Below are 144179 nucleotides of genomic sequence, written 5' to 3' on the forward strand. Positions count from 1 at the left end.
GATGAAGACAACAGCAAAACAGTGGGGGGAAAAACAGTCAAAAATAATAGAATGATGTTTGAAGTGCGGAGAAGGTTGGTTGATTGCGGGAGGAGGTTAACGGGATCCTTCCATGAATATTCACGGCTGACACCCCCGGGGATGAGAGACCCAATTAACAAATCCCATTAATTACGAGACTATCACAACTGATTAGGAGATGGCCGTCTGCTCCTGGCACAATGCGGCCCATATTTTCTGCTTCACAGAGGCACAACGAACTCAACTGCCAATCAGAGTTAGGGAGTGCAGAGGGAGCGAGGGATCTGGGTGTTGGCTGGATACAGCAACGACACCATTTGAACACACGAGGCCATTAACAATCTTTCACACTGATGCGCTGAATTTAGGTTCAGACAAGAATCTGAAAGGGTTCTAAAAAGTACATTAACAGCTCATTTGTGAAAAAGAGTGAACACATTAAAGAGTCAATTACTGCCTTCACACATCTCTGTGTTTTGTGTGAAAAAGGATAAAATGCGGTTGAGGAAAGCTCTCTCGCAACAGCACGCATTCATGTGCCAACCGTGTGACGATTACAAAACAATGAGCATCCCTCAAGCAGGTAGATCGATTACATATGTGCAAGATGGTAATCAATTATGATTTATACAGTGACATGTTCTTTGAATTTTATAATTATTAACTGTTAGCAACATTCAAAGCGTCCAGTGCTGTAATTGGTGTCACATTCTTAAGGGTAAGTTCACCCAAAAATGAAAATTCTGACAATAATTACTCACCCTCATAGGGCTGTCGCGATAACCGTAATAGTGTAGTACCGCGCTACGGACAGGCCAACCGCAGAGGAATGCAATTAACCGCAGCAACCGCGATATGCACATTTTCTTTTTTCATAAGACTATACCCTTCTTGTTTTGAACTTTGTGCATGTGTATTGAATGTTAAATAAGTTAATAATGATAACAAGACCATGTTTATCATGGTGATTTGTAAAGAGGCTTCGTGGATTTGCACTTAAGCCTAAACGGACAGTGAATGAGAGAGATCGACTGAGCGTGTGCGATTCAGAGTCCTGCAAGGGTCCGATTTTGTAAATCCGCACCTGCCCGTACCCGCAGTGCTTCAAACCGCATCCGACCCGTTTTCCGACAGCAGCACTAATTAAAATCCGCACCCGACCCGATCCGCTTAAAATAGAACCGACACCCGACCCCCACCCGAAATAAAATCAGTTTAGCCAATCACATTATAGACACAATTACAAAAATGTTTATTGCCAGGTCATACAGAAGTTATTACATGAAAATTAACACAAGGACAACTTCAGCCGAAGCTGTAAAAAGGCCGGTACATGAAGAACATGGCTAACGTTACCACAAAACTGAGTAGCCTTATCACATTTTAACAATCGAACAGACGCGGCTACAACACTATGTGCCACGCAATTTCGTCTAGCCTACATCTGACAATTTTGGGTTCAAACACGCCCTGCACACCACACATACTTAACAGTGTTAAATTTGACAAATACTGTTCGACAGAACTGCTTGGTTTGTTACCACAGTTATCTGCGTGCTTCCTCGGCGATGAAGTTCCACATTTGCGGCTATCCAACACGAAAATGCATGCAGCAAATAAGCCTTTCACAATATTTTCTTCAGATAACTCCAAATTTCTCCCACACACTGGACTTGATTATTGATGACGTATTGTCGACAACTTTACAATCTCCACTAGCTATTCTTTTCTTCAACTCCTCAGCATCCATCTCGACGACTGCAGATCGCGCGCGCGCGCAGTTATGATGAATTTTTAAAAAAAGTGAAAGTAGCCTAGGTAACATTATAGATTCCTGGGAGGGTGTGGCGCGTGGGCACAAATAAACTGATGTGGATCTTAAATTATTTTTATCAACTTGAAATACAGGCATATTTTTGTAGATGTGTTCCAAAAAATATGCATATATTTTTACGTTTGCATGTGATGGTTTTAAACCCGTGTTTAGACCCGTGTTTCCCCCGTGTCCGACCCGACCCGCACCCGTATCCGACACAGCTGGATATTTTTCACCCGTTTGAGCAAAATTTGCGGGTCACCCGTCGGGTACCCGAACCCGTGCAGGACTCTAGTGCGATTACCTGTGTCTGTCTTTGAGGTCAAGTCATATTTGTGAAAAGGTTGCCGTGTCCAAGAAAAGCGAAATATTTGTCATGTCATCCTTTTAACGTTTAAGGGTATTTACCATGAATGGCATCAGTGACAGCGCTGGTCAGCATTCCACAGCGCGAGGAAGCCGCAGGAAAATAAATCAGCGAGTCACGCATTGAATCAATGCCATTGGTCTCTATTGAGTGAAGTATAAGCTTCAGCGTTAACCATGCAATGCATTGCTGGTGGTCAGCTGAGCCTTGAAAAGTGGAGCTCAAAGTTAAAAAATAATTCATATCTTGTTTCATTACATCTGTGTAAACGTGTTCGTTGAATAAACGGTTTAATGACTCACTCAAAGACAGTCCGTTGCCGTAACAATGCTCTGAGTGACAGCCTTTCAATGCATTTTAGTTTCGGTTACATTGAAAATGTCCTCATTTTTGTGCATGCTGACCACATCGTAACACTTATTTAGCAACAAATAAATATAAATAAATCAAAATAAATAAATGGCGATAATACTGCATACTGCGCTACTGAGCCACTCAAAATTACCGCAAGGGAAAATCCTTCACCGCGACAGCCCTACACCCTCATGATGTTCCAATCCACACCCGTAAGACCTTTGTTCATCTTCGGATCACAAATGAAGATATTTTTGATGAAATCCGAGAGCTTTTAGTCCCTCGATTGGGAGCAACACAATTTATACATTCAAGGTCCAGAATGATAGGAAAGACATCATTAAAGTAATCCATGTGACTCCAGTGGTTTAACCTCAATTTTATATGCTTTGTTTGCGCAAAAAAACATAATTTACCTCTATATGTACAAAATAATATTATTCAAAACGCATTCACAGAACAACTTTTGGTCTTAAGTCAACACAACACGCATATGTCTTGGTGCTCCCCCAACTGGATTGCAGATCAATATTTTCATAAATAAAGTGGTATGTTTGTTTTTTTCGTGTGTGCAAACAGTGTTGCTTTATAAAATTGAGGTTAAACCACTGGAGTCACATGGAATACTTTAATGAAGTCTTTCCTATTGTTCTGGACCTTGAATGTGTAAATTGTGTTGCTTCTGTGAGAGACTGAAAGCTCTCGGATGTTATCAAAAATATCTTCATTTGTGTTCCGGAGATAAACGAAGGACTTATGGGTGTGGAATGATATGAGGGTGAGTAATTCAATTTTAACGCATGCATATGTAATATTTCATATCTTTAGTATTAAATGAATCCATGCAATGTCCACAAGATGCACTTATGGAATGACTGCAGTAGTTTTATAAAGGGTTACTATTCTAGTTCCATAGTAATTCAACACTCAACATAAATTTCGATGGCTCGGCTACAGTCAACATTAAAGGCACAGTTCATCCAAAAATTAAAAATCTGTTATTTACTCATGTTGTTCCAAAACTGTATGACTGACTTTCTTCTGTGTAAACCAGTTTTGAAAGTTTTTTAAATATACAGTTTTGTCCAAATTGATTTTGTCTATACAATGAAAGTCAACCTCTCAAGACAACCTAAAAAATAGAAAAATGTTAGTGAACTGCCCCTTTTTTGCCTCTCACCTAGGTAACAAAACACTTTTCTGAGTATGCGAGTCAAACTCTCCTAAAGGGATGTCAAAATTAGCCGTTCATAATTTTAAGTCATATCTCTTGCGGAGAGATCTTAGGCAGTCCTTTCCAATTCAAATTCCCCTCATTTTAATGCACTACGCACCTACCAGCACTTCCAGTTGCCCTGGGTGAGAGTGCCTGCCAAATGAATGGAGCATAATGTAATGTATTGTTTGATTTGCTGATTTGCACATTTGCATGTTCAACAGAAGTGGAGTACAATGTGAACAGTGGAAGCTGGCAGGCGGGCGGTCGAGGCCAACTCAGTCAGCCCTCTGTGCTAATCAAGCTAGTGAACAACTCCTTGTTTTCAGCATTTAAAGAGCTAATGCCAGGGATGGTAATACATTTTTAATTGCAAGTGTGATTACCCTTCTAAGCAACCTCAGCCAGTTGATTAAATGCATTTGGGTCAATATTAGAGGCCAGTCATTTCCAGTGTTAGGGCCTCAGGAGAAAGTCCTAGAGGTAATTGCTGAAGCACAATTAGAAATCTTTCATATTGTAATAATGGAGAATCATGTCCTTTAGGAAACTGGGCAAAACATGATTAATGATAGAGAACTGTTCTCATCATATTAGCAAATGGCTCTATTTAATTGAAAATGCTAATTGTGCATGAACCGTATGGCAATACATATGTCTTGCAAACAGCATTTTGTACAGTACCAATACAGAGTAATAATCATTACTTCACCTTATTGTAAAGAAGTAAATACTTTTTGTCGGCATGGTTTTGTCGGGACGGGACACTCTGCTCCTTTTGTGTGGAAAACATGGATACTGTTTGAGATTTATTCACAAATCAGTTTTCCCCCCTCGCTATTTGGCAAGGATTAAGGTACACTTGAACTTTAATTTCAAATTTGCATTAACCACCGCAGATGAAGCAACTTCTGGGAGGTTGTTGTTAGATTTCCAGATAATGAACAGGCAGATTTCCAATGCACAGACCACATTGAGTAATGATGCTAATTGTTGAGTGACCCACTGAATGTTTTTTTTTTTTTTATGTCTCATGCTTTTATGATCAACGCCTCCACTCTCTAACAAGGTCTTTATTATTAAATAGTATGTTGTAATTCAGGCATAAAGACACATTGTGGCCAGAAAATGATGGCAAAGATAGCAGCGTATTTTTAAACTATGAGCAGCAGACCGCATCAGGCTTAAAACAAATTCTTAATCCTGTTCAGTCATATCTAATTACCTTAACTTTTAGTCATATGACGGTTCTTTGCAGTTGAGCTAAAGTGTACCTGGTAATTACTGTCAGGGAGAGAGACAGGATTTTGTAAATGATTTTTCTGACTCTCTGCAGATCTTGGAAAATGACAGTCTCAATGCCAGTTCAGCCTTAATTGGGGAGCTTAGGTAAATGATCAGAGCATTTCTAGATCTTTCAAAACGCCCAAGAAAATAGGAGATTGAAACTGTAATTTTTTTTCACACTTCACCTGCTAGAAATTGATGCATCTTATAAAAATCTTATAGAAGCAAAACAATATTGATGTGATACATGGTAAGTTTGACCCTATTGTGTCAATAACCCTAGTAATAATTTACTTAGCCTATGTTCAAGAGTACATTGTAGGATTGTGCACTATTTAGAAGACAGACAGACAGACAGACAGACAGACATACAGACATATGTAGATGTCCCATTAAACTAGTCCCATTAGTAAATAAAAGCTAATAATGATTTCTGGCTTGATTAAATGATATTTAAGCATTACAACAGTTTTATTCAAACTAAAGACTCTAAATGTAACAGTCTCGGTTCTCACCTTCAAACTCTAACCTTAAATGACAGCACTGTAAACAAGCAGGCCCCTGACTGGGCTCCAAAATCTGACACCCGCTCTCTCCAGCCACGTGTAACGCTGAGCGCCATGTGTTGCCGAAGAGAATAATTGGCCAAAGTTTCATGCAAATATCACCGTGCCACAGAATTAAAGGTGGGATCTGTTCGTTCATGCAGATGACAACTTGAGCCCTCATTTTCTCCCTCTCAGAATAATCAGGCACCCAAGGAGCACATGGAGGCACAGGAACATAAAAGCCCCCTCTTTATGTCAGAGGAATTAAGTGGCCTCCTGTTCAACCCTATGCAGAAGATGGAGAAAAAATCCTGAGCAAGGAGGAAAACAACAACGCTAAGCCAGATTAAGGACCTCACTGCCAAACGCAGCAAGAGGAGCATTTCAGCATTCGGCATTTAACCTTATACAATTACGATTCTTCATATCAGTGTCTAAATGAATAAATTCCCGACAGGTCTTTAAAAAGGAAGATAAAGCAGATCTTGGGGATGGCAAATAAGGTTAGTGACTATCACAAAAGACCTGAACGACGCCAGCCAAATCAGCTTTTGACATCAGACTCCAATTTTATGCAAAGATTATTTCCGCTTTTCCAGCAGATGACATTGCGAATTGTCCTTTAACATCCGTCTCTGTTAATTTTCTCTCATTACATTGTGATGCCAATTAAAAGCACACAATTACAGAATGGCAAACACTGTTCATGTGAGCAATAGACAAACACTTACACTGAGCACACAAATACGCAATGATGTTTACCTGATCCATGTTCATTTTTGTGTGACTCCTGCATCTCACTCCCTCCATGTTAATGAACACATTAGGGTAGTCCACACCCTGTCCTCCTACCCACAAATAGAAAGGTAGAGAGATATACCTCATACAAGTCCCATGGGTGGCCCTCATTAGGGGGGGCAAGCCTTTGAGAGGGGCTCTTTCTCTTCGATCCAAAGCAAGGACAAAGTAATGTCAGGCTGGTGAGTTATAGCCGCCCATTCTTCAGTTCTACAGCTTTGATGGGGATACAGCAACTCTTCTAAAGTGAAAATTGCACTCTCTGGCTGTCATTTACACAGACATGGCATGTATGGTGCATGCGTCAACTCATTACAGAACTAGTGCTGAGAAAATAAAGAGCACAAATGCCGTTAACGAGGAGCAAAAAAAGCTTGATTTGTATTACTGTTATCCCTGATAAAAGCACTAAAAGGCTTTTGCATCCATGTCAACCAGTCATAATGTATCATTCCACGACCAGATGATGACTCGAGTGAAAATCAAAAGGGAGAATCAAAAAGGTCATTTTATTTTTGTCCCTCTGACTTTCCTTCATACAAGTTGGACTAATTAAAACACAAAGCAAAAGATTGCATGACCTGTCGATGGATTTCAGTTAGTGATGGCAGGACTGCTGTTACCAGCATGCCACAATGCTCAGTGCTCGCCGGCCAGCTCCGGCAGAACAGATAGAGCTGCGGGACACTGCCGTTAATAGGAGCGTGGCTCTAAATAATTCATCATGTTTCAGAACAACCCAGCCTCTGTGAGGAAGGTTGCTGCGCACTCATGTGGGTGCAGTGCTCTGAGAGCAGGTGAAAACAAAACTACCATTTCTACATGCACCAGTGCCGTTGGGTACAATCCGAGAGAGATGTTGCACAATGATAGAGCATGTGCTGAACTTTAGACGTACCCTCTGATGGTGCTCACCATGGTGCTGAACCTACAATCCACATGTAGTCTGCTACTCTAACTGTGCCACCTGCAAAGGCAACATGAAGAGCCATGCGGGTCTGTGTTTGTTGACCTCAGCACAGACTGAGTAATGGAAAAAATACAGCTTGTTTGATCAAACCCTTTGCTGAAATGATAAACAGAGCGTGCCGTGAAGATAAGGAATGCAATGCATTGCAGCTGAGTGTCGTAAAAAATATATTAAGAAGTAGCCTAACTAGTCACAGTTTCTGCATTCTTGGTAATGAATAGACATTATAGAAGAAGTAACCTTCTGTTTTACTTTGCTTAAAATCAGTTTGAATTGTCGTTTACAACCAATTTTACTTCTATAATTTAACATTTCCAAGTTAGGCAGAACATCCAACAATAAAAAAAACCAAAAAAAACAACGTAAGCCATTATTTTATCCATCTGAAATTGATTGGAGCTAACTGGCTATTGATTTTAACATTAGTCTTGCAGTAACCAAATAAATATAGCGCACTTAAATAACTACAGCTTTTTTTAATTTATTTAAATGTAACATATATGAGCAAAGGAAATCAAACAAGCTCACTGAAACGGTGTTCTCTCTCATTCTTTATGTAGCGTTGGCAACTTAGTCATTTCATTATAGTGAGACTGTTCGTATACTAAACAGTCCTCTCTGGCTGAATTCAAAATAGCATACTACCAAGCCACTCTTAATATGGTTAAGTCTGAAATCACAGTTCTAAAAGCTTTTTCAGATCCCAAAACGAATATACTAATAGATACTGTACATTTACTGTGTACTATACTACTACCGAAAAACCATGATCCTAGCCTTTGTCCCCTATAGCTCTCAGTTGGCCAAACTGGTGATTCATGAATTGTTAAAATATTGGTGTCTGGGACACCGTGAGCCTGGAGAATGTGTAGTACTCCATGAGTTTTTAGAATCTTGACTTAAAGTTGTACTGTAAATGAACACTGAGTACAAACCTGGACCCAGAAACAGTATTTGATAAGTCACGACTTAACAAGTGGATATCTGCCATATTCACCATATGCCATTCTGAATTCATTCTATGTTATAAGTAGCATTTGGATATAAATCAAAAACAAAAATACCTTACTTTACATAAACTAGTAAAAAAACAATGTATGAGACACTGTATCTCTCTTTTTTTCTGTTTATTTATTTACAATGTTGTTGCTGACATTAAAGAAAAAGTTCAAATTCATAGAAATAGCGGTTTTGTGTCTGTCTGGAGAGCCGAGTGGTGAAATAAAAATAAAATAAAATACAAATTATATACACATCAGATATTCATATTTTTTCTAGATTATTGAGATGTACTGGCAGCTTTGATTGGGTAGACTGGTGCCTTATGTGGCCTCACCCCTGGTTTCAATGGAAACTGAAGTTTTCTATCTTATTCCATTTTACCACCCTTTCCCTAAGAATTGTGTGTTGTTACCACATCTCTGTTTTAGAAACCATATGCAGGTGAAATGATGAGCTCAACCTTCTCTTAATTAAACCAGATGTCTGCAAACTGTGCTGTCACAATACATATTGACCCCTGACATTTGCCAACTCGACACCTCAGCACTTATTGCTCATCAGAGCAAAAAACCATACAACTCATCTGTCCACCTCCAGATCGCAGAATGCCCAGGTCAGCAACATAAAATAGAGTGAATATCATGAAGCAGACTGGTTCTGACTGTTGTCAGCCAGCTAAGGAGGAAAAGAACATGGCAAGGCATTAATCCACCTTAACCATGACTTACAGACTTGCAGACATTTGAAGAAACCAGACTTTACTTCTAATGCATCAATGTATCAATATTAAGACTGTCAATCGATTCATATTTTAAATGGAATCAATTATACGATGTGCTAGTTAATATATGCTAATTAATTAATCAAAGTGATTGCAATTACTCTCATGTCAATATATAGTGAAAAAAGTACAAATAAAGCCATTAGCCTACATTACTGAAATACACAAAAGCATTAAAGGGGTCCTTTTATGCTTTTCCACTTTTTCAACTTTAGTTAGTGTGTAATGTTGCTGTTTTAGCATAAAAAAAGATATGCAAGGTTACAAAAAGCTCAAAGTCCACTACAAAGGGAGATATTTTCAAAGTCAAAGAGACACTGTTTTTTCCACAACATTTCCAAAACTCATTTGTTTGTCCTTTTTAAGGCTGACGAACTATCATCAATAGTCCAACTGCTACAATGTGTTTTTATTAAAGCTGGCCATTGACAGATTTTGTATTCATAAGCTTGCGATTCGATTCCAGTATGGTACAGAGAAAGTGACATGTGAAGGCCAAGTATGTAACCCATATTTGGAATTTGTCCTCTGCATTTAACTCATTCAGGTTACTAGTGAATGGACATTAGGAGACATCAGGAGTAGTGAGTAGTGAATTTGTAGTAGTAGAATATTTTTTTTTTTACTTTTAAAATATTGTCAACTATACAGGGAACCCAGTCAGCTGGTACATTACTACAATATTAAAGGTCAAACTAAACAACTGAATTATACGATTGCATATAGCCTAATGCAGTTTTATAATAATAACAACAACATTATAATAACTTCTTAAAAATATGAATGCGTAATATAGGTCTTATTACAAATAAAAAAAATCCTCTCTAGAGTTTATTTTCCATTCTCACTAAGGAGTCACTGAATGGCTTTCCTTGTGTACTTTTTAGCTGCTTTATTGACGACTTTCCGTGGTTACAACACTGATTACATGAGACATGATTTATTTCAGAAAATTGTATTGTATAGTTCAACATACCTTCTTATGTCCATTCATGTTTTGTGTGCTGGTGTAACTTGTAGAAAATAGGAAGAGATGATCGGTTCACGTGCCGCTTGAACTGTGGCGCTACAGGATCTGTCATGACACACGCGCCAAAACCACATTCATTGTTGAATTTCGTAGTCAAATTGAAATAATTTAAAAGCCGAGACTTTGTTTCGTATCAAAAGTCACCTGCTGTCTTGTCTATCGGCGCGTTGTCAGTGTCCTCTTTGCTCTGCGAAGTATTTTTTCACAATGTAAGAAAATGGACGTGTGGCGTGCGAATAGTGGCAATTGTGCGAGTCTGAATGCGTGAGAGTTGTCAGGCATGTTCATATTTTAATTATTGTAGTTATGTTATACTTTCCCACTATGGTTCGACTTCGTTAGAAGAACTCAGCGCCGTGTTTTCTTCTATTGGATTTCATCCGGGAGGGCTGCGTTACAATACTGCGCTACAGCGCCCCACTGGTCAAACCGCGTCACTGCAGGCTCTTAACCCTCTGGTGCTCCTCATTTGGGAGTCACACTTGTTCTCTTCATGGTCAAAAGTGACCGGACACCTTAAAATTAATCTCATTTTTTCTTTCTTTTTTTTGCATTTTTTTTCTATTAATGCAGTATTTCAGATTAATATAGAGACTAGGCCTTTTAAATCCAATTTTTAAGGCAGATTAGCGCCATCTGTTGATTGAAAATAAAACAAAACATGTAATTTCATGGTGTTACCACTAGATGCCTGTATAGCTCTCAATGGAGAGGCTTGTGAATTCTCTAAAATTACTTACTTTTAAGGTGTGGATTTGAATGTATTTATTGGAAATTCTCAAATACTTTTTGTCAAGGTTTATACATTTCTTTTTTTAATTTTGACTTGAAGTGTACATGTTTTTGCATTATTATTAATACAGTCAAACCTGAATACAGAGAAAGCATTTTGTTACACGTAACATTAAAATTCAATAAAAATTTAACAAAAATAAACATGAATGCTTTATCACAGCTTAATCCATTTGGATCTGATCTCATTTCAACTTCTTATTTCAGTCTTCTGACTCATTTCTGCTGTATGGTAATATCCCTACCAGTTCATTTGTGTGTATAATTGTGTGGGTGGGTCCTTGCTGTCCACTTTTTTACTGCATTGTGGTTGAATTATTGATTTTATTTTACATATTTGTTCTATTACAGTCACATTCATTGGTGTGTGAGTGGGTGTGTCTGTTTTGCACTCTGATGATTTAGAGTTTCACCCCTTCATTGCTGAGCACTTTTTTCTGCATTGTGGGCGATTTGTAGATTATTTTTGTCGATTTCCCATTAATTTCTTATGGTCGGTCATTTTTGACCGAAGACCACAAGTGTGACTATTTTTTTTACGACCACTTTAGTCTGCTCGAATCATGCCCTCATTTTTTTTTTTTTTTTACATTCCAAATGCCATAAAAGTCACCAAGATTCGTACCATTCCGATGAGGCTGTGACTTAAAAAAAAAATTCAACAGAAAAGTTTTCTGTTACCGAAGAGCAGGTTAAATGAGACTATTCGACAACAAACATATTTGTCAACAATCTTTTTATTGTCGAAGTTGTCGATAGTATCGACTAATCGTTTCAGGCCTACTCTCAATTTTGAATGAATGCCCATTTTCTGGGTTAAATATAAACACACTCACTAAAGCAGTGGATTGATCCCTCCAGTGTTTTTTATGTCCTAAGTGATTTATAACTCAAACTGTGTACAAAAGGTAATCTGTATACAAAGTTAAGATTTCAAAGTTAAGATAAGAATATTTCAAGGTCCCAGAAAGACTCCCTTGATAATCCAAACTCCTCAGATAAGGATATTGTTGGAGCAGATATTGTGTGTTGGAGACATGCTCCTTTATATGTACAGTTTACAGTTGTTTGTTTGTATAAATGGTCACGTGACTGGAAGTCACCTGGTCATATGACAGAAAATTTAACAGGATGTATAATGAAATTGATTGAACCCAATCCAATGAAAAAATTACCATATGCACATATACATATATATATACACACGCATCACATAAAATATACAGTTTCTGAAAATTATAATAAAATGAATAATAACTGATCCCTCCTAATACCTGTAATGGCTATTTTAGTAGACACGGTACACACCTACAATTTACGATGTGACATCTTATCAAGTCAGTGAATAAATGTTCTGACAAAAGTTTCTCTGACAAGGCAGTAAAGAAGAAACACAAATGCAGCCTGGTTAGTGAGATAGAGAGACAGGGCTGGAGCAAAGCTGGTTAAGATTAACAGCTGTTGCCTCCCAAACTGCATATTAGAATAAAGACCAGAGACAAATAGCATGTGTGCAGCACAGCAAACAGCAGAGAGCAGCTTCATTACTCAGTCAGCCTGACTTAGCCTGGGATAGTAACTATAAATAAATGTTTTTAATTTGCTTTTCTCTCATTGTTCTGGGGCCTGTTCTGCTTAGCTGGCATTTAAGAGGAGCCATGTGCTTTGAATGCAGAGCGGCCGGTGATGAATGAGGCCAGTCTTAATGTAGCTGAATCTCCTTCTGCAGCTCTCACTCACCGCCTCGCAAATAAGCACGTGCACCCGGACACAAACCCCCAGCCGACACATACACACTGAGACTCGCAGCTAAATATGGCCTAAATGCTGAAAAAATGGTTATACATTAAACAACTTACAATACATTTGTGGCAGATGCCTTCAACACCTGGTGTTTTTAAATGCATTATGCATGGACACTGATAATGTTGCCAAATTCTTAGGACCAATCAAAATCTGAAATAAATAAATAAATAAACAAAAAACAATGAAGGAAGCACTAAATATTTAATACACTACACAAGATGCTTTGGACAAGGCAAAAAATATTGCAAGTGGAGCAAATGATTATCTATCTATCTATCTATCTATCTATCTATCTATCTATCTATCTATCTATCTATCTATCTATCTATCTATCTATCTATCTATCTATCTATCTATCTATCTATCTATCTATCTATCTATCTATCTATCTGTATTATGTTACTGTAAATATTCTTTAACCAAGATGCAACCTATCTATGCTGCATCAACCACGCCCCAAAAATCACAGAAAAGACGTAAACATCTATATTTATCAGCTATAACAGGAATGAATAGACTCAAAAATCAATTGCTATACTATTGAAAATCAGGTAATTCATTTCTGAAAGAGCAAAATTCAGTGTCGGGAAAGGCTATGACACTTTCATCTAACCCCAGCGAGTCTGAATCGAATGTTTCTTTAGCTGGGGTAGAGTAATAAATATGGTAATTCTAAATGGGAAATTTGGGCTCCACCACTTTCCCAGGGCCTTTTCTCTGATATTCAATCTGCTTACAAACTACCACAGTATCAGCGCTCATTCACCTTTCTGATTTAATGCCAAGATGGAGTTTTTCTTTGCTCATTCATTCACACACATTTACTTAACTAAATGAGGACGTACTGTAGACTTTAAATGTTTTATACAAAACAAAGCAAATTACAATGAATATGAACCTAATCCTAATACATGATTTTTTATTTTTCCCCCCACAGCAACAAATTGTTAACAAATTGATTAAACAGCTTATTTGAAACATTCTGGTTATAGTTGTTCAAAGCTGTGATAATTCTCCTCACTGAAGGTCTTTAATTATCTGATTCAATGACTACTGTTTTGCTTTTGATTCTAATGTGCATTCAACAGTACTTGTTAGAGGAATGCTAATTAAAGAACAAAAAAATCCACTAATAATACATTTCATCTACTTGTTGATTCTGTGTGTCACATGAGCTTGTGCAAAGGACTAAGATATCTAAGATATCTAAGATCTAAGTTAGCAAGCAGGTGTATAAAGAGTTGTGAAAACTGCTTAGTAATGTGGTAGTTTTAATTCTGTGTAAAGCCAGAGGGAGGGTAAGCATTCCAGCAGTTCTCCGTATAACTCTCTTCCTCTTCTTTTGTGACTCATTTTGGTGGCAGAGTCAGTGTGCTTTTCCCAGAGATCCATATGGAAGGAAAAACAGTGAAAATAGTGGCCAACAAAATCTGCCCTCCAGCTGGCACATGTTCCCCATCCTTCAATTTGAGTAACAAAGCTGCAGTTTTTGATCCAGCTGTCCCAAAATAGGAGTTTGAAATTTACCTCAATAGAAATGGCCTGTGTTGTCCTAGATTTTATTGCACACAATTAGCATACACATAAATGGTTAGAAGATGTATTGCCTTTGTGAGTTCAAGATGAATGTGAATTTCACTGAAGCTTCCAATGTTGCCTTTAGGCACTGATATTTTGATAGCGTGAGAAATTACTTATTAAAATGTGACACTAGGCCCAGTTTGGCTGTGCTTGCCATGGGAGAAGGTAGTGGGCTGCTGCTCTGTGATAAGTTCCCATCATGGCATTCACAGGGGGCTACTGTATGCTTGGACTACGCTGCAGTTTTTTACGAGAGTGCCAGTCTCCCCTTACCTCATTGTAATGTATTCACTGCATACAATTCAGATGTATCTGAATGGATACTGAGTCGTATCCATTGCATCAACTTGAGAAAAGATCTGACCTAAAACACAACCGTTTTATATTCTTTTGCTGTGCTCTACATTTACAACGATGGCACATCAGTATAAGGATTATCACAAAGATGGATTGAGGCATTTAATGGTGGTTTGCCAGACCACATACAGTGGTAAGGCGGGCAAGACTGTTGCATCAAAAGGGTTATGGAAGAGAGAACTAATAGAGTGTGGCAGTACCCTCTACATACTAGCCAGGGGACTGGGGGCACTTTTGATTAGTGGGGCAGACAGGAAGGAGGTTAAACTGACTGTCTAATGCAGTAAGTATCGTTCTCCACAGCAGAACTGAAAACAATGTAGCCGCACAAAATTGTTTTCCATGCCTCCTATAAAACAAAAATGTATTTCTTTTATCTGGTAAATTTCATATGTATGATTGTTTTATTAAAGGGGTCATATAATGCCATTTTTGTACAAGCTAATATGATTCTTTAGGGTCTAAATTAAAAGTTTGTAATATACTTTAATTAAAAATTCTCATTAGTATTGTAAGAAAACACTCATTTTACCTGGTCAAAAACAGCTCTGTTTTCAGCACGCCGTTTAAGTGCATGTGTCTTTAAATGATAATGAGCTTTGCTCACCCCGCCCCTCTGTTCTGTGGGCGTTTTGCCACAACAACACATGTGGAGTGTTGCCTTGACAACAGTTGAGGGTAACATTATATTTTGAAGAATGGCAGCGGGAGTCTCTGAGGACACAACCGTATCAATTTGAACCGGAGTTGGAAAACAGGACGTTTCTGAATGGTTTGTTAACGTAATGTCACTTTGATCTATCAAGGGTAGAGTAGTGAGATACGAACGCTATGTGTTTACTGATGTATACGTTAGTTCATTGACAGATTGATGTTACAGCTAATGGTCATGAAAAACTTTTTTTCGGTAAATGTAGGCTTGTCCGTGATGCGTAATGTTATCTATGCAGTGTTGCAGTCTGTGAGACTATGACAGTCATTAGGCACATAAACAACACATACTCAGACAGGAGCTAATACCTTTTTCAATGTTCTCGTTTATAAAGCAGTCTGGTGAAATGATTCGCGCAAACATGAAAGCATTGATGTTGATCGTGGGGAATATTCCCTTTGAAAACAAAACTCAGCCACTGCGTCTTCAGCACCCAAGCACAGAACACCACAATCGCTTAGACGCCATTCTGCATTCTGTCAATGACGCGCAGACTATGATTGACAGGGTCTGTGTTGAAACACTGCTGTCAATCAACAATCGTGGGAGGGGCGTAGATTTTGTGACGTCACAAAATCGAACGGCTTGATATGAGACAGGGGAAAACATATAAGAAGATTAAAAAAAAAAAAACACTGGATGGATTTTTATCATTTTATGATGGTTGTGTACAGGCACTGCCAACACACATTTCAGTACAATCAACTTGTAAAAGTGCATGTACCATTATATGACCCCTTTAAAGGTACAATATGTAAGAATTTTGCATTAAAATATCCCAAAATCTCAAGGCCAGTGTTATACATATTGTTAAGTTGATTACTTACAATATCCCAAAACTTTCCAACTATTTTTAAATCGTGAGAAAATTGCGATTTTAACCAAGGAAACGGGGCGTTAGAGCAGGGGTGAGCTGGGAGTCGCCAGTCAATTGCGTCATATCCGCGTTATCCTCGGTTTCCGCTCGTACTGCGTGGAGTCCTGGACAAATGCGGAAGTTGTAGTTGTAGCGTCTATCAAGCAACAAACGTTAGCTTGTTTCGTGCAGTCGTTATGGAACACAATTATTCTTTACCGATTGCAGCTGGTTCCGTCGACAAAGCATGCTTAATTTTATATTTTCCAAATGTAGCATTCGGTAATAGTTATGTTTATGTAAGGAAAGTATTATTTATTACTTTAGGATTGTGTTTAGTTTATTGACATTTTTTATCACGTCTGGTGTTTATGGCCATGTAAATAAACATAGCATGTGTTATACATAAAGATTAATCAGTATTTTGGCAAATGACGTGGGTATGTTCGAATGTACTTTTACAATTGTTTAGAACACGTAAAACTGCGCAGCATTATCACAATAATGAATTCGACAAATACAGTAACATCTATGATAACCAATGTAGTATTAAACCTTACTTTTCTTGCGGTTAATTCATTTTAATGAAATAAAAGTGTGATGAGGTTCAAGAGTCAGGAAGGAAGAAGACGGGTTGGCGTGACTGGGACTCGTACTTTATTAAAATAAAACAAAACAAACAAAAAGTCGCGCACAACGCGCATTCACCGTGGCAACCGCAACGGCACAAAACAGTTCAAAAATGAGAGCTCGGATCCACCGGTTTTCTTTCTCTGCGTCCAATTTTCTCTCCAGTCTCTCTCTCTCTCTCGTTCCAGCGCGGCTTATAAGCGGTCTCTCCACGCCGATCACTGCAATAAGACACAGGTGTTCGTCATTTGCACTTGACCTACTTGCGTCCCGCTCGTCTCGTTTCTCTCTCTCCCGTTACAGACTGCGCTGAACCACGCCCCCCTCGCCACAAAAAGCATGTCATTAAACGAAACATTTATAAAAATAGAACTTTACCTCATCCATGAACATGATTTTTCGATTCCCGTCTGACTGATTTACATCCACGGTGGAGTTTAAAACGACAGTTCCCATCATTCCACGCTCCTTCACATCGTCATCAAGCTACGCCGTTGTTGTTGTTTGGAATGTAGCGCCCTCTAGCGGCAAAAAAATATTGCATATTGTACCTTTAACAAGATTATTGATAAAAACAACCACAACAACAATATGTCACAGTTTTGGCTGTCCAGTGGCCTTCCTGTGAGATTTTGTAAGTCTAGTCTTGTCTTTCATTTTCTGTGTTTCTGGGTTAGTGTTTCCATAGGAACACTCATTGGTAGCTTCTCAAAACTCAAATTGATGCTTCCTTGTTTCCTCGCTCCTCCGTCCTCCAGCTAGTGACCCGGAAACCGATCGAACTCAGCCATCTTGAAGGACATCTAATTTCTTTAATTGCACCGCGAGGAAGCTTCAGGTGGAGTCATGAGCGAGGAGACACAGGTGGATCCTCCCTCGCATCTTAAGGGGGTGGAGCTAAGACGAAAGGAAAGGAAAAGAAGAAAGGAAACTTTTTATGCATTTTGGCCGTTCATTTACATGACAACAGAATTTTGGGAAACTGTTGTGAAAACGGGTTTCAAAGTGCAAGTTTTTTAAAACGATCTCTGTGATCATTTCTGTTTTACAGATTTGTCTCTATGGACATTTAGTAAACTGTTTAATTCAATTCCCTCTACATTTGTGTCAATTTTTCCTACAGTTGTGTGACACAATAATAATAATAATAACAATTGTTTAAAAAAGCAGTAACATGCTTTTAAAAAGAATTGAATGTTTACATTGCAAAACATTTCTATTAGAAAACAGGGAGTTTCTACTTGGTATTAGCATGCGTCACAATTTAAATGTATGCTAAAAATATTTAAGAATATTTATATATATTTTACAGTCAGACTATTATTTTTTTTAGATCTTAATTAGATGACAAGTCAACACCTAAAAAAATTATATAACATGCTCAGTTTTGACCAGATTTATTCCTAAGCTCTGAGAAAAACAAAATGTGGTGGATCTTGACTGTCTCTTACAAATGACATTTGGATTTTTTGTTACCAATAAAAGATATGCTTTGCTTTTGTGTTTTGTGTGAACGTATTTATATTTATTGAAGAAGTATACTGAAGTGAATTATTTGATCCTAAATGGAAATTAAGGTAAATAAGAGTTAAGTCACTAAAAACCTTTTATGTACTTCACAGGCTAATTTAGCAACTTACTGTTTTCTTTTTTTCTTTGAAAATTTAACAAACCTATTACTATAAACCTGTAAATGCAATGTATTAGGTTAGCAAGGCTGACTACTTTTGATCATTATGCTATGTTATACAGAATCTCGAACTAATTAGCACTACTGCAGTCTTTTTCATTAGATGTAGTAGGGCAAATTTAAAGCCCTTATTAGGAAAAGAAATAGGACCTCAGATCTTGGGTGTCACAACCAGAAACTCTAGGGTTGCTTTATCGGTCTAATGCTCCCAATTAGACCCCCAGGGGGATTAAGGACCGGCCGGTTGAGATGAATTCCATTCATGTTATAAAGGTTGACCTTTCAGCTGCAAACCATTTGACACTCATTAGCTTACCAACTAGCCTTTACTAAAGGCATGCAGCAGTCATTGATTGAGATCCTCTATTATTTTCCTCCACGCCTGATGCTTGTTATCTTTCATACAAATGCTTCAGAGCTCTTCTATTTTCCTTTTCCTTTATCTTTTTTTTTTTTTTTTTTTGAGTGGGCGGGGGTGAGTGTAGTGACATTTAAATGAGACTGAAACATTAATACTGACACTTTTCTGTAAGCTCAAACTGTATCATACAAAAAAGGTCTTCAATTATCTGGCATAATAAATATATAATATTTATATTTAAATAACTCCAAGCATACAGAAATTATTTTAAAATAATAAAATATTTTACTCGTGCAGACATATTAAATGCATTTTTTATGTTTGCTTGAACAATTAAAGTAATTCAGAGTGATGTTATGCTGTCTGAATCAATTTTGCTTCAACATCCAGATTGCATTGGACAAACTAAAAAAATAAACTAAAATATTGTTCATTGATCAAATATATTGAGAGAATATTTACATACATATATTATTAAATGAATAATATTTACATGGTTCTGACATTCGACAACTAGTGTCGAATCAACCAGACTGCTAACCGGGGCAAAAATCTGTGCAAAAGTTGGGTAGTGTATTGCAACCTTAAGTCATGGTAGCAGTGCCTTATAAAACTTAAGTGGATTGCAAAGTGCTTTGATTTACAGTAAAGGACATTTCATATCACAATGTTAAGCATATTGGTATAAAAAAGAGATATTGAAGTTTATTATTGTATAGTACCACTGGATTGTGACTGTTAGTCATCATAGACCTAATAGTGATTCTACTCTGGAAGAAGAAGCTTTCGTAAGCTGTGGCATTTACAAACTGGTCGCTAAACCTTTCATCCTGGACAGAGCTCACAAAAAGCATGATCATTATCAGTTTACTCTACAGATCTGATCTGATTCTTGTACTGATTTTTTCTCTGTTCTCTGTCATCAATTGAACCATCACACAGGGACAGCTTTTGCAGTCTCAGGTAAACAAATGCACTCCACTTAATTGCAAATAGACTGTAATTAAGTGCCACTGTGTCCACCGAGTAAAGGAAAACAACACAATTTGCTGAAAAAAAAAAAAAAAAAAAAAAATATATATATATATATATATATATATATATATATATATACAGAAAAGATACAAAAAACTACATTTAGTGAATAGATTAGCTTCAATAGGTGGAGTCGTCTTTGTTAATTATTGAGTGCTGATCACCACAATTAGGCTATTTTTCTCATCTCACATCAAACAAAACATTTGTTTGGCAAGTCTCTTTGAAACAAAAAAAATAAAATTTTCGGTTTCCCCTTAATTGGATAGTTTACACCAAAATTAAATGTCTGTCAGCATTTAAGCTACCTTTATGCCTTTCCAAACCTATAAACCTATGACTTTCTGTTTCTGTAGTACGCAAAAGAAGATATCTTGAAAAATGCCTTAGTGGTTTTTGTCCTTACAATGACGATTAAAAACCTCATTGACAAAAACAATTGAAACATTCTTGAAACTGTTCATAAAATTGAAAATGTTTGCAAAGCAAATCTCATATTTGTGCACCGCAATGTTTCTCTTTAGCTTATTGGAGCAAACACTATGGATAATAATATGGATATTTCTTTCTTCACCTTATCATGTATTTGCTTTTTCTTAGTTATTGCCTTAGGTCTTTCAGTTGTATCTGAATAATTCATCTTGCCCAAACTTTAGTTCCTCTACATCTACAAAGTGTGTGAATGAGAAATGTAAGATTTGATAGTCTTATCAAGTACTAAAAATCACCACAAAATTATATGTTAAAGGTAAGTTCACCCAAAAAAGTTTCTGTCATCTTTTACTCATCCTCATGCCATTCCAAACCTGTATACCTTTCCTTCTCCTGCAGAACACACAAGGTCAATGTCCAAAACAACACTGAAACTTTCAGCGACTTTCACACAATTTTCATTTTTGGGTGAACTATCCCTTTAACGAGTCAGAACCCCGTCCTCGCCATAATCAGTGTGTGTTCTGATATTTGGGTGAACAAGACCTTGTTTAAGAGGCCAGCTGAAAAGCAGAAGCAAAGTGATGAGACAAGTGTGCCAGGCTCAGGTCTTCTAAAGCCGATTGGGAGAAGTGTCTACATGATTGACTAAGTGAAAACATATGGTGCTGGAACACCCAGGGGACCAAAGGCTCTCTACTGAAGATGCTCTCCTCTCCCTCCCTTACTTCCTTCTCCTCCTTCTCCGCCTCTCTTTTCCGGCTGGTTGCTTGGTAATTAAGCGGGGTGCGGACCGCGTAGAGAGTAGAGCTGATGAGGTCATAAATAGGGTTCACAGCCAACACGACTGTTATTCTCAGTAACGTACGCACGAGCGTCTCAAACCTCTCTTTGTCTGTCAATTAAGGCAATTAAACCCCTGAGAACGAGAGGAGAACCTGGCTGCTCAGGCAATTATGCAAAATAATAATTACACAGTGACAGTCGGGCGACGTGTTCTGACAAAACGGCCATCTGTGATTATGTGTGCTTTTTCAATGTGACGCAAAACTACTGACCACTTCATGTCATGCCACAGGCTCAGATTTCTGTAAGATGATGGCATATCATCCATTCTTCCAGCCCTCTTGTTCATCTTTCATTTTGTAATCAGTGCATGTCCGTTAATCAAATCTTATCAACCCACTGTGGTGAGTACACTGATTAGAACAGCCATCATCTCCTGTAATAGAAGAGATGTCACCTCTTATGCTGCAATTCTGCCTCGCAAACAAGCAAAATTACTATTTCGATAAATCCCACAATAAGGCACTCTTCCTCTTATGCAAATTATTTCACCCATGCTACTGAAACAGCCATGTGCACATGATTCGTTGTGACACCCACGACTTCAAATGAGTCTTTGTCTTAATGCATTATATTTCGAAATTCTCTCTTTCTGTGCTCTTTGTACTTCAATAACACACAAGAGGTAGAGCATGAAAGCATAATTTCAGTCATATTACTCTTTGAAAGTGGTATTATGGTCAGGACAGGGAAAATGAAGGAAACAGACGGAAAAACAGCCCCTGGGATGTTAAGATGGTGATTATAGGAAGCGATAGGTATTCTTGGGAGATGTGCAATGTTTTCTTGGCCTGTAGTTGAAAAGCTTATGAGGACAGAAGCAAATAAGCAGCTGTTGCGATTGAGGTTTCTGTAAATAAAGGGGCCAGGGTGTGCCGTCCTGTCTCTCCAGGCTAAGAAAGAAGGAAAGATAAGAACTCCAACAGATGGCTGCTTGCAAGGAAGCTTGAGTAAACTCTTCTCCTTGGAGAACATCCTCCAAAAGTGTGAGGCAGCTCCAGTACCCACCTGCCACTCTTGAGTGCCCTGCTCAGGAGAAATCAGGAAGAGATGGCTATGCTTCTTCCATAGATTCAAAGGCGTAGGCTACTAGCATGTTTGTGTGAGAGAACACACATTCTCGCTTTGGATGGGATTCCTTTCTTTGCCCCATGTGGCTTGCTGTCATTTGGGAGTTGGTGATGCCACTGAGTCTGCAAATAAATAATGTATTAAACAAAATCTCCTCTCTGCGGAGACCTTCCCAAGTGGAATGTGTTCACTTCCATCTGGTGAGTGCTAATTAACAGAAATGGGTGTCCCAACAGAACTGGAGTCCATGCTCCTTACCTGGACACCCTCATTTGTCTCTTTTTTCACATCGTCCCTCAACAGCCCAATTGCATTTTTTTCCCTTCTCCACTGTTCATGCCAGGTCATGCCCCACATATAGCTAAAAAACAATTCACAAAATAAATAATTAATTAAAACTAATAATATTTTTAATCGACCAAACAGTAAAGATATACTAGGGTTGTGTTCTTATATACTACTGCCCAACTTATTAGAATTGAATTGAAGGCTTTTAAATTGTAATTCCCGAATGTAAATAGAATTAAGGTAGTAAACAGGATGTAGAATGTCATTTTGAATTTAAATGTAAAATTAATTCAAATTCAATGAAATTCATATAACTGTAATTTTTATGAGAAAGCAAAAACAACAACAATTTTGAATATTGGCTTGACAAAGTCTTGTTTTAAAAGATCTGAAAAAACGCTTAAACAATTGCTTAAACAAGCAAACAAAAAAAAAAAAAAGAAAGCCAGACAATCGGTTGTTTATAACTTTATTAAAAGGTTTTCTTTCTTCAGGAAACTTACGATCATCAAACAAAACCTTTGACCAGGCCGTCAAAGCAGATTCACCACAAACAAATACATAGAGCCATCATGGCCACCTCCGGCAGACTACAGTAGGTAAAAAAAAAAGTGGCTAGTGCTGAATCAGGGCTAGAATGTGATTTGTGAGATTCATTTACAAATCTCATGAGTTCAGCAATATCATAACCTGATCCCTCTGATAACAGAGCCCGAGCTTTGCAGAGGTTATGGGCTACTGAGAGAAACACTGACTGGTGTACAGAAACTTGTGCATACCTAATATTATGTTTCCTTTCCTTTGATCAGAAAGTTCATCATCGTAGTGGAACAGTCCCCTGTTGGTATATTATCTATCCGTTGTTTCTTTACCATCCGAACCATTCATCTGAAAAGCCTCTTTTTGACAGCCCAATGATGTGTTTTCAACTAAATGGCTCCTGAAGCTTGACACAGGCACTGCCATGGGTTTGGCTGGTGGAAGATGAGGTCTCAGTTTTCTTTCCAGCACAGCAGGGATACAGGGCACGAATGAGAGAGAAAACTTTCTGGATGCCTTCTCCATACTGCATCTGACACTATCGACCGCTACTCACTCCATCAGCCTGGCCGAGGTACACTCTCTATTCCAGCCCCATCTCTCTCTGCCTGTGCACTCATCCTGTCCTCCTGCTTATTGTGTGAGTCCATTGCTCATTATCATCACTTGCTTCCTTTCTCTCTTGGTCTCACTTCCTTTCACACACTGCTTGCAACTACACACATATTCTCATACAGAGGACAGAGAGGGGAGGGATGGAGGAGGGGGCATGGGGTGAAAAAGAGTGAATGTGTGAGAAAGAAGGAAGGAGAGAGTTGCATCAATATGTGTCCTTTCAGTTTTATTCTCCTGAGCCAAGACATTGCTGACATACTCTCTAACTTGCCAGTGGAAAAGAAAGAACTGCCAGATTGTTTTCCAAGACGTTATGCAGCTAGCTGCATTCAGAGTCATGAGAAAGCAGGTTTGACTTCCCATCATTCCCTAAGCTTTTGAATTATGTTGTGTTAAGCTGCTCTGTTTTCTCGAATCTAAACACCCTTAATAATTGTGACAATAGTCTTTTTTAAAACAAAGATTCTGAACTGGTTTGACAGTTCTGTGGAACTCTGTAGACAACAAAAAACTAAGTTCTTAGAGTAAAAAGTGAATATTTTTAATGCTGATCTTTTTCTTGGTAATATATCTGTATTTGATGGGATGCAATAATGACAGCACAGACTCACAAACTTTATATCAGTTTCTTTAGTTAGAAATTGTTCACGTTTACAAAACCCATAATTTACAAATAATAATAATAATAAATAAAAAGAAGGTTTCACTTTATTTTGATGGTCCCTTTAACACATTCTGTTGACTATAAGTAACGTTGCGCCTACATGCCTACTAACTCTCATTAGAGTGTTAGTAGAGTAGACTGGTAGGGTTAGAATAAGTTGACATGTAGTTGCAAAGTTACTTACAGTCCGTAGAATGTCTGTTGTAGGACCATAACAAAAAAGAGTTAGCAGATATTAAGCAGACAGTCTAATACTCTAATGAGAGTTAGTTTTTTACATTATTATTATAGTCAACAGAATGTTCAAAAGGCACCATCAAAATAAAGTGTTACCAAAAAGAATAAAGTACCTTAGAAACAGCAAATGCATGACAAACAATGTTTTAAAAAAAAATAAAATTAAGCATAAAAATAAGTCGCTAAAGATCACTAAGTCAAAAAGAAGATGCAGAGCTGTTTTTCATTTCATAAAATTTCTTGGGCTGAGCAGAATAAATTAGCTTGAATTACTTTGAATTTTGTCATTGCATGATTAAAAATAACACCATCCACGTACCAGTCATTAAAACGACCTAATATGATGCTTCTCAGAGGTGATCAAAATACATGTAATCAGTCAAGTGTGAATAACATCATCTCAGTAAGTGCGGAGGGGAGAAGTCAGCCTAGAATAATAACAGGATATCTCTGTTCTCAATGACTGGAAGAACTTTGGAGTGGAATGAATCATTTGTTAATTTTCATGAATAAATTATTTCTCCATGCATTAAAAACACTCTTAATGAGGGAATTCATCTTCTTTCAGGTCTTTTTAAAATTGTCCCAGAGTGTGTGCATGAGAAAATGAGAGATAGTGGCTATATTTGTGTGCGTGTGTGTGTTTGTGTGTGAAAAAGTCACACAAAAAAAAAGAAAAGAAAAGAGACTTTACCCGCAATCTTTTTGTGGTTAAAAAAATCTATATTTTCTGAGCTTTTTTTTTCTTTTCTTTTTTTTAACCAAAATATACTAATAAAAATGCCTTTAACAGACTTTTTAGCATAAAACCTTTTTGAACTGTTGTAGTGTTTTGGATGTGGTATGGCCATTTTTTTGTTATTCATAATGTTCCGATCATTATAAAATATTAATTTCATTCTTTTGATCCAGGTCATCAAGGCAGAGAAACAATTATTAATGCCTTTCAAAACTTAAGCGAGTTTCATTTGTAGAAAGAATGCCATTAATTCACGGTCAGTACTTCTGAAATGTTTAATTCCCTTTCCCCCTTCATTCCTTAAATTTTCATTTCATGTGTGATAATTTTAATAGGGCTGAGATAAAGAGAGACTACAAAAACCCGTATGAAAAGTCAATTATACATCCCATTTTGCTCACAGGCTACTAGGAGAGGGCAGGTCATCAATGTCCACAGCCACTTCTATCCCATGAGACTTTTGACACTTTACTTGATCTTGACATAGCCTGTACTGCACAGATTTAAAAAAAAATAATAATCTCCTGGTGCCTTCACCTTTCTGTTATAAGATTTTGCCAATTTTGATAATGCCTTTCTCCAAGTATTACAGACCTCCTTGGAATTTGTTACCCACAGAACACACAAACATGAGCATATGAACCAGCAAAATAATGCAGAACAGAGACAACGGACATAACATCTTCCAGAGCATGTTTGTTCGTCTATGTTAAACTTCCACCGCTACATGTGGTCTCTGGATCACAGCTGAAGTTGATAAGATGGTGTAAGTCTACACCAGTTAACTCACCTTAGATGACATTCTAACACTGTAGTCATACATAACAGAAAAAAAAGTAAAAGATGATGCCCTGCAGAAATTCCCTGTGCCTGCACTCATTGACACAAACATCTTCATATCTTAATATCCATGCAGGAGGAGAGAGCACTCTTATAAAGTTGAGTGAGATTATTCCTGGCCCCTCCTGCATACTGAGTGATGTTATCTGCAGTGAAGTGACACTGTTGCTTTGCTTTATTTACCAGAAGGTTGCGATGGTCAAAATATGAAGCGCACAAGGCAAGGCTTTTTACTCATATTAAACTAATGATAGTCTCTGAATGTCTTTGTCATAAATCACTGTGGCAGAGTAAACATTAGCACAGACTCCCTCATTTGCAATGTGAATGTATTCAAGTATTTATCCTGACATGTTTTATGATCGCACCGAAGCTCCCCCAACAGACACCCACCCACCCTATCTCCCTGAATAGCAATAAATAATGAAACACGAGTGAGGAATCCATAGAAGCAGAAGAATGAAGTGGAAAATCAAAGTGTGAGTGCCTGCATGCGAAAGCATAAAAGAAGCAAAGAGGACATTATATGAAGAGGCTTTTATTCGTTATTTATGTTTATCACATTTGCATCAATTCAAATAGAGTGTGTCTCCTCCCATGATGCCAAACACAACTAGTAGTAGAGTGTGTTGTATCCATCCCATATCCAGTTAATAAATACTTTCTTTTAAAGAAATGTCTTCACACAAAGATTTGTAATATAACACACGTTATATAAACTGCTTCTATGGTGTAATTTTTTTTCACGTCAGGTGCGTTCAAGTCACTTTGGATGGAGCAAGATGGCGGTGTACCTTCACTTAATGAACTATACAACATTTTTTTTTACCTCATACTTCTACAAAATGAAGAACAAAGAATGCGCATCAGGTGTGTTTTGTTTTTTGTGATTTAATAAATTCAGTTAGATAGAGTCATCGATTCCACCATGCTACTTCTCACTGACATGCCCCCTAGACTCAGAAACTCTGAGCTCAAAGAAAATCCCAAGTTTCTCACTCATAAACACGACTTTGAGTTTTTTTTTTGTAACTTTTGTGTTCATGTGCATTTAACTCATAAATACAGTCTTTCTGACATGACTTGAACACACCAAAAGACTCAATGAAATTGATACAATCTTTGCTTTCAAAAGGTGATTTACTCATTTTCGATCTCTAGACATCAGTGTTTAGATCCGAACAATGTGCTTTCATCATGGTTCAATTATTTTAATATTTTTAATACACAAACAAAAACAATGTGACACATAAAAGACTATTGCATAGGCTTATAGATGACAAATGCTTTCTCTGGGTCAGCGGCACCGCAAACTGAACGTTCATGTTAAAGGATTAATTGAAAGCTGAATTGTTGAAATTTAGAAATAAGATCACGTGTGTTTTTGTGATTTTTTTAACGATTTAATGCGACTCTATGCACCAAAATGCTAGACACAGAACAGCCAATGTCAAGACATTCCTCCCATCATGACATATTGTAGAGTTCCCTGCGTGTGTAGGTTTGCAGATGAAAGGATTGCTTGCATCTCTCAAACGATGCCTAGATCTTGTGTCCAATCAGAAAACTAGGCTTTGTTTTCTAACAGATAAATGGTTGAATAGATCAGGTCCACTGCTTGGACAAGTCTGAAGCTACACAGAGCAGTCTTTTTATACTTCATTCTTTTGATAATGCCTGCACCATAACTATATGTTTCTTATAAAATATTGTTTGGTTCGAAGCACATCTTTTTTTTCCCGTTTACTTTATATTATACACTTTTTGTGCAACAAAAGAAGTTTCTTTCTGTAAGAAGTTTGTTACAATAATATAATTTTTCACACAAAGCATTGAGTCTTCAAGTAGAAAGCCTATAAATGTAGGGCTAAGGTGACCTGTGATGCATTCTGACAAAAATAGAAAACATTTTCCTTGTGATTTTCCCAGCAATGTTGTCAATAATTGCATTGTTTCAGCCATTCATTGTTTCACTAGCCATTTTCTTCAGAGAAGCCTTCGAAGTGTGACAACAATTGTATTGTTTTTGTTGCTATTCTTCATATTCTTTGATTTCAGTCTTTGCATAAACCATTTATCTGTCGTGCCCAAAAGAAAACTATACATTTTTTCTGTGGATCATTTGTCCAGGCTGTAAATAGGGAAAGAATAGCTCCTGGGTTTCTGATGTGTGCATTCTATGCCATGCCCTTCATCAAGAGAGAAGAAACAATATCTCAAGCCATCATGGTTTTCTAAATTTATGGAATCCATTTTAAACAGTAGGGAGTTTATTGAGAGAGGGTTATTGAGCTGATTTGACAGATTTAATTATTTTAAAGACTGATGTTCACATTATAGGTTAAGTTTAAGGGTGGGTTAAAGTGTAAGGGAAGGGTTAATTACAGAAATGTATTACAGCTGTAATTACATGCAGGTATTTTGTAAATAGTAATTACAAAAAAATTGCATTGTATCAAATGATTCATTTAAATATAAATACATAGTAGTTAAATAAACTTCATTTAAAGTGTGAACAAAATTTCAGACAGTAATATCTAGTTTTAATTTCAGAAATACATACAATGTTTTGCATTATTCCAGTTTTGTTGGTTCATTTAGTCCATTGTAACTTTTGGCAGTCCACTCAAATAATGAAGTATAATGCATATGATCCAAACTTTTGCTTTCGGTTCATTCATAGAAGGTTGTTTTTCATGTTTTTCAAAGAAGTCTCTTATGCTGCATTTATTTGATAAAAATATAGTCAAATATTCTTTAAATATTCTTTAATTTAAAATAGCTAGTTCTATTTCTATAGTTTAGTATTTTAAAATGTAATTCATTCCTGTAATGGTAAAGTTGAATTTTCAGCATCATTACACCAGTCTTCAGTGTCACATGATCCTTCAGAAATCATTCTGATATGCTAATTTGGTAGGTACATTTCTTATTATCATCAAATCAATGCTGAAAACAGTTGTGCTGCTTATTATTTTTGTGATTTTTTTTTTCCAGGTTTATTTGATGAATAGAAAGTTCAAATGAAGTTCAAATGAAGTTCAAATAATATTATCATTGTCTTTAGTGTCACTTCTGATCAATGTAATACATCCTTGCTAAAAATAAAATAAAATAAAATAAAATCTTATTGATGCCAAACTTTGGAACTGTATTGTAAACTTTTCCACAGAATCATCATAATTAATGATGATACATTTGTGGAAAATATCATTTGAAAGTAACTTCCAAACTAACACATTAAATTTTCCATATACTGCATCACTTTGGAACTGTCCGCATGCTGCTAGGAAAATACATGCAGTCTCACTCCTTTGTAGTTTTTTTTTCTTTTTTTTTCTTTCTTTCAATTTACCATGCCATGCAATCCATTATGCACATTTAGCACAAATTCAAGTTAATATGTAAGATTGTAGACTCAGGGCATATTTATCAGTTCCTTGAATATGACAAGACATGTAATTATGACTAGTAATGCGTAAACATATTTTCACTATTTTATAATCTTATTAAGAGATTAGAGCTGGAAAATGGCTTAACCACAGCTGTCTGTTTAGGGCCGATGGGCTAGGGCCTAAGCGGACGACAGATTTTCTTATATTTTTGCCCTTGTTGCTATTTAGCCCGTCTTTAGCACTGAAAGAAAAGTGCTGTCTTGCTTGCCCCTTTGACAGTAATCTGTCATGACATGCTGAAGTTTTCTATGTCTAATGGGTTAAGGTTAGATCCAATACCTTTCCTCCAGAGCGTTTCAATATGTGGGCATATGCATCAGCGATGTATGCAAAAATAAATGCACATACATTTCAAACCAATCATGCTAGAAAGCATGCCTGCATACCAAACACGATGGTACTGGAAAAGATTTACAATGGTGACATGAACGTTTTTGGATGGAGCCACCTGAAAAAAAAAAAAAAAAAAAAATATATATATATATATATATATATATATATATATATATATATATATATTACATGGGAAAGTTCCATAACAAATGTAATAATTTAATTTATTAATATTAAATGAATTAGCTTCATTTTTAAAATCCAACTATATGTTGTTATACAGTAATAAATAAGTATTATTTGTTATTTATTTTGTCTACTGTATACTACACCCAAATTCAAATCCAATAAAAGCTGAACAAATGTTGTAATGTTTCAGAAATTATTCCATTAAAAGGGCATTTTGTTCTGCTTCCAACACCATTTTATTGCAGCAGTGGTAATGTGTGTATATAGTGAGCCTCTTCAGAAGCAAATAAGGAATAGGCATATTAAACCACCAAAACATGCACAAACAGACTCAAACAGACACAAGCACATAAAAGTCTCATCATCTTATTTCACTCTTAGAATTAGCCTGCAAACAGAGGGAGTGATGAGAACGATCACATTTGAGACATGAGCCTCAGGGGGAAAGGAGAAAAGAGAATGGGAAGCGGGAGGAGAGGGAGCGAGAGAATCAGCAGCCCGCTAAGACATATGGAGTTAGTACGCGAGCGCCGGGTAGCTAGAATTATCACCGTCACATAATCCACGTCTGTTTTATTGTGTTCTCTAAAGTCGGCATGCGCTTATTAAAAAGCAAGCAAACAGCAGTGCATTATTGCTGTTTTCTTAAGTCTGTCGAACAGTATGTCAAAGCGCACTGCGCCAATGTAGCAAGCTAATACACAATCAGTTTAATACACTGGACGAGCTAATGGTACTATTTTTCTTTTAACTCTGCTCGCTGCTGAGCTATTAAGACCCCTGAAAGAAAAAGACTTTTGCAAATTGTGCACTATTTTAAGGGGAAATTCACAGGCTAGAATATCTAATGCATCTCCTTTTGAACACATAAGCGCACCCATTTGTTTTGGCCAGGGAAAGGGGCAATTTAACAAGTGAGCAAGCTATCTGCAGGACTTGGGTCGCTGGCCCGAAATTGATTATTTCCTACTGCTTTTCAACCTGATTAATGTTAGTTTGTTTTGGAGGAGGAGGGAATGGGAGGCTGGGAAGGACCATCAGTGACGATGATGACTTTGAGTTGGGCAGGACCGGTGGTGACAAAGAAGACATTGAGCTGGGCAGGACTACTGGCGAAAAAGAAGAAGACTTAAGAAGATTGGGCTGGATCACCACAGGAGGAAACGGTTTTTGGGTGGGGACAAGGGTGGGAAGTGGCTCTGCCGAATCCCAGTCTATGGCCCTGTCCCAAGTGGGTGCCTAAGCACTCGCTGCCTTCCTCTGAGTCCGCACTTTCAATGGGACACCCTACGGTCTCATGGACTTAAGGGACACGCGCACGCGACAGCCATTGTAAGTCCACAAGAACGAAAGTGCATATGAAGTGTGCCATTTGGGACAGGGCCTATCAGCGACTCTTCATCATCCAGCTCCACTAAAACTCTCACAGGCACAGATGTAAAAACTGGCTCACACACCTGGTCAGACTGGCTCAAGCTTTGTTTCTGGGATGAAAGAGGCTACAGGCTCTGGCTCAGATACAGGGTCTGTGGCGGGCATTTGCTGGGTCTCACAGTCTGCGGTGGGCTCTGGCTCTTTATCCGCGGAGGGTGTGGTAACTGGATCAGTGGTGGCCGTAATGGACACAATCAACAAGGGATTCGTACATTCCAGACACCGCAGAATGGCTTCTCTCCCATTCGTCTGTCTCAATCGGAAGGTTGTGTCCTAGTATGGCTGCATACTTCGACTGCTACATCATTAGTGTAGTTAAAGGTTGTCTCAATTTGAAGGGTCCTTAGAAGACAGACTTCGTTTTGTGTCCTTCATTCTGCATATTTTGAAGAAGTCATCAAGTGTATCCTTGGCATCCTCCAATCACCCACAATCCTTTGCATGCATTCCAATTCACAAAAAAAGATTTGGCATAAAATGAGTCGGCACTAAATTCATTATGTATTCATTATGTACTGAGGGCATAACAATATATCGTGTCACAATAGATCGCAACACAAAAATGAGACAATATGTATCGTGGATGGTGACAATATTTATAGTTCACCAAAAATAAAATGTTTTAGTTCTAGTGCCAGTACTACAATAAACTACTATATATAATGTTGAATATAATGTATAATAATGCAATGGGGGAATATTTGTGGGTCCTGGTAATGCCAAATGTCTTATGTTACCAGTAAAAAGTGGCTACATTATTTTAAATATATAGTCTGTAACAGAGTGCAAGGCATATTCATCTAAAATAATTCAGTATTTTCAGCTTCAGAATCATATTATTTTTATTCTGGTGTCACCATTGTCCCGTGCATTGGGTTATCAGTACCAAGTCCAAGCCTATTCATATACACCCACAATGTAATATCTAATTTAGCATTTTAATCAATAGTACATTTTTTGTTGACCTTTTATCATATGTCTTGGAGTATCGCAATAATATCGTATTGTGAGTTCAGTATCGTGATATGTATCGAATCGTGAAATGAGGGTATCGTTACACCCCTATTATGTACTGTATTTTCTTTATAAATTTGAAAAAATAAAATAAAACCAACTGAAATAAAGTAGTTTAAGTTGACTAAAATTACTAAAACAGAAATAAATGAAAGTTAAATCGAAATATTAAAAAAACTAATGATAAAAGCACATAAAATTACTAAAGCTAAAATGAAAATTGAAAATACAAGAATAAATACTAATTCAAAATATTACTAAATACTATATTATTGTGTAAATAACCTAAAACTGTCTGTTATGCACTAACCAACATGTAATGATTAGACATCTGTGAACATATTCTTTCTGTATTTCAATGTTGAAAAGGCTTGCAGTGGTTCATATTGGCTAGAGTGCTGATAACTTCGAACAAAATCACATTTTGAGCCCAAGAGAGTCCTTGTTTGTTCAAAAGAGTGAAAGAATTGGGATTTAGTGGGAGAATAGTAGAACATTTGTGGAGAAATGAAGACAGATGGAGATGGTGGAAAAAAGGTCAGCCACCTGCAGTTTCCCCCTCGCTGATTCCTCATCACGCTGCGCCTCACGCTCAGCTCTAATCAGCCGTGAGCATGACTCATACAGGTGACAATCACTACATATCTCCCTAGCATGCTGCCCACCAACACACACAGTTCGCACTCCACTGTGACATGATCTTTCCAGATTAATGGACTGGAGATTCATTACACCAATATTTGCCGGGTGTCACACCTTCGCTAACTTTGATAGATGGATACTAAACCACAATCGCCTGTAACTGGTATTTGTGTGACGGGATTGTCAAGGAAAATTGCTTTAGTCTATTTAAGAAGATCTGTGCCCCTCACTCCATTTAGTAGTGTTTTTTTTTTTACTCTTAATGTAGGTCTATAGCACATGCACCTCAACAAAAGTGACTGTGAGAGCTGAGTGCTGTGGGGTAGAGACCTTGCAGATCAGTGAATTAAGTGTTTTAATTAAAACATAGCACATCTGTCACAACCACTGGACCAATTAGCATAATGGCTTACAGACTAAAAAAAAGAAGGGGAGGTTGTTGAATTCTAATTTAGCCTGCGCTTGCAGATCGGAAAAGAGTCTTTTAAAAGGTCTGCAGCCAGAAAAGGCAGTGCAAAAAATTATATTCTTATAGTATTAGACACATTAGCCTGCCACCAAAAAAAAAAAAAGGATTGTAAATACATACAAAAATAAAAATGAATAAATAAACACTTCTACTATGCATCATGTGAGCCAATTTCTATTATGGAAACATTGAGACTTGATATACGAAATAGCTGGAGGTTTCTATGGGTCAATATATCACAGGAAATGTAACACTGCATTTTATGAGTGGTTGACATCTAAACGAGACCTTTGCATGATAAATGTCCACACCTTCGTGTGATGTCAGAGCGTATTTTATCTTTCAGCCAATCGATATGATTATTCATATATCTTATTGTTTCCAATATTGTGGCAGTGATTCACAGGGAGGTCAACCTAACATCTTCACCTGATTTGGCTGCTTATTAAACAGCTAGACATATTTTACTGTCCCCAAGTGGTCTATTCATCATGTGTGACTACATCACTGTCCCCACATATACAAAATAATGAGACTGAGCTCATGTTTCTATGCTGATGACATGCTATTAAATAATCACGTTTAGGACATAAGCTGTCATATCAATCAAGTCTTGTGGATGCATGGGGAAAAGTTGACGTATTCATGATGACAAATTTATGAAAAAGTTACCCAGCTTAATGTTCGACTCATATTGTATATTTCAGGGGTCAAGACAGTCCTTCATTAAAGAAATATCCCATAAAATAAAGGTTTTGCAGAGGAGTCATATCTAAACCATTTTAGTGATATATAGGCCAATTAAATCATACAAAATTGCACACAAAGTGACCTTTCACCCTAATAAATGCCAAACCCTCCCTCAATATCAAAAACATGTTCTTTTTTGATTTTGGTCAATGCACTCAAGGTTTCTAATGGGAATTTAGTGCCATCTATAAGATTATAGTGAGGTTAGTGGAAAGGGGGAACTTTAATTTGATTATCATGTCTCAAGGGTTCTCACTGCTAATCATTTTTTGCGAGATTATTTCAATTTATTTTACCCTCAAGGAAAAGGAAGGCATTAAACTGAATAAAATTCGATTATGAATTTCCCCCCTTTACATAACCAAAGGGTGAATATGTATTGTTAACCTGCCTTGGGCTCTGACAAGATATTAAATCTGCTCTAACACATCTGTTAAATGTCTTCTTTAATAAGCAACAAAGTCTCAGTTTTCTGTTTGAGTCCAGCAAACAATATGCAGTACATATGAAACACATATCATATGAAACATATCGGGAAGGATTGTAGCATGTAATCTTTATGCTGCCTTCTCATCTACCCAGAGATATCAATATCAGAAAATCATACAGATCATAAAGGGAATTTGTGGAACTCGAAATTTAAATTCTCTCCGTACTTACCATGTATGTTCACATGCAGACATGTGTTGCCTAATAAGTATCTTCTTGACTATAAACATTGCTCCAGGGTATTTTTCTGCTCTTGGCCAGAGAGAGGGGTCAAAACAGAGTGAAGGACCCTTAAGGTTTGTGAGAGAAGCTGAGACTCCTTGAATCCTGATTGTTATTTCAGAAGTGGACAGATAAAAGGGAAGTACAGATATCACTAGACACACCACCTTTGCTGGTCTTTTTTTGTTGTTGAAATGTGTAGCCAAAATGTATTTGGAATAATTATTTATTATTTCACATTGAATTGAATGCTACAATGTATGTAAGAAGTTGAAAAAAAAAAAAAAATCCTATGGCAGTACTTGCCACTATAGTGTGAATATTAGAGCTGCAGCTCAATTATCTTTTTTTTTTTTTTTTTTTTTTTTACATCTAGTTATATCTGGTTTACATTTAGTTGAATAAGAAAACATTTTATTTGTATCTGAACTTTTGCAGAGAGAGAAAAAAAAAAAAAACATTTTATTGCACAAAACCGTGGAGCACAATACTAAGCTCTGTGACCAGACAAACAAGCCCTTGATAAATGAAAAACTTTTTCATGCATTAAAAACAAGCTTTTGACTCGTTGGATATTTGAAGCGTTTTACATTTTTAGACTTGTACCCAAATAGGGATTACATTTTCATTCTATATTTGCATGCTTGCATATTTACATAATCTAAAATCTCTATTTGCATATTTCTAGTGCCAGAGCTCCATAGTCGGCACTGAAAGCATGTTCAGCCCTCTGCTTTTTCATAGTATTTGCCAATGGAGAAACTGAGCTGGAAAGCTAAGCAAATGAGATTAGATCAAACCTTATTCTTTCCAGTCGGCCCAACTGCACCCATGAATCAGATCATTGAACTAAAGCTGTTGTCCCTGACTCTGAGCCAAACACCAGACCTTCTGCTTCCATTTGACCAGTAGGACACTGAAACACATAAAAGTAAACATGCAAATGCTTACAAACACATGAATGCACACGAATAAAGAGCCGTCTGTGAAGAATAAAAAACATAATTCTAGCCACAAAACAGCAGTAGCAGACATTATTGTTTCTGTGCGTCAAATATAATTTTGAAAATCATGTCCGCACGGCATTAAAAGTCCCTCAGGAGTTCCTGAAGAGTGAATCAGTTCATGCTCAGATGGTAAAAAGCATTTTACAATGCTGTCAGGTAGCTGTGAAGATCAAAAGATGTATGAGGTTTTTCACAACGTGTGGCACAATGTCAGGACAAACAGGCCTGGAGAGGTGAAATGGAGTCACACACAATAATTAGTTTTACCGTGCTTCATTTAAGTTCTTTTCTTTTAATGATCTAAGATGCTTGTGAGGAAACAGTCTAAAAAAGCTGACCATTTTAATAAACCCTCAATATCTCAAACCCTTGTCCATGGAGAATGTTCAATTATGGTATTTATGTCCTGTGGATTCAGCTACGTGGAATGTAAAAGTAGGCAGCATGTTTAAACAGCGGGCAAAACAATACAGTTTCTTAAGTGGAGATGAAAGCACTTTCGAAGGCTTTCATGCGTGTGCCAGTGAAGCATACTCAGACAAATGAACGTGCATATACAGTACACTCACATATTCACAGAAAGCAGAGGTGGATGGGTATACCTGGGTGACAGACAGGTGACCCTTGCCACCTATGGTGCCCCCCATCACTGTGCCCACCCCCAGTCCCATTCCAACTAATCACAGTCTCATGATTTATTCAAACCATTCATCAGTCAGGATCTGATTATTCATCGCCCCAAAATATGAATAATAAAGCACCTCAAGCCATGTCTCAGCATGTCGGCCATTACCATACGCTCAATGTGCTGTTGTTTATTGCTGAAAGAAGAAAAAAACGAGTGTGTGTGTTTGTATGTGCATGAGCGGGTTTTGGCCAAAACCACCCTCATTTCACTGGACGAGGTTTCCTTTCTATCGCTCCTGCACGCATACATTCAGATATTTTGCATTCAAAGGGGCTTATGGATAATTCCCATTGAAATAATTGATTGTTTGTCCACTGGAGTGGCTGAGTAAATAATGGATGGCTTCATCAGGGCCTCCTGCACCCTGAGCGGCTGACTGACAGTTCGCTTTAATAAGCAACTCTCCTGAGAGCTCACTGCAGGGGGAGCTACTGTAACACACACACACACATACACAGCTGAATACAAATATACAAATATGGCAGCTTATTCATATTTAATCTCGCCATCAACGTACAAAAGATCCATGATAACTGAAGCTCTATGCTCAAGTCGCAGGTTTTGTTTACTGAATGTTCCTGTGTGAGCAAACAGGAGGTAAAACAGAGATTTGATTTTTAATGAGAGCCATATCCACTTACTTTGTCATGCGATGAGTTGCTTTCCACACTGACAGGCAAAGTTACATTTTAATAAATAAGTTCACAAGTTGTTTGCAACTAGTATGGAACTAACTTTTACATACATTTCTAATCAACGGATATTTCGGAGACCTCACAACGTTCATTGCACTCACACATATTTGTGTGACAAAAACAAAAAAGACTTGACGAGTAAAAAAAAAAAAAAAAATGTTTTTGAAAATGTTCTTGCAGCTGATATATGGAAGGCTTTTCTGCAGTTTCTCACAGTAAATGAGCTTCCTGTTGTTGTACTATTTTAAGTGTTATGTCTTGCTTTAAATGAGAGCTGCTTCTGTGAGACATCGGCTCTGGGGACGCATGTGATTAAAAGCGAGCAGAATCCGCTGATTCACAGACCAACAGGCTGAGAAGTCGACTGTGGAAAGGTGCTCCTTCCCATTTACTATTTCTCTCTCTCTCTCTCTCTCTCTCTCTGTCCTCCACGAAAAGGGCACAAACTTGTTACATTAAGCATTAGAGTCACATTTTGGATGATTTTGCAGTAAGATTTTGATGAAATATTATGCAACATAAAATGAACCTAACTTTAAAGGGGGGGTGAAACACTCATTTTCAGTCAATCTCATGTTAATCTTGAGTACCTATAGAGTAGTACTGCATATCTCCAAAAAGTCTTTAGTTTTATTATATTTATAAAAGAAAGATAGGCAGTTCCGAGTCTTTCCGGAAAAAAACGAGCGGCTGGAGGCGTGCCGTGTGGGCTGTGCTTACGCGCCGATAGCTAACAACACACAGACATTTGAAGCAGACAAGCAGTTTTACTCACGGTTCCAACGCACGACCGTGAACCTTTATCATTGGGACTGCATCCTTCAGTATTAGACGATCTGCAAATCCGGCGTCGAACTGGGCTTTGTTTATAAAACAATCATCGTCGAAATGCAGGGAACAAACAGTCTTGCATCAACTCCGTTGATGCTCTGGAAAAACAAACTCCATCCACTGGTCCCTTAACGCCGGGTTTTTTGGGAATCTGTGCAGGGATGTCTTGCCCTGGCAACTAAAAACCCACTTCTTTGGTGACACTGACTTCCCTAAAGCCGAGCACAGCGCTGTGATGATGGGCGAACTGCTTTCCGCCCTCTTGCTCTGGGGTGCGTTTCCCGAAAGCATCGTTGGCCAACTATGGTCACAAGTTACCTCGTTACCAATAGAGTTCAATGGACATTGCGATGAACTTGTGACCATAGTTGGCCAACGATGCTTTCGGGAAACGCACCCCTGGTCTACAGTTGCGCGCGCGCCCGCGCTCTTCCGATAGAAGTGCCCTTAGGACCCATATAAGGAAATTCCGCCCTATCTGACGTCACACATGCCCATACTCGAAAAAAACTTTCCGAAACTTGTGACAAACTGGAAGGAGCATTTTTGGCACAGAAATACTCCTTCAAACGTACAATTTAATTTTTGAAACTTTGTCCATGTTTAGCATGGGAATCCAACTCTTTAACAGTGTAAAAAACTCAGTATGCATGAAATAGCATTTCACCCCCCCTTTAAAAGTTTTGTTTTAAACACATCACATGTCTGTATCCCCAAGAATGACACCCCAAAAAATCTGTATAGCATTGCAGCAAGACAAGTTTAGGTTACACTTTATTTCGACTGTCCACTTTAGACACTCTACTAACTTTGCAACATGTCAACTAACTCTCATTAGTAGACAATAGACTGTTAGGTTAGGATTAGGTGGTAGGGTTCAGGTTAGTAGAATAAGTTCACATGAAGTTGCAAAGTTACTATAGTCAGTAGAATGTCTGTTGGGGAGCATTCATTATTTTTTTTTATTTTTTTTAATCAGTTATTAAGCAGACAGTCTAATACTCTAATGGCTGGTAGTTGACATGTAGTTGCAAAGTTAATTATAGTTATGTCTGAAGTGGAGGACCATCAAAATAAAGTGTTACCCGAGTTACCAATCTCAATTAAATTTTCTAATTGATTTTTTATAAATGTTGTGTTTTCACAAATATGGTACAGAATAGATCATGAAACTAATGATTACTTATTTTTTCCCTTTCTCACAAATGGTCAGTGAAAGGTGTTTAACCTTTGAAAAATGTCGATCGACAACCTCAGGAGGTCAAACTAAATATTAAATGATCTATTTTGCTATCCATTCATTTTATATGAGGCTTGGAGTTTTTGCAAACCTTACCAAACCTTGGAACATAGTTAGACAGTTAATAATGAAATTGATAATACAATATCCCATAAATTAATGGATAATGTGGCCCAAATGTTCAAAACAAGCTCATAAAGTGAATGATTATAATTAAAATGTAAAAAAGAGAGTTAGGGAAGCATTCTTTAATTCAAAAAAAAAAAAAAAAAAAAGTTTGTTGAAATAATATTATGCTTGACTCAAACCTCTTTTTATGACTTTTCTTTAGTTGTTATATAGTGTCTCCATTACATTTACACTGGTTTTAGGAAGCCAAATAATTAGAATAGGCTATAATAAGTATAATGTGCATCTAGCCGATTGTTATCTCAGAATAAACCAGTGTGACGAGGACCCCGAGGTGAAGTGGATTATTCCGCTTATTACATGGCTGCTTGCCAGATAAGTAAATAATTAGACACAAAATATTGATCCGAGTTGTTTTATTAGGTCTTTAAACGCAAAGCTTCCGCGGAGAGAGCAGTTGCTAGCGCGGCAAGTTCAAACTGAGATATGGTATACAGTCATACCACTCACACAGCATTTCGCCACATAAATAATTATAGAGATGAGATATATTGATTTCAGATTAAACTGTTTTAAAATCGTACCTGTTTGTATATTATAATCGGTGTACAGTAAAAGTGTACAAAACAATAGTCACAAAATGACAGCAGCCGCGTTTGTATGAAACAAAAGAGAGCGAGTCCATGATACTGGATGGAATTATTAAATAACTGTACACAAAATATTGATTTAACTGAGTTTTAATATTTTATTAGCTCACCAAATGCAAAACTTCCACAAAGAAAATCCATTCCTAGCAAGCGTATTAGAACTGCTGCCTTCAGTAACCCGGATGAGCCTGCTTTATCTGTTTTCAGCGGTTATTATCTGGGAATAACATACTGCTGGATGGCACGATTGACCAATCAGAATCAAGTATTCCACAGAGCCATGTAATAATAAATATTATTTATATTATTATTATTCTCATCCCTGAGACAGTAATGTATTGTAAAACAAATGCACTGTAAAATAAACGTAAATGAAAAATGTATATTTCATAATAATTATTATTACAATACAGTAGGGAAATTATAATAACTTTTTCTCAATTTTTTCACTTGTACAAGATAAACCACAAGCATTTATTTTGGCGGAAAGCTGCAGTTGAAAACAGGTTTACAAACGCGCCTCATAGAAACCTGGTAAAATACTGTAATCATCTGAACATTCGGAAATTATGCAAATGTGAAAAATAAAGCATTCCCAAATGCACGTTAAACTTACATCTTGTGCAGAGATGGAGTTTACTTTCCTGTACTGTGATCAGAGCCATCATGAGCTGATCATCTGAGCAAAGTCTGCGCTTCATACTTGTTTAATTATCGCAGCCTTTTGCGATTTGATAAGGGCACTACGCCAGAGATCAAAGTTGCATTTTGTATGGAGCAGTTGTAGAAATCATGAGTCACAGTCACAGATCATGACGAGAGAGACAAGTAAACGAATCCGGTTTCTAGCGTCAGTAATTCAAAAGGATGGACACACCTGGACAGTAGAGGGCGCTACATCTTTAATTACTTTATAACTTTTATGACGTAGGCTCAGAATACAGTTTTATTTCCCAGGATAACAGGAAAATAAAATGCTACATAAAGTATTGTACTATTAAAATCACATATTAATTTTATTTTGTGCCATATTTTTATCGACTGCCACTGTAATTGCTGTAACTGATGCCTACCTCTCATTTTGTGAAGGATGCCACCACCATTGCAACTCATATACAAGGGATATTCACATTCTTACTCAAAACACACATGAAAAGAATGCTTTGAAGTGTGAGTGTGGAAGCAGAGCGCTGGGTCCTTGCCACGTGAAATATGGAAGAAATCAGGGATTACGGAGGCCCTTGAGGAGTCATGAGGAACAGACCACATTTGATCCCGGGATCGCTGATCCACTTCTTGCATCAAATGATCATGACAGTTGGAGTCTGTGTGTGTATGTTTGTGTGTTTGTGTATATACCTTAGGCTGGGACACACGTTCCTCATGTTGCTTTGGAAAGCTCAAAAGTGAAATCATAAAAAGCAAAGGTTCTGGTTTGAAAAACTTCTCACATAAATCTGATTTAAATCAACAACTTTCATCCTTCAGCAGTGAATTAGCTGCATCATTTACTTGACATACAATGTGGCCTTTTAAAGCAAACATTTACAAATTAATGGATGGGTTTGTTTCCATAGATTCTTAAAAATCACAAAAGCAACTTCCCAGAGGAGGTCAGTGTTCATTGACAGCATATTTATTGGATGATAATTTTTTTCATTGTTAAAATTAGCTGTCAATAACAGCTGCAGCGTGTAAACAGCTAATTTGCCATTAGCAAGGGTTTTTCATTTACTTGTCTAATTCAGATTGTGTGGCTAATTAACATCAAACACTGAAGGTAGAAGTGGACGCAGGTTTAAAGGCTCAAACAAAGCATGGGTAATAAAACACGGCAAAAGATGCAAATTGGAGAGTGTTTGTGTTGGATGGATCTGCTCTTCTCTCAATGGACTCTTGGAGCCTAAAGAATGGCAGTAGGTAAATTGGAGGGCCAACAATGTTTACTCCTGAAATGAGCTGTATGGTACACTTGCAAAGGTTTTTCATTTGCAGTACTCATTACATATTCCCTCTACTTCGGGAGGAAGGTGCTGCAGCAAGAACGAGGGAAAGAAAAAGACAGATACAGAACGAATGAGAGACATTATAACCTGAGGGAGCTACTAGCTGTTTAGCATGTGAAGAGGGAGACAGAATCTCCTTGAGTTTAATTCAAACGCAAATAACACTGTCCACTTTGATTTACAAAAGTACTTGGGGATGGAAATCACCGGCGGTTTATGTAGAGTGTGTTACTGCCTGCTCAATATTGTCTCAATGCTGTGCAAATTATTTCGCTATTCAATACTCATCAATTTTCCAAAGGCAATGCTCAGAGATAAGTGACCTCTCACCTTTCATGGCATTGCTTCAATATATAATCCAAGAGCGTAGGTGTGGTTTTAGCATTGATAGGGACATTTTGGAATCAAACTAAACAGATGCATCATGTTTTCGCCTACACAGTGATATTGCCTGACCAGAACTTATTGTTTGGAAAGAGTATCTATAAGTAAGTGGCACTTTTTGTACACTGAATAGAAGAGTCTAAATACACAGGAATTTGATGATATTATTTAAAAATCCAACTTTTTATACAGCTCTCTATGGATTTTATACTACTTAACATTCAGAGCCAGATCAGCCAGATTCAACTGAAAAACGGGGGAAACAGCAACACGATTTACATTGTATAGGTCACATAGCAATGCTAACATGGATGCAATATGTCTGGATTGCATTCACTACACATAATATTCAGCAATATTATTGAACTGAGACTGCACTGACAACTGGACGAGAGCTGAACTAGAGCTGGATGGTGACATCACAGTTTTCTGCATAGCTGCTTTATTGATGAACTGAACTGATTTCATAATTGATGATCTGACTTCAGCTGAACAATGACATTATTGTCTTTTTAGAGTTGCTTTACAGCATAATTAGCTTGCATCATTGATCATTATTTTCCTGTTTATTACTGTAAAGCTTCTTTGAAACAATCTGTATTATATAAAGGTGACTTGGCTTGACTACAAACATGCATTTTCTTGTTGATGAATTCAATTACATTTAAATGTTCCTAATTTTGTTTTAGAGGTCTCCTACAATAGGTTTACATGGATCTTGCATTTTCTCATAATATACATTGCAGTATCACCTCTTTTCTCCATTTAAATTTGAGACCTAGTCCTCATCCTTTGGAAGTGCATGAAAAGTGGATTTGCTTTGCAGTGCAGAAAACATCGTCTGCTCGACATGTCGGCAACACAAAACTCTTTCATGGCCTCAGCTACAATGGCAGTGTTTGAAGGCAGGTCAAAGTAGATGTTGTTTGTGGACAGCCAATGAAGCTCATAGGCTAGCATTGTGGAAGTAAGACTAGAATTACTGACATCTCATTTCAGGTTTCAGAATGGGTTATTTCGTTTAGGAGACAATAACTCCATTTATCATGCACTTTGATCTTTGAAACTTTACAGATTTTTTTCATTCACAAACAGCTTCATAACACACTACATGAAAGGTTATAGGGATAATAGGGGCACTTTTTGGGGGAATGAAACTAAAGAGTATAATTCAAAGTGTTCCGATTGGGTAAAAACATTTCAAAAGATTTGAGATAAAAGTAAACACACACATACATACAGCACATTCACACGCCTTCAGTTTGAGTATGCACCTATTTACACAGTGACACACACACACACAGCAGCCTGCATGACTGGTGCCCCACAGAGATCAGTACAGTGTTTGATCCACAAAGACAGCTTTACCAAAGCCTGAGTCAGCCTGGAATCCCTTAACATGGGGTCCTATGGGACACATGTAAAGTCAATCAACATGCACACACACACACACACTTCTCGAGCAGAATGGAGACTGTCATTGGCAAGGCATCATCCCGTGATGGGAACAGGCCCAGATGGTCCCGTCATGGCTGTCAGTGCCTCAGTCTCCAGGAATACACCTGTGACAGCTGGAACATGTGTAGCCAGTCACAGCAGCCCAGCTATGGAGACTAATTATCTCCCACCACTGATCTACAGCAAAGGGACGAGGTGTTTTTTCATCTGTGTTTCTCATCATGCCACGGTTGTGCTTATAGATGCCGCACGGAGAAGTGAATTAATGAATTCTGTCTCCCAGAATGCATTTGCTTACAAAGCTTGAATGAACATTTTGTGTACATACCTGCTGATATGCTGATCTGATAGTTTGTAAACAGTGTAGCACATGATAGGTGGGATTTGCTTACTCTCGTTGTTTGGGATTCGTTCCTCTCTCCTCTGTGCATTGGGAGAAGGCATGCAGCAACTCTAAACAATGCTAACCACTGCTCGGTTGTAGCTGTTGCGTTTCTCCTGGTTGCAAAGCTGATGCTTTGAAGTTTTATATTGAGCTAATTGCCTCTTTTTTTAATTTTTTTTTTATAAATCCTTTACTGCATAAAATGGCATACTACTATAAATCAAATTATATTTTTCAGTTAGATTAATATAATCAAAGGAAGGGATATCTTTGTTTTATTTTGCTACCTTCAAATGAACTAAAGTCTTTCAGCGAATATATAATTAGCCTACAATACAAGACTTATTACAATACAATACAAGATAAATAAACCAAGAGAACCAAAACCTGTTCTCTTTATTGAAGTAATGTATATTTATTAGCAATTTCACTGCACTATTCTAAAATGAATGTAGTCACAATGTTGCATTGAACATCTGTCTGCGTTTTAGGGTCATCAGCATTTACTCTATAAGTAAGCCCATAATCCAAGCCAGATGTTCAAGATAGCAGATCTCTGATCTCATTGTTCTGCAGTGTAGATTGAAACTTCACTTACTTTACTTGATGGCCTGCTGTGTAGGTTCATATCATGTTGTGAAGTTCATACTGTGTTTTACTTAACATCCTAGTGTGGCTCAATAAGTAAAGAATAGGGAAATAAAAACGACACATGGGGTTTCAAAAAGTAGTAACACTTTACAATTAGGTAAGTTAATACATTAGCACAGACCAAAAATTAACAAAACTTCACAGAATTCATTAGTCTTGGTTAATATTAATTGCTTCACATATATATTTAATATATTTTTTTAACATACTAATACATTAGTTTAAGCCTTATAAAAAGTTAACAATTAAAAAGTAACATTAATATGTATTATTAAAAAAACATGAGTTACCAAATGCTTTAAAAATGTTCATCTTTAATTTATGATGCCTAAAGCGTTCACAAATGGAATCTTACTGTAAAATGTTACTAAAACGTTCTTTTATTTTTTTTACTCAAACAAGACCAAAAAGGTTCTCTAGTTTTTAAGTACTTGCAAAATTGACTGGAGGAAACGTCACTTGTGGTAATGGTTGTAGTTTATCAACTGTGATGTGGCATTACCTATCGCTCATCATGTGTCTCTCTGGTTCAGTCGCTGTCTCTAATTTAATAGCATTTTTATTCAAGCAGGAAACTGTTCTCTGTAAAATCTTGCAACAACATTGATGTCTGTCTCAGGGGGTTATGTGAGCCATTTTCTAGATGCTCAAGCAGATAATATTCTGTATGAAAAGAAACTCCAGTGACAGTCGACTGGTTCTTTGTTTTTGACACATGCACAACTCAAAAAAAAGAAATGTAAAAAACACTAGGTTATATGGCAGTGGAGTAGGACACATCCAAAGGCGATAACTCATTAATTCCAACAGAACTATATTATACATGCAGAGAATTAAATGTATGCTTTTGATTATTCAGTGAACTAAGACTTTGTATTTTTCCTTTTATGTTTGTGCATTCATTTTACTTTATTAAATATGACTGAGAAGTCCGGATAGGCTAGCCCATAGTTTTTATGATGTATTTCTCTGACCTTTATCTTTTTTTTAATGCATTCTGTCACATGCCTGTCCTGTGTTGTGTTGCACATGGGTGTTTTGTTATTTTGGGCCATGTGCTCATGTCATTGTCTGATCCCTCCCCCTTGTTATCTGATTATTGTTTGAGTTCTTCCACCTGTTCCCTCTTGATTAGTTCCCTTTATAAGTCCCCTCTTGTTTGCAGTCTGTGTTGGTTTTTTGTCTGATGTTTCCTGTTCCCTGTAAATCCCTTGTAAGTTCTGGTTCTGGTTCTGGTTCTGGTTCTTCCAGTTATGTTTTTCCCCCTTGTGGGTTTTGTTTTGTATTTGTTTTTCCGTTTATAAATAAACCATCATATCTCTGCACTTGAGTCCTCGCACCTTTTTTGCAATCATCCCTACCGTGACAGAACGAACCGACCATCTGAGGACTCAGCAGAAGAAATGGGAAGAAATCTTCCTTTTCCCATCTCCCTGCCCCTCCGCTCAACAAGTGGATCAGTGTAGCAAACTCCTTTCGCTTCAACAAGGCAATGCCAGCGTAAAGGAGTTTGCTCACCAGTTTGTGGTTGTAGCGGAGGGGACATTTTCAAGGACATTTTTAACACCAGCCTTAATATGCCTGTGCCTGCCTGGGAGATGGGAATGCTGGGGATATTGTCATTCTGGCAGTTTGTGGGGTATGTTTACCATCGCGGATGGGAGGGTGGTCTTCCGCCCCTTGGCCCACCTCCCATTTACCTCAAAGTCCCCAGTCCTCCGATGACCCCTTCGGGGAGAGGGAGGAGGAAGAAATGCTCCAGCCCATCTGCCACCTATCCTGAGGTGGAGGAAGGGGCGACAGAGGACCCGACTCCGGTGGTTCCGAGACGGAGGAGAAGGAAGACCTCCTTCGTGACAGTTCCGGTGGTCCCAGTTCCGGTGGTCCCAGTTCCGGTGGTCCCAGTTCCGGTGGTCCCAGTTCCGGTGGTCCAGAGTCCGGTGGCTCCAAGACACAGGAGGAGGAGAAAGGCTCCCTCCGTAACTGTTCCGGTGGTCCCTGTTCCGGTGGTCCCGAGTCCGGTGATCCCGAGTCCGGTGGCTCCTAACACGGAGACCATCCCGGAGGTGACTGCCGTCCCTGACGCACCGCCCAGGCGTCTTGCTCTGCCCGCACCGCCCAGGCGTCTTGCTCTACTGGCCCTGCCCGAGCTGCTCGCACTGCCTGCACCACCCCAGCGATCCGTCACGTCTGCCCAGCCAGAGACTGTTCACGTCACGTCTGCCCAGCCAGAGACTGTTCACGTCACGTCTGCCCAGCCAGAGACTGTTCACGTCACGTCTGCCCAGCCAGAGACTGTTCACGTCACGTCTGCCCAGCTAGAGACTGTTCACGTCTGCCCAGCCAGAGACTGTTCACGTCACGTCTGCCCAGCCAGAGACTGTTCACGTCACGTCTGCCGGTCCAGAGACTGTTCACGTCACGTCTGCCGAGCCTGTGTCTTCGGACAAGATGGCCGCCACAGAGACTGTTCACGCCACGTCTGCCGGGCCTGTGTCTTCGGACAAGATGGCCGCCACAGAGACTGTTCACGTCACGTCTGCCGAGCCTGTGTCTTCGGACCAGATGGCCGCCGCCGAGCCGGTGGTGTCTGTTCCGGAGCCGGTGGTGTCTGTTCCAGTTCCTGAGCCGGTGGTGTCTGTTCCTGAGCCGGTGGTGTCTGTTCCTGTGTCCTGGCCGCCCGAGGGGTCGTCTCCGCCCTGGCCGCCCGAGGGGTCGTCTCCGCCCTGGCCGCCCGAGGGGAAGTCTCCGCCCTGGCCGCCCGAGGGGAAGTCTCCGCCCTGGCCGCCCGAGGGGAAGTCTCCGCCCTGGCCGCCCGAGGGGAAGTCTCCGCCCTGGCCGCCCGAGGGGAAGTCTCCGCCCTGGCCGCCCGAGGGGAAGTCTCCGCCCTGGCCGCCCGAGGGGAAGTCTCCGCCCTGGCCGCCCGAGGGGAAGTCTCCGCCCTGGCCGCCCGAGGGGAAGTCTCCGCCCTGGCCGCCCGAGGGGAAGTCTCCGCCCTGGCCGCCCGAGGGGAAGTCTCCGCCGCCCTGGCCGCCCGATGGACAGTCTGCTCCGCCCTGGCCGCCCGATGGACAGTCTGCTCCGCCCTGGCCGCCCGATGGACAGTCTGCTCCGCCCTGGCCGCCCGAGGGAGAGTCTCCACCCTGGCCGCCCGAGGGAGAGTCTCCACCCTGGCCGCCCAAGGGAAAGTCTCCGCCCTGTTCTGTCCCTCCCTTCCCGCCCTGGTCTGTCCCTCCCGTCCCGCCCTGGTCTGATGGAGCGTCTGGTAGCCGCTCCGTAGGGAGGGGGTAGTGTCACATGCCTGTCCTGTCTTGTGTTGCACATGGGTGTTTTGTTATTTTGGGCCATGTGCTCATGTCATTGTCTGATCCCTCCCCCTTGTTATCTGATTATTGTTTGAGTTCTTCCACCTGTTCCCTCTTGATTAGTTCCCTTATAAGTCCCCTCTTGTTTGCAGTCTGTGTCGGTTCGTTGTCTGTTTCCTGTTCCCTGTAAATCCCTAGTAAGTTCTGGTTCTGGTTCTGTTTTTGGTTTTGTATTTTCCAGTTATGTTTTTCCCCCTCGTGGGTTTTGTTTTGTATTTGTTTTTCCGTTTATAAATAAACCATCATATCTCTGCACTTGAGTCCTCGCACCTTTTTTGCAATCATCCCTACCGTGACACATTCACCTAAAATACAACGGAAAACTAAAAACTAAAATAAATAAAATAAAATAAATAGGTGAGGAATTTCTTTCTTTTTTTTTTTTTGCAAAAAATTATGTTGGGTTAATGCTCATCTATTATTATTATTATTATTATTATTATTATTATTATCATTATTTTTCTCAAAGTTCCTGATTTCTTCTAAAGCTTCATATTTAATGATGGTTGTTGTGCAGCACTAATGAATTCTATTTCAGATTTGAGAGATAAAAAAAAAAAAGGTCTACTGCTGTTGTAATTTATCATTTTCCTCCTCCCCTATCTATTATATTTGGATGGACATGCTGGAGTTAATTTGAAACTAATTAGGGTCTTTAAGAGCCACTTTAGTAAAGTATGTTAATGGGAATATTTATGGAACATGCGCATGGGAGGTTATATGTCTGAGCACCTTTTGATTAAGTTATTGTAAGACCTGTCTAACACAAAACTGTGTGATCCAATAATTGCTAACGCCCTCAAAGTCCCAGTATATTTCTGGAAGTCTGTCTAAAGGTGAGAAAACGCACATCTGATTTCAGGTTGATTTAGTGTTTATGCAGCATCTAATATACACTGTCTGACAATAATGGAAAAAAATTGGCAAACATGCCTAAATGATCAATTGATTTTGGCAGGATGGTCTAAAAGTGTACTTTCACTAGAAACCTTGGTCTAGAACTATGAAGTGAAATGCTCAGTTCTTTTACTGTATCATCAATGCAGAACTTCCTCTACCCAATAAAAATGTCCATAATGTCCACTTTATCAATGACCCCAGCAAAACACTGACCAAAGCCAAGGTTACTGCCAAAAAAAATCTGCAGCACAATCCTCATCTCTCTTTAGTGTTTATCCACTTTTTTTTTTTTTTTATCCACAGCAACCACTTTCAACCTCTATTTTCACCAGAGATAATCATAACCATTAAGAATTGGTATGAAATAACACCTCTTCCAAGTGCATTTAATTCAACCATAACCATAAATAAAGGCACTTACTATTAACACAATAACAATAATTATTACTTATTGTTTTTAATAATAATACAATTTTGTCTGCAGTGGCATCTCTACTGGTTTACTGTATTGTATTGCTAATATTGCTGCCTCCTTTATGATAAATTGCAGGTATTGTTCTCATTTGGAAGTCGTTTTGGATTAAAGAGTGCAAAATGATTACAGTACATGACTGAATATTTGTGCTGGCAAGCTACTTTCTTAAATTCACTAATTTGTTCATTTATCACATAATATTAAACCTGAAGTAATGAAATAAAAAGAAAATGTTAATTTCTTACAGAAACTAATCAGCTAACAACCTATTCAGCTCTTACATTTGGTGCTTTACTGAGTAATTCCATTACTGAACATAATTACCTATTGAGATGAACTCATTTGCTTGACCCACCACTTTATCACTGTGATTTTAAATGTTTTAAGACATTCTTGGCTAGAGCTAAAACTGGATCCTCAATTAATGGTGACTTGCTATCCTTCTATGAATTTTACTGACCTTCCACTCACAGCTTCTGTAACTATTTCTTATAAAACGAGATCCTCTTATTTCATGTATTGAAGGCTTACTTTTAATGTCTATTTACATCTGTCAATCTTCATTTTACACTGTCAGTAATAGTACAAAGGCAATCTTCATTTCCAAAAGACATCTAGCTACAGTACCAATAAGATTTTGACATCATTTTAATTATTGCTCAAATCCATCCATAAGTGTCCTCCAAAGCTAAGCAAAGCAGCATGGAACAATATGAGATGTGGGCCTGATCTTAAGCCTTCTAAAACCCCTGCAGATGCTGTGATTAAATGATAATGTCTCACTACAGAAGATGTCCGCTGAAGAAGAAGGGAATGAAATGAGCTGAAGAAGAGACTTACTTACTGAGCTCTTTACGGTGACATTTAGAGGACAGGCGATGAGATGGCCAGTCTTGAGTTACAGCTCAAATGAGCCTCAATCTAAAATAGCCCTGACATCAAGAAGTTTCTAGAGTGCCACTAACAGTGAAGATCTGGAAGTTAAAGTGGTAGTTCGCTAGCCTAGAAATCTAGACGCACCCTAGCGGCAGCAAAATGTATTTCGCAGCCAGGTGGGTCTAGCAACTCTCAATAGACCTTCTAGCTGCAAAAACCTAAATTGGGTCAGGCCAATCACGTCGTGTATAGAGTAGGCGGGGGCGGGCTTAACATATGACGACAGAGTTGCGACGGCTGCCACTTGAAAACAAAGAATGACGGCTGCTGATGGAGAACAACGGTCTTTCGAATCGGCTTTGGCCGCGACTCTGGAGGACTTGGAGTTAAGTTTTTCTTTGAGAAAAGAGCAAAGAACGGCACTTAAGTCATTCTTAAAAAAAGGAAGATGTGTTCGTCGTTTTGCCGGCCAGATATGGCAAAAGTTGAATCTATCAACTAAGCTCCGCTGTTGGGAAAACGCTCTGGTTGGTTTAAGCGCTGTCCTATTGCGTGCAGAGGGAATTTGAAAGACAGCCGTTTATCCCGCCCCTCGGATTAAACCGCGTCTATGGTGAGTTTCCAGACCTAACATCTTGATGTAGGTCTGGCTTGCCAGGCTAGTAGTTCGCACCATGTACCATCTCCATGAATATATATACTGTATATTCATGGAGATGGTACATTTCATTTTGAATTTTGAAAGGATTCAACTAGCAAGTTTTTTTTTTTCAAGCTATTGTTTTATTTGGCTAGTACATTTTTATTGTTTTAACACTCCTTAAGCTGCATGATGAAATATTAAATATAGACAGCAATGAGCTTTTGATTTTAACAAGGTAGCATCAAGAGCACAATTATTTAAAATGATTGTATTTAAATTACTTTAAGTGTTACAAATACCAACCAAGATATCGCTGCCCTCACTCTGTTCTGCATGCCTTTGATTGGATTCAAATCATGCTGGCTAATGGGGATATAAGAAAAACATCCTAGAGTCATTCTCTGCCACAAATGTCAGAAGAGATCAGCTGCTGGCTTGGTGATGTAGAGAAGCCGTCAGACTGGTTCTTTTGGCTGGGCTTTGCTCTGCACAGGAGGATTATGGGTAGGAATGAGAGAAGCACAAAACTGCAAATTAAAACTGGCATATAGCTTTGGAAGAGGCAGCAGTGTGGGGTCAAGGGAGGGCAAGTCTGCAGGCCAGCAGCTAAACAGCCCCGTACCATAGTGGAAGACATCTGGAAGACGGTTTCATTACATATCCACCCGCCTCACTGATATGTCCTCTCAAGATTGCTCTGATACAAATGCATTTTATTTGCATTTCCCAGGCACTCCCCGAGGTTTACATCAGAATGCAATGATGACAAACTCCCTGTAGAGTCTCGCTGTCATTTCACTTTAACATCTTGTTCGCTGAATAGTAACAAGAAGCATGTCATTGCTACATCTTTAATGACATAACAGGAAATACCCATTGCAGAAATGTCTACTGATACAACTCCTCTGATATTTCTTTAAAGATAAACGCAAAAACATGAGCAATTATTCATAAATAAGCTACTGCATTTGACTTTCATTATATTTGTCATTTAAAAAAAATGAAAACAACTATTTCCCCAGCTAAAACTGTGTGCTGTTTAAAAAAATGTGAATTGAGTTTGACCCACAGCGGAAGACTCATATATCAGCTGAATTGAGTAAACATTTGCGCAATAAATAACGGGCATTAAAAAAAAATAAAAAATCACTGGTTCTTTCATAAATTAAGTAATCAATTATACTGCATTTGGTATTCATGCACTGCTTACTTGTAGTGCTGTTTGAGTAATTGGGTTTCAGGAGGGTTCGGGAGACAGAGACTGAGAGCGAGCGAGAGAGAGAGAGAGAGAGACTGAGAGCGAGCGAGAGAGAGAGAGAGAGAGAGAGAGAGAGAGAGAGAGAGAGAGAGACTGAGAGCGAGCGAGAGAGAGAGAGAGACTGAGAGACAGAACGAGAGAGAGAGAGAGAGAGAGAGAGAGAGAGAGAGAGAGAGAGAGAGAGAGAGAGAGAGAGAGAGATGAAAATGTGTCTGAAAGGAGTGCCTGGCTTTGTACATACTGGCACTTCCACAATACCTCATCAATGCGGCTGGTGCTGGATATTTATTTGTGAGATATATCTGTAATCTATTACAATTTCCGTTTTTTTAGCATTCTGTGCACAGTACTTTCTCTACTCACTGGAGGGTTATTTTCTGAATATGTTCCAGAACAGGTGTCAACAGCTGTGTGTTTGTGGTGTGGTGTGTGTGTGTGTGGTGTATATGGTAAGGATGTAAACACATGGATCCGCGAAAATGACTTAAAACGCTGTATTCTGCAGCCAGGCCATTAGGTGGCAATGAAACACTATACACTGAACACGTAATATGCATGAGCACGATGTCATCGTCTTCAGAGATTCGCGTTTTTGTTGTTAACACAGAGACCGTTTTCAAAAACTTGCACTTTGAAACTCGTTTTCAAAAGTTTGCGTTTTCAGGCATCCAAAACGCCGTTGTCGTGTAAATAAACGGCCAAAACGCATAAAAAGTTTTACGTTTTTAGTTGAAAACGGTGTCGTGTAAACAGCCCCAAAGTTCTAAGGATCTGTGTGAATGGGGATTGTTTTGACAATGGTGTCGTCTGTATGCGGAAAACTCAAAGGAAAAACTTCTCCGTTTTAAGCATATCGTTGACGTGTAAACATGCCCTAAAATGTAAATGATTCTGGAACTGCAGGAAAATAACATCATGCCATGACAAGAATGTGCACAGCCCCTTTACTAGCAAATAAAAGATTTTAGTTCAAAATTCAAGTTGAAACTTTTAGGAAAATAATCAAGCATGGGTAAAAAAATTGACTATTGTCAAGATTTACTGGTTTGGCTGTAGTAATTCGATGAAGGATTATAAACAAAACACTTCATTTAACAATGACACTCGGGATTGCAGGAGAAATATACATAGAAGAATCAACCACACTGAATATAAATGAGACTAAACACAGAACAAAGGGAACTATGGGCTTAAATACTGTCACATTATGTTCAGTTATGTTCCCTTGTTCAGTTTTCCCGCTCCTCATTATTATTTAATATGTGTCAACTGTGTTCTATTTATCATCCTCATTTGTGTTTGCTATATACTGTAAGTTGGTCCATCACATTCATTCTCTGTCCGATCACTGTTACCCTAAGTGTGTGTTGCCCTGCCTGTTGGATATTTGTCACTTCGTGTTGAAACGCTCTTCTTCTGTCTGCCTGAAACGACACGTGACAAATACACTGAATTAGGTAATTAATTGGAACAGAAACCATGGAAACTTATAATGACCAGGAACACAGGCAAAACGGGAACAAGGGAAACAAAACCAAAACAAAATTAAACTAAGACTTAAACATAACCCTGAAAAACATATTGAAATATTAGCAAAAATAGCATTCAAAAGTTTGGGGTCAGTGTTTTTTTTTTTTTTTTTTTTTTTAAAGAAATGAATACTTTTATTTAGCAAAGATGCATAAAAAAGTGTACTGTTAGGTTTTAGTAAAGGCATTTTTACATTGTTATAAAACCTTTCCATTTCAAATAAATGCTGTTCTTTGACCTTTCCATTCATCAAAGAAATGATGAAAATCCTGAAAAAAAAAAAAAAAAAAAAAAAAAAAACGTATAATGGTAAAAAAAAAAAAAAGAAGACATATTTCTTGAGCACCAAATCAGTATATTAGAATGGTTTCTAAAGGATCACGTGACACTGAAGACTGGAATAATGGTTGCTTTGCAATCACATATTTATTTTAAAATAACTTGAAACAGAAAATCATTGTTTTAATTTGTAATAATATTTGACAATATTACTGTTTTTACTGTATTTTTGATCTAATAAATGCAGCCTTGGTAAGCATAACAGGATAAAAGATTTACATGAAAAACCTCACCAGCCCTAAACTTTTGAACAGTAGTGTTACTTTCAAAGTCATTTCTTTAATCTGCAACTTTTGAATGGCTGCTTATAGAAAGATGCTTTTCCTGCTGGTGTAGTTGCAGTATCTACCAGCAGGGGCTAACTGGGCCATGCTAACCTGCCAAACCTTGACCCTCTGTAAAGGCAGGACAAATCTTTATCCGTCCTGAAAGGGTTGTTGTGCTACAGAAAAAATAGTTGTTGATGTACAAGCCCTGTTCATCCGGGGCATTAACTTTAGATTAATATAGCATGATCTCTCTGAGGTTCCAATTAAAGTCTTGGAGATTGAGAGCAGAGCAAATACTCAGTATAGCTCAAAGACAAACTTCCCTCTTTCATTAGGCCTGCTCCCTCAGCAGTTAGTTGCTGGTAAGCTGACAACATTCTTCTGCCTTTCCCCAGTCTATGCACTGTGCTGCGTGTATATTAAATATTGTATGAAGACCTTAAGTAACTATTGTTGTTCTTTTTTTCATCAACTATTTATGCCTGCTAAAGCCTTGGGTGAGGTGCATACTGAAAAAAAAGGAAAGAAAGCAAAATAAGCAAAGCAGAAAAGAATAAAGACCTCCCAGAAGTCGCCCGACACTTCAGTCGATATATTGTATATTCACTGATCTTTGGTGCATACTTTTTCTTGAGTGTGTTTTCAACTCCAGAAGTAGACTACAATAATGGAGCAGGACTTTCCTTACACTTCCCTTAAGTTTCGGTGGACCAAACAGTTATACTTTAGAGGAAAGAGAGAGACAAAAGTTTCAGTTTTAAAACTAAATCCATATAACACTCTGATGCATGCACATTTTTAAAAGAAATGTTTTAAATAATAATGCAATCATTTGCATTACCTTTTAAAAATAATTTATTTTGAAAGGGTGTGAAATTGCAATAGAAAATAATGACATTATTTCAGAGGTACGTTCAGCTATGTATTCATGATGTGGTAATAATAATAAATAACAGCATGATTAATAATAATAAAAAAACAACACAAAGAGGACAGTTATATGGAATTATAGGGGTTTGAATGTAAAATCACACCCTGAGTGGCTCAAATAAAGATCTGATGTTAAAAATGGGTAACATGCATCGGAGGGTTAACATCTGCACAATTTCTTTTCATCTCTAAATTGCCTGTATCTGTGTTTGATGAGCCACCCTATGCACCTTTTTTTTTTTTTTTTTTAGTAATGTCCCTAGACTGTCTAAGGATGTTTCATTTCACTTTATCTCTAAGAAATAACATCACCCATTAACTTGATCCTCTCACTCACACATGGCCTTAATGAAAAAGTAAGAGAAAGCTCCAGAATGATATGCCCATTAGCCTGATAAGGAAGAAAGAAGGGAGAAGGAATAGGGGGAAAAAAGACATTCCTACAGAGTTTGAGGCAGAGAATAATGACCTTCACTGACAAGAGTAATTCTATCAGAACAGAATCAGTGATGGCAATTAAAGGGTTGTTGTGAGCCCATATGGGTGTGTGAAGCCTAACTGGGGTCAATTAGCAGTGCTGGACATGCTGAATGGTAGGCTACATCGCTGTCTCTGGCCCCGTCAAAAGGTATCCTGAACTTGACTTCACATATCTCTGCCCTTATTTTGATTTTCTGTTTTGTTTCCCTTACAGATTTTTTTCAAAGAAACAAAAACGTTTAAATATGTAATTTTGGTGATCAAAGGTGAGTTTTAAAGTGATTGTTCACCAAAAATTAAATTACCCCATGATTTACTCACCCCCAAGCCATCCTAGGTGTATATTACATTCTTCTTTCAAACAAATACAATCGGAGTTATATTAAAAAATGTCCTGGCTCTTCCAAGCTTTATAATAGCAGTGAATGGCCGTTTATGTTTTGAAGTCCATCAAAGTGCATCCATCCATCATAAAAGTGCTCCATGGGGCTCTGGGGGGTTAATAAAGGCCTTCTGAAGTGAAACAATGCATTCGTGTAAGAAAAATATCCATATTTAAAACTTTATCGACTAAAATAATTAGCTTCCGGCAGACGGACATAAGCATCGATTTACGGCAAAAGAGTAACCTTTGACATGACACATTGACGAACGTGGAAACGCAGAGGAAAGAGCAAAACAAAACACCAGTCACGAATTAGAAGTCTTTTTAAAGGGAAATAAAAAAGGTTTGTTTGAACCACAAGAGGCATCAAAGCTTACGCTACTCCTACATCCTACCTCAGTGGTGCCCAATAGGTCGATCGCGATCTACCAGTCGATCGCAAAGACAATGCTGGTAGATCGCACATAATTTTAAAATATACTTTTGTTAAATTTGAATAAAAATAAATATAGCATTGTCCTTCCTTCTTTTAGTTTCTGTCTGACTTGCACTTGACGAATGAATTTTTTTTTACCAGGCGCGATTTTTGTTTGTTCGGTTGCCATGACAACTAGCCTGCTTCTGCTTTCCAGCTCAAATGCTTCGGAGAACAGAGCGCGAAATTGTGAAGCTGAGTATTCGGAATCGGTAGCGTACACAAATGCCATTCATTCATTCATAAATTCCAACCATTTGAAAATAAACTGTTTGAAAATGATCAAAACACCGGTCCATGACTGATGACAATGTGGAGGCCTGTTTGAGACTAGCTATCAGCAGCTTCTGCCCGGATTATATAAAACTGTCTGATTCCAGTCAGTGCAAGTCATCAGAATAAGGCAAAATGTTGTAGGTATTTTGAGTTTAGTGTTAAAATTGAATATTAACAATGAACATTTATTATTATTTTTCTCCTTAATTACAAGATTACATGCAGTAGTAGGGGAGAGCGGGGCACAAAGTAACGCTTTTTGACTTTCTCAGTTTGAGTAAATCTACTTATGGTTCAGAATATTTATTTTTTCCCACATTCATTTCCCACATGTCTAGTACAATTATGTGTTTTTGTTTTATCAATACAGTATATACTTTTTTCTTGATATACCCCGAAAGAATGGAAGTGAAATGTGACAACATGCCCCATAGGTGGGGTACATTGTAACATGTGTGGGGCACATTGTAACATGACCATATGACAGCTTAAAATGTTATCTGATCTAATTAAAAAATATACAAAACAAACTACAATATTTTCTAAATAAAATACAATTAAAAAACTTTTTCATATAAAATAATGGCAATTTTTAATAATTAAATATAAACTCATTTTTGAGTTTTGACTACGAACACATGAAAACACAGCTATACAACATAGTTCAAAACAAATAAATAATTAGTCATTTCTGAACATTGACTCTCAGTCTTTATTCACCTTTTTCTCACGTTTTCTCAATAAAATTAATAAAAGTATAGAATATAATAGCATATTTCTAGGGGCTCATTGTAACGCAGTGTTACAACATGCCCCCGCCTGCACAACTGGGATTTAAATCCGGCTAGTGTCTTCTGCTAGTTAGCGAAGCATTAAATAACTATCTCAACTGTTAAATAACATCTTGGAGATTAAAATAATATCAGATTTGTCTTATTTTAAATAAACTCAAAAAATAGAGATGACAAATGAACTTAAGTAAGAAATTTACTTTTGCTATGGTTTAATAAATGTCTATGGATATCTTCCAAAAAATAAATCATTTTGGCGGATTTTTTTTCTCTATATAGTGTTGATATGGCAACTAGTAAATACACAAAGTTTCGTCATCCAAGCATGTGCGGAAGTATTTAAAACAAGCGTGTTACAACTAACCCCGCGTTAGGTTGTGCCCCGCGCTCCCCTACTACTACTGTAGTAGCAACAAGCATTTGAAGTGTTTATTTTTTTTTAAACTCTTTTAAAACACTGATTAAAAACTCTGTTTTTTAGTTGGAAGTTGGTAGATCTCATTGTGTTGATCATTTTAAAAGTAGATCATCAAGCAAAAAAGTGTGGGCACCCCTGTCCTACGTCATACATCGTCAAGTGTTACTCTTGGTGTAAGTCGACTTGCGTAGGCCGTCTGCCAGAAGCTAGTTATTTTAGTCGATTTTAGTCGATTTAAGTTTTAAATATGGATATTTTTCTTACACATTCACATTGTTTCACTTATACCTTATGTGCTGGTATTATGAACTGTAATTACATTATACATTTCTACAGTGTTTTCATAATGTAATACATTTCCAAGACAATAACCATTATGTGAAAAATCGGTATTACATTGGAAAATCTTTATTACATTATGCACTCAAGATTTTATTACAATTTGTCAAAAATATTACATTATAACCATTTATTTACATTAATAATGCAATAAATTTCACATTATGTGCAGTTATTACATTATGTTTTGTTATTACATTATGAGTTGCTACACCACGGAAAATAACTCAATGCAGTATTGCTCGCACAGAAAGCCGCCTCTTTGACAGAGCACGATCCCAAATTCAGTTATCTTATGCAGCTTATGTGGCCAAAAACACAAAATTATCTAAAAATACCCATCTTGAATTGTATTCAACGTAAACACAGTCGGTTATGTCTAAAGTGAAAGTTGAGAAAGAAAATGCGTAGGTTACAGTATATTGGATCCGTACGGCTCTCAAAGTGACAGTAGCCTAATAAACCTGCTGCTGTTAATCAAACAACAAAAAAGACAAAAGACAAAAAAGAAAATCAGCTATTGCTCTTGACTAAATAAGGTTTGGGTCAGGTTTTTCTTTATTATCATTTCTCTTCCTTTTAATATCTTCCTTATTCACAGTTCCTATGCATTCTTCATGTTGATCCAGTAGGACATTTTCCACTGCTGTAAATTAAACCACACTCCTTTGTTTATATTTCAACTCCCATTGTAACAGTGAGCCATTACATCCCTTGCTAGGTTTCATCCATATGTTTTAGTTAGCACAATCATTCAGCCTACTGCATCAACAGACACCGCGAGAGCCACCACTGGGATGACATCAGACACAAAGCCCTCTTATTCCCAGTATCAACCACACAAGCATCTGTGTTTGATGGAGGGATTGCACTGAGTTGTGCAGGGCGTTTCACCCTCTATCAGCCAGCAATAACAAATGACACGCACAATAAAAGTGGATATGGCGCTCTGGTACTCATAATAAGGTTGCTTGGAGCTATAGGATGGGGAAGCGCTTGGGTGAGGAGAGGCTTGGTGGACTGCAAGGGTGGTCTAAAGACTTATGAATCAGACAGGGGTCACGCATCATGTGCGATCTCATTGGCAGGGGCATCGTGTCCGTCTTGTATGATGTGGACACTGTTGTTTACCTGCAGCCCATCAAACAGCTAGTGCGAGGAGAGAGGTAAATAACTGGGAAGTAATTGCACACAAGGGGATGTGCGTAAAAGTGTGTGCGTGCGCGTGTACAGTCTTTCCTGTTTATCTTGATGAGTGACGGTGTGTGATTGTGTGCACAGTTCTGTGCATTTTAGAACTCTTGGGAGGGCAAAGTTAGCACAGGTGTCAAGAAAGTCTTTAATTAGCAAACAAACAAACAAAAACACTGAGCTCCTCTGGAAGTAGAAAACGGGTCTCAAGGAAGAATGAGTTTGAAAGGTGACTGTTTTAAATCAAACCGAGACGATTAAAGGAATAAGAAAATATAAGATGTCTGGCTTAATGTGATGAGATGATGACTGCCATTTTCTTTAAGGTAACCTAAAACAGTCAGATATGACAGCCTCTTAAGTCTGGTTTGTTCTTAAGTCTGTCAGCTGAAGGCAGTCTTTCTGCTACTTATATGAAAAAACGGAATAAGAACAGACTTATAACACCTGTATAATCTTTTGGGGGAATCCAGTATGCTGGTGATGTTTTGTGTGCAGTCTATGAAGACAGTTCAATAGAATGACATTTCCTTTTTAAAGAATCATTATCTGAACCATTCAAATGAAGATCGTGTTGTAAATGTGCAACTGGAGATAAATGACTTGGGGCCACATTGGTTGCTGTATTTATGAGCGCTCCTTAAGGTGTGAAACTGGCATTTTTGTAAAATGGCAAATGCACGTGTTCTCTCATGTGCTCTATGACTATAAATATCAAAATGCAGGTTGACTGGGTCCAATTACACCTTCAATGTCTATACTTGTCAAATCAAAGACAGACACTGTAATGAGTCCATCTGAGAGTTTAAGGGATGCATTGATTTATGGGTAATATCAGGTTGCCTGACTCAAGAATACTGTTCAATAGCTAAAATGACTCATTCCCATCGCCTTGAGCAGTATTGAAAGAACTCAACACAATCGGTTTAACAATGCTGTTCGCAAAATAAACGTCCTGTACATGATGACTGGAGAGGTAGATTCCATCTCAAATGACATAAAATGCCACCTAGCATTCTGTAATCCGATCAAATGAACCAATTCCTCTCTATGAATTTGAGCTATCTTTAAATCCTGTACTTCTGAATAATTGTTAAATTATTCCTGGTAATCAGTATCCTTGTATTCAGAAATAAAAACTGAATGAACCCATGCTGCTAACCTCATTATCGCCTATGATACACTAATGCACTGAATCTTTATTTTATTTGTTTATTTATTTTTGGTGTGATAATTCAGCATCTTGTCTAAACTAACATAATCATAAATGAGGCTTCAGAGTATATGGTTTGATGGATTTGATTAAAGTACAAAATATGCAGCCAGAAATTTCACTGTTAGATTTGAGGACTAATAAATGACATGGAAAATAATAATGACCAGTTCAGAGTGTCCCAGGGTATGCAAGCACACTGTGCCTTTATTTTAGGCTTATGTAAGAAAATCATCAAGGCATCAAAATATGATGTAGAAAGCCCCAAAGGAAATGGTTTCCTAAATAAGCTCAAGTCTATATCTCCACCTTCATTTTTGACCACATCAAGAAACTGGGTCAGATCAGCAGGCTTTCGCTAATTACGCATGGCTTGTTAATTGCACCTTATCTCGTTATGACACAAATGCCACCGTTTCTTATTATGTGGAGAAACTGATGGTCAGGATTTTTTTTTTTATTCATATCTGGACTTAAAAGAAACCACATTTTAAAGTTGTTAAGGTTTTGAAGAATGCTAAATTACAAAGTAGTGTAAACCAGCAATGCCACTGAATCACTAAACAGTAGAAATTAGATATCAAGACTGTCCCAAAGGCTTACATGAAAGGCTTGGATTCCTTGAGGTAATTTGTGCAGGATGAGAGACTTGTAGCCAAAGCTGTATAGTCAATAAATTAAAGTCCAATGTTTTTAAAACTATTAATTGTCCTTAAATAAATAAACATAAATTACAGGATCACATACTCATTTGAGAAACCATGTATTCCAAATTGTATGTCAAATTTAAGGCCTTTATGTACTGTCCAGCACAATAATTATGTGAAAAATCTAAATGGCAGACTGAGGAACTTCAGAGCAGCTTCAAAAGACAAGGACAGAAAATTTAGACCTGTCAATCTCTGTTTGATAGCCTTTCCATCTCCCCTATGATAGCCCAATTGTTACACCTCAGGACTATAAACAGTTTACAGTTTCAAACCTAGATAGAATGGTCCATGAACTCAAGAACCACTAATATTTCCCCTCTTGCTCTGTCAACAGTCTGTCCTTAAGCAAGACACTTACTTCCATGCAGCTCAAGGGAATTTGTTACGGCAATTACTGTACTGTGAGTCACTTCAGATAAAACGTCTGCAAAAACGACAAGTCACTATCATTGTTTACTGCTGCAGAGGAAAGCGCCCATCTCCCATAAATGCTCCTCCCATTAACAACGGTCTAAATTCAAGGAAAAGCAGCATGTTTATTTATGTACTGCAACATCCAGCTCAGCCATTTGCATGATAAATCAATTTTCAGTGCACAAACTCTTTGCTGTACCTATATATTATTAAAGACAAATAGACAAAGATGATAGAGAACCTCCTTTTTTTATTCAAATAGATTGCGTGCATCACCTGTTATTATGTATGCCAGCATCAGGAGGCTGTAACATGGAATGTTGTTAGACTATGCAGGGATTAATTCCCATAATAAGCATTAACTCTCTCTCTTTTGCCTCTGACAACATGCCATGCTGTCCAAAGCAATGAGAAAGCCAGAGAGAGGGAGGTAGAAAGAACGGCTAGAGGGGAAAAGAGAGAGAGAAAGAGAGAGAGAGAGAGAGAGAGAGAGAGAGAGAGAGAGAGAGAGAGAGAGAGAGAGAGAGAGAGAGAGAGAGAGAGAGAGAGAGAGAGAGAGAGCAGGGAGACTGTGGCAAGAAAAATAGATCGTGCTAATGCAATATGCAAAACAAAGTACTCCTCTGGAATATTATGGATTTTGGGGTTTTGTAAAGGTGCGCAACATACCTGTGGGGAACCATTGGGCCCAAAGATCTAAACATCACAGAACAATCAAATACCAAACATAGCATTAACCAACAACACAGAAACGAGTGTTTATGTATTTATTTTTTCATTTTTGTTAATACAGTTGATTAACAATACTGTAGGTTGAAATGTGTTGTCAATTTTTGTTTGCTAGGCCAAAGCTAGTGCCTATTTTAAAATTTGATCTGACGTTTTTGGAGTTGTGAGATCCATGTGATCACCGGGCGCTCAGTGCTCATGTACCCCGCCTGGAACAGCCCTTCCTCGGCTAGTCCTTCTGTCGTTTGCCGCTGGCTCTGATGTCTCTAGTCTATAGTCTCTAGAACTTGTATAGTCTAGTCTCGAGATATAATTCGTTCTTGTGTATATCTAGCAGGTGATCTTTGGTCTCTTTAATCTCTTCATAACTTTATATATTTAGGCTATTTAACTTTAATGTTGTAGCCTACTAGAGAGGTGACTTATGTTTTACTGAAAGGTTTGATTTATTTCTTACTGTATAGCTTCTTATACCTTTTAGGCTACTTATACTTTTATAATGGCTATTATTGATCATTAAAACTGACATTTAACAAAAAGGGTTTTGTCATTTTATTTTATATATTTAAAATATTTATGTACATTCTCTTCACTCTATGTAGGCTACATGTATAATAAAATAAAATTACACAACCCTGTCTCTTTTTGTTAAATGTCAGTTTTAATGTTTCATAATTTTTTAAATGAAAACAAAAAAAGGCAGGGTTGTGTTTTATAGTTTGTGTGAAGATAATCATTGTAGCTACTCGTTGCCTGAACCACATTTGTGTGGGTATTAATATGTTTAAGATTTTTTAAAGCCACAGTATGGATTTTTTCTCCACTAGGGGTCGCTTACAATAACAAAGGCGTAGTTTGATGACGCAACATTTGCTAAGAATTATGGATGTTGTCGTCAACGTCAAGCCGACCGATCTAATAATGTTTATGGATGACTGAATACATCGATGCTTTTATCATGACTGTGATATGAAGCAGTTCGGGATTGCTATCAGAGACAGCTATCAGCTCCACAGGATAGAGTGCCGCGGATATAAAAGTAATATGGACATTTCATTCTACTGAACTACACGCGAGTGCAGAATTACAACTCACAGGTCAGTTTATTAGACAAATTAAACTTGTGAGGTAACGCAGCGCTGTTTCACTTGGTCTAACATTACACTATCACACTAAACTGCATTTGAATGTGTTGAAATGTATGTGTTAGTTTGTCTGTATGAGACTACCAGTAACCTAGATCAACATTAGAATAACATACAGATCATATTATAACATTTTATCATTGTTGAACTATATAACATTGATTAGTTTATGTAAATGTGCTCACCTGTTTAATAAAGTACATGTAGGAGCGGTCGAAGTCTCGGACGTGGAGCTCTCGTTTATATACTGTCTATGGGAGCTCTAGGCATCTCGAAAACGCCACGCTGATATTGATTCTCGTTTTAGTTCTCCTTTTTTATCCAAAGTCTGCTTGCCATGGTCCAAAAGTTGTTGGAAACAGTCGGGATAATGTAAGTACACAACTAAAAAATATATATAACATAGATATAGTGATTTTTGCTAATTTTAAAGCAAAAAAGTTACATACTGTGGCTTTAAATGAAAATGAAAAGAGGCAGAGTGGTGTTTTATAACATATTTTGTTTTATAGTAGCCTAAATATACATAACCAGCCAGAGCGAGCTGAGTGACACTATCAAGAACGCTGCTGTTCCATTTGCAGAATTACTGGACTTGAGTCCTGTCCTAGGGGAGTTCGTTCGTACAAAGTCTGCGTACTTGGTATTGAGAAACGGCCATGATGCATTGCTAGTTAGCACATTTAGCATCTGGTTAAAATTGATTGTGGATGGTTAGTTCAAGTTCAACAAAGTTCAAAGAGTTTATTGTCATATGCACAGACAGAAAGCATGTTTCCCTGTACAATGAAATTCTTACTTTGCCGTCCACATTAAATGTCATAAAATAAATACAGTGTCATACAAAAATAAAAATAGCAAAAAGAAGAATTTCTTAATAGTGAATGTCTTAATAAAAGCAATAAAAAGTGAGATAGTGCAGTTAAATAGAGCAATAAAATTAAACAGTTATGTCCATGGTTGCAAACTCCTATCGACTGTTTAGGAGTCTAATGGCAGAAGGGAAAAAAGAGTTCTTCAGTCTTGAAGTCCTGCATTTCACACTTCTATACCTCCGTCCTGAGGGTAGAAGTGTGAACAGTCCGTGCTGGTGACATGTGGTTTCCAAGTGAGGTCCTCACTAATGTGGACACCCAAGTATTTAAAATTGCTCACCCTCTCCACTTCAAGCTCCCGGATGAACAGTGGCTGATGCATACTTCTCTCCTTTCTCATGTCCACTATCATTTCCTTCGCCTTCGTTGAGGATGAGATTATTGTCGCCACACCATGACACCAGACTGGCCACCTCCCTCCTGTAAGCTGCCTCATCGCCGCCAGCAATACGTCCTATCACTGCGGTGTCGTCCGCGAACTTCAGGATGATGTTGTCCTTGTGGGAGGCGACACAGTCGTAGGTGAACAGGGTGTAGAGAATGGGGCTAAGTACACAACCCTGTGGAGTGCCAATGTTTGTGATGATTCTGGCTGAAGTCCTATTACCGATCCTGACCGACTGAAGCCTGCCAGTCAGGAAATCTAGGAGCCAATCACAGAGTGTGGGGTGCAGACCAAGTGTGGACAATTTGTGAGTGAGTTTATGGGGAATGACCGTGTTGAAGGCGGAGCTGTAGTCGATGAAGAGTATCCTTAGGTATGAGTCCTTATTTTCCAGATGAGAGAGGGAATAGTGGATGGCAGCAGCAATGGCATCAGAGGTGGACCTATTGGGCCGGTAGGCATACTGCAGGGGGTCAAGAGTGTCTGGTATGCTGTTCTGAATGTGGGCCAGCACCACTCTCTCGAAACACTTCATGATGATCGGAGTGAGTGCCACTGGCCTATAATCATTCAGGCAGGTGGGTGTGCTCTTCTTAGACAGGGGGACAATGATCGTGGTCTTAAAGCACGAAGGAACGGTGCACTGGCTGAGGGAGAGGTTGAAGATGGAGGTGAGAACAGCAACTAGCTCACTGGCACATGTTCTGAGGGCCCGCCCAGGGATGTTGTCTGGTCCTGCTGCTTTGCGGGGGTTGATCTTCCTCAGAGCTTTGTGTACCTGGGTTGTTGAGACGGATGGTGGGGGGAAGGCGGGTTGGGTGGTCCATGTGTGCGTGGGCCCTCTTTCTGCAGTGTGGCTGGGGGCCTCAAAGCGGGTGTAAAATGTATTGAGGTCGTCCGGCAGGCTGTCTGTTAAGATGATGTTGTTGGTGGTAGTCCTATAGTCTGTGATGTGCTGCAGGCCTTGCCACATCCGCCCTGAGTCAGCAGTGGAATAGAAGCTTCTCTCTGTACTGCCTCTTGGCCGCTGTGATGGTTTTCCTCAGTCCATACTTCGCAGCTTTGTACTCGGTCTCATTGCCTGATCTAAATGCAAGAGAGCGAGCACGCAGCATGTGACGTACCTGAGTGTTTATCCAGGGCTTCTGGTTTGGAAACTTCCTAATTTGTATGGTGGGCACGATGTTATCGACACAAGTGCTGAAGTACCCAGTCACATACTCAGCATAATCCTGTACACTGACGGAAGAGTCCTCCAGGGTGGCTGCAGCCTCAAACACATCCCAGTCTGTCAGGGCAAAACAGTCCTGCAAGGTGCTCTCAGTCTCTGGGGTCCAGAGTTTAACCTGTTTGGTGACAGGGTGTACTTGTTTCAATCTTTGTCTGTAAGCAGGGTACAGGAACAAAGAGATGTGGTCTGAATGTCCGAAGTGGGGGCGGGGTGCAGCCCTGTATGCACCACGTATATTACTGTAAACATGATCGAGAGTGTTCTTATCACCAGTGGGAATGTCCACATGCTGGTGGTATTTGGGGAATACAGTCCGTAAGCTGCACTGGTTGAAGTCGCCAGCAACAATAAAAACAGCGTCAGGATGAGCCGTTTCTAATGCACTGATGACGTCATGAAGTTTGCTGAGTGCTACCGTGGGATTAGCTCGCGGGGGGATGTAAACAGCGGCCAAAAACACAGCAGTAAATTCCCTCGGTAGATAATAAGGACGGCACTTCAGCAGTAAAAACTCCACATCTGGGGAACAGTATTCATCAGCCGTCCGTATATCACCACACCACGAGTTGTTGACAAATACACACACACCTCCCCCTTTAACCTTACCGGACGCTGCAGTTCGGTCCCCTCGGTGAACAGAGTGAGTCTGTAGCTTAATGGCCTCCTCTGGGACTTTGTCTGAGAGCCAGGTCTCGGTGAAAATCAGGGCGCAGCACTCTCTGATTTCTCGTTGAGTTGTAATCCTGGCTCGTAGCTCATCCAGTTTGTTTTCCAGGGACCGCACATTCGCTAGCAGGAGGCTAGGTAGCGGTGGTCGGCTAGCGCGAGCTTTTAGTCTAGCATGGAGCCCTCCCCTCTTGCCTCGCTTGCGTCGCCGTCTCTGCAGCGCTTTCCTAGGGTCAGCCAACTCACTCGAGCCTGGTGCTTCGTAGCCCCCGGGATGGTTTCGGTGGTGGTTTCAGTGGTGACTCTGGGAGCGAACAATAGGTTGCAACTCCGGCGAAATGTGTCGTGAGTTAGCGATGTCCAATAATGCCTGTCGGTTGTATGTTAGCAGTGCATGACATTTGTGCACTGCAAAAAAAACAAGAAACACAAAAAAAAAATAAAAAAAAAAAATGTTAAGATGCTTGGATGTCCTCTCACAAAGAGATGCATAATATACTGACGTCACGAGGAGTGTGAGAGGAGAGATATCAGAGAGTGAAGTATGTGCACTGCTTTCTTCACATGATCCCAACAATGCCTGCAGCCTAATACAGTATCAGAGGAGGACGAGTAAGACAGGGAGGCACACAGAGAACGAATAGAAATGAGAGCGATAGACCATCTCAGTTACAGCAGATGACTGGAAATTTTTATTCATCACAATCTCCTCACACGTCAAGGACACACATGGCAATTAGTCATTTGGAAACATTCATTTCTACCTCGAGAATCGGAATAATGTGATTAGTGCACTTATCACGAAATCTGAATTCATTATTTTTAAAAGGGGCACTTATATCTTTTTCCCCCCTAAAGGTGCGTACGGAATTTTGTTATTTATTATTATTATTTTGTTCCATAAAAATGTACAAACTGTGTTCTTACATTGCCAGATTCACTACTGTAAGCCTATAATAATAATTTCAGCCACAGATGGTGATAGAGAGGCCAACGTTTCGTATTGCAGCTTCAATATGCTCTGTAAATTTAGAGACCACTGCAAAATTTGCAGTTTATCTGGTTTTATTATTTATATATATCTCTGTTTGAGTAAAATGAACATTTTTGATTTATTCTACAAACTACTGACAACATTTCTTCCAAATTTCAAATAAAAATATTGTCATTTAGAGCATTTATTGGCCGACAATGACAACTGGTCAAAATAACGATGCAATAATAATGCAAGGAAAACAGTTTATATTCAACACAATATTTTAACTTAGGAAGAGTTCAGAAATCAATATTTGGTGGAATAACCCTGATTTCCAATCACAACTTTCATAGGTCTTGGCATGTTCCCTATCTGTAGGTCACATTGCTGTTGGACAACTGTCAATACTGGCAAAAAATCCAAGCAGCTAGGATTTATTTAATGGTTGGTGACCCTCTTGCTTACATTCCAGAGGTTTTTAGTGGGGTTCAGGTCTGGATATGTGATGGCCATGACGGGGTCTTAATCTGGTGGTCCTCCATTCACACCTTGATTGGCCTGGCTGTGTGGATTGGAGCATTGTCCTGCACGAAAAACAAATCCTTCAAGTAGGAGAACATTGTCAGAGCAGAAGGAAGCAATTTTTCTTTTAGGATAATCTTGTACATGGCTTAAGTTATGCAAAGACAAATCTGCCCAATTCTAGCCTTACTGAAGAACCACCAGATCATAACCAATCCTCCACCAAATTACACAGTGGGTGTGAGAAACTGTGGGTTGTAGGCCTCTCCAGGTCTCTGTCTAACCATTAGAGGACCAGGTGTTAGGAAAAGCTGAAAACTGGACTCATCAGAGAAGATCAGAATCAGGCAGATCTGTCTTTGTGAAGGACGAGTGACTCAAGCCACTTACAAGTTTATCCTGGAAACAAGTTTATCCATTGTCTGCTCTGACAATGTTCCCCAACTCAAATATTTTTTTTTTCTCTTTTTAGCAGGACAATGCTCCAACCCACACAGCCAGGCCAATAAAGGTGTTGATGGAGGACCACCAGACCAATACCCTCTCATGGCCATTGCAATCTTTATTAATAAATCAGTTTATTAAACTGATAGGATAATTAGTATCTATAATTTTCCACTGTGATTATTGGCCAGGTAGCGCAAATGAACTAGGATAATTAGACACAAAGACATACATAAACTCTTTTCTTCCACAACACCCTTTTTTCCCCTTTTATTATTCATCAACCATCATAGCACTCTGCCCTAGTACACCAACAAGCTCTTTCTCAAGCACACCAGTGATATTTGTGTGTACAGTAGTGCCCTTGGGCTTGCAAGCACATTCTCTTCACTTTAAGCTTCTCTCCACCTCATAGCCTCCCTCATTATACCCTCCTTATTGTCAAGGCTCATTTAGAGGCCACCAACATCGCCTCACTCAAATTAAAAATCTGCATCCCCGGGGCTAAAGCTCTCTGTGCTTCTATGCCCAGTGGGTACTCAACTTCAATTTACCCCAGGATTAGAATCCCGACTACTGCTCCACATTCGCCAAGTTCAAGAGGGAGTTCTAAAAAGAAAAGGGTCAGAGATGGGGTTTTAGAGTTAGGCCAATCATGCAAAATCAGTATCAAGGGCAGATGTCCGTGCTGAGCTGGACGTTCTAGGTCAGACTATCTAAAAGTTAAGGCCTGGGGGGATGGGGGTAGCGACAGACAGGTTTGAGTCAGAATGCAGCTGTCAGGCCACATAGAATTTGATCTGAATGAGAGAAATGAACCTAGTAAACAATGTATAAACAGAAATGGATCATAATTTCAGATACGTTGATCTGGTCTGTCCACTTATAATCTTAGTGGAGATTAATGTCATATTCTCTCCCGATAGCTTTTTTTTTAGAGAAGTCTCAGAACTAGCACGCATTCGATTCCTCCTCAGCTCACTGAGTAGTGCCCTGTCAGCATTATTTGACTGAATAATTACACCCCTATAAGCAACTCACGCCTCTCGTATGCCCCCCACTGTACCTCCTTACCCCTGCCTCTCTTTCAAAAAGTTTCTATTACTCTGATCACATAACAGGCACATTTGCATCCCTTGAGTGGACATGCAATTATCCCAATAATGTCCTGCAAGTCCAGTCCTCAGTGAGTGTGGTGGAATGTGGTTTGACAGGCAGTGGACAGAGAAAAGAGGCACCATGAAGCAGTATCAAATGCTCTTATTTCCCCCCTTCCTTTGTGTACAATAAAACACACTTTCCCAAAGATTGGTTATACTTTTATTTTTTGGGCCGTATACTGAAAAAGAATAAGTATAATAATAAGAATCTAAATATATAATAATTTTTTCAAATAATTTGTTTAATTGATCCCCCCCACACCCCCACACCCCCACCCCCACCAAGCTACCTTCAATTCTATTAAATAAATTAAAAATAATAATTACAATAATCATACTCATAATTGCAAGGAGAAAATGAGTCATATAGACATTTAAAATTATATTTTAAAGTAATAAATTAGGTCAAAATTGCAAGATTGTTTTTGTATATCATTTATTAACAACAATTAAAGAATATGATCTAATTTCTAACCAAGTTAAGTAATTTATATCTTATCCATATTAAAATCCATGTTATACCAGTTATTATTTTATAGCCCTAATATATACTTTATATATATATATATATATATATATATATATATATATATATATATATATATATATATATATATATATATATATATATATATATGTATGTGTGTGTATGTGTGAGAGAGAGAGAGAGAGAGAGAGAGAGAGAGAGAGAGAGAGAGAGAGAGAGAGAGAGAGAGAGAGAGAGAGATTTAATCAGTGTAATAAACTCACAGCTCATTAATACTACCCCACCCTCCATAGACATTATTTTGGGTCAGTAAACTATCCTCATCAATACCCTGCAGTGATGGCTGCTAACTTTGCCAATTAGACAAAGATGAAAAGACTTGGCCTGTTTGTTAACAGATTTTTAAGGTCCTCTGTTACCTCTACTGTGTGTAAGTGCAACTCCAGCACTTTATTCTCCCATTGGCATGCCTGACTGCCGTGACATTTAGCTCAGGCAAATTGACTGTTTTCTTTCAGTCTCTTAAAAGTACTGTACTGTCAAAAAAACATGTCATCAGTGAAGGTGATGCCAGGATATTTGTTGTTTACTGAATTTATGGGGTCCATTATTTCTGCTCTCAGTGTAATTATATTTGTATTACCTGCTGCCTGTCAAGGTCACGGCTGTAGACATTTTCAGCTGCTCTTCAAATGTCTGACCTTGCCATGGGCTCACAGCAAAACGTATTGGATAAAGAGTGAGTGGCTTACAATAAGACACACATGTACTGCAGGTAAAAGCTACAGTAATCAGTCAGACTGCAAGCTGTCTGAGGTCATCTTAAATAAAGCATACGATAGAGTGTGAGCATTACAGGCAAAAAGCACTGAAACTCCATCACCTTGCAGTGGATAATTAAAATACACTTGTGTGAATGGCTATCTTAGTGTGAAATATTCCAACGAGCCACTAATGATACTACAGGCCACACATAGTGGCCTTGCATATTATGTCTGTAGAAACATGCATGTTTCTACAGACATAATATGCAAGACCACTATGTGTGAAAACACTGTTTTCTCTCTCTCTTTGTGTACTATGCAATTATTATGTATATTCTTTCATGAAAGAATATACATAATAATTGCATAGTACACAAAGAGAGAGAGAAAACAGTGTATTATTACAGAAATGAATGATTAATAGTAGGGAATGAATAATACAAAGGATGTATTAATAACTTTTAAAATTGCTTTAAAAGTGCTGGAGTTTACAGAATTCAATCAACTCCACTGCTGAATTTACAAAATCCAACCAGATTTTTGGTTTCAAATCTGATTGGTTGTAAACAGGTTGGCCAAGTTTACAGCTTGTGTCAAATTTTGGCTTACAACGCAGGGTTAGGTGCTTCTACATCAGTGTCATTCACCTGTTATTTCCCTATGATTCAAGGTATAAGCTATGGGTAAGGTTAGGTTTATAGGTCATTTTTTATATTATATAAGTGTATAGACTTACAGGAATTTTCGAACAGGAATGTTGTTCCAGGATCAACAAAATATATGTCTTACTTGGCAAAATCACAGTGTTTTAAATAATTAACATAAACTTTCATTTTATGGACCATCCTGTTGCACAAAATTTCCCTGAATCCTCTAATCTATCCTAACATGTTTACAATGGAACCAGACAATATGAAATAGGCAAACTGTTTATTCTACATACAAGGAAATAAAAAGGCATAATTAGTAAAATTAGCAAAGTCATTATTACAACTTGTATTTTCTGTTGTGTTGAACTTTGCTCAGTTGCAATTCAGTAAATTACATTTGCTGTCAACATCCTGTGGATTGTGGCCAATTCATTTAAAAAAACACACAAAAAAAACAAAAACAAACATCTTATGAACTGAAAGGAGGCCAATTCTAAAAACTGAATTTTGTCCAACCCTGGAAAATGCTGTGGAACATTAAAGGTAATTCAGCTTTCTCTTTACATAGAAATGCTGGTCTCGCTTGCTCTCCAAATCCACACATCTCCTGTCCTTGATCCTTTTAAGCACACGAACATAAAGACAACTCTGTACTTTAGACTGCAGCGTTAGACCTGTTTTTAGCAGGAAAGCGGGGAAGCTAATGGATTTTATGAAGGGAACGTCCCTCAAAATGTTCCATCTGAAATAGACATGCCTGAATGACGGTAAGACAGTCAGGTAATGTACTCTTCTCCCGCAAATGACGGCACACAATTATCAATGTCCCATCCTAATCTAGCTGTGATTCACTTTAACAAAAAGAGAGAGGCCACATAATGAGAGAAATTATGCTTCTTTCATCTGCTGCTGTTTTCACTTACTCTTGAATTATAGTGCCTGAATAGACTTGATGGCTCTTATGTGCACTCTGTTACCCCTCGTTTATTTGCTGCCTTTTTTCTTTTTCTTTTTTAACGTTAACTGTTGAAAGCAACATAAATACTAAATAAATAAATAAAAATAGGGATGGAATATGAATTACTCCTGGTGATCAGCGTATTAATCCTCTTGACACTGACGTTGGTAGACTTTCATTACCTGCTTTTGGACACTCTATGGATTACTTGAAAAGAGTGACTTCATGACTGTGAGCCGGAGCGCCATCCTCATTCCACTCTTGACAGGAACTACAATTACTCGCAACCTGATTAATCTGAGTTGCCAACAGAATGGCAGGGTGCACACACTATCAAAAGACAGAAAGGAATATTAAGTACACTACTAGACCTGCAAGGCCATAGTAATTGCCTCGGATTATTGGATCCCTGCACAGTGTGGGGAAATTCTATGAGATATGACTACATGATTATGACTGGTGATAATGAAAATTACAAAGATGATGATCATAGTAGCACCTGGAACATAGTATATGACACTACCCTTGTTACAAATGTTACTGAGAATGTAACTATTACTATTATTATCATCATCATTAATACTATTTATATTACTAATAACAACAATAAAACACTCAATCAAAATGTTTTCACAATCCCAAAGGGTTTTATTATGATAAAATAAAATGTTTTTTTTATTTATTTAAAATGTTTTTAAAAATTATTCTTATTGTTATTATTCTTAATTATTCTTATTATTAATTTACACATTTTATAAATAATAATATGGTATAAGATAGTATATAATAACTATATGTACGATATATAAGAATAATAATGTAAGAAGAGTATTAAAGGAGAAGGTCACTTTCAAAAAAACTTTTGCTGATAATTTACTCACCCCCATGTCATCCAAGATGTCCATGTCTTTCTTTCTTCAGTCGCAAAGAAATTAAGGTTTTTGATGAAAACATTCCAGGATTTCCCCCCATGTAATGGATTCTATTGGGACCCAAACGGTAGAAGGTCCAAATGACAGTTTAAGTGCAGCTTCAAAGGGCTTTAAACGATACCAGACGATGAATAAGGGTCTTATCTAGCGAAACGATCGGTCATTTCCAAAATAAATAAAAAAGTTTAAGTTTTATAAGCACAAATGTTCGCCTTGCTCTGTTCTGTGATGCGCGTTCGTGACGTCACGTAATACGCAATTACGTTGAAAAGGTCACGCTTGAAAAATTTCTGTCCTGAAGAAAATGTTCTTTTTGGCTTTTTAATATTAAAACACCCAGGATACGCACACGAAATGGGCATTTTAAACGATAAACTGACACAAATACATTTGAAAATGTGTATATGGTCCTCCTTCCGCACATTTGTAAACACGTCAAGCGTGACCTTTTCAACGTAATTGCGTATTACGTGACGTCACGAACGCGCATCACAGAACAGAGCAAGGCGAGCGTTTGTGCTTATAAAACTTAAACTTTTTTATTTATTTTGGAAATGACCGATCGTTTCGCTAGATAAGACCCTTATTCATCGTCTGGTATCGTTTAAAGCCCTTTGAAGCTGCACTTAAACTGTCATTTGGACCTTCTACCGTTTGGGTCCCAATAGAATCCATTACATGGGAGGAAATCCTGGAATGTTTTCATCAAAAACCTTAATTTCTTTGCGACTGAAGAAAGAAAGACATGGACATCTTGGATGACATGGGGGTGAGTAAATTATCAGCAAAAGTTTTTTTGAAAGTGAACTTCTCCTTTAATGAGGATAATAATGTCACAATCACAAAGTTTTATAACATGTTTAATAAAATGTAAGATATTTTGTAATAATAATAATAATGTTAATAATTGAAGAGTTCAGATGCAAAAGCCTCTAAGTGCCATCTGAAATTGTCTTCTAAAATTGTCATTTTTATCAAGCTCGTATATTTAAGTTCAGTAATTTCACTTAAAAGCCAATGAAAATGACCTATTAATTGTCATTTAAGTGAAATTACTGAACTTAAATATACCAGCTTGATAAAAATGATCATTCTAGAAGAAAATTTCAGATGGCACTTTAGAGGCTTTTGCATCTGAACTCTTCAATTATATATGTTAAACATTTATAAAAACATGTTTTATTTATCCTAATAAAACACTGATTATGATTTAACAGGAGCAGACTTTTTAGTTGTAAATAGCTCATTTCTAGCCTGGAAATCCAGACCCAAATATGAAAGATTAAAGGTCTGACATTGAATATTGAAAATCACCCAACTTGAGGGGTGGCACCAAGCATGCATTTGAAAATCTTACTGCACGCAATTGGATAACACTACGACCAATCACAACAATACAAAACAGCAAAAACGTCCTTCTTGCAAAGGAAGGATTCGAGCGCCGTCTTCTGTTCTTCTTTTAGATAAAAAGCCAAGTCTAACTCGTTCACTGTAGCGGCCAAAGCCGTTTCAAACAACTGGTGTTCATCCATAGCCATCTTGCAATGTTTACTAATGACTTTGACGTCACAGCGCTGTCATCATCTGTTTAGCTCGCCTCTGGCCCGCCTATATCAGATAACCCGATGTGATTGGTGCAGCTCAGATAAAAGGGCATATTTAATGAGCATCATTGCTCAGTGCCAGAGAAACTCGCTGAGCAAATTCAATTTGTGCTCTCGCGAGAATTCTGGATTTCCAGGGTAGCTCATTTCACCCTTTGCCAGGACTTTTATTGACAGGCAATCTGACCTTTCCGTCCGGCATTCCGAATCCGGCATTTTTCCACCAAGCAAACCAGACAGGGGTGCGTTTCCCATACAACAACGCAACTCTCTGCTTAACTACCATAGTACGATGCATCGTTGAAGAAATTAGCTAGCTAGTCACAACTGTTTCCCGAAACCATATTTTCTCAAATTGGTTGTTCAACCATGTTGGTTAATGATGTCACGCAGGTGGTGGAGTAGGCTGATAACTTTTTTTAATGAATCTGTTTGAGATCGAATTAATGCTAGATGTTTTGCTATGAATTACGAACATGGCATCTGAGGACTATTTCTCATTTTTCTCAGTTATTTTGCTTTATTTCCAGATTCAATCATAGGCTCATTCTTACGTGGTAGAGCACGTTCGCACATGCGCACTCTTCAAAAACGGTGCTTTAAATCTCTTCACAAACTAAAAGACGCAAATTACATTTGTATGTATTCTAAATAAAAGATACAGATTGTAATGAATGTCAGCTTGCTTATTTTGCTCATGACAAGGATTTATTAAATCCACATGTCATGCAAACAACAAACTCTGCTTCTAACCACAAGTTGAGAGCTGTCGTTCCAAACACACAACTTTGCGATACTGTTTGTGAATGTTCATTAGAGCGATGGTTTCAGGAAACACCGACTCGTTGAACTCAACGACGGAACTTGCGACCATAGGTGGCTAACGATACTTTTGGGAAACACACCCCAGGAGAGTTTGTAGATTAACGTTGGTGGACTTGAATTAAAGAACCAAACCTAACGCTTTTTTTAATTAAAAATAAAAGACATATTTAAAACGGAGACTTTGTTTCATACCAAAAGTAACCTGTTCTGTCTTGTCTGTCGGCGCGTTGTCAGTATCCTCTTTGCTCCGTGATGAATTTTGTACTGCGTGAGAACATAATGTGTGGCTTGTCAGACGTAGCAACAGTAACTAAGGGGTGCGGGTAAGGGTCAGTTGCAATTAAAACAGTTTAAATGGTAAGTTTTAATGGAATAATTATGCATATCTTCATTTTTTGCTAAAATGATGTTAAATAGTACATGCTACACTTAAGGGCAATGATCACTAAGTATAATGACACTTCAAATCACTGTAAATTAATAGCCTACCTACTTAGACAATATTAAATGTGTGTGAAGGAACCTTGGGTGTACATTTCTATTATTTTCTGTGAATGTAACTGAATGACCGTCATTAAAATCACATCAGCTCAAATAAAATGAAAACGTAGGCTACAATTGATGTCTACAGAACATTAGCATTAGCCAAAAGAACAATTCAGAAAGAGGCCCCTGACACTCTTCTTTGTCATGTCCTTCACACCTTGAATGAAATAATGACTATTCCTGCAATTATACCTCATCATGCACACTAATTTACCATTTAACACAAAATGATGAGTGACTTTGTGAAAGTTTTATGGAGGAAGAGTAATGGGAGGGGCAGGGTAAGAAAATGGCCCTTAAAAAAATCTACTCTGCTGTGTGCTCTAAAATGACTCGCGGTATGGCTGGTCCTGACAAACATGACAAGAGGAGTGTGTGAAGTGACACTGAGCTGCATCCTGCTCCTCCTATCATGTTGTAGCCTAGTGGAAGAAGGTCAGGGTCGTCTTCAAGCAAACATACTCCCCTGTCAGGCCCTGACAGCAGAGTCGGGACGGATGTCTGATGACTACAGTCCTGCCTTTTCCCACCTATACCCGAAAAGTCACCTTCCCCCTTCAAAGACACTTATTATTCTTCATTTTGTAGTACCTGTCCATTGTAGTGTCATATCATGTCATCATTGCACTCTGCAGTTGCTTCCTCTTCGTTGTCATAGCGAAGGTGAAAGAGCAACTATTGTACTTAGTTTTTTTCCTCACTTCTTTTCACTCAATTTGAAACCTCAATAAAGCACTTGCTCAGTTTCTTTTAACTTGAGCAAACTGATAGCCTACATCTCAAACATCAGCAGGAAAGTGAAATAACACAACCGGTATAATGGAATGTCAGATGGGCTAGATCTGTATCAGATGTGAGGGCGTGAAGTGCTGTTAGCCACACTTTGCTCATTTTGGATTGGAATGTCGATCAACAACACCAAAATTTCATTCTGTCATGTCCTCTCCATCTCGCTGTTTGACCCTGGAGAATCACGGTCAGCATTTTCACCACTGTGACTGTGGTAAGAATTGTGGTTGGGGAAGCTACTTTGAAACAAGCTATTTTTAATAGCTGAGCTACTCTTGTGAAAAAGTAGCTGTCTACACTGCAGAGCTATTTACAAAAAAAGTAGTAAAACTATAGGTACAGCACTTCAGGTACAATATCCAATGAAACTGTTTAAAGATTTGTAATGAAATAATAATAAGTAATATTATTATTTTATATTACACAAGCAGTTGAATGCTTGAATCTGACTGGTTGACAAACATTCTAAGGTGTGCAATTATTTTAAGGGAAACACACAGCTAAATTTGTTTCAGGCATTCAGATCTTGACCGCATTACAGTTCCATATCACTACGCCAAATGATTTCAGTTATTTCAAAAGGTCCTTACAGCCTACAACAGCAAAATAACCAAAATCCACAACGAAGCAAATGTATAATAAACAATAGGATTAAAAAAAGACCAAATTATTTCCATGTTTTTTGCCACAAAATTATGTTTTATTATATATGGAAAGCACATATACTCAAACGCACACACGTGGCACACACTCGCACAGAAACGTGTTTTCAGCGCTGCTCGTGCAGCAGATAAACGTACAGTTTCGCTATTATTAGAGACGCTGCTGCCGAATACTGTTGAGAGACGCACAGGTAATTCAGTTCAATTCTGGACTGAGGTAATTCAAACATGCTTATTCTTTCTCTCTCTCTCTTATAACTACATTAATAACGGCATTAGTCTGCTATCAATGGCTCAAGCCTCCGTAACTAGCTCTAAAATGACGTTTTGGAATTAGCAACGGAGGCTTGGGATTAGATGCGCACAAAATGAGTCCTACACACAAGAGCATTTTAAGGACAAAAAGCTGACAAATGTCTTGAAATACATCATCTGAACTATGTTTTGAGGTGTGGTAACAGTAGTACAAGCAGAATAATTTAATTACTGAAAAATAATGCACACCCGAGGTCCGCTACGCATTGTAGCAAATGACCACCTTGGGTGAGCATTATTTTTCTAATAATTCAACAGCCCGTCGTCAATTATTCCTTACATTGTACATAATGGGTGAACTGAAGTAAATACATCAGAATTTAATTAAATAACAGTAACTTTAAGGAGAAATATCTTTTAGCATGTAACCACTCAAGATATCATTTATAATTTCAGTCATATTTCCTATTTTTATGACATGAAAACAATGAGGGCTTTTAAGTTAGGTTGACAGCATCAAACCTGATCAATTAAATTAAACTAATCTAATTTATCAAATAACTACAATAGAATACACTCAAATTTATATAAGGCAATTAACGAGGTGAATCAATGGCAATTAATTAATCTGAATTGAACTAAAAAGGAACATCCATTCAATTAATCATTTGTTTGAATCAATCTGTTCATTTGCATGTACCGTCTAAATAAAACGATTCAGTTGAAAGAATCAGACAAATTGGACTTTTCCAATATAAGAGAGAAAAGTGCCAAAACCGACTACTACATACAAGTGAGGGTAGGGTACCATTTTGGATTAATCAATTCATTAGAATGAATCAGTTTCTGCTGAAGCTGCACAAGAAAACTGACAGGCGACATTAAAAACAGTGATGTTTTAAAAACAGCAACAATCCTATTCTAGTGTTGTAGTAGGCTACTAAAGATCGGTGTTGAGACCATTTTTGAAGGTCTTGGTTTTGTCTCGGTCTCGGCCGCATTTGTTCTCAGTCTCAGACTAAGAGGATTCTGTTTTTTATTAGAAGACCACAACTGCAAGGATATCACTAAATTGCCAGTGCACTGTCTGATTTATTTGTTATCTTTGTAACCGGGTGGTAAATACCCTTAAAGTTTGTTTCTCTCCTTGCAAGTTTAAAACTGTTATTTCAGTGTCATTTAATATGTTCATTTAGCCTGGAAATCCAGACCCAAATCTGAAAGATTAAGGGTCTGGCATCGACTAATGAAAATCGCCCAGCTCGAGGGCATGCATCACCAAGCATGCATTTGAAAATCTCAGTGCACGCAATTGGATAACACTACAACCAATCACAACAATAAGTCCCATACGCTTAGCTACCAGCGGAGCTAACTGGTAGATTGGACTCTTGCCGTATCCGGTCGGCAAAACAGCAAAAACATCCTTCTTGCAAAGGAAGGATTCGAGCGCCGTCTGTTCTTCTTTTAGATAAAAAGCCAAGTCTGACTCGTTCATTGTAGTGGCCAAAGCAGTTTCAAACAACTGGTATTCATCCATAGCCATCTTGCAATGTTTACTAATGACTTCGACGTCACAGCGCTGTCGTCATCTGTTTAGCTCGCCTCTGGCCCGCCTATATCAGATAACCCAATGTGATTGGTGCAGCTCGGATACAAGGGCATATAGTTAATGAGCATCATTACTCGACGCCAGAGAAACTCGCTGAGCAAATTCAATTTGTGCTCTTGCGAGAACTCTGGATTTCCAGGGTAATGTTCAATTATAAAGACAGGAAAAAAACAGAGATTACCTGTATTTCCCTGGAGTCATCAACAGATGGCATTATGTGTGTTGCGTACGATACAATGCGCGCTCTAGCCTCGGTCATTTTGGTGAGACGTGCAGCGGGCAGTGCGAGAGAGACGTGCACTCTTGGGAAATTGTAGAGAATCTGAGTTAATCGATGGGTAAATACAATGTTTTTGATGAATACCATTTGAGGATGCATATTTTGTTGTGTTAATTTGGAGAACTGTCATGTTTGAAAAGTTATATTGTGCGTAATGTCAGCGATTATATGACGTCACACCATGCGGTGAAGGCCTGTTTATTTGGCATTATGCCACATGTTATATACTTCATTTTTTTAAAAAATGTTTCATGTGATTATTATTTGATGTGATTATTTACACAGTGTGCAACATAATGTTGGGGATTTCAGGCCTCATGAAGTGTGTAGGAGCTGATTGTTATGTGAGTGTTATTTTCTCTAATTTTTCTCAAATGACATCATTCTAAAAATAAAAAAAAATATTTTTTTTTTTACTTTTGTTGTTTTGTTCTCTTTGTACAGTATTTCCACTGCCGTATTGTATTGTAACGGTTTGGAATTGTTGCATTACTCTTATTTTTGATTTTACATTTTTTGCATTTTTGCATTTTGAAACGGTATTCTTGTATTGCCATGTTTAAGAGTAGGCCTACTGTGTTCGTTATACACAAGTGGACTGTGATACTCAAGCGTACAGTGTATCACAGAGATAACTGCACCCTGAGTAATGTAGAGCGGTGAGGAGGTTTAAATTGTATCACCAGCTCTGTGAATCTTATTTATCGAATTTGTTTTTCTGCTTTTTTCTGGTTCTTTTGTGAACATTGGAAACTGAAACTGTTTCTTTTAAATTAAATTGATAAACCACATTTGAAAATAAATTGTTTTTATTTTACATCATTAAATGAATAAACTTAAAGTAAATAGAACCCCCTAATTTGTTCCTGGTGGTAAATCTAAATCCCCGGTCACATCTTCATTGATGTGATTGGATGTAAACTTCCTGCTTCAAATGCAATCAATAACTTATTTCTAATTTGATTTTCTTTTGTTACTGTTGTGCCAGGTCAGTAATCAACAGGGGATTGTGTTAAAAACCATAATTAATACACATTTCTTAGGCATTAATGCGATTCTTTCAGATGAATTTGAGGAGTGCTGGTCTGGTCTTGGTCTTTACTCAGCCTCGCCTTGGTCTTGGTCTCAACACACACTGGTCTTGGTCTTGACTTGGTCTCAGTTTAGGTGGTCTTGACTACAACACTACTATATACTACACAGGTACTTATTGAAAAAAAGTATCTTGTTGCTGGAAAAGTTACTCCTCATCACTGGACCGAATGAGAGAAAAAGGGGTTCATCACCTTTAAAGTCAACTTTAGTTAGAATAATGTAGATAATACTAGCCTCATACTGCTCTCTGAATGAGGAACAGTTTCTGTCATATCTGTTCTAAACCACTGAATGCGACAATACAGTAATTTTGCTGACAAATGATTACACCGAATAACAGTCTATTATTCCGCTTTGTTATTTTATCTTTCTTGTTAAGCGTGAAACTTAGCAAAGTGAACAATGAAAATGTCAAAATGAGTTTTTCATTTATGATTTCAGTTTATGTAATGCATCAGTGCATTAAATATTATAGAGAACAAAGCAGAATTCTAGCATTTTTTTCTAAAATCTGAAGTGTGTAGGCTAATCATTTTTGATTCCAAAATACTTTCCCTTCTCTTTATACAATTTTCTTTGACATTATAGTAAAATATTATATTCATTATAATTAAATATCATTAATAGAATAAATAATATAATTAATTAATCTTTACAGCTTATTTGGCTATTGGCTAACATTATCCAACAGACACACTTTAGAAGAGGAAAAGTTGATTTTTGAATCCTTTAAGACCAGGAGTATGCATAAAAAAAGTTCTATAATTTTGATTTCACATGTCCTTAAAGCAGCAGTGGGTTGTTGGATTGCAAACATGAGGAGTTAAGGTCAAAAAGGTAAACAAAAATAAATATATATATATTGTAATTATCCTTCTTGTTCCTACAGTAAACAAAGCAAAACAATTCGGCTTTCTCAGCTCTTCCCTAATTGATCAGACAGCTGAGCTAACATAAACTGTTTGTGTTAGTCCACCCGATCTTGGACCTGCCAAAAGCACTCCTCAGCTTTATGAGCGCTGGGAAAACAGACGCTCTCAATGATCTTGGCACTTTTAATGGGCTCCAATGACCGCTCACCTCTGCAGCTTAACATAACAGTGGAGCAGCAGGTTGATGGTTTAATGTGCGAGTGCTGCGATCAGTAATGGCAGGGCTCTATGAGTATGCAGTCCTTGTACTAACGGATAGCCCTTCTGAATGCAAATCCCCTTCTCACATCTCTTTAACTCAGGGCATTTCTCTAACTCTTACACTCTTCTTCTTTTGGGGGGAAGAGGGGTGCGAGCGTAAAGGATTAGCACTGATGCGTGACTGATGTGCGAGACAGACGCAATCAGAATACTTTATATGCACATGTGTGCTTAAAGTAAGTTTGTGAACGTATCTTCTATCTCTTCTAGACTGATCCTAAATCCCGAGAGTGATCACACAAGGGATGGCTTATTGTATAAAAGCTGTTTTGAATACAGGGGTAGTCATTCTTGGAGTCTAATCCACATGGCTGGCTCTCCTCCTCTGATAACACCACCTGTTCGCTCTGGTGTTGAGGAGGTTTTACCGCTGTTTGATATGAGATCTATGGCGACTGATCTGACATTGAAAGCTTTTATTCTGCATATATTATGAATACATATATTTACCTATGCAAGGTAAAAAAAAAAAAAAAAAAGACAGGCATAAGTCAAACAAACAATCTGAATTGCAAAATGTGTCAAACTGCTAAGGTCTGTGGAGAGGTAAATAAACTTGATAGACACAATCATGAACAATATACACACATATATAGTACAGATACGCTGATTGTCAGCAATTGTCTCTGATTGTTTCTGTTTTTATTGCTTTTATAAGTTTCTCCCCATCTTTATTAAATATAATTATATCAGCAGAATTACACAGCACACTTGCATTGGAGATTTGACTATTTGATATGACCTTGATTAATCCTGAGGCCTTTTGTTAACCTTGACAGGTATTGCCAGGGAGATGATGATGGAGTGGCCAAAAGGCAGTGTGAAATCTATAGACTGTGCTGTATCATCAGTGCATGTCAATAAAGTTTAAATAGAAAGCATAATGAAATGAACCTTAGGGGTGCTCATATAGATTACAGCATACCAATAGGCTTGTAATCTATTTGTCATTTGAAACCAACAGATCCAAGTGTCAATGCAGATTTGTCATGCAAATCCTTGCTGTTGTGAATGCCATTTTGCTATGTTCATCATTGTGTTATTTGATATCCCAGGGATCAAATCAAATCAAATATTATTTATAAAGCACATTTTAAAATCCACCTTGGTTGTCCAAAGTGCTGTACATGAAAGTAAAAAGTAGAATAAGATAGAATAAAGATATGTTTTAGCATGGTTTACATTCAGTTAATGTAGGAGCTGTTTTGTAATCAGTTAATGTAAGAGCTGTGATGTAACAGATGTATAGACTGGCCTGGTGCACACACACACAAACTCACACAAACACACATATGCATGCATAACTATACAGCAATCCAAACCTTTTACATAGTACTTATTTTAACAATCACACTATGTCTCTACATGGGCTACGCTCAGTGCAGGTCTCCATAATCAAAGTGGCAAGCCGCCTGCCTCTCACTGTCATCTCTTACACTTTAAAGTCAGGCTGCTGTGACAGGTAGGAATTTGCCGTGGATTAGCACTGTAATATATTTGCTATCAGAATGAATTAATGTGCCAAAGAATGTGAAATATTTGGTAATTGCAAACTAATTTTCTCCCTACACAGTTCTCACAGATATGTGTGTGTGGGGGGGAATGGGTGGGATTACTTTTACCCTTTTATATATCAAATTAAAAACTGTCCATCAAATAATCCGCTGCAGTCATGTTCTAATTGGCTAAAACCACAGTTACAGGAAGTCTTTGATGAGACCATTTTGCTCACAAGGCATGTAATTGGGACATAATTAAAAATTGCCCTGCCGTTTAAACAGAGACCTGTCAAACACTGTGACCTTCCAGTGAAGGATTTGGATTATGATAAAGAGCCCCGAAGCAGGCTTTTAGAAATGAATTGAATTTTAAGCAAGGACAATCCTGCATTATGGTTGGACATAAAAAGGATGAATGTGTTTTTTGTAAATAATTATTATAAAAACAGCAAGATGTCTGGTACGTTCATGTAACTTTACTGGTCGTCTGATGCATATTGCACACGAAAATGGACAGCACAATCTGATTGGTACAAAGCAAAAAGTAAACTAAACATCCAGATCACAGATTCTATAATTAAAAAAACATTTTTTTTTTTATGTTGATCTACTTTTTTTTTTTTTTTTTACTTAATATATATATATATATATATATATATATATATATTATTATTATTATTTTTTTTTTTTTTCGTAGTAGTAGTAGTAGCCTATAGTATTTATAGTATAGATCTTTGTAGTAGCTGGTTGCTCAACATGTCAGTCAGATATTTTCTTCCTGTCAGAATAAGCTGCAATGAGAAAGTCAAAAGTCTCTGACCAGGGGTTAAGTGTCTTGCTCCAGGGCACAGTGGTAACAGCCTATAGATTGCCCTCTTTGAGGGTGACCTTTCAGTCTAACCACCAGTCCCCACCACAACCCATATGTGATGCTATCTGTTGAGGGAAATAAGGTTGCCTACAACTAACAGAGCATGGGGAAATTCTTTACTGTGAAATGATGCCTCAGCATAAAGTAGCATCATCCCGGTTCAGTATAGACCCATGCAAAAAAAAGCCAAAGGAGCGCTGTTTCTTGTGATTCGGAGAAATCATTTTCCCCTCTGCATTTGCATGCAAATGCTCCCCTTCACAGCCCTTCGCACACAATAGGCCACATAAAATTGTTGTCCCGTCAGGTAGAAATAAATTTCATCCCCTAACTTTCCATTTAGTGGGTGTTATGGTGTCACTGTGCATCCAATGAATGTGGAAACTCCTTATGGTAAAATGCATTCCAGTAAAGGCAGAACCTTTAAGAATCCCTGAAGGCCCTTCGATGTCTCTGTTTTTGATGATTCAAGCACTACAAGATTTGCTCATATCTCTAAAAATGAAATGTTGGTACGGCGACCAAATCACAGATAAAATCCCATCATATCTCAAATCCTCATTTAAATCCTCTCAAAGCCAGATTTAAAGGGATGGTTCGGAGTAATTTCAACCTAGGGTCCTTATTTGCACCATGACCTCGAGCCATAATCTACACTAGTTTTACCATAAAAAAAAAAAGAAAGAAACAAAACAAAACAAAAAAATCTAACACACAGACATGCTTGCACATGTCACAAAAAATGTCATTAACTTTGGATTTCAGTGGTGGAACTGTGCAGTGCTTGCTCAACCACAATGGATTGATCATTGTAGTAATTCCAATTCATACAATTTACTGGATTCTACATTGTGTGACTGTGACAGTAATGTCACTGTTGTAATGCTCTCCATAGTGTTAAAATCTCTACTCTCTAAGATCAGTCTGGTTGCCCTCGGTCAGGCATTTTGTCCAGTTTAAACTTGTATTGGAATAAATTTGGGTTTTTCTTTTGTCAACCCTGACACTTTAATCCACACCATTGATACCAGTTCCTGATGCAACTTTTTGCATTTTATACATTTTATACATTTCTTGCAGATTTGTGTTTACTGACTCTTTTCACATTCTGGAGGTGACAAATGCAGTCCAACAATTTGGCTTAATTTTATAAACATGCTACTATTAAACAAAGCACATGTTTATCTGTAAACATTCAGTGGCTAACTATGATAAATTTGACTCGAATAGTACATAGCCTACTACATATTTTTTGTTTCTCTTAATTTAAAATCAGTTGAATAACACCCTTGTGTTATTCAACCGCAAGGGTTAGGCTAACGGGGCTTAAGCTCCAAATGTTTTATTACCTTGTCTTTCTCCTAGAGCTGAAAAAATAATTGTGAATACGATTACAGCTGACGCGATTACCTAATCATGAAAAGTGCGGATTACTGCATTATATTTATGTTGTCTCCCTTTGCATTAAAGGCTACTAATTACAATGTAATGGTGCAGCGTACTTTTTACCGCTCTGCAAAGTAAATTCAAATTTAAACATGGTACCTACTCAGACAATAGGCGATTTCACAAGAAACCTTTCTAGAAAGCTTCACGGGCATGTCTGAGGCTGATACAGTTAGGGGGACCATTTTAAGGCAGCTTCACACTGTACAATTTTGGGCTGGGTTTCCCAGTCAGACCTTAAGCTGTACCTTATCGTTAATACGTGTTTCCCGTAAACGTTCTTAGTCAAGTATACCTTCTGTAAGTCATACGTTTCGGAAGGTTGGTCTGGACCACTCTTAGCTTTACTTTAATCATTGTTGCAGGTCTATGGGAATATAATTCTGAAGTTTTAATACACCCAGACAGTGTTCACTTAGGCTAATTCAAGTGTTTTCATGCAGAGAATAAAATTGTCATTATACGGATTGTTGTTAGATTTTTAATTATATTATCCAAAGGTACATCAGCTGGCGAACCATTAAAGGCTTAATAGTCTATTTAAAGGGAATGATTGTGGTGGGGAGTTTGCTCAAACTATGGCAGCAATACAGCGAATAGTAGTTCTAAAATACTGCGCCGTCCGCGGAGCGATTTTAAAGGCCAGTTAAAGCACAGGCCTACTGTCAGTTAAGTCCTATTCGGATGCTAATTGTTTCTCATGGGCTCGTACGGTATTTTAAACATTTACAGGGGTAAGTGATTTTATTGTTGTCCGAATCCATAATGTCAGTGTTTTTTTCTCACCCAACCCGCGTAAAAATCAAATTGTTTTTTGACAAACAGGTCGTGCCGTCTGAATCCACATCTCTGAGTTTACAAGAAGAGATTCAAAATTCACTGTTTAAATCCTTTTTGATAACTACCGAGCACCGTATGTAAGATGTACACTTTTATTACTGAAATGCTGGAAAGTATTTACAATTACAATATTTCATCGCAGCTCCACCTCAGCGAACAAAAATGGGAAAGAGACGAAAGCAAGTACAATTTTTGAAATGGTTATTGTGGCAGCAATATATGATACAATTTTAAAATATGTAGGCTAGGCTATTATAGGCTATTATATATTTTTTCTGAAGTGTTTCTTTTATAAAGAACACCGCTTTCTCGCATAATGCAGTGAGACCCTGCACGAGAGAATAATTGATTCTCGAGCCATCGATATCAACCAATTCAGCACTATCGCCACGGACAGCACCTGTAACGTCGCACGTAAGAAGGTATATCTTAAGCAGCTTTCTAAGGTATAGTTCGGGGAACACGCCTAAAAATGGTATACCTTTAGTTAAGTTATACCTTAAGAATCGTCGTAGCATGCTAAGAGACAGCGTTATCGGGACACCCAGCCCTGGTCATGATTTGGGCATCTGAGACAAAGTGAATCCTACAAGATTCCTCTGATCCTAGGCTAAAATATGAAGTCTTTGAATGCTAGTTTTATATGCTCGCCGAGAGCCGATTAACGAAATTAAACCTCTTACGAACTTCTGGCACTGTCAGAAGTTGAGGTGCAGTCCTGCAATGTGGCTTCTCTTACAACAACAGTCAAATCAAAAACCAGTAGGAGCGCAGAACCTGATGACGCAACAATAAACCACCACTTGCTTCACACACACACACACACACACTCGGTTTCCTTTTTTTTTTTTTTTTTAAAGAAAAAACATGATCAAAATTAAAGCTAGAGATTGTTTTTGTTTGCTAGCCACTATTTCAATCCCACATGTAATGCAGTTCACACACCGAGCATGTCACGGATTGATGATGTAAATCTCCGGACGAGTCTTCTTGCGTGCGTTCGTTTTTAACACGTCTTGACTGCCGTACAGTCTGACATTAATGACAACTGCTACGGGGATCATGCTCGTACAGTGTGACAAACAACAGTCATAAAGAGGACTATTAGAAATTGTACAGTGTGCACCTGGCTTTAAGTTTTTTTCAGTGATATTTTAAAGCATATGGCTAATATTCCAATATTAAATCAAATAATGGCTCCATCTGCATCCATAGATGGATGATTGAAGATGAAGATTGAACAAAACATCATATTTTTTGGCTAAGAAAAAAAAAAGTCTAATGAAGACTGCAGGATCGTATTTTACATAGATTATTTTTGATAGTACATAATCTAAAGAAGAAGAAAAAAAACTCTGCAAAGCATTATGAAGAAATGATAGCAAACTACACAATAGATTTTCCTTTCACCATATAAGGCTGATGTGTTTGGACTGGAAACCGAACAATGTAGTTTAAATAATATATGAATTGGAAATGAACACAAGCAAGATGTGAAGTGATGGAAACAACATATCGTAAATCTAGACGAATGTAAATGATAAGGAATATGCTGCTCGTGTCACAACGCCACAGCTGACCAATCCCTAGATTCGGTAAAGCATTAAAAGAAAAAGAGGCCTTTAAGTGCCGGTAGAGTTGGTCATTTGTCTTACATCAAGATGTTGTGAAAGGTGCTGTGTAATATTTAGCTGAAGTACAGATTTACACAAGGAGGTGTTAACTAACTCAAGTAAGAAAACAGTCTGTGTGCATCCTATGTGGACATGATCAGTGCTATCATTTGCCCACATGTCCACTGTGCTGTGCTGTTTGCTGTCATTAAAAAAAAGAAAAGAACAGAGCCAGTGAACAAATGCACACTGATCTAAACACTCCAGACCTCTCGCCCTCAGGACGCCTCTTCCCCCTCACGTAGCCCCAGCGCGAGGCTTCGTCTCTAGAGCAGCCGCTCAGACATCTGCTATGAAAGTGGAGCCAGATCTGACAGGGCATGCAACCAGCCAAAGCAAGAAACACTACTGCACCTCCGGCTCCACAGCTGAATATATATCACATCAGCAGTGACATTCTGCTTTAATAATGGAGACGGGGCAACAAAACAAATGCCATCTTGTCTCGAACTGAATAATGCCTCTGTTATAATTTATCCTATGGAAAATGTTTGCATGTCACATTGATGGTTAAAGATTGTAATTTGTTCTCTCGCTCTTTTTAAATCTCATCCTTCTCTTTTTTTTTTTTTGAGGCAGGAGATGAATAAATTAAGACATTCTAAATGAAAATTTAAATTAGATTAGCTAAACCCATGGAAGAAAGGCAGGGATGTCAGTTGCAAAGAGAAAGCATCTGCTAATTGAAAAATGACTACATTTGCTAGCAACACTCCACATAAAATTTGAATGTCTTTTAATGATGTTTGCAATAAAATACTGCAATGCTGATGTATTCTAAAAATGCTTTTATATATATATATATATATATATATATATATATATATATATATAATAAATCACATGTAAACGTGGTGGTGGTCTCGTGAACACATGGAGATTAATATTTTGTAAATAAAGTGGTAAATGACATTTTTTGCACAAAGCACTCATGTCGCTTCATAAAATTGAGGTTAAACCACTTGGGTCACATGGATTTTTATGATGTCTTTACTACCTTTCTGGGGCTTGAAAGTGGTAGTTGCGTAGGCTGTCAATGGAGGGACAGAAAGCTCTTTTAAAAACATCTTCATATATGTTCCGAAGAGGAAGATGAACAAAGTCTTAAGGGTTTGTAACGGCATTGGTGCAAGTAATTAATGACAAAATTAAAAATTTTGGGTGAACTAAGCTTTTAATGTTCTATTTATTAAAACCAAGTATAAATCTCATCAAGATAGTTTTACATTTTTACATTTATTCCAAAATAATAACTAAAGTAATAATTTAAACTATATATTTTATTTGTAAACTGATGTTCAGCTGTTCTTTTTAAAAGTCAACTTATTGTCGGAACGTCAATCATGAAGCACCTGTCACAAACACAAAGATGCCTTTAATTTCACCAAGCTCATTGCTCACTAAACTGATTTTGACATGACAAAGCGGTGATATCTAAATGGCTGTTTACTTACTTTTAAGTTTGCCTTCCCATTAGCACCATTAGTGTTCATGTAAACACTACATTCAGATTCACCAATCAGAATGAATTCAGTTAGACTGAAACAAAAGGTGTGCATGTAAACAATGAATGGCGACTGCAGAAAGCAAAAGCCGAATCCCAGACATTTTGGACGATCTCGATGGCCGGACATGTCCGGGAAAAAGAGGATGTAACCCCTACTACTCAGCTTTCTCCTACTACTCAGCTTTCTCCACAGAACAAGAGCCTGTTAGCTTAGCTTCCAAAAAAAGATGGCTGACACTATGTGTACATTCTGTGAGTGAGATCCCACCCTCTATGGGCGGGTTGAAAACATGCGGGACAGCCCCTACTACTGGCTGTAGTCTTTAGCCTCTGGCCAAAAAATACTTTTTTTTGAAAAAAGGATTTTTTCCAGACAAAAAATACACAAATCTCTCATCTCAGGGGGATATGAAGGTGGAAAGCACGGTAATTCGAAAATACTACAGGTTTTCTACTAATACAAAGCTTAATGCTAAATCCTGAAGTATCCCTTTAATTCAGACTGATTCGAAAGCGTGGATACAAGATGTGGGATTTATCGCACAAACCAATCACATCCAATCACAATAAAAGATTTCCAATCATTACGCGATGGAAGCAACATGACTTCGAATGATTATAAAAAAAAGAGAATGCAGAGAATGATGCCATATCACAACCGTTGCAGGGGCCGAATAAATTGTGCATGCCCAAAGTCTAGTGTGTGAATACAGCTTTAGGGGGCCTGTTGAAACTCGGGCTCATGGGGACGCAAGAGAAACGCAAAGTCCCACTGGTGTCGCTGTTGGACAGTGTTACTTTACAAAAACAAGTAATTTACACACTTTTTAATGTCACATTTTGTAATATTTGCGCTGTTTTATTTCTGTAATATTGATTATTTTCTCATCCATTTTTTTTGAGGAGGTACTGACTCTCTTGCCTCCTTGGAGGAAACACCCCTATATATATATATATTCAACAATCATACATACATGAACGTTTTAACAAATACAATTTTCAAGTATGTGAACACACACACACACACACACACACACACGTCCCCATAATGTACGGTTTACCAGGACACACACATAAATTAAGAGCACCAGAATTAAAAAATATCCTTTGTTAAAACCTTCAATATTACTATAAATTTAAGTAAATAAATTATATAATTTACAAATATATATATATAATAAACAAAACTTGATGAACAATTTATTACGCAAAACAGCAATACAATGCACATAATTATTTTCACCATAAATATTTTCCTTAAAAATATTTAATAATGAAACAAACAACAAATAAAAGAGGTAACTGTTTAGGATGATGATATTATTGCAAAGATTATGCAATGACTTCATGCAAAGGTTATGCAATGACTGCTAATCAAGACACCTCACTCAAAGTCAAACCAACCCATAGAGAGTCTGACCGTCACGCATAAAGCATGCCCTACAAATTCATTTCAACAAAAACAGACATTTCCCGGGAATGTGACTTCCTCCCACTGGGATATACATCCTCCATCCTCTCCTTAATTCTGTTGTGTGCCCTCCCTTCAACCCTGCTCTCCGTCACACTCTCATCTCAATGTTCTTACTCCTCTCTATTTCCTCTCCAGATCTCCTTCGGTGCTCTGTTTTCTTCTCATCCTTTCAGTGAAAATGTTCATCTACGCCAACACACACACACACACATTCATTCACATGACTGCTCAATAAAAACCTCTTTAAAAATAAATACAGACGCACGCACACACCTGCTTGTTATGCCCAGTGGCCCACAGCTGTTGAAGATGCAGGCAGTAAGAGAAAGGGGACAGAGGAGCATGCTGGCCGTCGACTCTTATTATTCCCCCATTTTGTCATTTTCACAAGATCATTGGGCGTGGTGACTAAGTGAGAACAAAAAGAGAGAGAGAAAGAGATACTGAGGGAGAGAGCGAGAGACACCCACCATACCCACCTAAGTAAAAGTGTCAGACAGATCCTCCACCACAAAGCTTTAACCTTCCTGTTGATGATACCTCACTCCTCTGATCTCAATAGGCACTCTAGCGACAGACGCTAGAGGCTGCAGTCTTTAGCCTCCTGACTGTCACGCCGGAGCCTCGGGTTCAAGGCCTGCACAGAGCGGGGCGAGTAGGACCCGGGTGGAGGGGGTACATTGGTGCCGTGACCCGGATGGGAGTGAGGTTTAGGGGGGTGAGTGTAACGGAGGCCAGCTAGTAGTTGCTGTGCGAGTAAACCTCACTCCTCTGATCCCAATAGGTGCTCTAGCGATAGAAGCTAGAGGCTGCAGTCTTTAGCCTCCTTGTTAGAGCGCCTGACTCTCACGCCGGAGACCCGGGTTCAAGGATTCAAAAAAGTGATGGCAAATTTTATAGCAGAGAGGGATCGCGCACGTATGCACCCACATACACAGCATATTTCAAAAACTTTATTGTAAAATGTATATTTATTTGCAACATATTAACAGCAATAAGTTGTCCATGCCTAGCGTTTTCATGGTAACATTTCAGTTGAAGATAATGAGGAAATTACATTGTCTTTCTTAGCTCCCTTCGCCAAGTGCGTTCCAAACAGCTTCATTATGACACGCAAGTGCCCTGCCCCCTCCAAAATCCCCACTTCAAAAACTCTGACCTTCGGAGTGAGTAGGGTATAGGGATGCTCACTTTCGAATTGGAATTTGCCAGTACGTTCAGGGTCTTGCCGAAAGAATTCCCACATGTCGCCAAAAGATGGTGCCCCAAGCTGAATAATTCATCTATCTATTTTCCAAATCGTTGGTCCAATGTGGCTACAGCGTAATATACACAAATTTAATTTAATTGATTATTAAATTGTTTAATCAAGGTTTATACATACTGGTTTCCATGAGAGAGATAATATTTTCATTACTACTGGAGCTGCCAGTTCCGGCAGCCCTTCTGACATGCTCGTTGTCCAAATTCACTTACTCATTTTCATTCACTCCTTCAAGTGGACCATATTAGTGGACTAATGTAGAGAATAGTGAAGGCGTATAGGAGGCGATTCCGAACACACATAGCACACACAGTCAAGCACACTAATTGAGTCTGTGAGCCGTTTATAAACCAAAAACATGTGATGCACTTTCAGACATTTCGTTTCTAAATTTAAATGAACACAGCATGTCATACTGCAATAAGAAAATTATTATTATTATTATTATTACTATTAAAGTTTTTTTATATTTTTTTAACTTTAGTTTTTACTGTTTGAGCATAAACAACATCTGTAAAATTACGATGCTCGAAGTTCAATGCAAAGGGATGTATAATAAATTTAACTGTTATACTGCATTATAAAATAATAATAATAATAATATTATTATTATATTTTACCGAAATCGATTTAAGGACTACAAAGAGCTTTTTTCCAAGTTGGTGACATGATGAACCCTAAAGTTCAGTAGCCCCGCCCACTGATTCGAGCACGACAAGTAGTAGGTAGTATAAATAACAGACGCTAACACTGGATCGAGCAACTAAGCGATAAACATGCCTTTGAAGAGTGCAAAATGTTGTGCAGTGCCAGGTTATGGAAAAACACAGTAGCTGCATTGAATTTGCAGAGAGCCTGAAAATTAAAAAGCTATGCTGTGCCTTCTATAGCCTATTATAGCCTATTGGATCCGACAGGAACGGCGCAACACACTTATGTGAGTAAAAAAGTTTTTACTGTGTCACTATTGCTTTGTTACAGGATTATGTGTACATGACCAAAATCACCAGTGACCAGTGATTTTCGATAATAATGATTCATGTAGGCCTACAGTTAGATGTTTTTGCCTCACAATCGTTTATTGTCAGTAAATCAAACTATTGACTAAACGGTCAACTTCACATTGTTTCTCTTAGTAGGGTGAAAAATAATCTGTTATTTAAACTGTGATATGAGTTAATCAAAACAGCGCGAGTGTTCTGGACTCTCGCCAAAAGAGATTTGTTTATTCTAACGGGAGTTATTTACATTGTGTTTGCACTGTTAGTTATGTTGAAAGCATTTGTTAGTGTGCAGAAATCGAGTTACAATGACGAGTTCGCTGCATTCATGCGCTCAACATGTCTGTGATGGAATACAAAGCTCATCACTGCAACCTTTCATGCCACAATCTAAATATGATGCTATAAATCTAAATATCGATACTTTTCACGATTAGTAAACCTTGAGAACTGTAATAGTTAAAACGTGCTAAAAGTTTGACAGAATTCCACATGTAATGCTTATCCATTTCATATGCAAAGATATTAGCCAATCACAGCAGTGGGCCACAGCAGACACGCCCCTTAAAACAGAGCATTCAAATCAGAGGGCTAAAATCAGGCTTGGAAAAATACCTTTTATTTCTCTCTCTCTCTCTCTCTCTCTCTCTCTCTCTCTCTCTCTCTCTCTCTCTCTATATATATATATATATATATATAATAATAATGCAGTTCATGACCCCTTTAATCAGTATTTTGTCTTGTTTACCAGGACAAAATATCTAAATATAATTATTTAACCTTAAGAGACCCGCTGTAACAGAATTGCAACAGTTGTTTAAAACAATTAAACACTTATTTTCTCACAAGACACAACAGCAGCTCACACTTGGAAATATATCATTACAACTATTTTGGCTAAAACATTGTTTTTAATATATATATATATATATATATACACTGTAAAAAATGAATCATGAGTCTTGTAATTTTCATTAAAAAAAATTGAGGTGATCATTAAAAATATTATGTATATTTTATTAAGAAAATTGTGGTTCAGTGTTTTGTTGAAAATATTGAGAACATTTCACTAATAACACCAAGAGATGCATTCTCCTATTTTTTTTAAGGAAACATACACAATTTTAAGGCTTGAATTGAGGACCTGATAAACCTCATACAATTAAGGAAAAGGGGCTACCTATTTATTTTAAGAGAATTAGCTCATTTATGCGGTTTTATTTAGAGACACCATTGTTTGTTCCCAGCATGCTTTGCACATGTCTGGAAATGGAGAGTAAATCTTGAAATTAAGTGTTATTTCATGTGTTTTTGAGTAAAGGGAAACATCTGTTAATGTTTAATGTTCAGGTATGTTTGACATTTGAAAGAGTTTCTATTATGTTAACGTTTTGATCGTTACCATTGTGCAGAAGAGTAAGGCTTATGGTTAGGTTGTGAATAACTGCATTTTTAAATATTCTGAAGCATATTGTTTTATACATGTAGTAATAACTCTGCTAATGATAGTGCAGTAACAAGTTTGATTCTGTGCTGTCCTATCAGCATACAGTCTTTTTATAAAATAATATATCTCAAAGTTAAATATAAACAGGTCATATCCATTCACTTGACTTCACACAATTTTGAGAATAAAAAAATACTTCAAATAAAAAAGCACATTTCACTAAAAAAAATTAATTCATTATGTCATAGACTAAATAAATTAGGGCATTTTACATGATTTATTCAGGTAGATTCCATGAATGAAATCAAGCTTTAACTACTCACAAATATTATGTGTAATGTTACCATAATTTTTTTAAGTAAATAGCAGTAACATATTATATATATATATTAGAGGTCGACCGATATGGGTTTTTTCAGGCCAATGCCGATCTTTTGAAATCCGGGTTGGCCAATGGCCATTAAATGCTGCCAATTTATTCTGGCTGATATTTGGCCGATTATGTGCTTGTTTTTAACCTCTATTTGAAAGATAAAACGTAACACAAATAATTACTTAAGATAGACAAAATTTCTCAACAAAAACATTTATTGAACACTTGACCAATCTGCACTTGTACAAAAGACAAAAAGACCTTGAGATATGTTTGGTAATTGTACCTGAATGAATTGAAAATTAATTTGCTACATTTCAGATTAATATATTTGTTTTCCTTAAAAATTTAATTAACAGTAACAGTTTGAATGATGTCCTGTATAAACAAAATGACGGAGTATGTTTTTATGTTTCCACTGTACGATCGCGCCCGCGCCTCACACACACACGCACACAAATATAAGTAAACACTTTGCGACTTTAAACACACGTTACTTTTCGATCGCGCGCGTCTCTCTCTCTCTCTCTCTCTCTCTCTCTCCATATTCCAGCATTGCAATCTTTACATCGCAGCCTGAGCTAAGGCGGGGCTACAGATTAGGTGTCCCTAAAGAACCCGCGTATCTAACAGTAGTTCCGCATTACATTAATTAATTTGCACACGAGTTTTATTTATTTTTATACCTTGTATTCTCCGTGTTAATTTATACTCCGAACCACGTTTCGGTTCAATACGAATACATGTACCATTCCACCCCTAGTCTAGTGAAATACAGTCACACATTACACTGTTTGGCCAGCATTTTAACCGTGTTTAATCTCAAATATAAGACACACAAACAGAACAAATAAAAGTCTCAGATTCACTGTCTGTAATTGCAAAATTCTTGCTTACTTATTGTGACATGATAGCAACCCTTCTGCTGTGATAATGCCTCAACTACGCTATATCCAAAGTAGCCGAACATCATGTCGCCTATCATGTTTTTTCTCGAAGTTGGCAGTAACATATCAAAAGTTTTTAATTAAATATAAAGGAGTTTTCTCCAAGGAACTTAGCTCCTTCCTTAGGCACTGGATGAGGTCTGCTCACTCTGCTGGAAAATGACTCTTTCCACAACAACAACAACACTAGGCTGCCCACAGATGCGCCCGCCTAATAATCGGCTTGATATACTTGGATATTGGCCGATGCCGATTAATCGTCCGACCGATCGGTCGACCTCTAATATATATATATATATATATATATATACATATATATATATATATATATACATATATATATATATATATATACATATATATATATATATATATACATATATATATATATATATATATACATATATATATATATATATATACATATATATATATATATATATATACATATATATATATATATATATATACATATATATATATATATATATATACATATATATATATATATATATATACATATATATATATATATATATATATATATATATATATATATATATATACATATACATATACATATACATATATATATATATATATATATATATATATATATATATATATATATATATATATATACATACATATACATACATACATACAAACACACACACATTTATAATGTGAATTTCCTAACCAAAATCAAACAATATGGTGGATAACAGAACTGCAACTCTACTTCTCAAACAAATGTATCTTGTTTTAAGGATGCTTTGCCAATTTATTTTTCCTGGTAAATAAGACAATTGCAGTGCACCTGCTTAGTATCCACAGGGTAATGGATTCACAAACAGTCTGTTTATCCTTGCATCACATCAAACTCCCAGCATCCGTCTTTTTCAGTAATGTGACCCGTGTCCTTGCAGGATGGCAAAGAATCTATAATCTATACAACTGCATAAAGGAAAGCTGCAATTAGTATGACTGAGAGCTCCAAATGTTAATGGACTGCATTTCACTCCTTGTCAGCCACAACAGATGAACTAGACACTTACTGCATTTTATGTTTGCTTCATCGTCATTGTTATGAGCACCAAAAGCTCTAGTACACCTTATGTATCCCAATACTAAATGCAAGAGAGAAAGCCATAAATTATTCTCAGGCAAAATCTAAAAATATATATTCTAAAGCTGGAAAAATACACTTTTGTAAAACCACAGTAAAAACAGTGACTACAGCACTATTTAAAACCACTATACTAATCAGTCTTTGCCATTTTCGATTGCACAAGCTTACTAAACAAATATTATTTCATCTGCTTTGCCCTCTGTGGGCCGTAAGTGTCCATACTATTTTTATTTAGGGAATGTTTTGTGTTTTGGGTGCAGGCTGCAAGAATATGTGCTCACATTCTACGAATGAACACATCCATTTGATATATTGCTTGTTTGTACTTCCAGGCTTGCCCGTCTGCTGTGAGTGCCTGTGTCCATTTGTCTTAATAAACTTGCTGCTGCAAATTAAGACTTCCATCTGTTGGAGGTCATATCTGTATTTGTCATCCTCTCTCGAGACATGGGCTACATTATCCCATCGCGCTTCAGCTCAGGACATGTGTCACATGAAAATGCTGCGAAATCTATTCCACGCAATGGAAGGAATATCTCTCCTGCTGTGCAGATTCCATCAAATGAAAGAAAAAAAGTGGTTCAGTGGATGATGAGAAAGAAAAAAGAAAGAAAATGCTAGATATCCGCTAACATCTCCAGCTCATAAATTCCATCAAGGACCAGGGTTTTAAAAAAGTCAATAGTGTGCACAATGACTGGCACACACACACTAAAACGGCAGATCAGCAAAATACGCAGATGTGTGCTGTCAAAATATAAATCACCAATCACGGCACAACATAAACACAAGTGCCAGACCAGCAGAAAGAGTGAGCAGGAATATATGAACGTCATTTTGCAAGTGGCAGCAAAGCAGGGCTAGACAGAGGGAGCAGGACTGACTCAAAAACACTTAGGCTCAAACCACATAATTAAATGCAATGTTATTTATGATTTCAAGCATTAATTGCTGGCCGGTGAATTCAAGGTTCAGGTTTTGCCCAGAGCCGCAGTATTGTTTGTTAAAGAGGAATGCCATGTTTCAGTTCGGCCCTTGGTGGAGAATTTTGATGAGAATGTAGACTGAAAGTATTTCGAATGATGCTAATGTAATTGTTCGTTCAAGTAAGGTTTGTTCAAGCTTTTTAAATGGTGTTCAAGCACCTCTCATCAGTTTAATCACAATTTTGAAATCTGACAACTCATTCCTCCAAAGAAAAGAAAAATCATGAGATTAATCACAATTATTGTATTCTATTGGCAATCATAGTTATATGTTTCTTGTTAAGATTTTACATCTAAAAGTAATGTTATTATATATTTATATTTAAGAGTTCAGATGCAAAAGTGCCATCTGAAATTTTCTTCTAGAATGATCATTTTTATCAAGCTTGTATGTTTATGCTCAGTTATTTCACTTTAATGGCAATGAAAATTACCTATTAATTGTCATTAAAGTGAAATAACTGAACCTAAATATACAAGCTTGATAAAAATGCTCATTTTATAAGAACATTTCAGATGGCACTTAGAGGCTTTTGCATCTGAACTCTTCATATATATATACACATGCAAAGAAAAACCCTTCCCCACATAGCAAATAAACAAAACATAGAACAAAAGGTAAGCTTTTTTTAAAAAATTTAATAAGAAGCTTCAGAAGGATTTCGATCTTTCAGATTTTCCAAGACACCAGTCTGAAATGAAAAGTCAGAGATTTCAATATAAACTTAAATTGTCTTGTTTTCTCAGTGATTTGAATCTGTATTTTTCCTCAAATATTTTAAGCAATGTGTGGCAAAGTTGTTCCTTAAATGAACTAATAACTCCATTAAGACAATCTATGAATGAGCAACCTCTATGAGACTTCAACTCTCCATGAAATCCTTGCAAGACACATCAAGCACATCTTTCAGCATGACATCCAACACACCAACATGATTTGTTATGGGAGGAGAAAAGAAAGGGAAAGAATAGAGTAAAAATAATCAGAATAGAAAGCAGTCATGCATCCCATTTTAGTGTGAGGTTTGTTATTTTTAGCCAAAGCAGCAATAATGACCCTAGAAATGTCTAACAAAATTGTTCAGGCTCAGCTAAGCAATTAGGCCAGGCAGAGTGGCTAATGGAGAGAGAATTACACAGACCTTTCCCCCATTAGCTTCCATTTACACCAGGAAATTCACTGTGAGTACAGGCCAGACATGACTTCCAAAGTAGATTAGGGTCTCTTTTTCTCCCCCTTTCCCTCTTTTAAGCTCACACGTGTGTGTGTGTGTGTGTGTGTGTGTGTGTGTGTGTGTGTGTGTGTGTGTGTGTGTGTGTGTGTGTGTGTGTGTGTGTGTGTGTGTGTGTGTGTGTGTGTGTGTGTGTGTGTTTTTTCCTACAGGTTTATTTTTTTTCCAGTAGGTGTGCTGATATAATTGGCGTAGGCTCAACTAACGTCTGGTTTACTTTGCATGAGGTGTCAAACAGGAAAGAAAAACCACCAAACAAACAACGTGTGACCCACACATAACCAATGAATATTCATAGAGATTCGATGCTCATGAAATGCACGAAGTGTAGGTGCAAAATCAACACATTCACATTTATGGTAAATGCATTTGCATAATCTATCAAAATTATTTACAGCGACCAAAAACCTGCCATATAAGATCTCTAATTACATAATAAAACCAATTTAGACATTAATATAAAAGTTCAATGTAAACAATTTCAGAGTGTTTAATATATTTCATACATAAGAAACAATTTCCATTTTAACCTTCATTCAAACCTTGCATGGATTCTCACTGTCTTTCGCCATTAGGGACTGTCAAATCAGATGTGACATCTCTGGGAGAAGGCAAATCCACAAGAATATTTAAATCATCCTTCAGTCTTTCAAGACCTGACTTGCCGGGGCCTGCCTTGCTAGCTGACGACTTTGACAATTAATTTGTGTCTAACAGATTACGGCATCAACCGTTCCAACCCCAATACGTACATAGGCATGCATCACTCCACACTGTGCCCATGTGTGGAGGAATCTAAGACTAAACAGGATATTCTGAATTAATACAAAAAAGTGTGGGTGTATCCAAGAGATACAGAAGAGAAGTCCGAGGGAGGGATTGCGGTGGCTCAGTCCCATCTGGTTTGTTTCAGAGGACAAGGACTCTCGTCATTCTCTGGAAGTTAATGATTTCTCTCGTCTCTCCAAGCTTAATTTGCTAAATGAATTCAGATATCTCTTCTCTGGGATAGCTGTATGAAGAGGAGAGTAGATTACCCCTTGACCTGAGGTACAAGCAATTAAAAAAGCGTCACGTCAGTCTGTCAAGACGAAACACAAAGGCTCAAGACACCTAACCCAGTTAGAGGGCTCAACTCTTTAATAAAGAAAGTTTGGTATACTTGTCAAGATTCTAATGGCTCCTGTTACAGTGGGTAATTGGGAATTAGGCTACGCACGTTGGGAATGAACATTCAGTCATCTGGTTCGCCCCACCAGAGAAATAGATGACAACACAATACCAGATTAATAAATAGTTCCCTCTTCCTAATGTTATCAGTTTATCAACTAATCCTTAATGTGATTATAGTATTAACCAATAAAACCTAAGTCAATAAACACATTTTAAGTATTTGTGAGCTATTAGCATTAATGCAGTCATTACTCTCCTGCTAATCAGACACGCAGACCTACAAGATTCAAACGTATGTAATCAACAGCCCAATTAAACAATTCAATCTCATCGTAACATTTTCTAGTGGGTAAATCTGGGGCATTTTGGATTGACGAGATAAGAAAGAGAAATGGATGGGATTGAGCAGCCTTGCTTTTTGGGGGGAGGAGGTGGAGGTGGTTAAGCATTGAGATAATTAGGGAAAGAACGTGGAAGAGAAATCAATCCAGTGTATTCGTTTGATGTGTTATCAGAGCCGGACTGTCTGCGGTGACGCGATCTGACTTATAATCGATACTGATTGTGCACTGGGGCTTTCCCTCACATGCGGTTACCGCTGCGCTCTTCTCTGCTGCAGTGGCTACTTTTCTGGCACATCAAAACCGGCAGTTGAAGTTTGTCATTATGCTTTAGGGGACCTCAGGATGTGGAGACATGCTTGGGCACTCTTGCAAACGCACATTTGGATGCAGATACTGTTGCTACAATAATACAAAGAATCTTGTATGGTTTCCTTTTTGCTGTAAGCTTCAAACAAAATTGTACACTGTAACAGTGATAAATGTTTGATTCTCTTAAAAAGCTGTAATACATACCGGAGCACAAAGTTCTGTGCAAAGTGAAGTGTAAAATTGGCAAATAGGATAAGCTGAAGGTCAAATCAATGGGCACCATCCTCATAATAGACCTCTGGTATGGAGTACAACAATGCAGAACTGAGCAATTTGTTGTTCGGGTGAACTGGATCTGTTGGCTCAACAGCAAACTTTAATGTCGCCCTGTTCCCCAGCTTCCTAAAAGGTGTACAATTTGAATCCTGTCTGTAAAGAAATGGAATTAGCCATGTCTGTGTCAGGGAACAGACTCGCAGAGAGATGGTGAGTACACAATCAAGTAGTTTATTTACAAGCTTTAGTGAACAAGGTGAGCATTTCAGCAAACATCAACTGATGAGAAGACAAAGAACAGTCCAAGGCCAAGTGACATGGTGACACACAGACAGACACACACACACACACACACACACACACAGAGACGGTATAATTTTCTTACAGGTATAGGAAGTGAACACAAGGGAGACCGGAGAGGGAATCCAAGGAGATGGCGACAGTCACAGAGGCAAGTCTCAGGCTGCGTTTACACTTGGCATTAACATGCGACCTGTATCCGTATATTGTCCACATACACATTGAAAAGGCATTGTAAACGCGCTTCTGATCAGAATGTTATCCGATCAGCAGGTCCAGGTTCGGAGGTAGTCGAGGACGCATTGTGATCGGATCTCAGTGTAATGTGCGAAGTACTGAAATGTTTGCCTTTGCACCCGAAAGTTGCAGAACCATTCATTTTCCTTAATGAACGCGCATTTTTCCCACCACAGCTGGCAACATTCTCGGACCCATACGTTTCGGCATCTATCCACATTAGTACCTGCAGCCTCTTCATCCTCCTCATTTTGCGAGATTTGTAAAATGTCCGACGACTGAAAACTGTTTTTAAAAGAAAACCCATCACTTCCGGTCAACTTTGCACCGGAGCCATCCTTCGCTCCGTGTCCTGATTGGCTTATGATCCGATCTGCTTGATCAGATCACGGTGTTCACATGTTAATGCCAAGTGTAAACGCAGCCTCACAGTTCAGATTATAATCCAGTACATCAGGTAGTCCTAGTCATAGTCCAAACAATCATGGAGCGTGTGGTGCAGGCTTTTTGGTGTAGAGCTGATGAGAGTGATTGATTGCAGGTGATGGTGTAATGTGTGCAGTTTGGAGCTGGGAAGGATTATGGGAACTGAAGTTCAGAGGTGACAGGTGATCTTGACAGTCTGAGTGGACTGCATCCTTTGGGCAGGAATTCTAGTGTTTTCCTTATTTTCTCATTCATTCTAAAAGTTGTATTGATTTAAAGTTAGAATCATTGACCAAAAAAACAAACAAAAAAAACCTCCAAGAATGCATAATGGGGATCAAAATGACCCATATTGAATTCAGTGTAATGAAATTATTTAAAGAAATTATTACACACACATGTTAAATCATTTTACTCGTTTACATTTTCCATTTTTCACTTCCCAGGTACATAAGCAATAACAATAAATTAAATATAACTAATTTTAACTAATTTTAACTAATTTTAACTCACTCTTTTCCTTACTGATTATTACTGACTTGTATTTTATCTGTATTTTTAATAATGCATTGCATTGTGCAATAGTCTGTAAACTTATACTCACAGATATGGCCAGCACAATTAGAGAACTAAATATTATCATTGAAAAAAAAACTCTGAAAGTAAATACAAAATTCCAGGGGAAGTGCATATGGGTCAATTTGATCCCCTTTAGACATGGGTATAGAAATGCAAAGGAAATACAAAAATGTATTATTATTTATTTTGAACCTTTGACCAGATTTTTTTTAAATAACATTGCTGAAACACACATGATTTATCAATAAACTCAATGATTTTACCAGAAAAATCCCCACCCAAAAAAACCCAAAAAAACAAACAAACTTTTATGAATAGAGTTAATTTTCAGGATGTGCGATTGGTTTAAGGATTCAATCCTGAAGCCAAGATATTCCCACAGCATTTTAACACGTCAGGCCTGCAAGATGACTGGATGTAGAAGAGATGTCTGGGTAAAATTAGTGTTTTATGCTTTTCGATCAATAGAATGACATACTTTTTTATAACCAGTTTACTCTGAGTGACAATATGATAATAAATTAAGAGGGAATTTTATGTATGTGACTGTCTCATCCTCCTTCAGGGGCAGAAATTTAAAGGATCAGTGGATCAGATCATTAAAATAAAATCCCCTCATCCCTGCTTGAGCTCCTCTTCATTCCTATTCACCCCATGCATGAAGGAAAGAGTTAATTACCAGGGTTTTAGTGATTGCAGTTGTGTAGCCCCATGCTAATGTCTTCCCCTGATCCTGCCATCTGTATCCCGTCAGTGCAGCAAATTACAACCATGAAAAGATAAAACACATAAAATATCGAAATGTTTACTAAAGTTAATAAATATTTGCTTGCTGTGTGCTGGCAAATATGGTCTCATTCCAATAGGTTGTGAGTTTTGTGATTGCTTTTTAAATGGGCAAACATCTAACATGCCTCACAAATATAATTCTTCCAACGAGTTTATGTTTGCATGAGCAAAATTTCTAAAACAAGCTTGAAGGGCAGGGTGGCTCTTTTGTAGGCTAAAGTGTACATTTCAAGCAAAGTCTTGCTACATCTGAAACAGATTCAACCTCTAAGTAAAGTATTGGAGATGTACAGTACACATCCAGTCGCTCATGGTTAGCTGTACCAAACAAACCTACTTGTCCAATTACCCTCTCTAATGCCACCGACGTCTCCATAGTCAGCCCATTTGTTCACTTCACACAGCCGGTCCTGATGGGAGATTAGGCTTGAATAATAACCCAGAGTTGAGGCCATCTATATTCCATTCCAAAAGGTCCACATCCATTTTCCCTGTTGCTGGGCTAGGGTAAGCCCTGGGGGCTGTGAGTTGTGTTTATACTGATGTAGCTGTCCCTCGCTTCATTATTAGAGTCCTTTTTCCGATGACATTTCCAGTAAGAGGAGCCGTCTGTGGACATTCAGAGGATAGGAGAAGAATATGACTTGTTTAAGGTTTCAGTTAGGAAAATAGGCAATGAGTCCATATATCTGTAATGATAGATATACAGAGAGGAATTTATGCCCAGATGTTTGGGTGCTTGAGCGAGCTTTTATATTTGTGGGCATCTGCACTCCCTTACGAACGAACGTGCTGGGAACGTATAATGCGCTAGACGATGGCTTTTATGCAAACTCCTTTCAGAAACGAAACTGCAATTATCCTGCTGTAAAACAAAGGAAGTTCCCATGTCTTCTGTAATGATGCGGCGGCTATTTTCAGGACCGTCTGAATTAGCGTAGGGCGATCTGAGACTCCTCTACTTCGTCACTACCTTTGGAGGTGCATGTTAATGTGGCAGGCAAGCACCAGCCCTCTCAATCTCTCGCTGTGTTTCAAAATCCACTGCAAGCAAACTTGCATCTGTCTTGCTTTATATTTCGCCCAAGGTATTTAGCATCTTGCCTTATACTTGCATCATCACTCTATTGCACACTCTCTCTCTCCCTCTAATGCTCTCTCTCTCTCATCTTTCACACCAGTATTCAGATCGTATTCATCAACCTCTGTGAGTGGCTCTCCATGCAGATAACAATGGGTATGTTGGGAGTTGTGACATCAGACTATTGTTAAGTTCTTCTTGCAAGGTGACCTCCATCCGACCAAAAGGAAAATCTGCACAATAGAGCTGTCTGCAGTTAAATAAACAATTGTATTTCCGAGCTGTTTCACTTAAACAAACAATGGGGGTAACATTTTATTCTCGCTTTCTTACTATTTTGAGGTTTGTGAGTAGGGTTACCAACGATTCCGTATAATAGGGAATCGTCCCGCCGTATTTATGGCATCAATGATGTGTAGGTATGAAAGCCATACGGAACGCAGTTTGTTCCGTATTATCAGGCATACGCTCTAAATTGAGAATAAATCATTCCTGTGAGACAAATCATTGTTCACTTGCAAACATAGCCATTTGAGGAAGGCTTTAAGACCCAGCAGAATCCTCTACCAGCTGGTCGCTCCCGCTTCACATTGAGAGGGGACTCGCGCTATCGGCAAATCCCTTATTGCACTGCCCGCGTTTTGATTTCGGCAAATCAGTTTGAGCGAATCCAAACAATGTGATTATTGTTCATTGTTCATAGTCCAACGTTCACAATCTCCCGACATATTGTATTGGACATGCAATCTCCCTGAGGGAAGACGTGATCAAAAAGCGAGGTCGTCTTTCACTAGCCCATTGTAAGTTAATGTTGTTAAATAGAGAAAAACATTTTACATTTAAGTAACTTGTAGCGTATTCTTGGACCTGATTATTGAAACACAAAATAACTAATACATTCTTAAGCAGCAAAAGCAGCCCATACTAATTCTCTAAGTTCTCTTTATCTGAAAAATATATAATGCATTTTCACTTATTCATTTCATAGGATAGGCCAACATGCTTGCAACAACATTTAGTTCAAAATTTTAAGTGCCGTGTACTTATCCATTGGTGTAGAATATAGGTACAATTCAACAATACAATACTTGAACACAGAGCCACATTATATCTATGAGATTAAACCATATAGGGTCTTACATTTGTTTTTATTAAGGATGAGAATATAGAAGGATATTGAGATATCTTTAATAGTTTTGGAGTTACAGGCACGCAAACTTTGGTAAAATACTATTTATGGCACTGTTTGTGGCAGGAATGTTCAATTGTGTTGATAGAAGAAAACAAGATACATTTCTAGTTTCAACATTATTTGTTCTTCAGAAAATGTGCAACCATTGAAAATGTGTACCAATTTTCTCATGGAACCACACTGAGATCTCTATATCTCTGGAAATTAACATATTGGGCATTACAAATTAAGAAACCAAAAGAAAAGTTATGAATTAGTAAATATACATCCATCACATTTAATATTTTGGCTATCTTCTTCATTTATGTTTGTCTTTCTTCAAAAAAAAAAAAGAAAAAAAAAAGAAAAAATCTAAAATTTGAGCTGGGAAAGTTTATTTATGTCTGAGAACCTTTTATAGACATACTTAACTGCAGATACTGAAATGGCATGCACTGTGTGGTACAGAACAAATATGTGTCCCTTACTCTGTCCCTTATTTTCCTATAAAGAACCACGATTGTCCCTTATTTCCTTTCCAGAAGTTGGCAACCCTACTCGTAAGGTGCATTATTTCCGCAAAATACCTTTCAGAGGGCGGATTTAGGTTCTAATTATGATATTAGGCATAATATTATATTTGATTAACAGCTGTTCAATACTGCTGACATCCAGCGAGATGTAATATTGAGCAGTCTCACCTCCTTCACTTCTCCCTGAACTCGCTCGATTTATCAGCAATGAGCCTGTAAACAAAACAACTTTAATCTCGAATTCAAAGGTAAGCTAGTTCATTGGATTCACAACCTCAAATGATTTCCATTTGGAACATGATGGAGCTACATACGGTCCTGTAACAGCTCGCATGGCATTCAAAATGTGCGAGATTACACTGTCCCCCAGCCTAATGAAGATGCAGTGTGTTGGGCTGTTTCTCTCTCCCATGAGCCCTTGGCAAATAGCTAAATGGCATCTGATTAAAGACCCTGCATCAAAGGCAACCTGCCAATAAAAATTCACTTTGACCCTAAATGATCCAAATGAGCAGAGTCATCTTAGGTTTACTGCACACACGGCACAATCATCTTAGGTTTACTGCAATGCAATGGGCATGATTCAAATCTATTCGTGCTGACGGAGACTTGGCAGGTCAAGACGATCTAAATGTACTGTTTTTCTTTTGCGTTAAGTAATGTACTGTAGAAAATGCAGGTGGAATTTTGATGCTGAAAGCAAGCAGGGGTAAAACTTCAAGTGTTGGAGGAAGTGCCTTCTTCAAAAGGCCAGATATTGTTCTCTTTTCTTTTGTGAAGTTAGATCATCCAGCAAAGTTTTGTCAGAAACAACCTTAAGCTATACAGAAAGAGTGACTTGTTGTGGTTATAGCAACCCTGTATCACATGAAATACGTTCTGAGGAAACTATTTTGCAAATCGCAATTACGTTACATGCCAACATATAAGCAGTGCTATTACGTTGGTCCTTAACCTAATATAAGCAGTGCTATTACGTTGGTCCTTAACCTAATATAGCCAATCTATTGCAGTGCTATTACGTTTGTCCTGAACATAATACATCCAAAGCAGGTTTCCATAGCAGCTAATGCTGTTCATTTTGTTTAAATTATTTACTCCCTTTTTTCTCATTGGGCTACAAAATATTATCTATGCCAGGGCGAGTCAAATGGCGGCACCCAGATAATTTTTATCTGGCCCTCCAACTGGTTTTTGATGTTTAAAACCCCTCGCAATCTGATATTAAAGTCCCCGCAAAGGTTTAGCGCGTTCAGCGGTGAGTTTAACAACGCACGTGATCATTCAGCGGTGAGTTTAACAACGCAGCGGTGAATTTAACAACACTCAACTGCAGGTAAAACGGCATTCAGAGGTGAGTTTGACCAAAGCAACCCTCAACTGCAGGCAAAACGACATTAAAAGGTGAGTTTAACAACGCTCTAAGACGCTTGCAGTTGCAAGTAATTGCAGTTTTAGCGTTTTCTTGTCATAGGTAGGACACTGCTTTAAGAAGCTGGATAACGTATTTTTATCGGAGGTTTGATTAAAAACTGTTGAGTCAGGACAATAAGTTGTGTTTAGAAACTTTAGATTTGTAAGGTGGCCATTTCTTATGACTATAAATAATAGAAGAAATTATAAAAATATAGCTTTCTGCACATTTGGTGCAGAAAGCTATATTTTTATAATTTCTTCTATCATTTATCGAGAAGAAAAGCTGTGTAATCAACATTTATTCACGAGATCATATGTATTTTTATGTAATTTTTTATGTTATTATTTCGGTCTTATTGGCAGGGAAGCTGGATTGCTTTGCTGTTTATTGATATTTTTAAAATTATATTTTATCAGTAGGAAATCGCGCTGAAGAAGTCTCGTTCCGAACACATCGCGATATTTGGCATCAGTTCACGTGTGTCAGATGTTGGTAAGTAAGTACCTAAATACGCTGTCCTAATAATGTGTGATATAATGTCTTTTCTGTTTGTCGATATTAATCTGCCATTATATCTGCCATCTCCACGGAGACTTTGCGTTTCATTGCTTTCTAATTCAAAACAGGGTGATTAACACTGCCTGTCACGTGACGTGCTATAGGCCTAGAGATAATCATATCAGATTAAAAATAGTACAATTAGTTCCAAAGTTGTATTTGTAGTAGAAGCACAGTAAAAACAACACTTACCATGCTTTTATCACAGTAACATTAGTTTTACTGTGATAAGTGTAGTAAAAAGACAGTAATCACAAAACTTGCCATGCTTTTACCACACTATTTGTAGTTTTAATGTGGTACTTATTGTAAATGCACAGTAACCACAACACTTACCATGCTTTTACCACAGTAACCACAACACTTACCATGCTTTTACCACAGTAACCATAGTTTTACTGTGATTGATTTAGTAAAGGACAGTAATCACAAAACTTACCATGCTTTTACCTCAGTATTGATATATAAGTGATATTTGTTGTAAATGCATATTAACCACAACACTTGCCATACTTGTAAGGCTTTATAATGTAACATCCAATATTTGTAAGGTATATCAGTACTTTTTCCTTTAAATAATCCTATATATTATACATAATGATATTTTCTTTTCTCTTTTTTCAGCTGAAAAGACCAAAAGGGCCTTTCGGACTCAGTCAGCCCATTATTGTTGGAGGAGAAGTAAACGGATTGACAGCTGCAAAGGCAAATATTCGCAATGGTATGTATGTGTTGGTTTTAACCCTAAATCAAACATTTTATCAAGCATTTGTTGTTTCTTAAAACTTTTCTCACAAAACCCATAGCCCAATCAGTACAAATATAGACTGAAAGTCTTAATAATTCACAAGATTTAACAAGTTGTCAAATTCGTACGATACTCCTACATATTTGTATACTCGTACACAATCCTGCAGCTTTTACTCCTAGTGCTGTCATTGGCTACTGCCTCAGTTCCTGTACATATTTATCGCGATATTTGTAAATCAGTTGCGCCACTTTTTGGAAAGTTGTCGGATATCACACACACTGTCAGAAAGTTTATATTAATTGCAAATTGGTCCCCGTCTGTTTATGTTCCAGTGATACATGATGTCTCTCCACACCTCATAACCTACCTCTGTTTGCAAGAGTGGAAAAGCTTATCTGACTTGTCACATGACATCAGATACTCGATTATTTTGTCATAATCAGATCAGTTACACTGCTGATAACTGTCCCGTTTGCATGTAAATCATTTTCATGATTATTGCTTGCTATTAAAGACATACTTTTATTCATAGAAATGCCCACATTTTAGTGAACTTAATACATAAAAATGCTTTTAACATTTAATTATGCAACACTCTTTACAGAAAACATATCCTACAGTTATAAACTGACTATTTGCAAGTAATGTATTAAAATTACCTTCCTTTCTGTTTTGCAGGATTACTTAGTCCTTTTTTTTAAAGCTCTACCAATATCAAACTCAACCCTCACAAGAGGTACTAGTGAGTCGCAGCAAATCTTGCCGTGATCAGCCCTTCCCAGGTGAAGTTTCTAAATATATCAGTATTTACTCATCAAATGTTCTCTCCTGAATCATATGGTAAATTAACTTATATATAACTGTCTTAATTTATGTTTTTAAAGAACAATAGTAATTGCACATAGAGTAAGTAGAGACTTTCTTGTTTTACAGCAGAGAAGGAAGACCAGTCCTTATATCAACGCAAGCTAATCGAATAAGTCCTTTGTTTCGGGTGAGGAAGGAACATCTGGTGCCCAAAGACGACAGAAAAGTGCGCGAGTCCATTGGTATGTATTGTATTGAAACAAGGCTGTAATATGTTGTACATAATTTTGATGTTGACAAATTTACATTGTACAGGTTATCACTTGGTTTTTGATCATGTGAAGCTCTTGAAACAAGTGACAGAAGAGTATGTTGTCTGGATAGAAATCAAGCATCACTGGCAAAGGCTCAAAAGAGACCATGCCTTTCTTAAAAATCTTTTAAAATATGTTGCTGTTGATATGGGTAAAACTGTTTTTGTTCAGTACTATATATATATATATATAGTATATATATATATATATATAATACTTCAATGTGTATATTATATAATGTACTGACTGCTGCTTTGTAAATTTCTGTAAGGAACAGGCAACTCTGGCTCTTTGCATTCTACTTTTTGAGGTTAGTTAAGAGTTAACCTCCAACCCTAATCGAGCACATCTGAAAATTTTAACCAAAGTCTTCAGGTTTACTTCTAGACAATAGGCAGGATGGTTTGAGGTCGGAGCTAAATGTGCAGGACAGTGGACGCTGAGGGCCAGAGTAAACCATCACTGCTTTAAATAACGCAGAACATAAGCTGACCTGACTGTCCATTAAACAACTTTATTTGAATGGTTTCTGTTTTTTGTTTTACTTTCAGACCAGGACTGGAGAATGCCTGACAATGGGATATTGAGACTTCTTTCTTCTGGTTGAGAAAAAGCTACACCACATCAGTGATCACATCTTCTGTTCTTCAACTGAACAAACTATTTAGACAAGGAAGAAGAACACGATAGAGACATACAGGGAAGAGCAAGAAACCAGTTTAGCTGTGATAATGATTCATTATTTTCCAACACAATATCAAATCTGTTTTCTGTAGGTGACTGAATATGATTCTCTGGCACTCGTTTTGTGGCTTCAGCAGCTGTGAATGGATTCATATAATGTTAATGTATTTTTGAAGACACATTTTTATTTATCTTGAATCTCATTTGTCTTTATGCTACTTTATCAACTTTATGCTTTGTTCTCCAATAAAGTGTTGTTTAATAAAGTATAGTGACTATTGTGTATTGAAAGTGGTGTTTGGTACAGTAAATATACATTTTTATTTGAGAAATTTTAATTTCTTATTTCTTTAAAAATAACTACATATAATTAATAACTTATAAATAATTACATATAATTAATGACCATGATTCTTTTACTTGGGACATAAAAATTTAGATCTGGTTAACCCGTATGGTGTTCGGGTCTGTTGGACCCTTTTTCATTTTTTATCAAAAGAAAAATGATACAATTAATTCTTTTTTCAAACTGAGACTCATTGGCCTTGGCTCATTTTCTGTGAGGAATATATCAGAACACATTTTCAATGACCACACACTGTACACCCCCCCTACACATTTATATTACACACAGGATGTTCGGGTCCACTGGACCCGGGGCTAATAAAAGTGTAGAAATTGTAGGTCCTGTGTACCTTTACTCTGTCCTCCTCCTGTCAGGGCTTGCTGTTAGTGTGTGTATGTTCTTGTATATGGTTTATGAGGACACAAATGTGTATAATGACATGGGTATTACAACGTAAATATGGTTTATGACGACATCTGTGTCCTCATACTAAAACATACTAAATGGTGTTTTTTGAAATTCAAAAAATGCCAAAAGTTTTCTGTGATTGGTAGGTTTAGGGGTAGGGTTAGTGTAGGGGGATAGATTATACAGTTTGTACATTAGAAAAACCATTATGCCTATGGAGAGTGACCGTACACCACATATCCAAGTGAGTATGTGTGTGTGTATGTGCATGTGTATGTGTGTGTGTGTGTGTGTGTGTGTGTGTGAGTGTGTGGGTGTGGGTGTGTGTGTGTGTGTGTGTGTGTGTGTGTGTGTGTGTGTGTGTGTGTGTGTGTGTGTGTGTGTGTGTGTGTGTGTGTGTGTGTGTGTGTGTTGTGGGTGTGTGCATGAGTGTGTGTGAGCGTGCGTGTGAGAGATTGTGTGTAAGGGTGAAAGAGTGCAAGAGTGAGTTTTGTGTTTCTACTCCTGCCATTCCCACACGAGGTTGCAATTCTTAAATGTGATCTAATAAAGGTAAAGAGAAAATATTAACCATATATGTTGTTTATATTGCTTGTAATTTGGATGAAGTAAACATCTGTTGAGTATTTTAACATAACATTTTTGATTGTGTTGAAATAAAAACCCCAAAATGCAGCGGGTCCACCAGACCCACGAACACTGGCTGAGTAACAAAAATATGAACACCACACAAGGGTTAATGATATTTGGGACAACAATGCAACAAAAGTTGCACATACATGCATCTATGCCAGTTTGCAGTGAAATAAAAGGAAGCTATGTGAATAACAAGGCTGCAGTGGGCTATCTTGCTATAAATACTTAAAGCTTAATTGAAGATGATCCATGTTGATCATTCTAGTATACTCTATATAGTATACTCTATATATCACTGATGTCAGGAATATAAGCAGCAAGAGGCGGTGAAAAGGAAATGTTGGCACTGTTTTTTTTGTTGTTTTACTGAATGGTGCATTATCCTTGTGTAATAGTAATAGTATGTGTAGATCTGTGTAGATTATACTGTCCTTCCACCCCCAGGGCCCCAGCAACGGCCCCCAGAAGAGCAAACAAATGCACATTTCAAATGGCTGTAACTCAAAGTCCGGTTAGTGTATCAAAGAGAAAATTGGCTGGACAACTGCTTATACTATGTTTAATAAATAATGTTGGCCACAGTTTTCAGACATATATGGAAAGCTGGCATAAAGGTTATTTTTATAGTGCTCACAGTAAAATATCAAATTTCAGCCTGTCCCTCATATATGTCATAAAGGTTTGCACAATAAACAAATTTAGATATCCAGTCGTCCATTAAATATATTATTTATTTAACATTTATTGTTTTATTACTAAACGTTTTAAACTACATTACCCACATATCTCTGTCATTCTATCAGTGGAACAGGAAGCATTGTATTGTAGTTCATTGAAATGTGCAGACATGCTTAGGGTTAGGGTTAGGATCTCGGTAAAGGAGTAATTTCTCACAACATAGAGACACTTTATAGTTAGCTTAATGTATAACTAACGTAATAATAACACCAAAACATACTTTGTAACATGAACCGCCGTTTTATATGGTTTAAACGATTGTCCAATCACAGCGAGTTCTGCGATAAAGTCACAGCCAATACAAACCCAGCTGAACAGATGCGTCACACTTACATGCCCATTTATGGTAAACGATGACAGATCTCTTCTGGTTCCGGCTGCAGGGATAGATACCTTAAATATTTTATATTTAGGCTGTTAAACATGCATTCCTTCTAATTAAATTATAAAACTCATATTTAAAAACAAAAGACTCCTTTGTGTGGTTACCATCCAAAAACGAGTTCACATGATCAATGACACAAATTTGCTTAGACTGATGCATAAATACATTTGAAAGGGAAACTTTTTTCTAAGCAATGTCCTACAGCAGGGGTAGTTTTGCAGTATTTTAATTAAAAATAATTACATGTACTAAAGTGCTTCTAACATGTACAGTGTATGTATAGTATATTAAAGGTATATCAGTTATATTCAAATAAATGTAGCAAAAGCACAATGAATGGACACCATTTTGAAAGCTTATTCCAATATTTAATGTCAAACTGTTTAAAGACAAATGTAGTGCCAAAACTACTGCACAACAGTATAAAAATCAGTTAATTAAAAATTTCCAGATACAGGAGCAATCTATTATAGTGACACATACATTAACGTTAAAAAATTGCTATGATGAAGTTATATATTTACAAACCAAGAGATGATATTCAACTTTGTTATGTGAACATACATTTGTTTCTTCGCTTTAAAGAACAAATAGGCAAAAACATAAGCACAACATTGTACATTCTCAACTTTCATTCTATATCCTTGTGATTATTGGTCACTTTTATTGTAACTATGCAATGAATATGTCCTTTAGCAAAACACCTGATGAGCACTGACACTTTTTTGAAAAAGGCATTAGGCAGACATCAAGTACAGTTTATGAAGCTGAAAAGAGAAAACAAAATGCTTTTTACAATATGGAAAAAGATAAATCACTATTTTCAATATTGGTTCTGCATATCAAAGAGATCCTGAGGAGGAGTGGGACTCCACATGAAGACTTTCAGAAACTGTGACAGAGCAAAGGGTGCACCTCGCTGGACACATCCTACACATGCCCAAACAACAACACCCAAACACAGTGATGAAGTGGACACCACCAGGAGGATGCAGGAGACAGGTAAGACCAAGGAAGACATGGAGACAGATGTTTCACGAAGACCTGAAGACTGTCAGTGTCCCATGGGAAGATGTGAAGAACTTGGCCACGGATCGAATACGTTGGAGGACAGTTGTTGCCCAATGTGCCCAGCACAGCACTTGATGACGTTGTGAGTTTATCCATTAACTGTGGGATATTTTTCTGTGAAGAGTGTTGCATAATTAAATGTTAAAAGCATTTTTATGTATTAAGTTCACTAAAATGTGGGCATTTCTATGAATAAAAGTATATCTTTAATAGCAAGCAATAATCATGAAAATGATTTACATGCAAACGGGACAGTTATCAGCAGTGTAACTGATCTGATTATGACAAAATAATCGAGTATCTGATGTCATGTGACAAGTCAGATAAGCTTTTCCACTCTTGCAAACAGAGGTAGGTTATGAGGTGTGGAGAGACATCATGTATCACTGGAACATAAACAGACGGGGACCAATTTGCAATTAATATAAACTTTCTGACAGTGTGTGTGATATCCGACAACTTTCCAAAAAGTGGCGCAACTGATTTACAAATATCGCGATAAATATGTACAGGAACTGAGGCAGTAGCCAATGACAGCACTAGGAGTAAAAGCTGCAGGATTGTGTACGAGTATACAAATATGTAGGAGTATCGTACGAATTTGACAACTTGTTAAATCTTGTGAATTATTAAGACTTTCAGTCTATATTTGTACTGATTGGGCTATGGGTTTTGTGAGAAAAGTTTTAAGAAACAACAAATGCTTGATAAAATGTTTGATTTAGGGTTAAAACCAACACATACATACCATTGCGAATATTTGCCTTTGCAGCTGTCAATCCGTTTACTTCTCCTCCAACAATAATGGGCTGACTGAGTCCGAAAGGCCCTTTTGGTCTTTTCAGCTGAAAAAAGAGAAAAGAAAATATCATTATGTATAATATATAGGATTATTTAAAGGAAAAAGTACTGATATACCTTACAAATATTGGATGTTACATTATAAAGCCTTACAAGTATGGCAAGTGTTGTGGTTAATATGCATTTACAACAAATATCACTTATATATCAATACTGAGGTAAAAGCATGGTAAGTTTTGTGATTACTGTCCTTTACTAAATCAATCACAGTAAAACTATGGTTACTGTGGTAAAAGCATGGTAAGTGTTGTGGTTACTGTGGTAAAAGCATGGTAAGTGTTGTGGTTACTGTGCATTTACAATAAGTACCACATTAAAACTACAAATAGTGTGGTAAAAGCATGGCAAGTTTTGTGATTACTGTCTTTTTACTACACTTATCACAGTAAAACTAATGTTACTGTGATAAAAGCATGGTAAGTGTTGTTTTTACTGTGCTTCTACTACAAATACAACTTTGGAACTAATTGTACTATTTTTAATCTGATATGATTATCTCTAGGCCTATAGCACGTCACGTGACAGGCAGTGTTAATCACCCTGTTTTGAATTAGAAAGCAATGAAACGCAAAGTCTCCGTGGAGATGGCAGATATAATGGCAGATTAATATCGACAAACAGAAAAGACATTATATCACACATTATTAGGACAGCGTATTTAGGTACTTACTTACCAACATCTGACACACGTGAACTGATGCCAAATATCGCGATGTGTTCGGAACGAGACTTCTTCAGCGCGATTTCCTACTGATAAAATATAATTTTAAAAATATCAATAAACAGCAAAGCAATCCAGCTTCCCTGCCAATAAGACCGAAATAATAACATAAAAAAATACATAAAAATACATATGATCTCGTGAATAAATGTTGATTACACAGCTTTTCTTCTCGATAAATGATAGAAGAAATTATAAAAATATAGCTTTCTGCACCAAATGTGCAGAAAGCTATATTTTTATAATTTCTTCTATTATTTATAGTCATAAGAAATGGCCACCTTACAAATCTAAAGTTTCTAAACACAACTTATTGTCCTGACTCAACAGTTTTTAATCAAACCTCCGATAAAAATACGTTATCCAGCTTCTTAAAGCAGTGTCCTACCTATGACAAGAAAACGCTAAAACTGCAATTACTTGCAACTGCAAGCGTCTTAGAGCGTTGTTAAACTCACCTTTTAATGTCGTTTTGCCTGCAGTTGAGGGTTGCTTTGGTCAAACTCACCTCTGAATGCCGTTTTACCTGCAGTTGAGTGTTGTTAAATTCACCGCTGCGTTGTTAAACTCACCGCTGAATGATCACGTGCGTTGTTAAACTCACCGCTGAACGCGCTAAACCTTTGCGGGGACTTTAATATCAGATTGCGAGGGGTTTTAAACATCAAAAACCAGTTGGAGGGCCAGATAAAAATTATCTGGGTGCCGCCATTTGACTCGCCCTGGCATAGATAATATTTTGTAGCCCAATGAGAAAAAAGGGAGTAAATAATTTAAACAAAATGAACAGCATTAGCTGCTATGGAAACCTGCTTTGGATGTATTATGTTCAGGACAAACGTAATAGCACTGCAATAGATTGGCTATATTAGGTTAAGGACCAACGTAATAGCACTGCTTATATTAGGTTAAGGACCAACGTAATAGCACTGCTTATATGTTGGCATGTAACGTAATTGCGATTTGCAAAATAGTTTCCTCAGAACGTATTTCATGTGATACAGGGTTGGGTTATAGAGTGCTGAGAAAGCAAGTGTTTTTGTCTGAGCGTGAGTGAGACGAACTCATCTCTTTGATATGAAAGGATCAAAGGCCCTCACAGACTGTTCTCCTGAAATAATTGATGTGAAGAAAATCGATTAATTTGTTTACCCTCAGCCTTCACAAATATGCCTTTTATACAGTAGCCAGAGCTTAGAATCCTTCGCTAATAGATGTGGTCAATCATGGCTAAAAGCTGCTTATGGAGCGAACAAGACTGCATCTCTATCATTTCTGGTGATAATAGATACCATATTCCACATCTCTGCCGAGACATTACAAATAGGTTCAAGGCTCTATGTGACAGACTACTCTTGTTCCCAATGGACAACCCGCTCTGCCCCATGAATCAATCAATGTGTATATTTCTATTAATTGTCCGCTGGGCCTTCACCAAGGGGTCAAAGTTTGGCTGTTTAATACGGTCCAGTTAGCCACTGTATATCAGTATACTGTTTAAAAGTTTGGGGTGGGGTGGGGTGGGCGACATGGCAAAAATATCATATCACAATTTTATCACGATTCTTTTTCATGTTGGTTTTACTATTTTGCGAGTGAATGAGCATTCCAGGCAAACTAATGTCCCTATTTTAAAAACAAAGCCTTACAAGGTAACAAAATATAAATGGCAGACATTTAGGCCAAAGTGGCAAAGATAAAAATCTTTTCACAAACTCTGGTACGGGCACCGGCACAGACACCGGCACGGGCATGGACACCGGCACGGACACATCGACACCAGCATCGGATACACGGGCACCGGCACAGCACAGACGCATCGAAACCGGCATCGGACATGCGGGCACCGGCACAGACACACCGGCAAGGACACCGGCACGGACACACAGGCACCGGCACGGACAAACTGGCACGGGCACTGGCACGAGCACGGACACATCGACAACGGCATCGGACACATGGGCACAAACACCGGCACGGACACACTGGCACGGATAACGACACGGACACAGACATTGGCACAGACAAACCGGCACAGATACCGGCACGGAATGTTTCCACGATTTTATCACGATTTATTTTACATTTACATTTTACATTTAGTCATTTAGCAGACGCTTTTGTCCAAAGTGACTTACAAATTAGGACTAAATTAAGCGAGTCATCGTGAAGAGGCAAGAAACAATGCAAGAAGTGCTCAAAATACGAAGTTCAGGCATTGTTCAGAGTAGCATAAGCCCGATAAGTGAGGATTTAAAGGAAAAAGGAGATCTATTTTTTATTTATTTTTAATGAGGTTAAGTGCTCACGGAAGAGATGAGTTTTCAGCTGTCTTTGAAAGTTGCCAGGGATTCTGCATTTCGGATGAGGGTGGAGAGAGCATTCCACCAGCATGGAACTGTGAATGAGAATGTTCTGGAAAGTGATTTTGTGGCTTTCTGTGATGGAACCACGAGACGTCGCTCGTTGACCGATCGTAGGCTTCTGGTAGAGATGTAGGCTCGTAGGAGTGAGTGAAAGTAGGAGGGAGCTGAGCCTGTGATAGATCTGTAAGCAAGCGTCAATGCCTTGAACTTGATGCGAGGGGCGAGTGGTAGCCAGTGCAGAGAGATGAACAGAGGAGTGACGTGGGCCCTCTTGGGCTCGTTGAAGACAAGACGAGCTGCAACATTCTGAATCATTTGTAGAGGTTTAGTTGATGTCCAGCCAGAAGAGCACTGCAGTAGTCAAGCCTAGAAATGACCAGGGCCTGGACGAGAAGTTGTGTTGCATGCTCAGTTAGGAAAGGCCTGATGATGTTGTGCAGTGCAAACCTGCATGATCGAGCTGTCTTTGAAATGTGATCTGTGAAGGTCAGCTGGTCATCCAATATTACTCCAAGATTTCTGACCGACCTTGATGGGGTGATTGATTATGAATCTAGCTGGATAGTGAAGTTGTGTTGTAGAGATGGATTGGCAGGGAGGACGAGAAGCTCAGTCTTTGCCAGGTTGAGCTGCAGGTGATGTTCCTTCATTCATGTCGAGATGTCCGCCAGACAGCTTGAGATCCTGTGGGATCATCTGGTTGAAATGAGAGGAAGAGCTGTGTGTCATCAGCATAGCAGTGGTAGGAGAAACCATGTGCCTGTATAATATGTCCCAGTGATGTGGTGTAGATGGAGAAGATGAGAACTGAACTGAAGAACTGAACCCTGAGGAACTCATGCGGTCAGTTGATGTGCTTTGGATATCTCGCCTCTCCATGCGACCCTGAAGGACCTACCTGTGAGATAGGACTCGAACCAGTGGAGGGAAGTTCCTGTGATGCCCAGTGATGAGAGGGTGGACATAAGGATCTGATGATTCACAGTGTCGAAGGCAGCAGATAGATCCAGGAGAATGAGAACTGAAGATTTGGAAGCAGCTTTTGCGATCCTTAGGGCTTCTGTGACCCTCTTTCTTGAAGCCGGATTGGTTGACATCCAGCTGGTTGTTCAGAGACAAGAAGGATGTTACTTGGTTGAAAACAACTCTTTCAAGTGTCTTCGCAATGAATGGTAGGAGAGAGATAGGTCTGTAATTCTCTGCAAATGATGTGTTTAGTGTTGTTTTTTTAAGCAGTGGAGTTACCCGAGCCTGCTTGAATGCAGTAGGAAAAATGCCAGTATGGAGGGATGAGTTGATGATGTGTGTGAGTGCTGGAAGAAGTGTGGGGGAGATGGCTTGTAGAAGGTGTGAGGGGATGGGGTCTAGAGGGCAGGTGGTAGGATGACTGGAGAGGATAAGTTTAGATACTTCTTCCTCGGTTAGCAGAGAGAAGGAGGAGAGAAGGCTATTGGATGTGGGAGAGGTTGGTCTGGGTTCCTGTGTGTGTGGAGCTGAGAACTGACTGCTGATAGTTGTTGTTCTGTTGGTGTAGTTAGCAAAATCGTCAGCAGTTAAGGAGGAGGTGAGTGGTGGTGGAGGTGTGGAGGAATGTCTTGAAAAGTGATCGTGTGTTGGAGGAGCTGTTGATCTTGTTGTGGAAGTATGACGATTTTGCAGCATGACCATCAACAGAAAAGGAAGAGAGGAGAGATTTATACATACTCAGGTCAGATGTGTCTTTTGATTTCCTCTCCACTGCCCTGAGTTCAGTCCGGTGTTAACGAAGAACCTCGGATAACCAGGGATTAGAGAGAGTAGTGTGTGCTGGCCTGGAGGAGAGAGGGCAGATTTTGTCTAGAGATTACAAAGCTGGATTTTCAGCATCATTACTCCAGTTTTCAGTGTCACATGATACTTTATAATATGCTGATTTGGTGATCAAGAAACATTTCTTAGTAGTTAAACACGGTTTGTGCTACTTAATTCTTGGATGAATAGAAAGTTCAAATGAACAGCATTTATTTGAAAGAAAAATATTTTGTTACATTACAAATGGCTTTACGGACACTTTCGATCAATTTAAATTTCGATCAAACAGGTAACTGAATAAAAAATAAACCTTGCAGAACTGAGCATCCATGAGCAAAGATTTCAAATAGCATATTACCTACTCCAGCTGAGCAACTGCCAATTAGATGAACAAGGATTCTAATGGATTATTATTATTTATTTTTTATAGACATTCACACATGTGTTAAAACGAAGGTCTGGTTTACCTCATACATCTTGTGATGCAATTTAATGCCAGAATGAAGCCAAAGACAGAAGAGAGCTGGAGGCAGAAATTTTTGCTGTCTCTGGAAGGTTAAAAACATTCAGGCACAAACACACATATGCACTTAAAACCCATTGAAATTTCAAAAATATAAAGGAGAAGGAGAAAAAAAACAAGGTCATAGCACAGGATGTTTGTTATTCTTTCATTTTTCTTTTTTTTTTACCAAGATGTGCACATCCTCACACAAGCATAAGCATGCATCTATTCTCTCACTTTTCCTTCTCACTTCTCATCTCACCTGAACTTTTTGTGGAAGTGGTATTGTGTGCAGTGTAGCCTGAAGGCTGCATTATTGAGCATGAATAATGCTCAACCTGTGCTCATAATGATCCAAATAAATGTCAGTGGCCGCTAACCTTCGCTGGTAAATGACTGAGGCATGTCTGATCAATTAGATCAATGTCTTCTGCTAACCTGAGAGTTATTTGTTGTGGTGTTCAGATAAACAGTGACATTTTGCTTTAGCAAAAGCTCCTCAGATAATTATCTCTCATTTGATGGCTCCTCTTGTGACTGGTGTCAGCAAGACAATTTGGTGGTTTTGAAACACTCTAATGGGTGACAGTTTTAGAGGAGAATTTGTTTATTGTCTTCCTGGTGTTTTCTCTCTAGTCAATCAGTGATTTTGGTTTATTTTAGTATGCCTCCCCCATACCATATGGATATCCCAGATTGGCAAATCTGTTCTAGATGACTATGCATTAGTTTTTCCCTAGCTCTTGATGGACGCTAGCTGTGTGTTTATGTGTGTATGAATTCATTTCTGTCCATTTCTCTATTCCAAAACCTAATTAGCTGCCTTGCTGTGTACTGCCTACATAGGCAGCTGCCTTCTAAGCCAGCATCCTAACCATCACAGAGCCTCAAAACACTCAAAACACAAAACACATGATTTTTAACACTCACAACTTACATTTTTTTAACTATTACTGTACTTAACTACTTTGTCATTAGTTTATATAAGATTTATTTATTTTAAATAAAAAAAAACATTTTAGCATTGCTTTTATGACAATTAGGCACATTTTCCTCTCAAGTTCTCATTACTATAATGCAGAAAATTGTAATTCTTACTATATGCACTATATCCAGTGAGTGGCAGTTCTGTGGGTGAAAATGCCTTGTTGATGCCAGAGGTCAGAGGAGAATGGACAGACTGGTTCGAGCTGATAGAAAGGCAACAGTAACTCAAATAACCACTCGTTACAACCGGGGTTGTTGCAGAAGAGCATCTCTGAATTCATAACACGTCAAACCTTGAAGCTGATCTGATGGACTACAGCAGCAGAAAACCACACCGGGTGCCACTTCTGTCAGCTAAGAACAGAAAACTGAGGCAACAATTTGTCTTACCAAAATTGGACAATAGAAATTGGAAAAATGCCTGGTCTGACGAGTCTCGATTTCTGTTGCGACATTCATATGGTAGGGCAAGAATTGAGCATTGTTTAAATGCCACAGCCTACCTGAGTATTGTTGTTGACCATGACCATCCCTTTATGACCACAGTGTGCCCATCGTCCTGGCTACTTCCAGCAGGATAATGCGCCATGTCACAAATCTCAAATCATCTCAAACTGGTTTCTTGAACATGACAATGAGTTCACTATACTTAAATGGTCTCCACAGTCACCAGATCCCAATTCCAACAGAGCACTTTTGGGATGTGGTGGAATGGGAGATTTGCATCAAGTATGTGTAGCCGACAAATCTGCAGCAACTGTGTGATTGATGTTATCATGTCAATATGGACCAAAATCAACCTTGTTGAATCTATGCCAAGAATAATTAAGGCAGTTCTGAAGGAAAAAGGGGGTACAACCCGGCATTAGCAAAGTGTAATAAAGTGGCTGGTGAGCAATTATATAATTAGAAATTCTGTTGTTTGCATTGTTTTTGTTTTTGATGGGAATTTGATGCTTTTCAATCATTTCTAGTGTAAGCAGAGATGGACAGATCCTCAGAGATGTTTGCTTGACCTTTGGGTCCATTTGAAGGTAAGTGTACTGCACTACTTCAACAAACACCTCAACCTGCTGGATTCAAGAGTTCTCTGAGAGCAACTACCTATCATCATCTTACTGACATATTTGAGGCCTGGAGAAGGTGCATGCAGCAAACAATATACATTTTGGCTGTTGTTTAAGGTCAGAGAGAGATGAGCGAAGACAGACTTCATGCTTGTTTTGTTATACCAAGTGGACTGGCATTCTCTCTGCCTGAGTGAGAGGATGGTGATGAATGTAAGGGGCTTCTACTGTGTGTGTATGTGTGTGTGTGTGTGTGAGTGAGTGAGTGAGTGAGTGTGTGAGTGTGTTTGCTGACGTTGGCACTCCAGAGCTGTGCGTATGTGCTGCCAAACAGTCTGTCTACATTTAGGGCCAGAAATTGTGAAAGGAAACTCTGCATGGCGCCTCCTGTTGGTGTCATCTGAGCATGATATGCGTCATCCTCACTTCCCTTTGTCTCACAGCACGGTAATTTATGTTCACATTGACTGTCATGAACATATCCTGATTGAACACAAATGATGCAGGCAAGAACAATGTCATAGCTTAGAGAGAAAGTTTAGCAAAAGTTGTGAATTATGAAAGGTATCTGCTGTTCTTGGGTAATTTTTAATTATATATATATATATAATAAAATATTAAACCTTAACTTAACTAGACATTAATTCATAGCTGCAACTGTCATACTTTTTTAGTGTATACAGTTAAATATTTGTAAGCATATATATTATGCATTTTAAATTAAAACTGTATACAATTAAATGTATTGCCACATTTAATTTGTTGTGGTTAGGTTTAGATGCTTTGAAAATAAATAAATATAATTTATACAAAAAAACAAACAAACATAAATTATACATATTATACACATAAATAACAGTTCCCTTTTGGGAATGCCTCTGCGTGATTGCATCTGAAGCACATGTGCGAAATCAGTTCAATGGCGAAGCGGGTGACATTGCGACCAGGAAGCATAAAAGGACATCGGTTAGCTTCTGTGCCTCAACAAGTGCTCTGTGTTGAACACAGAATCTGTGTTAACTTGATTCTGTTTCAATATCGGGTAATAATATTAAGTTATTATGGTGAAAAAACAAGCATTTACGTCATGTGTTCCCCCTTTCCCTCTTTTTATTACGGGTGGGGATACACATTTGTGTGTTGTTTGTTTGAGAGCAGAGAAGCCTCAATCAGGTCTCGAGCTCTACCTTTTCTCCTCACCCTTCACCCGAGGGATCAAGCACTCTCTGACTGGGGTCAGAAACCCGCGCTCTGGCTTCTTCCACCCAGGGAGAGAGCCCGGTGCTTAAGCTATCTAGCTCTGAGGAGGTGGATGTGCTGAGCATCGAGGCAGGGGATATTGAAGACTCACCATTTTTATTCCTTGTATATGAGGAGTTGGTGGTTGTAATAGCTCGAGACGTGTCTAAGCTGAACATCGATTGGCCGGCCAAGAAACAGGGCGCTCATCCTAGAAGCAAGCTGGGTCTTCCGGGGTCAAGCTTCCACCCTGGGGCCTTCCTTTCTTTCCCGACCTCCATAAAGAAGTTTCTAGTTCGTAGAATAAACCGTATTTGTCCTGTCTCTTCAGCCCTCAGATCCACATATATTCTGATATCAGGGGTTTCAAAGAGTACGGGCATGGGGCTATACCTCTTGGTTTACCACTTCGGCGACACTATGAACATGGTTGTTGAGAGGTTTCAGGAGGCTAAAAAGCAGGCGGCTGCGTTAAAAAGCTACAACACTTGCCAGGCTCAGGGCTCTGTGGCTGCTGAGTGGGAGCAGCCCCAACCATCAAGCTCCTCATACAGGCCACACCAGAAAGAGAGTATCACTTCTCCTGCTCCCCCTCAGAAAGCATAGGGGTTAGGGCGGCACTCTCAGCTTAAGGAAGTTTCTGAGGGCAGACCCCGCCAGGGTGGAATAGTTCACACCTTAGCATACGATGCCCATTCCTCTCCAGTGCCCTCAGGAGGCCGTTCTGCCAACCCCGCCACCCTCAGTGCCTCAGGGCACCGCGGTTTCCAGCAAGTGTATGCCTCAGTGTCCGTCACAATATGGTGCGTCACTACCTTCTAGTAGAATGTTAGAGCAGTCAGGTCGTTTTTTTCCTGCCGATTCATTTCAGGGCACCGAAGTGGCTACTTGAATCACACCAGAGGCCAGCCTTGAGAGGCTGGTTTCCTTAGTAGACCATCTGGTAGCGTGGAGGACAGAATCGTTTTGCTCCCGGGGGTTCTGGAGAAAGCCCGCCGGGATGGGTTCAGTCTACTACTAATAGTGCTGTTCTGGCCGGCCCAAGTATGGGTTTGGCCTCTGAGTGGGCCCAGCTCCAATCTCTCAACTGAGGTAGCTGAGACCAAACTTGACTCCAAAGCTCCATCCACAAAGAATCTGTATTGAATTGGAGGATTTTCACTTCATGGTGCGGAATCCGACAGTGGGACCCAGTTAACTGCCCGGTTGGTACAGTGCTGGAGTTCTTGCAGGGTCGTTTTTCTGCAGGGTTATCCCCTTCCACACTAAAGGTATACGTGGTGGCCATAGCTGATACCATGTCCCTTTGGCTGGTGTGTCCCTGGGGAGAAACCCGTTGGTGACACGTGCCTTGAGGCTGAGGCCTGCAAGCCACAGTAGTACCGGTCTGGAACCTGGTTTCCAAAGCATCAATACTACATATATTGCAGTGCGATATATATTATCATTAATATATATTAAATATATGTATTTATTTAACAACACAATTTAAACAGGGATCTAAATCACAAAAATGCATTTTTTTAAAATAGAAACAAAAGTACAAAGTAAAAGTACCATGTATGACAATATTCCAGGATAAATTAAAGTTGTTATTCACTGAGAATGTTTGCCAGTGCCACCTCAGTTGTAATTGGTCACAATATATGCAAGAGTCAAATGGCATTTGATTCAATACATCTTGAGTAAAATGAGTTTAAATTAGTATGAAATTTGAGCGAAAATCATGAGGGTGAGTAAATGATGACTGAATTTTCATTTTAGCCCTAAAAGTTTAGAATTGAATATATAAAAGTTGATACTGAAATTTCTTAAATAACTATTTGACGGTGCAGAATATTAGTCACTAACATGGCGTTTCCCAATTAGAGTGTGTGGCGCAATGATAGTGCATCCTCCCAGGGACTCCGGCCTTTGCACACTGCTCTCAATTTCTTCCCCCTCACCCCGCTTTCAATTCATTTTGGCAGTGCACCACCGTGCAAGCCCTGTGATGTAATGTGGTTATTTCCAGAGTGCTCTGGGTCATGCGTGAAATGCAAGTAAGAAGCCACAGAAGCTTTATCCTCCCAAACCTTAACTGACTCCACTCCCATCCACACAGAGGTTGTTAGGCTGCAAGCCCAGCATTAGGCATCTCCGGCGGGGCTCTACCATTTGCATCAGCATTACAGCGAGTTGGGAGAAAAGAGCTTTGCGAGGTGATCTGAAATGACAGTTGGGGAGCCAAATTGATTTTCTATCTCTTTGATTAATTTATCTTCCCCTTGTTGTGCATGAGGAAATTGCTGAATTGCATTCCGTTAGATTAAAACCGCAAACCATACTTTTCATAATCTGACAGATAATTGGCATGGGGGTTGGCTTCTAGATGATTACCCCATTACAGAATTTAGAATTACACTGAATTACAGAAAGAGACAAGCATACATATGTGCATAAGAGCAAGCATGTACATGCACATACACAAACACGTCATCAAAAGCTAAGCCGTCACATACACATCTGTCTATAAACTGAAAAATAAATAAATAAATTACTCAGGCTTCACACAGATATTATTAAACTTCCATTAAGATGTTTAAGATGATTAAACTGCAACCAGATGTTTTAATTGAATTGGTCTGGATTTGGGAAATCTAAAAAAAAAGTTTTGACAGCCAAGACTGACTTACGACACTGCATGTAATGGGATAAGATAGAGAGAGGAAGCCGCAACTTGGATGTGAGTGGCTGCTTTCAGTAATCCCTGATCAATAGCACAATAAAGATGGGTGCATTAATATGCCTATATGCCATCCTTTCATGTTGCTATTCTAACAGAGATGAGAGAAGAGGTGGTATTTCACTAATGGATGAATTGCTCATCTATCTCCCCGAGGGTTGGTGACATTTGGGCAATGCCAGGAACAGACAAAGACAATACCATTCCATTAATTCTGGACTTCATTATTTGTCTGGGGGAAGACCATTTTGTGCAAAGGATGTCCATCTCGGGAAATAAATGAAACAGATGGGAGCAATTATCAAATAAATGCAGTAATTAAGCTGGATTGGTGGAAAATAAATAAATAAACATAATTGAGAAAGAAAGAAAGAAAGAAAGAAAGAAAGAAAGAAAGAAAGAAAGAAAGAAAGAAAGAAAGAAAGAAAGAAAGAAACTTGTTAGGGTTGCAGCAATGCACCATGTGAGCTTTCACCCCATAAGGCGCAATGCAATATTTAAAACTCTCCATTCAGTGCCAAGCCTGTTGTGAATATAAAATGCGCTACTAAAATAATAACCTTACATTTTGTAAACATCAACAAAGACGGCAGCCTGAATGCAATATGTAATATCACCTTAAATAAGAATGCGATAATGTGTTCCCTCTACAGTTTGTGTATGTATGCTTTCTTATGCTGTTCTTTTACGGTTTAGACATTCAGAATTGGAATAATGCTCCTTTGTGCACAATAAATATTGATTTAGTGCTCATAAATAACAAAACGCGGTGCCCAGTCAGAGATCCAGAAAATAAATCCTCGATTACTGTGTTTTACAGTAGGCCTATATATGCTAAAATTCCTCTTCTCTGCTTACAAACTGATAAGCTCAAGAATTGCCTGAGAATGATTTATATAACTCTGCTATGTTTACGGCCCACAACATACACCACCGGGGATGGTGCGCCCTACCTGTGGTGTTCAATAAACTAAATATCTTTTCCCAAGGTTATGATGTCACAAATTACACTCATTACATGTGTTTACATTTTGTGACAGGCTATTTTGTCAGTAACCATCTGTAATCATTTGTTTCCAGCAAGAGTGTCATCAGAAATCCTCTGTTTGTCCATGTCCTCTTCTTGCTGTGGCACAGCCAAACACCCATACTCTACTAGCTCTCGTCTCCAAACAGCCTTAGGCTAGCAATGGAGAAGAGCTTAGCTGTTCAAAGGCAAAACAAAGTGAGAGTCGGCCTGGCTGTCGTTAGTTATCCTCCACGGCTGCCTAGGGTGACTGCCGTACTTCTGAACCCCCCTGTAATTTTTACTTGGCCTTCTTTGTCTGGGAGTTTGTCCCGCACGAGGTGAGAGCCAATGAGGCATGTCCACGGTGATGGATTTCCAACCCTGGTTCTAACGGGGACGATGTCACACATTATCTCCAGGCCCATAGACATAGTCAGGAGTGGGGACAGTGAAATGCTACTCAGGCGGGAATGCTAACTTGGGTCTCTAAACAGGAACTACAAGTGAGGAGGGATTCAAAACCATGGAAAGATGCCAGAACAATGGCAAAAGTCTGTAAAAAAAAATGCAGAACTGTCATAATGTACATGTAAGTCCAGAGCAGTGTTACTTTAGTATCATTGACATATTATTAATGTTTTTGTTAACATTTTGATTTAGAATTTATTTTTATACTTTCTGTTTTCATTTTAGTTAGTTTTAGCCATTTTTTTTGTGCCATTTTTTAAATATAGTTTATTCTAATAAAATTGAATTATATTATATTTGAGTTTTTTTGTCTATATAGTATATTTATTATTATGTTTTATTTAAAAAAATAAATAAATAATAATAATAATAATAATAATAATAATATATATATATATATATATATATATATATATATATATATATATATATATATATATATATATTTGTATATAATATATATATATGGTTTTAGTTAACAATAATAACCATGGTCCAGAGAGATGGATGGATGGATGGACGGACGGATGGATGGATGGATGGATGGATGGATGGAACAAAACAAAACAAAACAAAACAAAACAAAACAAAACAAAACAAAACAAAACAAAACACTGGGAAAATTAATATGTAGAGATGCATTGTGGGCAAGCAACAGTCTGCGAGCAATCGGTCTGCAGCTCAAATATACCCTAAAAAACAATGATTTATTTTTGACTGGACAGCTGACAGATTTATATATATATATATATATATATATATATATATATATTGTAACGAATACGACTCTGGGTAAATATGAATTAGCTCAAGAATATGGGGAATCTTGGGAATATTAATATTTATGACTCATGGTCATAATTCATAAGTCGCATGTACATTTATTTTATCAATTATCGAGAATACCTTGTCCTGTAACTGGTTTGACCAACCTTTAACTCGGCCAGCGAGTAGATGTAAGGTCAGTACAGTTAAGAAGGGGTATTCACAAACTCCACTAAAGTTTAGGTTCTGGCCACGAACATTAAACTTTATTGAGTTTATTAATTAAAACTACTGAATGTAGTCTAATATCGAGCTTGTAGCTTAAGATCTTTTGTTTCATTGACTTTAGAATGGTGGGCTTTCAAATACAGAGACAGTGAAAAGTATTTATGAATTTTAATAAATGCAAAACTAGAGATTATATGAGCTACGAATATAAACGTACGTAAAAATGCAAACAATAAACAAACAAACATATAACCAAACAATAACATAAGTGATCAGAATGAAATTAAATGAAAGAAAGAAATAAAAGAGAATAAAGAGAAGAGAAAAGCTAGTAATTATTACATACAGAACCTAAGTTCGCGAGACAACCTGGAAAGCAGTTTTATCAGATAAGGTTACCGTCACTTGCACGTTTGTTCTCTGTTCGGCGCGAGGCTGAGGCAGGACAAGAGGTGTCGATCCTGTTTCTGTTGCGTCTTCAGGTGCCGCGAAGTTTAAAGGCTCACTGGATGTAACATTACCGAGAAAGTTCGTCTTCCGTGCGGAAGAGGTTGCAAAGCTTGGTTGCAAAGACGGCAGGCTTTTACATGACGCGGGCCATGTGTCCCAGAGGCCGAGGCGAGGGCCTGTCCAACCGGAGCAGCGCTGCACGTGGAGAAGGAGGAGGAGGAGGTCAAGCGGGATCGATGAGAGAAGAGATCCGGGAAGAACGAGAGAGAGGAGTGGGGGTCTCTTCCTTTTAACAGACAATCTGTTTACGCCTTGTTTTGTGACAGAGCGAATCAAAACTTCTGATCTGTAGCGGGAAGACGTCTTCTTTGTGTGAAGAACAACACGCCCCCTTTTACCATATGTCTTATGAGGGAAAGGATTCATACTTAGAAATATGATATTTCCTGGAACAAGTGCATATTATTGTACTTTGCAGTCAAGATTCGTCTCCGTGAGATAGAGAGGATTACAGAGACATAAATTATGACAGGTAAAGATTGGGGAAACATAACGTTACATTTATATGCATAATTACACACAAATAAAGTTTGATTAAACACACAATGAAATGGTCAGTATTTCCGTTATGGCATGTGAAGACACTTGAGAAACATAGGAATACATATCAACATTTTGGTAATGTCCTATGTGGGTAAGTCAATGGAAAATCTGTGTGTGTGTGTGTGGTGCGTTTGGGACGTGACTCGCTGGAATGTTAGTTTTCTTGGGTTGTAAAGTTTTATGGTCTGAGGTAGGGTTACCACAAGACACTATTGAGGAACTTCTTTCATGAACCTTCAGAATTAAAGATTTTACTCTAGCAAGTCACACCTCTATTATAAATTTGTAATGAATGGTAAAATGAAATTTTACTATGTGGAAGTCCATATATGGAAATGTGCTTCAGTTGCATCTCGTGGTGGGTTTCTGGTTGAAAGTCCACGAGTGTGTGTGTGTGTGTGGAATGTCACGAGGCTGTAAGGTCACAGGAAGTCCATGCTGAACTAGGGGGGTTTTACAAAAGGGGTTCTTAAAAACAGGGTCCTCTTTATGGCTCAAATGTCCCTCTGGGGAAATGATTAACCAGATTGCAATTTTGACATGTCCAAGTAGACTTAGCGACGCCGTGGACAGACCCGTTGTCTAAAAAGACAACGAAGGACGTGTTTGGAGACAAGGAATTACTAATTGGAACAGCATGTGACCGCATGTCAGGCATTGTCGCTACAATATATATATATATATATATATATATATATATATATATATATATAATTAAACAAATACAATAAATAATTATGTGCAGCCCTCATGTAATGATTATATTCACCCTTACACTTTCATACTGTACACTCACCATTAATTATGTCCAGGTGTAATTCATTCACATTGCACATGGGAATTTGTGGAAATTAGACATGGGAATTAATATAAAAAAGATAATAAAAAGATGCTAGACTACTGCAAAATTATGTATTAACATAAACTAAGCCAAATATATATTGAGGATTACTAATGGTAATACCATATTAGTTATAATGGGAGCATTTATCATTGTGGACTATAACTTTTAGGGGTGACAATAGATTTGCACTCAAATAAATGTTTGCATATAAATTGCATTATTTGCTCTTGTCAAATCCATTGTCATGTGCTTATGGGTGATAAACATTTCCAGGGGTTTCTCCTGACAAACATGTACAGTAGGATGATGCTGTACAAAAAAGGTTAGAGTTTATCCAGGTCAGGATGACCTTAATAGTTCATCTCAATTCCTATGTTATATGTTTAGACAGTAAATGAATACCTAAAGTTTAGAGAAAAAATAACAGACTCCGATAAATTTTACCCTCTCTCACTCACACACACACACACACACTCAAACAAGTGTCTGAACATTCAAAAAAGTTTGGAAAGGTTGAAGCGAATTACAAGGGCAAATGTGGGCTTCATTGCACAGGATATGCGCTGTGAGAAATGCACACTTTTCACAATGTTAGGCTTACAACGTGCATCCTCACCGGTATTTCAGTGTTTTCCCTTTCAAATTCCATATGAAGGCATCATTTATGCAGTTTGGATTGCAGCATATAATCAATACACGAAACTCACTTACTGACAGACATGCTTTCAAATACTCACATGCGCTCTGAAGAGCATGCTGATCTACTGCATAAAGGCCGAATCTAAGCGAATCGCCGAAGAATGGAGCTTTCACACTGAACACAAAACGATTGATTGCCTTCAGCTAATTCCGACTACATGATAGGTGGCGCTGACCGAGAACACATTTTTCCTCATTTATGTATCTCATAAGTTTTCCCATTTGGCTTTAACCTCGTCCACTGCACAACATACAACAGTAAATTAAGAAAGAAAACAGCGCTCTGCATGCCGTTTCAAGCTCTTCAGATCGCATAATTCAGTGGAAAATTAATAGATATGATAATCCGTATCAACAAGGCCATCAACAAGGCAATTTCGCCCACAGAACTGCCGCTCATGTGATATTTTCTCTTTTTTGGACCATTCTGTGTAAACCCTAGAGGTTGTTGTGCAAAAAGATCCCAGTTGATCCCAGCAATTTTTGAAATACTCAGACTGGCACTAACAACCATGCCACGTTTAAAGCCATTTAAATCACCTATCTTACCCATTCTGATGCTTCAGCATATCGTCTTGACAATGTATACATGCCTAAATACATCAAGTTGCTGCCATGTGATTGGCTGATTAGATATTTGTGTTAACAAGCAGTTGAACAGGTGTACATAAAGTGGCCAGTGTATATCCACACCATAAACATAATACTACACTAACATCTGCAGAAAAAAAAAAAAAAAAAAAAAATCACATGTGAACTAGGGCTGCACAATATTGGGAAAAAATGACATTGCGATATTTTATTTTTGTTTTCACGATATGAAAACAATTTCACCAGATTAAAGTGAATCGGTTCAATGGAGTCATTAGTTCGCGAATCGGACATGTCTCTTAAGTGGACGTGTAGCCTACGCATGTGCTGTGTGATTATCTCGGCAGTTTAGGACATAGCACAAGATTTATGTCAACACAGAAAACATTTCATCACTGGATAGGTTTTTTCATTTATTGAAATTGTGGTTTATGTCAGCTGAATGTGCGGAACGCTTTTTAGAGAAGATAAGGCAATGTTCTTTTTAGCATATTCACACCCCATTGTAATTCAGGAGAAAAAAAATCCGAATGCTATACCGTGAAACTTCAGTCTTCCGACCTTTTACCATCACGTCAATTGATTTTGATTAATATGTGCGAGGGAGAGAGATCAAGACAGCGCTCATGTTGTTTGAAGACAGTAAAACTAGGTTTATACTCGCCGTGTCCGCAGGAGCGTGAAGGTGTGCGCGGAAAAAATTAGTCATTGCGGTGAGGGCAGTCGTGCGCGTTGGGTGTGCAAGACACCATTTCGCTTGGCGGTGTGCACGGCTTTTTTTGTAACAGCACACAATCTGGCCGAACATGTACATCACCAGCACTTTTTTGCTTCTTAAATTAGTTGCTTACATTTACAAAATGAGCCTATAGCAGACATAAGCCATTTTAATAAAACTAAAGGTCCATGTTTTATAAAATGTCAACGAAACTTAATGAAATGTTTAGTGAAATTAGAAAATATTTAAGAGATTGTTAATTTAGTTGTATAGCCTACATACATGTTTTTATATCCACATATTTTATTCTAATGTCACAAGTTATAATGTAAGGGTTTACTGGATTTTACACGATTCTTTTTGTAGTGTGGTATCGGTGGTGATTTACTAAAATAAACATTGTCACGTGTGGACCTTTCTTCTTCTCACCGTTGATTACTGATGGTTAAGAGGACAATTACTTGAGTCGCCCCCTGTCGTTTCACAGAATAGTACAACGGCGACTATCATGGACGTGCACATCGTGATATTGGTGCTAAAACAATACATTGTGCAGCCCTAACGTGAACGTGAAGCTATGGTCTCTAAAACAGAATATCAATACAAAACATCTGCAAAACATGAAAATTATGCAGTTTGAAACAAAATTACATATTCCCAACACTGTAACATTAATAGACTTATTTAAGCATGACAAAATATTGATATTTTCACTTTTTCACAAATTCTGACTATTACAACATGACTGTAAAAAATTATCACTGAAAAGAAAGAGGCCAAGCTGAGCATATTCAAATAAGTGCTCTTCATTCTGCTGTGAACTTCGCGGTGTGAAGGTCATGACTTGCCTGAATACTAGTCTAGATGACTGACTCTTAGGATAGAAAGGATCTACTCTTCCTTTGATGTGAGAGCACAGACTATCCTGCACATCTCATTATTATTATTTTTTTCTTCACTAAACTGGAGCAGTCCTGATACTTTCCTTGCCTATTTCTCAATCTTGGAAGGACTGTGGCTGGATGCTGCCAGCACCTAACCTAAACTACATTGAAAAGCCTCTTTTTTCTTCTTCATCTAAAGGGTCTCTTCATAATTAGCTCATCTCTTCTTCTGCCTTTTGTTTTATCCACAATCTAACAATTATCAAAAATAACATTTTCCATTTACGCACGTGTTAATGGATTGAGAGAAAAATCTGAAGAAAATCTGCCCACTCTCCATATCCATGGGATCAGATGTGAGATCCACCAATCAGAGAGGTTCATGAATCTCAATCGAATTTTTAATTGGTTAAAATGAATGAAGAGTATCTTATCTTTTTCTGTGGGTGCTCTGCTATTTCTGCAAAGGCCCGAACACCTGGGATCAGCGCTAATGGACATGAAGGTACTGTCAGTGCATTTTGGTCTAAATAAGAGGGGCTAAATTCTGCTTACAGATGCAAACTTGTGTTTTTTTCCCACTGCATTCTCACTACTTCCTGTTAGGCAAGAAATGATAACCTGGATTGTGAAATATTTAATGTTGCATGTAATTTTTACTTCATAAAGAAGATTACAATGATGATATGTGACCCTGGACCACAAAACCAGTCACATGGGTACATTTTTTGAAATTGAGATTGATGCATCAGTTGAAAGCTGAATAAATAAGCTTTCCATTGACGTATGGTTTGTTATGATAGGACAATATGTGGCCGAGATACTAACTATCTGAGGGTGCAAAAAAAGCGAAACATTGAGAAAATCTCCTTTAAAGTTGTCCATTTATGTTCGCGATTGTGCTGCATTCACTCACAAAAATAAATGTTTTATATATTTACGGTAGGAAATTTACTAAATATCTTCATGGAACATGATCTTTACTTAATATCCTAATGATCTTTGGTAAAAAAGGAAAATCAATAATTTTGACCCATACATGTATTGTTGGCTATTGCCACAAATATACCCGTGCGACGTGACTGGTTTTGTGATCCAGGATCACATATGACTGTGATTCACAACATTTTCAGGAAACAAGGTAATTTCCCCCCTCATATTTCATAAACATTACAACCAAAAGAGGAAAAAAAGTGTTTTAATGTAACTGACATTAACAGTATCGAATGTAATGAAGCTTGCAAGTTGAAAAAAATCGACAAAAACAAACAAACACTAAAATTAAACAAGTAACTGCAAATGGCTTGGTCGATTTCCACAGTGTATCTAACAATCTTCCTCAACCTTCCCTCCGAGCGATTCCCGAGGGTCTCAGTTCTTTCAACCAGGCAGACAGGCCATCTGATTGGTCAACCAGAAACATTTGACAGCAATCACCTGTTTTCCAGCTGCCCAGTTACCTAGAATCCATTGGGTCCTTCATTACCCACAAGCCTTAGGGCCTCCTGAGGCCACAGTTCTCCTTTCTTATGATGCAAGTCCTGAATATGACCAAAGAAAAAAAAAAACTTGACTAAATACAAATTAATCTATAAATAAAAAAGACTAAATATTTGCTATATGACCCTTCCAGACTCAAGATGTTGTTGTCATTTTAGGCTCAGGAAAGGTACACTGCTGAGAGACAGCAAAAAAGAGAGGAAGACAAAGAAACAGCGACATCATCATGCCATCATTATCCTGAGTTAAAAGGCCAAAAACATTTGGTGCTTTCTGGTGGCAGAAAGCTGATTAGTGGCAGGTAGCCCATTGTGAGGGAAATCACTTCACAGCTGTAAAGCAAGTGATTTCATAGACTTTCTTCAAGATTACACAGCTAGGGCCTAATCAGCTGATCCTTAATCACAGGCATTGTGCACTCCCAGTCTCCAGCACCCCACCAGCCGGATACCAATGTTTCGCTGCTATTGTGAGAGCTTCACACAAGTAATCGCCTTAAAAAAAAACTCTTACTGATCTACCATATATCACTCAATTGCTCATGGTGTGTATGAGTGTGAGAGCAAGAACAAATAGCCCAATATTGCATAGCACAATACAAATAACAAATTGTGATGTGCAAAAGCACATGTTTGATGGAGTTTACTGTTTGAGTTTACTCAATATCAACAATCTTGAACCATTTAGTTAAAATTATATCATTATTTACTTACCATCAGGTCATTTGTTACCTGTGCAACCTTTTTTCCCCCTAAATAAAAAAAAAAAAAAAAAACTGTAACAGTTAATGAACATAACACTTATTAATGATTTATGAACGCATAGTCATGTTTCGTAAATAATTAGTTAATCATTTACTAATTACTTGTAAATGACTTGTAACAGAATTTACAAAACATAAAATGTTAGTATATCACTTGCTAATCATTTATGAATGTTTTGTAAATGATTAGTTCATCATTAACTAACCACTTATAAATGACTTACAACTGAACGTTATTATAAAGTGTTACCCGAAACTCACTTAGGCCTACTGACAGACGTCAAATGATGACAGGATTGTTTATTTTTTGGTGAACTTTGCCTTTAAGATGAGATTAATGTGTTATTTGTGTACCTCATGACTGCAGCGCAGTGCTAGTGTAGTCAACATGATCAAAGCATTCAAGCAAAGAAAAAGAAAAAGAAAAGTTATGCTTTTTTTTCTTTGTTGTTTTGTCTTGAGGAAGCGCTTCTACTGCAAAACATGATGGAGAATACATGACACTTTTGGACCACACTGGCTTTCATTGTATGGACAAAAATAGTTTTTAGTTCTTATTTTTCTCCACAAAATAAATAAATGCATGCAGGTTTAAAACAACATGAGTGTAACTAAATAATGACTATTTTAATTTTGATCTTTTTTAATAGCAAATGCCAAACTCAAGTCATGAAAATTTACATCAAAGAAAGAAAATGTACGAAATAAACAAGTGTTGCATTCAACCTGCAGTTTAGACATAATTACTCTTGGCGCTGTTAATGTTTCATGATTTAATAGCTGTCACACAACATTCCCTCTCTTTTTGCTGAAAAGCAGGTGTCATGTCGAGAGAAATCACGGCAAGGTTGTATAGAGTTGAAAAACAGTAAACAGCATGGAATATTTCAGTATTACATTGCAAAATTCCCTGCAGTTGCATCTGGTTACCTGATTTTGTTTTCCTTTTCTTTAAATGTTGGTCTATAATAATTGACAGAGCTGTAAGGAGGTCTGAAAACACATTTTTTAGCTGTCGGTGCTCTGCTCAATATAACTGAGGAAAAAGTAAAGAGCAAATATTTTTGCCCTTATAACATTAGAGCACGGGGTGTTTACCCCACATGAGCGACATTATTAATTGGTGAGTCCAACTTTTGTTCAAAGAACCATTCGTGCACTGCAAAAAATTGTGTTGCAGTTAAAATGCTCTCCTGCTCACTCGCACGCACACATACAGAGCTGGTAATGAGGCACAGGTTGCCACAAAGGACAAGCTCTCTGTGAGCAGGTTAATTATGTTATTACTGGCGTGTTGATGAGATTGTTTGATGAAATATGAATGTAATATGAGACGTGGCCAGGGGCTTTATTGAAACCAATCCCAGAAGGAGAGGGGTCCCAAATCATTGCCATGCATGCGCACTTACAAACACACACACATACCTTAGAGATCAGACACACTGAAAAAAATTATTCGTTGAATTTAATAAAAAAAAATTATCGTAAGTGGTTGCACACAATTGATTTTAGCTACATTTAAACAAATGCATTAAGTTGAACTAAAATTGATTAAGTTCAACTTAATGCATTTGTTTAAATGTAGCTAAAAGCAATTGTGTGCAACCACTTACGATCATTTTTTTAAATTAAATTCAACAAATCATTTTTTTCAGTGCATGTAAAGGAATGTGTGTTTTTTTGCGTATGAGATGTGCTCAGTCGTAACTCTGGTGGAGGGGTTACACTGAGAGAAAAGAGATGCAGCGATAGAGAGAGTGGTAAACAGACAGGCAGAGAAAAAGATAGTCACCCTCTTACCGAATGTTATGCAAATGACAGACAAGGAATTAAAGCAGAGGAGAATGGAGAGGGTGACTACAGCCACGAATGTTGCTGTGGCAACTGATATCTCATAACATGAAGCTTTAGTGTAAACCATCAGAACACACTACAGAGTAAGAAAAATGAAACAGAAAACAGATGACAGGGAAGAGAAAGAAGTTAATAATGCATCATTTGAAAAGAACCTGACACAGAGGAGTAGTGTTATTGGGGTGATGGCGATCATATATAAGCTCCGCTGTTTGTTTACACGCAACCCAAGATGCCAGAATAAATCCGGGACATCTATGTGATGATATATACTGTAAGAAACATCCAGTTCAAAATTCCCTTGAGGATTCATTAAAATCTTAGTTTCAAAGGCCTGCATGTTTAATATATTCTTTTTATGACAAAACGTCAAACAATTTTCCTTTGCTGATTATCAGTTGTTATTTTTGGTTCAAACAAGTATTGATTATCACATGTCTTTGAACTCATGGTGTTTCAAACTAAAAATAATTTTGATAAAATATTGTTCCTTGTCCTTTTATCTGATGAGACTCAAAAACCAGACAAGACATAATATGGAAGAAGATTAAACAACTTCTCAAATATAATTCAAAATAAGTGTCAGATTCCAGAATTTGTCAAGTAAAATTAAAGTTAATATTGTTTAAGTCACTAAATTAAATGACTTACTGTGATTACATGAATCTCAAAACAGAGTTTAAAATATTCTTGAGATATTTTATCCTTTCACCACACTTAATCCTATTCTATATCATTTTTCACAAATTGTGGGCAATACATTTCAAACACATACTACAGAATATAATAGTAAAAAAGTATAACATTTCTAAAAAGTAAAACTAAAAGATACAAATCAGCACTGTTATATTTCAATTATATATTTAAATGTTAAAACTGAAATAAAAAGTAAACTACTGTATACTCAGCAAAAAAAGAAATGCCCCCTTTTTAGGATACTGCATTTTAAAGATATATTTGTAAAATCCAATAAGCTTTACAGATCTTTATTGGAAAGGGTTTAAACAATTTGGTCATGCTTTTTCAGTGAACCATGAACAATTTTTGCTCATGCACCTGTGAAACAGTCCACCAGGGGAAAGACGACCAAGGTCCCTGATCACCTGCGTGAGCATGCCAGTTCTGCTGCAGGAGGGCTGCAGATGTGGACAGAGCAATACATGTCCGTAATGTAAGGTGCCTAAGACAGTGAGACAGTGAGACAGGAAGGATAGCTGATTGTCCGTGCTGTGCCAAACCATGTGTAACCATACAGTATGTCCCCACAGAGGTGTCGTGGTGGAAGAGTGGAGTAACATTTCACCGCAAGAACTGGCAGATTTGGTGCAGTCCATGAAGATGAGACGCACTGTAGTAGTTAAAGCAGCTGGTGGCCAAACTAGATACTGACCATTTCTTTTGATATTGACCCCCCTTCTGTATTCCATTTCTCAATACTAATTCTGTTCGTCAAATGTCTGTGAAACTCTCATTTGTTGAATCTTTTTATGTTCATACAAATATTTTTTGCTGAGTATATAGATAGATTATGGAAGGTTTTTTTTTTCTGCCACAGAATAAAAAATAAAAAAGGTAATTGCGACATTATATCTCGCAATTCTGACTTTTTTCTCAGAATTGTGTTATAAACTCACAATTGGGAGTTATAAAGTCAGAATTGCGGGATATAAACTCGCAATTGTGAGTTATAAAATCAGAATTGCGAGAGTTATAAAGTCAGAATTGCGTGATATAAACAATTGTTAGTTATAAAATCAGAATTGGACTTTATAACTCACAATTGCAAATTTAAAGCCTATCTCATTCTGAGAAAAACGTTTGAATTGCGAGATGTAAAATCAGAATTGTGAGAAAAAAAAATCAGAATTGTGAGATTAAAAAGTCACGATTATATTTTAAGTTGTTTTATTCCGTTTCAGAAACAAGCTTCCATTATAGACAGACAGACAGACGGACGGACGGACGGACGGATGGATGGATAGATAGATGTAATGTAGTGAATAATGAAGAATGAAGAAATACTACACCTGGGGAGATCTTAAAGCTATCTGGCTCAGTAAAACATCTGAAATATGTAAATTGAAGATGACAGTTGTGAAGACTAACTGATTAGTTTTTGCCGTCTGTCTTATTGTCATAATAGTTATGTTCCTCAGGTCACAATCTCTATTATCGGAACTACAGAAAAGACTAAATATTTTCCTTTCTGGTCTGTATCTGAACTGAGAGTAAACTGAAGCTTTTGATTTCTCACAGGCATTCAAGATTAGGGCTGTGACTCTCTTGGGTACGGAAGATAAAAACGAAAACTTGATAGCTGCCTAAAAATGTCTAATCTCATAAGCGATGGGACCACTGACTGAGCAGCAGTGGGAAGTAAAATGTCTTTAAAAGCTTTTTACATCTTAATGTACCCAGAATTACCCTGACAGGCCCCTCCCACCACATACACTGTTATCCTGCCGTTACACCCCTGCGGAGTGTTGGAGTGGCCCTCTGGGTAGTGTACGGGCAGGCCCTCTATGTTGCACATTGTGACAGTGCCTGCTAAGAATGAAAAGCAGATTAATTTTTTAAAATGGCCAATCTTCACTGCAATGATGTGCCTTGCTGTCGCAATACTAACTCGGTATTTGGTCAAACAGAATTGAAACAACTTCCAGCTGCATGTGATGGTGTGACACAGCAAACATGATTGACTGATGCCATTCTGAAGTCTTCATACATTAGTATTGCAGTGAAACTATTGTGACTAAAATAGCTTGCCATTTCCGTTTAACTTGTGTATATTAAATATTAGAAAAAATACAGTTTTTCCCAATTGTTAAGTCACTAAAACGGATTCTCTCGAAACACATTTATCAATTTTTTTTTATATTTAATGTTTTCTGCAGAACTTGACAAAAACAGTGTTCTCACGAGGGAAGGATTTCCAGATCCAAGCCTTTGCATGGGCGAAAGAAAATTCTGGAAATTAAGTGTTATGTGTTTTTCGAACAAGACAAGACTTGATGTTTCATATTCTGTTATTGTGGGATTTAGAATAATTCCTGTTTTGTGGAATTTATCCTGTACCTTGCTTTATTAAAAACAAAACAAAACAAAAAACAGTGAAAATACCATGGCTGAAACCACTCTTCAATCTTTTTTAGTGCTTCCTGCCAACATACCACATAGAGTATGGTAAAAAGTAACATTTAGCATGCCAATACACTTATAGCTAGCTGGTGGTTTTCTCTAGTCCTGAAACAGAATCCTTTATTCTTTTTCGCTCACCATGCTACCCACACAGCATCATCTTTAATGAGAGCAGAGTTGCAAATACAGTGGCATGATCAGAGAAAAGTGTAATTTTATTGACAGTAGACAGAAGATAATCTGTCATTTTCATTTGTCAAAACACATCAGAGAACTAAGCAGTGAAAAAAAATTAAGCAAACTATCTTCACATTTGAGGCAGCCCGGTTCAGAACACTCAAAGTTTAATCATAATACTTCTCAGGGAAGCAGACAGGCGATAGCAAACACAACTAAACATAACGGTGTTCGGACAAGGAATGAAAGCAAGGGTACAACTTAAGTAATAAACACAAACGAGATGATTAATGGAACACAGCTGGTACAAATTAACTAAAAATGACCGTAACCAAAGACACGTGACAAATGAAAACAAACTGAAGGTCCTTGAAAACAGAAACTAACAGAATATAATGGTGACACACATTATACATTATAATCAATATCTTCTCAGCCACAAGGACACCTAATACTCAATATGTAAAAAGTAAAAATACTGTGTCTAAAGGGAACTCAAATATGAACATCATTTCTCATTGATCTTTAATTGTTAGCAAGGTGTTTACGATCAGGAATAAAGTTCAAATGCAGAGTTTAATAAACATCAAACAGGTAATACAGACAAACACTGTGTGAATGTGAGGAACTAAAATACACAAGGTGATGAACGAAATGACAAACAGCTGTGATTATGATTAGTGTCCATGGAAACTGATGAGTGGCGGGAAACTCAAACAAAGGAACACATGTGACT

The 144179-nt window shown here is 37.9% G+C and overlaps 3 long non-coding RNA genes across 4 annotated transcripts; 1 reads left to right on the plus strand and 2 right to left on the minus strand.

Annotated features, from left to right (window-relative positions):
* Window positions 1-16579: 16579 nt before the first annotated feature.
* On the minus strand, window positions 16580-93132 carry LOC311094795. Its single transcript, XR_014608724.1, has 4 exons — window positions 93049-93132; window positions 36080-36195; window positions 17303-17821; window positions 16580-17145 (listed from the first exon to the last, which is right to left on the minus strand). It is a non-coding gene; the product is annotated as an uncharacterized lncRNA (long non-coding RNA).
* A 17023-nt stretch (window positions 93133-110155) lies between these two features.
* LOC311095287 lies at window positions 110156-113172 on the plus strand. 2 transcript variants are annotated; one of them, XR_014608808.1, is made up of 5 exons: window positions 110156-110284; window positions 110975-111071; window positions 111780-111883; window positions 112035-112150; window positions 112774-113172. It is a non-coding gene; the product is annotated as an uncharacterized lncRNA (long non-coding RNA). The 2 variants fall into 2 exon arrangements; XR_014608809.1 differs by having other exon boundaries at window positions 112038-112150.
* Window positions 113173-115747: 2575 nt separating this feature from the next.
* On the minus strand, window positions 115748-118257 carry LOC311095424. Its single transcript, XR_014608830.1, has 3 exons — window positions 118026-118257; window positions 117239-117335; window positions 115748-116604 (listed from the first exon to the last, which is right to left on the minus strand). It is a non-coding gene; the product is annotated as an uncharacterized lncRNA (long non-coding RNA).
* Between the last annotated feature and the right edge of the window lie 25922 nt (window positions 118258-144179).

The sequence above is a fragment of the Abramis brama genome (assembly GCF_963993115.1).
Source record: "Abramis brama genome assembly, chromosome: 13".
NCBI classification, from domain to species: domain Eukaryota; kingdom Metazoa; phylum Chordata; class Actinopteri; order Cypriniformes; family Leuciscidae; genus Abramis; species Abramis brama.